The sequence below is a fragment of the Coturnix japonica genome, chromosome 4 (genome assembly GCF_054131305.1).
Source record: "Coturnix japonica strain WE chromosome 4, WE-NBRP24, whole genome shotgun sequence".
NCBI lineage: Eukaryota > Metazoa > Chordata > Aves > Galliformes > Phasianidae > Coturnix > Coturnix japonica.
The window spans coordinates 17490549-17618425 of record NC_140666.1 but is presented as its reverse complement, the minus strand read 5'-3'; the positions used below and the strand labels follow the sequence as shown (position 1 = coordinate 17618425).

At 43.3% G+C, this 127877-nt stretch overlaps 5 protein-coding genes and 2 long non-coding RNA genes across 19 annotated transcripts; 2 read left to right on the top strand and 5 right to left on the bottom strand.

Annotated features, from left to right (window-relative positions):
• Positions 1–2724: 2724 nt before the first annotated feature.
• On the bottom strand, positions 2725–17356 carry LOC107312797 (rho GTPase-activating protein 6-like). 3 transcript variants are annotated; one of them, XM_015860507.3, is made up of 12 exons: positions 16858–17178; positions 13704–13984; positions 12423–12579; positions 9265–9327; positions 8561–8820; positions 7332–7527; positions 7121–7176; positions 6619–6769; positions 5830–5978; positions 4837–5007; positions 4260–4357; positions 2725–3672 (listed from the first exon to the last, which is right to left on the bottom strand). In XM_015860507.3, the coding sequence occupies exons 3-12, from the start codon at positions 12535–12537 to the stop codon at positions 3543–3545; spliced, it is 1389 nt and encodes a 462-aa protein (XP_015715993.2). In that variant the 5' UTR covers positions 12538–12579; positions 13704–13984; positions 16858–17178; the 3' UTR covers positions 2725–3542. The 3 variants fall into 3 exon arrangements, with proteins under 3 accessions (XP_015715993.2, XP_015715991.2, XP_085400775.1); XM_015860505.3 differs by lacking the exon at positions 13704–13984 and having other exon boundaries at positions 16858–17176; XM_085544649.1 differs by lacking the exons at positions 4260–4357; positions 13704–13984 and having other exon boundaries at positions 16858–17356.
• Positions 17357–24034: 6678 nt separating this feature from the next.
• Positions 24035–40266, top strand: LOC107312798 (terminal nucleotidyltransferase 5C-like). Its single transcript, XM_015860508.3, has 3 exons — positions 24035–24191; positions 30501–30623; positions 34732–40266. The coding sequence occupies exon 3, from the start codon at positions 34751–34753 to the stop codon at positions 35924–35926; it is 1176 nt and encodes a 391-aa protein (XP_015715994.2). The 5' UTR covers positions 24035–24191; positions 30501–30623; positions 34732–34750; the 3' UTR covers positions 35927–40266.
• Positions 26248–29357, bottom strand: LOC146760961 (uncharacterized). Its single transcript, XR_014945181.1, has 2 exons — positions 28444–29357; positions 26248–27764 (listed from the first exon to the last, which is right to left on the bottom strand). It is a non-coding gene; the product is annotated as an uncharacterized LOC146760961 (long non-coding RNA).
• Positions 40267–50647: 10381 nt separating the features above from the next.
• On the bottom strand, positions 50648–101499 carry BRWD3 (bromodomain and WD repeat domain containing 3). Of its 9 annotated transcripts, XM_085544644.1 has the most exons (41): positions 101005–101277; positions 100854–100912; positions 100647–100676; positions 100413–100472; positions 92493–92643; positions 90151–90249; positions 84215–84375; positions 82386–82607; positions 81842–81942; positions 81107–81177; positions 79674–79774; positions 77777–77817; positions 75524–75628; positions 74183–74336; positions 73550–73684; positions 72655–72783; positions 72017–72242; positions 71226–71396; positions 69553–69736; positions 68978–69071; positions 68651–68800; positions 68043–68119; positions 67284–67461; positions 66847–66963; positions 66434–66541; positions 65179–65303; positions 64876–64958; positions 64253–64364; positions 63922–63983; positions 63676–63831; positions 63203–63323; positions 62698–62823; positions 62516–62597; positions 61991–62047; positions 61351–61494; positions 60919–61071; positions 59435–59598; positions 58739–58836; positions 58072–58230; positions 56945–57037; positions 54521–56867 (listed from the first exon to the last, which is right to left on the bottom strand). In XM_085544644.1, exons 1-41 carry the CDS (start codon positions 101039–101041, stop codon positions 56074–56076), a joined length of 5490 nt encoding a protein of 1829 aa, XP_085400770.1. In that variant the 5' UTR covers positions 101042–101277; the 3' UTR covers positions 54521–56073. The 9 variants fall into 9 exon arrangements, 8 of the variants coding, with proteins under 8 accessions (XP_015715989.2, XP_085400764.1, XP_085400770.1 ...); XM_015860503.3 differs by lacking the exon at positions 56945–57037 and having other exon boundaries at positions 50648–56867; positions 61351–61491; XM_085544642.1 differs by lacking the exon at positions 56945–57037.
• Positions 95338–105386, top strand: LOC107312796 (uncharacterized). 3 transcript variants are annotated; one of them, XM_085544645.1, is made up of 4 exons: positions 95338–100176; positions 100873–100901; positions 102501–102619; positions 103949–105386. In XM_085544645.1, the coding sequence occupies exons 1-3, from the start codon at positions 99673–99675 to the stop codon at positions 102511–102513; spliced, it is 546 nt and encodes a 181-aa protein (XP_085400771.1). In that variant the 5' UTR covers positions 95338–99672; the 3' UTR covers positions 102514–102619; positions 103949–105386. The 3 variants fall into 3 exon arrangements, 2 of the variants coding, with proteins under 2 accessions (XP_085400771.1, XP_085400772.1); XM_085544646.1 differs by having other exon boundaries at positions 103930–105386; XR_014945178.1 differs by lacking the exons at positions 95338–100176; positions 103949–105386 and adding an exon at positions 100554–100706 and having other exon boundaries at positions 102501–102808.
• LOC146760960 (uncharacterized) lies at positions 102452–106370 on the bottom strand. The gene is made up of 2 exons (XR_014945179.1): positions 106196–106370; positions 102452–102757 (listed from the first exon to the last, which is right to left on the bottom strand). It is a non-coding gene; the product is annotated as an uncharacterized LOC146760960 (long non-coding RNA).
• A 10141-nt stretch (positions 106371–116511) lies between these two features.
• LOC107312794 (non-histone chromosomal protein HMG-14A) lies at positions 116512–124106 on the bottom strand. Its single transcript, XM_085544648.1, has 6 exons — positions 123855–124106; positions 122786–122815; positions 122405–122434; positions 121841–121891; positions 118592–118735; positions 116512–117264 (listed from the first exon to the last, which is right to left on the bottom strand). The coding sequence occupies exons 1-6, from the start codon at positions 123867–123869 to the stop codon at positions 117217–117219; spliced, it is 318 nt and encodes a 105-aa protein (XP_085400774.1). The 5' UTR covers positions 123870–124106; the 3' UTR covers positions 116512–117216.
• Positions 124107–127877: the final 3771 nt, after the last annotated feature.

Genomic DNA, 127877 nt, shown 5'->3' with positions numbered 1-127877 from the left:
TACAGTGCTCTGGGGTTTTTACTGTAAATGACACAGTAGGGGGAAGGCTGGAAACCCCAGGCAATTCCCCTCCTATCAGGTCACAAGCACTGGCCCACAGCCAGCTTCAGGCCGGTTCTGCTACAGAACTCTTACTTTTCTAAGGCCATGCAATGTCCAGCCAGCTTGTGTCCCACACTGCCAGCACAAAGCTGCCCTTGATGCCCCTATGACATCTCTTTTCAGCAGGGGTGCAGCTCCACTCATTTTCTAGGTCAAACATAATCAGGTATTGACCCCTTGGCCCTCAGCCTGCCACAGGAGTGTGACCCCCCTCCTCTCTGGACATAAAGCCCCAGGCAGTTTCTCTGATCTCAGAAATACAGAGGAAGCAACGTTGATTTGCCAGGATCTGGCTTTACTTCTATCCATCAAACTTGTGTCCATGTCTCTTCTATGGAGCAGGTCTATTGGGTCAGCAGCTGAGCAAGGGTTGGGCAAAGTGCTTCAGAAACAACAGTGCTGTGCAAGTGATTTGTGAAGTCCTGTTTGTTTGAGGGAGCTGAAATAAAGCAAGTCATGTGCAAGCACACGTGCCAGGCAGTGCCTGCTACTGAGCTTCTCTTTAGCTGCTGAGAGGAAGCAGCGGCACTTACTGAGAGAAGTGGTGACAGCTGCCCTCATGTGGAGCTTTCAGCAACGTGCCGGTGTTCAGCCCTTGCCAGGGATGTCCGTTTAAAGACATAGAGATGGTCTGCTTTATCTTGAATTCAAAACGATGAATATTCATAACCACTCCTCCCCAACCGAGGATCTGTTTCCTTCCCAGTGCTCCCTCCCGAGGCTTTCACAGAAAAGGTGTCCAACTGATGTAAAACCCCTTCCCTGAGCTACTAAGGGCACCGGTTACTAGAAGACCTTATCCTCATTAGTGCTGCTAACGGACTCGAGCTGTTGTGGCTGACACGAGATAAGGTGTCACTCACACCCCATGGGGTAGTGAAACCAGTGCTGGCTGTTGGCTGAGGAGCAGAGTCTCACTGATGCGCCAGAGGATTTTAGAAAGAAACTGAAAGGTGCCCCAGAGGGTTTGCTTTTGCACCAGGTATAATCCTGCATCTGTCGGCACAGACCGGCTGCTCTGCTGCCTTCTTGGATATGATCCTGGTTGCACAGCTGGCCGTTGGCTGCCTGAGCGTGTTGATGGCCCCGGGAGCATTGAGCAGACTCACCATGTCCTGTGTTTATCTGTTCCTGCAGAGCCAACAGCACTGCTGATCACTGGGTTCGTGGGAGGCTTTCAGCAGCTATCTCTCAGCACACTCGTCCTTCTTTAGCCTGCTATTTTCCGGGTACTGCTTCACCATCCATCCCAAGCATATCCATCCACAGGAAAAGGACCTTTTCAAAGCAAGAGTTAAACACCAAGCAGTGCAGCTATTGGGCAGATGAGGCTATGGTGGAATATCTCCTCTCCCTGCCTGGTGCCAGAAAGATCATTCATTCATTAACCACATAGCTACAAAGGATGGCCAAGGCCACAGCACAGTAATGACAAGTGTGGGGCACGTGAGCTGAGCTGTGGGCTCCCTGCTCACAAAGAGGGAAATGCTGGATCACACAGGTCCACACTTGAATTGTGCCCACAAAACAAAACTTAATCCCTAATGAAAACCTACTTCTGTTGTTTGCAGGACCCCAAAGTGCTTTTCTGTGGTCACCAATTCCACTTGAGCATGCAGAGGACACACAAACTGTTAACAGCAGAAAAGGCCCAAATATTTAATCTACCTCAATCCTTGCAGTCACCCTAATCCCATTACTAAACCCTATCAGTCCTAACCTAAAATGAACCCTAGCTCTACTTCTACCACTAAACACACACTAAGCCTATACTTGCCATTTGTCCTAGGAAAAAAGATGTTATCACTGAAACTAATATGGTGTATTTATTCATCAAAATCAGAACAATCAAAACTTCCCAAAAGTAATTCAATTACCCTGAGAAAGCTCCAACCCACTCAAAAACTTGGAAGTGGGAGGACATGACCATAACCTTATGGTCAGAATTCAGCATTAACCCTGACCTTAACTGCAAACCTTATGCAGGGACCTGTGCAGAGCCAAACAGAGGATCTGGGCTGTGAGAACTCCAGATGACTGATGTTCTTGCTGCAGGAGCGCTCCCATTCTATGCTTGAGCCTCAGAGTCATCCTTTGGTGTAGCCTTAGGCCTGTCCACCATTTGTTTTCATAACCTATATCTCAAGCCAGACTCCTGATCCGTATCCCTCTGTGTTCCACTTTGCCATCCCCTGGACTGAGCTGGCTCCAGCCAGCACCTACCACAGCCACTCTTTACAAGTGTGTCCTTCTGCCCAAAGCTTCCCAATGACGCTGGCCCCATCTGTGATTCCCCGTTCCACCTCACATCCTAGGACTAACTCTAGGATTGACTCAATGTTCCTATAAGGAACACAGGAAAATATACATACACCATCTTTGTACCACATCAGGAAAACAGTCTTCAGAAGAGGTCAGGCCCTGCCAGGAGCACAAAGATTAATGTTTTCATCATGACACGGCATGACACAACTAAACCTTTGGAATACTTCTGATACCCAAAGATGTACCACATCTAGAGCATGCTGTTTCACCTAAGGACAGCCCAACCCAGGGGAACTACTGGGGAAGGGGCCACCAGGCCACATCTAGCAGAGCAAACGGAAAGAAAACTGCAGGAAATATTTGCTGGTAACTTTCATTCTGTCCCATCAGCTAAAAACATACATTTGCATGTAACTTGCAGTACCTTCCAATGCCTCAGCTGTAGGAAACAAACAAACCAGGCATTTATCAGCCAAAGATCACAAGAAGACATTCATCTCTGTAATACATCATATAATACATTAGATGATCTACTTACTGAATATTAGTCAAGGAATAAAGATGTTCACAATTCTCAGAGCATACATCTCCCTTGTACTACGCTACCTATGTATTTTGTGGCCAATATTGTGTTTTCTATCTAATTAGCAGTTGGAAAACTGAATTCAACATTTAAAAATATACATATATCCACAATTCCTTGTGAACATGGCAAGCCATGGATCTTCGCAATAATGGTGCTGTTGGGTTATGGTCATTTCTTCAGCTCCGAGATCTCTTTCTGCTCTAAGCAGTGATAGGACAACACATGGCAAGTGGGATATCAAAATACAGATTGCATGAACTTGAACTGCACTTTTCCACCCTTCCTGCCCTGCTAGCAGTCTCCACTCACTTGTGTTTCAGGCCAGTCGTGCCCAGTAGGTCTCAGCTCAAGCTGCTTCTCTCCCAGCCGCCTCCCTATGAGCTGACAGGCAGCAAAGCTGTAACTGAAAATCCATTCTGCTGCAGATCTCGCTACACCAGAACCATTTACATGCCTACAGTTAGCAAAGATACTTCCAAATACATTCGTGCACCCTTCCCTTCTCCACTCCTTCAAAGCAGGACAGAGAACATTTTTGTAGTGGAAATGTTGCCCAGTTTTGTCCATGGAAGGCAGTGCTGAGGGCTGGCTAGATGCCCATGTTCAAGTTCAGGAATGAGACGTTGCTGTACAACTCTGAGAGCGAGTTACTTTCCAGGGTCTGATCAGGCATCAGGATTGGAGTACATTCCTCTGCTGAATCCTCACTTTCCGTGCTCCTAAGAAAGGAAGAAAGAAAAAGATGCTGTTTGACCTCAAACGTTCATCATTTCTTTGACCAACACCAACAGGAACATGAATTAAGACAAGGAGCAGAGACTACTTGTAAGATCTATGCTCCAGGAAACCATTTCATACAGAACATAGTGTATACTGAAGGACTGCCTGGACCTATAAGGAGACTGAAGGCTGGTGAGCAAGCGCTTCCCTGTGATCTGAAGCAGGAAAGTACGTCCTGTGTTACGTCACGATAAAGGTCCAGCCCATGAGACATGGGGTCCTTTTATACCATCCTTCTTAATCACAGGGAAGTAAATGAGCTCAAGTTCTGGTCTTTTATAGGACTACTCTATCTTGCAGACAAGGAGCATATGTAGAAACATAGTTGGCAGTCACAAACAGATACAGGCACATGTCTATTTACATGCATGCAGGAGAGGCCAAAAATAAGCAAAAGTGCCAACAAGGATGAAGGAAATTTGGAGGTGGATAGTGACGCAGGTAATGAAAAAGCAGCACACATTGGTGCGTGACCCTGAGAGCATGGAGCATTGTGCCCTCCAGCTGTACCCTGAGTGAGACTTACAGAACAACATTGAATTTCCTGCGCAAGAGGTAGTCAATGACATCAGGGTCTGTCTGAAACAGTCTCCTGAGGATGTCATGCTGTGTTTCTGGAGAGACCTAGGAAAGAGACAGACACACTTGCTCATGGCACCCTACTGCTACTTCCTTCCCATCATCTGCCTGAGATTATAGTATCTGGACCTCCCAGCATCACCTTCTAGCTCCTTCCTTTTAGGAGCTTCTCTTTTTTCCTCATTCACTGGGACTTTTGGGAGAGAAACAATACTGAGGTACCACTCCAGCAGCTTTTGGTTAATTGTAACCTGTACCAAAGGAGTTCAGTCAGACATTGTGTGGGTAGAAAGCGAGAGAAAAGACGGGACCTGTTCATAGTATGCCCCTCAGCACAGTCTTTATGAGACCAGTAACAACCCATCCCAAATTAATATTTACATGTACCATGAGGAATTAATCACATTTCTGCAAGTCACCTTGAGTCACCTGCTGTTAAGTGGGGCTGTGAATATATCTTTGTTTCTACAACCATTAGGAAAGAGTTTAGAGAAGAAAAGATGCCCTGAGAAAGCTGCACCTACCATGAACAGGGTCTGATAGTGCTCAATCAGCCTTTGAACCACCAGTATGATAGCTGCGCTGTCTTCAAAGTTCATGGCTCCAGCATCTTTTTCTCCAGGCTTCTCTTTCTGAAGGATGTTGGGACCAAAGATCGTGGCCAAGTTTGAAACTGTCATTTTATTCCCAGGAATCTAGTAAGCAAGAACAAAGGGAAACTACAGATGCAGCAGCATGCAGTGCCCCAGGATAGCCTCACCCACCCCAGGACAGAAACACAAGCTATTGAGTGACAAATAGAAAGTTGATCTGGGTCCAGCTCAGTCATCTCTGAACAAGGAGCTAACTTCAAGGCTGTGTGGTGCTGAAGCATACACTTGCCCCTTGTTTGCATCAGGTTATCCATTCCCATCTAACTCACTTTGACAAACTGTGCAAGAAGACGACATTATGTTACAGTTTGGGACAAAAACCAGACTCTCTGCATCATGTGGAGACTTAGAGCTCAAACTGTCCAGAGAAACCATAATCAACCTCAATGAATCATGATAAGTTCCTCATGACAGTTGGGGTTGGAAAAACCTGGGGTTACTGCAAACCAGAAAAACAGAACTGAGAGCAAATTAGACTCACCACAGAGAAGGAAATTAATTGAAATTCTGTTCGTTTTTATCTTTTCCTGGTTTTTCTTCCTTTGCTTTAAAATGTTGCCTGCCCTAGTTTGTGTAAAAACAAAACCCACTCCAGAACCTTATCTGTACCACAGAGTAGCATCAGGTACACAGTATAGGACAGCCGGATTATCACCTTTAATTCATCTGATTGGAACAGTGGCTAAAAAAATGCACAAAACCTCCTAAGCCTTTGGCTGGCTCAAGAGTCTCCACAGGAGAGGGCCATTGCAAGCTCAGGGTGTCACAGGATTAAGCCAAGCTTGCAATTAACTTTGCTGGGTCTTCATCAACAGAGTTTAAACAATCCCTTGCTAAAGACCTACCCATGTGGACAAACCTTACCTCCTGGCCATCAGGGCCCCAGGAGTTCTCAGCATGCCGTGCCACCTTGCTAAGGAACTGCAGTAGACGGTGCAGCGTGTCACTATGGCAGGGGGGCAGCAGAAAGAGCAGCAGCTGCAGCACAGCCAGCTGTGGTGGGCCTTCCATGGCTGGACAGAGAGAAGATCATTGTTTAGTGCAGTTCCCAGTCTGCTTCACATGTATCTCCAGCTGGACAGCTCTATTTTAAATTTGCAGTAATGAGTTCTGGAGGGAGCCAGACAGGTGCTACCCTTTACAGTAAATCAGTAAAGACAGTATTTCATCCTGCCTACACAGGTATGAAACTCCAGTAGATCTCATTAAAGTCTGTGATGTAGTTGCATTTAATACCGTACACCCCATGGCCAAAGACTGTCCTAGGCCAGAGACACTATGATCTGGTTATTGATGTGGAAGCAGAGAATCCAGGATTTGAATTATCAGATATGACAAGAGAAGGATGGAAAGGAGGGGAAAGAGAGACAAAGAGATGGTGAACCAGACCAAGAAGGTATGAGGATATTAACAGTGGAGACAGTCTAAAAAACGCAGTCACCCTAACTGTGGGGGGTAGGTGGACCTAGACAGAACATTTGCTAAGTCACCTTTAAGAGTGGAAACCACTGGGCTGAGATACTGCATAGCATGCTGAACTGTGCTGGGGCCTAGTGACTACACAAGGACAAGAAAATTCCCCTTTTTCCTTACAAAACTAGAAGTAATGGGTGGACTGCAGAAAGAGAGCAATAATTCATGATGGGTGCTTACAGGCCGTGCTGAGGAAGGCTGTGTAGAGCTCCCTGGGAATCAGTGAATCTGGCATGTCACGAAGAAACTCCTTGAGCAGAGCAGCGACATCATGAACACTTTGATGCTCATCCAAGAAAACATCCAGTCCATGGTCAAACTCTTCTCTCAACTTGAAGATGGAAATGAGAAGAATAAAAGCAAGTCACACTGTTGAAAAACACTCATTTGTACAGAGCTGCTGGAAGGAGTCATGCCAGAACACAAGAGCAGCTTGTTACTGGCAAGAAGGAACTCTGAAGTTCCATCAAGTGAATGAGGCTCAGCTGCTAAAGGCAGCTTGCAAAGATGTTGCTTGTTCTCCAGAGCTGAGCAAAGGACTCAACAGGTTGCAAACTGTTTGCTCTCCAGTATATACCTGTGATATTTTAGACCTCAACATGCCAGTGTCTGCTTCATTCATTCACCTCCCATGCAAGCATTTATCCCGTGGATATGAGAATGCAGAAAGGATGCAGTTTACCTGCTGAACTCTTTTCTTGGAGCTCCCAACCCGAAAGATGCCCACCGTTTGGAGACCTGGGAAACAGACAAGTTAGTGCTCTGCATTCCCAAAGCAGAACATGTTAACATCATGGAAACAGTTATCTCGTCCCACTCGTGAGGCAGTGTGTTTTTCTCTGTTCTTGGCAGAGGGGATAAGAAAAAAGGTTTGGGAGGAAATCCTTATTTACCATATCTTTCAATGTGTTTGCAACATCTGTCCACAATTCGTGGGACCTGCCAGGCGATGGGGTTGAGACTTAACATCTTTTTCTTGCCCAGGTTCCTCCGTGGATCCAGCTCATGGGGATGTGACAACTGCAGTGCCTCCAGCAGCTTGGAGCTATTGCCACTCAATTCACTGATACAGTCCACAGACATGGCCCCCTGAGACGAAGCAGAGGTGATTCACAAGGTGGCAGGAACTGTCCCACAGGACCCCAGTACACTACCATAGTTGTTACCACAGAAGTTAGTGACAAAGAGAAGCACAGCCTCCAAATGAATGTAGAGGTCTACAAAAAGCCTGACTTGGGTTGTAATGGAATCATAGAGGCACTTTTCAACTGTTGTGACTTCATTTATGTTCACTGTTCCTAGTGTGAGGCGTTTCTAAAAAGAGCCTTTCTACTGGGACAGAGCCTATACTGCATGCAGACATGGGGAAAGAAGAAACACCCCCAAGCCTGCCATCCTCATGCAATGTACTGGATTTAGTTACCTATATTGGAGTCTCTCTACAGCAGAATTTACAGGGATACAACAGAGGTCAGGCATGGGTTTCTACTCCAAAGAAATGAAGCAAACCTAATCCAAGTTATACTTACTTCCTCTCACAGGAAACAGAACTATAGCCAAGAAGGTGGCCAAGGCTGACCAGTAGCACCATCTTCCTTGCCCCCTGGGGCAAAGACAGTCAACACTGCAAGCAGACCACCAGCATCATTGCTCCTCTAGTAGTGAGAAGGGTCTCTCCCTGCTTTGAGGCCAGGGAGCCAGCAGGACCCAAATCAACAATCAGTTTCTGATAGGAGTTCATAAAATGTGAGGTCCTGTCTCTAGCTGCTACACCGCCAAAAATCTGACATGACAGGTGTCATATCTATTGGTGGTACTGCTCAAGAAGACATGATGCAATGGAGGGTCTGAAAAGTCTATACTACTGATGATGAATCTACTCCTATCCCTATCTGCTCTAATAGAAATCTGACCATGTGCTTCTGGTGACCTTGGCTTTCCTGAGCTCTACGGCTCCATAACAGAGAGTGTACACTGACCCACCTGTCACAGTCCATCTCTTTTGTAGCATTAGTCCCCGAGTGCATGAACAGTAGCCATAACATTTGCCTGAGCCTCCCCCAGTCTGCAATACTATCACAACGAGCCTGCCACAGAGGTTAGTTCATTTCTGCAATCATACCCTTCTCTGACTCCAGGAAGAGTTATGGTCAGGGAAGTCTGGAGAAAGAGGCTCTTCAGAGAACATGTCATAAGGTACCAGCCAACAGCCCCTGCCCAGCGGGGATCTCTTCTGCATCTGAGCACGAAAGTTTGTCACTGTTTCTTCCACCTCCACGCACAGCCGGCGGCTGCTCTTCACTGTTTCTTGCAGTTGTCTGTTTGCACGGTCATTGGCAATGACTTGGCACAGTGGGATCCCAAAAGTCTGAGGAGAGCAGTCTAAGTGAAAAAAAAAAACATGGGAGACATTGAAAAGTATTGTTAGCAGTGAAAAACAACTAAAGCAGTACAGGCCAGCTGCCAAGGACACATATGCATGTCTAGGTAAAATAATTAACTCACAGAAGAATACCAGGATACTGTAAAGGTAACAACCAGCAAGAGTGTAAGCAGGACTGAGTGTAAGACTGATTCAATACATGAAAAGGAGACATGCAGCTTGAGTCCAGGATGGCAGACCTGAAAGTTATGCACACACACACACTCACCCTTCTACAGTCTCTCGTGGTTATGCATGCATTACTACACAATACTCTGGAGAAAACCAAAGCTACACTGGCAAATCACCTTGCTAACTTCAGATTTCTGGCTCAGTCCCATTAAAAATCACCCATTCTGTTTGAGAGTAGTGACCAAAACTCAAGTACGAAGGAGGCTGCTCACCTTTCTTCTCCTTTGAAAAGCTCTCCAGTTTCTGTCGGAAAGATTTACTGCCTTTAGGTCCAACTGTAGGAAAAAAGCAAAGGCCCAGGATCATTAGGCTGCTTTGGCACAGTTCCACCTTGAAGCTGTTGGCCTTTCTGCACCCCTGCATGTAGAGCATGGCCACTGGCACCTCCACTGTGGACTTGACACAGTGGTATTACAAGCCACACAGGACAGCACACTGGCATCAGCTGCCTGGGGGAACAGACCAAGAGAGGGACTCCTGTCATAGAATTATAGAATCATAGAAGCACCAAGGTTGGAAAAGACCCTACAAGATCATCCAGTCCGCCTGTCACCAATAGTTCTCCCTAAACCACGTCCCTCAACTGACATCTGTCCCCCTGAAGTGGAGGAAGGGGCACCTAAAAACTGGGAAAGCTACTTTAATTCAGCCTCAGAGGTCTGGTCTCCACACTGGAAAAAGAAATACAGCCCTAGAACTGTTTCTGATTTTTTTTTATATACAATATAAGCAAACAAACAAAAAATTAGACAAAACACATCACCAAGAAATCACATCTTGATTGTAGATAGCCAAGCCCTATGCTTAAGTAACCTCAGAGATGTACATCCAGGAACAGCAGTCACCATTTTTTGTTGCGTCAATTAACTGAAAACTCATCCATTAACCACTCTAAGTCTTCCCAGAACACATCATCCCACTCTGGCCTTCGCCATTTATTAGGAATTCTATTCTTAGATGCAGCTTGTATAAATGTTTGGGTTATTCTGTAAGACTGAGATGGAAGCTGTGTTGCTATGAACAGTATGCACATGAAAACACAGTGTACATTAATCATTATACAGCACCATATGTTTCGTTTCATTGAAATTAATAGCAAGAAGTTACAATCTTAGAGCAACAATCTGGAGCCAAAAAACACTACCCAGATATGGAAGAAAAAATGCCAGCAAAAAACTCCAGTGTTTAAATATACAGTCACAATAATTCTCTACTCCTGGAGCCATCCAAACATTCCTAACAGGAACAAACCAGGAGGCAGCAGATAGTAAAGAAACCACATGGATCCCTCCCTACAGAAGGCACGAGCTGCTATCTTTGTGGCAGGGTAATGCTTATGACCTACTTCAAGCCTGGGAGACAAGGACAACTTCTTTTCACTGGTAGCTGTACCTCCTTCAAAGATTTCATCTTGTTTTTGTCTTCTGCTTCTCCTGAACAACAAACTCGTTCTTGCAGAATCAACCAAAATGAGATTACAGTGTCCATCAAAAGTTTCTTCTGCATTTCAAAAGGGTCATCCTGAAGGCTGTTATTTACTCAAAGGTCTGCAGTGCTGCAGAAGTTTGTTGGGATTGAATGAGGCAAGGACTGAAGGAAGAGAGCAGCCCAGGGAGCATCAAAGCTGTCCCAAAGGGTGGCTCACATACCCTGTGCTCCCACACTGTATGCCTTCCCTGGAGAGGGTTAAAGAAGATGCTGAGCATGTTTTCATTGAGGGAGGTAATAACAATCATATGGTGGCTGTTTATTAAGGAGGGCAATTTATCGAAGAAATTTCATGTAGGCAAGTGAATGTACTCAAATGGAGACAATGAAGACCAAATTCAGGCATTTCCAAACGTTATGAGTCTCCCTTTAATGTATCAACACAGGAAAACAGTGATGCAGGTGCAAGGTTTGCATAGCTAATTCTCATCTAGCCTTTTACACCAACTCCTAGACAACCAACTGAAAAAGAAAAAAAAACCACAATAGCAGGTAGAAAGCCGAGAGATACAAAAACAGAGATAAGGAGAAAGGAGTCCACTGGAAAGCGCTTTCTTGAACGTAAGATATGAAATGCACACAAGGCTGAGATCAGGACTTCACAGTCCCTGTGCTCATCCTGCAGGAAGAGAGGAATCTGATTGACAAAATGCAGCCCACAGAAGGAATTTTCTGATTTGCTTTTCAACCTGCACTGTTCCATAGAGAAGCTACTTGCTGCTGCACGATATCACTGAGAATGGATCACAACAGCTCAAGACAAACAAACAAATTGGGGAGAGCAGAATGTTTATGAACAGAGGTCCCCAGGGACTGGAAGAAACAGCAGTGGCTGCTGCTGCAGCCCTGGGGTGATCAAACATCCTGGGAACAAGAAGGGAACTTTCCATTTTCACTATTCTTGAAAACATTTCACGCAATGAAATGTTCCAAAATATGCCAAGAAATAAAAAAATAAAGAAATAAACAAGAAATAAAACTTGAATGTGACCCAGAATAAATAGATCCAGTTACATTCTGGCACCTGCTTGCTATGCAGTAGGAGTCTGAGGATGAGTGATTAGAAACAACTCCTCCTCTGTAGCAACACTGCAGAGCTGAGGGGCTCCAGCAACAGACACACAGTGAGTGGGCAGTGGGTCTGGAGAACCCAAGCACTCTTTGCAACTGCTCTGCTGTACTGTGTGTTCAGCTGGTGATCAGTAAGCATCTTTTGCCTTACTGGGATGCCAAAACATGGCCCAGAGCATAGAGAAGGCATTTGTATCTGGTCTTCCACTGTTAAATTACAATCTGAGAAGCAGCCAACTGATTCTCAGCTCATTGTACTTACTTGGTTAGATAAGTTATTAAGGAACACTGGTGGTTATGGGAAACCAGATAATTCCCTTATTTCATTGTAGGCTGGGACAGAGGACCATAGTCCCTGTGGAATTTCTATATTTATCTGCCCATTAATTTCAGTAGCATATCCCCTAGCCTTGCATAAGCCCCATCTCAGCATCAGAGCTTTGTGCTGAACATTAATCCACAAAACAAAGCTTACCCCATCCCAGTGGAATCGCCCTGCTGGAAACCCTTGCTAAATCACATTGCATCTGTTTTGCATTAGGAGGACCAAAGGCAGGGTCATATTCTCACACTCCTATTGACAGAGAAACCCTCCCCAGAAGCTTGCTTCAGCCTCCGATGCTCAGACCAAAGCAGGAAACAAGCAAAACAAACAAAAAAATGGACCAAAACTCTTAAGTGAAAGTGTCACAAATACTGATCTATAAACATCATCCCACATTATGAAGTGCAGGAGTGTGGATAAGTAGAACTAATGGCTCAGACCTCAGCCCCCCACCCCCAGCACTTGCCACCCTCTCCCATCCCCTACCTTTAGCCAGGCTGAGATCTCCAACAAGCAGCTTTTCTTGCAGCTGGTAGAGGGCTAGCTCTCGCAGACTGGCTCTTTCCAGCTCCGAAAGGCTGTGCAGGGACACAGGTTGCATTTTGGAGCTTTATTCTGGCAGGAGAGTTGAGATAAAAGTCCTCTGAAAAACATACACATAAAAACAAGAGTCAGGAGCACTCTGCTGACACACCTGCTTAGAAAGAGAAGCAACTGAAAATGCCACACAGTGTCTTCTCAAGTGCAGAAGACATCCCACTTCATCATCCCCTGAGAGCATGCTGGTCTGTAGGTGACCTGGATGCACTGCCCCAGTCCACCCTTCCAAACAAAGGCCTTCAGAGACACTGGGGACCTCAGCCCTCACTCTTGGGGCCTCATGGGATCCCTGAGGCACCTCATTGCTTGGCAGTGACCTTCCTGGTTAATTTAGACTGCCCTCTGTTTTCACATGAAGCCCAGCACCATCAGGCTTACGTACACAAGACGGGGCACATCCTGGCTAGCAAAGGTAGGAACTGTAGTGCCAATGCTGGCAATCAGCAGTTCTTTACTATGGAAACAGTTTCTGTCTGGTACCATCTATAAGACCACATTCTGTGAGAGCAAAGTCAGGATGGAGGCATGCTTGACCATCTCCTTACCAAAGCCAGGTAACAGAGATAAAACCACTCCAAAGCTCAGCAAGAACTCATGAGAAGGAAACAAAGGTAAGCAGCACTTACTTAGTCTAGCACCTTATCTCACAAGGTTCTTTTTCCCTCCCTCCCACATAAGAGCTGCTCAGCAAACAAACACATGAAGCCAGGGGCTCCTCTTGCACCTCATCACATCCAGCTGTACCCACAGACCTTAACCCTCAGCTGCAAATACTTGCTACTACATTGGGATCAACTCTGGGTTTGCTCAGATTCAGACTTACTTCATCCTCCCTCCCTAATAAGTAACACCTGACAAAAACATCCAGGAAGCCTTAGCATTTGCCATCTCCTCCCACACACCTTCCTCTTGGGTCACCCCTACCCATTCACCCGGATTTGCATGCTGGATATATGGGATGAGTAACTGAGAACTAGTGATTCCCTGAGAATAGCCTTAAGTATCTCAGTATGGCTTATGGTGGTCATAGAGTGTGGGAACACTAGGGCTACAGGCAGACCGCTACTTCCTCTCTCTTCCTTTATGGCAAAGGAAGGTGATAACAGTGTCTTCCAGTAGGATACAAACCCTATGGAGCCATAGTGGGACAAAAGAACATTTGCTTACCCCTTCCAATCTTCCAGTGTCTGGTAGCAGTTCAAGAGGAGAGCAACTTCTGTCCAAAGAGATACTGATGCCTTGGCTGCTAACCCTTAAGTGAGAGGAGGGTGGAATCCAGGCTCCTCTTCATTACTCAGGTGCATTGCCTGCACCTGAGCTGTCTGGGTTAGCCACACCTTCTCACCTAGTGCTCAACTATTGGTGTGACCTGGTAATTCTACTGCACCTCCCACAGTGTGCTCCACCAGGACAATCCCTTCAAATCCTTTCTTCAAGGACTCTTCACCCTTGAGAGAGCCAACAGTTCCTCCCAATTTAGTATCATCTTCAAAATCCTGCAGTCTTAAAATCAGCACACACCCCACTAAATAAGACTTATAGCCCCACTGTATTCAAAATTGATCTTCTCTGCAGCAGCAACTGAAATGAACAGCATTAGCAGCACGTACACAGAAATGACATAGTCAAAGTACAGCTATGAAAGAGCTTTCCCAAGGAGGGCTTTAAAGCAATAACCAAAAATAAATGTCTGGATAACTCCCAGAGCAGAGATAAGGGTGAAAACACCCAGGAGTTTTAGCCCATGTGGTGTGAGCAGACAGACTGCACAGGCTCATGTGGTAGCCTTAGCATGTTACTGGCTGCACACCTCCATTGCCTGTGCCTGGGGAGGAATGTTGTCTGGGGCAGTGTTTGCTTTGGCCAGGTTTTCAGATCCTAAATGGATTTAGAAAGTTACATAAATAAATAAATAAATAACAAAAAAAAAAGAAAAAAAAAAAAGAAAAAAAGAAAAAGAAAAAAAGAAAGAAAAAAGGGTTGTTATGAGCTCCCCTGAAGGGCAAACCGTAAATGGAAATTTAGCTAAAGGCAAAGATATTCTTGCAAGGTTTGATGTCTTGTACAAACACTATGTGCCTTTGTAGGGGTGACAAAAATGAGATGCAACACAGCCAAATTGCCTGGTAGTGATCAGCATCTCTGTACAATTAAAAAGCTGCCACTGGGGTACCCAGGTGCCCATGGCTGTCCAGTATACTGAATCAGGCTAAAGCTTCCAGTAAGAACGTGCTGTTTACATTGCAGCTAACCCTGAAGAGAGCCAGACTTAGTACTGAGCCAGCTAACATTTGCAGCTCAGGGATGCATTAACAAGGAAGCCAGAGAGATACAATGCCTGATGGAGGTATACAAGTCTTACCTGAAAAAAAAAAAAAGATTTTGATTACTTCACTATTAAAAAGCATCAGGTTCTGCTGCTTTGTTTGACTTCCTCTTAGCCGATCTGATCTACCCCTCCATGCGAACCTTGTAAGCCAGGCTCAGGGGACACCCACCATTTATAACTCAGTACATTGCTTTTTATAACTTTCACACTGAAAAAGAAAAAAAAAATACGCAAAAAAAAAGTGGAAGGAAAATGTATTTTGTTCATGGTCTCAAAGGGATTGTATCTAAATAGTCACTTAAACTAAAGTAACTAACTGGTCACACCAAGTTTTACAAACAGAGCTCCCAGGACATGAGCTCCCGTACAAGAGTCTGGTTGGAGAGGGGTCACAGATAAAGGGACTTGGACAAGCTTAAGAAGTGGGCTCACATAAAGCTAATGAGGTTCAACAAGGCCAAGTGCAACACTTTGCACTTGGTTTCAGCAATCCCGGATCTCTGTGCTGACGGGAGATGAACTCCTTGAGAGCAGCTCCGAGGAGAAGGGCTGTTCTGATGAGTAAAGAGCTCAACACGAGCCAGCAGTGTGTGCTTGGAGCCCGAAACTGTATCCTGGGCTGCACCAAAAGAGAAGATTGTACCTCTGCTCTGCCCTTGTAAGGCCCCACCTGCAGTGCTGCATCCAGGCCTGGGGGGCCCAACATAGGAAGGATGAAGAGTTGTTGGAGCTGGTCCAGAGGGCCTTGAAGTTGATCTGAGGGCTGGAGCACCACTCCTATGAATACAGGTTGTGGGAGCTGGAGGTGTTTGGTCTGGAGAAGAGAAGGCTGTGGGGAAATCTCATTGCGGCCTTGGTACTGCTGCCCAGAGAGCTGTGGGTGCCCCATTCCTGGAGGTGCTCGGGGCCAGGTTGGATGGGACCCTGGGCAGCCTGAGCTGGTGGGGGGCAGCCAGCCAACAGCAGGGGTTGTGACTGAATGAGCTTTAAGGTCCCTTCCAACTCAAGCCATTCTACAACTCTATGATTCTACGAGATTAAAATGCTGACTTTGACAGGCAGGTACAGCTCCATTTGCCAGCAACAGCTTGTGTGTTTCTGCCATGCCGGGAGTCCAGGATGGGCAAAAGTGGTGCCTAGTAGGAGCTGCCTGGCAGCACATGCACAGCTCTGCTAGCAGCAAATGCTGCAGATGAAAAGATGAGTCTTGAGGGTCAAACTGAAGGAAATCACCTTTGTGTAGGTGAAGCTCACGGCTCCAGACAGAGACCACATTCACAGACCCTGCCTGAGCTGAAAAGATGGTCAGAGCATCACTGAGGATGCAGCTGCCTTGGGGAAAAGAGGAGGAAGCCTGATTAGGATAGAGAGAAGGAGAGAGAGTAAGCAGGAAAGAGAAGTCAGGGCTTATCTGGTCCTATTCCACAGTCTATAAGAAAAGCCTTATAAAATACCACCATCACTAGTTTTATAATAAACTTTTTGCTCAGTGGTTAACCCTCAAAATCCCGGCCTTCTTGCAATAACTGTACATTTATGCCCACGGATGCAAGCTAGATTGAGAACAACACCAGCAATTTCCAACTCTCCCTGATCACAGCACTCTAACTCATGGGTGTCCCAAGACATGTGAAGCCCTGCAGAGCCTTGTATGAGAGTAGAATAGCCTGAAAGGAGGAAGATGCTGATACAAAGTCAGGGGAAAAAACTGAATAAAGCAAAAAACCCTTCAACGGTGATTATCATAAAAACTGCTGTATTAACTCTAAAACAGAAAGTCTAAAACAGAAATATTTCATTGGCAATTTTAACATTGCACTTCCCCTTTCCAATGACTTTCTTTGCTTATTTTCAGGACTAGGCCCTATTTAAATAATTTCATGGGAAAACTCAGCACGTCTGCCCCTTCTAATTCCATAGGGCTGCATTTACTTCCCCTTTTTCAGCAGTAAAATCACCCTATTTCAGCTGGAATGAAGAACGTGCATTTACCTTCCTCCTTTTCTTCTCACAGCATCACCAGTGACAGCCTGAGTTCGCTTCTTTTCCTTCAAGATGATGAATTTTAAAGCAGTCTTTCCACCATGTCCATGTGCAGCCCATGCAGAAAGTGAGGGAGTCTCCTGCTTGCTGGGAGGATGTGGTGAGAGAAGTGGAGAAGTGATGGGGAGGAGAAGCCGCAGCTGAAAGTAGACTAGGGGAGGAGAGGGGTGATGAGGAAACGAATTTTCTGCCAAGAGAAATGAGAGCAAGAAACATCCTGTGGAGACAGAGGGCAGCACTTCCCACGCCTGACAGTGTTTATTCCTTGGCAGAAAGGCTTATTGCTCAATTCCTCGTCCCCATGCTTTCCCTGCCCTTATCTGTCAACAACTAGGACACTCATAAAAACAGTAGCTTTCCTGGCAGATGAAATCTGAAAGAGAAATTTGCTGCTTTGGTGCTGGTCAGCGAAGGCAAGTGGATCGTTTTCACCTTGGCTCTGCTCCATGAAGACCTCTAAACTGCTCCATCACACTGTATTAGAAATGAGCCTAGTGCAGCTTGGTGTGAGCAGGATGGGCCAGGCACACAGCTCTCCTCTGTACCCATCAGGTCCTATGCAAAGTGCTGGCATTAAACAGCTCACAGGCATGATGGGGTAGGTGTTCAGCTGGCATCTCATATGACATACTGTATGTGGTGGTTACAGATCCCAGAGAGCCTTACACATCAACCCACAAAACATGCCTGTTGAAACCTAAAATGAACAGCCTGCACATCAAGCACTTGGGGGACTGGTCTCACATGCCAAAGACCCTGATAACAGGGTCCTCTTTGCAAGGAGCTGCCCTGGCAGTTTGAGGACTTGGCTGTTTCTCAATGTCTGCAGCTTCTCTCTTGCTGCCAGGAATGCCAGAGAGCTGAATGTGATATATCGACACATTTGGTATCTGCTCACCGGTGGCCATCCTTTCCTCAGTGGGATTGCCAGTGCCAACCTCCATGCAGCGATCCAAGACAGCTAAGCTCACTGATGAGTGATTCCTAGCTCTTGCACTCCAAGACATTTTAGTCTTCACATTCCTCTGTTAGCACTCAAATGCCTGCATCATCACACATCCCAGCATAGACCAACTCTCATATTTCCAGAGCACCTTTCTCCAGGAAAGTCTAGGTTATTCTCAGGCTCCTTTTTTAACTGAATGCCTCCTGTTCATCTAGGATCTGGCGCTGCCACTACCTGCTGCCTGGGGGCTCAGCATCTCAGCGGGCAGCAGGCAGAGCACCAGTCACCACCAACTGAACTGATTCCTTCCCTACAGCAACAGCTCTTTGAGAGGTCACAGCTGGCTTGCTGCTTCCCCCAGAATGAGAAGTCACTTCCTGAGAACTCCCTCTGGATGATGATGAACTTTTGTGGAGGCCCATGTTTGTCAGCACTGGGGCTCTGCTGCACCAAACGTAGCACCACTGGGACACACACAGCACCCCATCAGCCCCAAAAACTTTTGGCTCAGATTATTCATATGGTATCAGAAAAAACTTCCACAGAACATAAACGTCCTCACATGCAGGATGTCAGCTTGCACAGCACAATGCACTGCAACGCAACAGCAGTCACATTATCTCTGTGGCATTTCCAGGCAGAGCAAGGACCTCCAGTCTATCTGGATCCCATTGTTGTGTGCTCCATCTGCTCTATAAAGTGTTAACACTGTCCCATGCAAGAAACTGTGTGATCCAGAAGGAAGAAACACAGCAAGGCAAAAGCAGCCTCCCTATCCTTGCTGCTCTCCACCAATTCTGCCTGCCCTGGAAGCACTCTGGGGACAGCCAGATGCCATTTCGGAGTTGTTTCTTACGTCCTTCTTGGATAAAAAAAACAACCACCATAAAGTTGTTCTTTGCGTGGCCTTGTGTGGAGCAAGGCATAGGACACCATGATCCCTGTGTGTCCCTTACAACTCAGGATATTCTATGAATCTATTCTGCGATTCTAAGAACCATCCTTAAAAAACGCAGACAAGGCCCATGAGTGTCCCTCTCTGTTTCCCCTAAACACACACTGTTTTTCTTACTGTCCTCCCCAAACACTGCCATAATTTGCAAACTCCAGCTGCTTTGAGGCTGTGCACTGAATTCAGTATCTGTTTAACAAAACATCACAAGAGCCCAGAGGGCAAGCAGGGACGACTTCATACCAGTCCGCTGTTACTTGCTTGCTGGCGCCTCTATATTTGAGTGCTCTTGAAATTTACTGCATGTTTTCTAGCATTGTCATGCATACTCTACATATGGCACCATCACCGAAGACAGCTCATGGGTCAGTGTCTGCTCTCATCTTTCTGCTTTCTCTTTGTCCATCTGGAGGTCATCATTTAGTCAAGATAGTCTTTGCACAGCTCCTTGTAGCAGGGAAAGGAGAAATCATAAGTTCCACTGCAGAATTCCACCACTTCAATACGCCTCAACTGCTACAAACAGCTCCAGACCTCACCCTAAAAGTCTGCCCTGAAACTGGGAGCTGTGAGAAGAGCAGAGTGGTGACTAAGTCTCAGGGACTGCCCCTGGCTGCATTTCCACCCGTGTGGTGGAAAAGGGAGATCTGGTTCAGGACTCAGGTTCCAAAATGTCCATCTGCCTCTTGGTAATAAGGTTGGTTTGTTGTTGGTTTTTTTTTCTAAGTCTCCTCCCCATGGAGGTATGCGGTACTACACAGATTGGATTTGCAATTAAACAAGCGAGATCAGGTTATATGTTTCTGTGCAGTTTTATTTCCTTCTCTGCCCACCACAGGAATACGATTAAAAGGGTATATGCGTAAAAAGGCCAGCATTTACCATGTGGGGAGATCTTGTTAAAATGGCTGCAAAGTTTTTGAGTGTAAATGTTTGTGTTTGGGTTCTGGCATCACAAAGGAGTCAGAGATGAAAGGCACACACAGCTCTTGTCTTTCCCTCTGCCAGGACAGTCAGGAAATAGCATTTTTCTGAGCTTCCCAGCTGTCCTTGGTGATGAATTACTCCTTGTTTCCACTTAGTCCAGCTTCAGCTGGTCTGAATATATTCTATTTACAAGGGCAGTGAGATCAGTTCAAGTTGCTCCAGACTTCAGTGTGCTGACGTTGAAGGAGATAAACAGAGTAATTTGCTGATTCACCATAACAATTTTAATAAAATATGAGTCAGGATTTTCTTCTTTCATGTAATCATGAAATTAGGTTAGCATGCTTTGCTGAGCACTTAGCTCTACTATGTGTGTTCCCAATAGCATCCAATGTTCCTGTGGTATATTTTTGGAAGCATAACTGGATTTACAAGGCCACATTTTCTCCTGTTTCCCCTGGCTTCCCAACAAACTAACATTTACCACTCTGTGTCTCGAATTAGAAGCTCCATCCTCACTCTATTATCAGTCATGATACCAAGTGGGTTTTCTGCAGCTTCTCACCTGCTGGTTTATCAAATCTCCATTTAGAATCATCACTTACGTGGGTTTCTCCAGAATCTAGCAGCTGGTGCAATGTGTGCTGAACATCACAGGAGCTACATTCAAATTGCAGGATACAGAGACCCTTCTTTTCTCAGATGGTTCATTCCTTTTGGAGCAGCCTTCTTCCTTCTAGACCTCACAGCTCACAATCTTTTTACATGGCACCTAGCACATGCATTGCCCCTTTCATTTGTCTCACACTGTGGCAACCTGCTTAGCATTGAGCCCTCATCTCTGTATGTTCTGGCTGTGCCTTTCTAGTTCCCCTCAGTTCAAGAAGCTATTTCATTTTGAAGTAGCTGCTGTAGAAAATGACATCAGTATTTAAACAGATTTCCTGAGGAAATCTTTAATGGCTATTTTTATAGCTTATTTTGAGCTTTTCAACTTTTTCCTCATTGGCCAAAGGTCAAAAAGTTATTTCATACAAGACCAGAGTTTGAGCATTAGAACAGGAAAGGAGCTAGTTCTGACTAATCCTATGATTCTGATTGTTTTGAGTTGCTTTCATTCTAAGCACCAGTGGCAGACGAAAAAGAGAATCACATTCTGTATAGAACTGTTTTGGATGAATGAAAACATTCTCCACTTCTGGGCTCCTGCAATAAATAAACTTAGCAAGACTCTTCACATTTGTGAGTAAAACTCCATAAAAGATAGCAGGAGCCATAAAAGCTCAGACCCCAGTGGACCTTTCCCTTTCCAGTTTCCTGAGCAGAAATCTGCACATCAAGTAGCTCTCAAGAACCCTCTTCCACTCTGTAAGGTCTGATTAGCACAATGTGGTGGCTACTGAATGGAAAAAGCAGACACGAGAGAATAAATTCCTTCCTGAAGTCTGGCCGAGCACTCCATGCAATGCACCCTGTGACAAGAGGGAGAGCTTGCTGTGCTATGACAGATGTGTACAAGCTGTTGGATTCTCTCTGGCAGTCTGGAAAGTAACATTTCTAACAGTAGTACTTCTCCTTTTTTTGTGCAAAAGCAAAGCGAGTGAAGCTGGAAAGTGCACCTTCTCCTCCCATTTTGTCTCAGAATCATAAGCTTAAAATCAAGGCCATGAGGACTTTTTTTTTCCTCCAATGATTCTCTTTGAGGCAGACTATGCATCATACATGACATGAAATTCTGCTGTTTGGGAGTGAAAATATAGCACCGTGATGGAATTTTCCAAAGGTAAAAACTATGTTCTTCCTCTCTACTGAACCGCAGAGCAGAGCTAAATGCACTGGGTATCTCAGATCTAAATACATGTGAGAATTGGGGGAAGCATAGATCAGGATCTGACCTTTACAATTCCAAGCTTGGTAATCTTCATTTTTAAACTGCCTTTATTACTACCACAGTTTGAACTTACTCTGCATATCAAAATCGCTATGGAATTTGATAAAACTTGCTGGTAGAGCTGGACCCTACGGCTGCAGTTTGGTGCTGTTATTCTAGCAAAACCTGACCTTGCATTAGGCTTTCCATGCTACGTACTTGGAGCAGTGCATAAAAACAGATAAAGGGCACAGTTCCAAGCCTCTGTGAAAAATTGGCTGTGCTTCTAAAATTTTATTCAGCAAGAAATCAGTGCTGTGCGTCACTGGTCAAAAGATGACTAAGCTCTTGTTATAAACGATATAAATGATAAGGATTTACAGCTAGATTACTCCACTCTTACTCCTATTGAGAAATATCTTACTTCTTAACCAATGGATTAGAGATAAGCAAATCCTCAAAGTAGGTATTTGCTCAAAAACTTTGAGAACGGTGTTTATGTATGTGTTAAGTGCTTTCTTGAATAAGGGCCAAAACAAGAGGAGGCAGCAAGAGTCCAGGCTTCAGAGAGCATTTTTCCACATGGCAGAGGAGACCTGCCCTCAGAAGTTACCTTTAAAATCCTCATTTCCAAAACAAACAAAATGTGCTGGGTGAAATCCCAGTTTCAATGAGCTTGGTAGAGAAAGTCCCATCAACCTCAGTGGACCCAGTGGAGTTCATCACACCGATGTCCTTCTCTTTCATTCAGCACCTTCTGCCACGTTTCCTCTTGCTCAAAATATAGTGCAGCAAACCCTGTGATCATTCCTTTGGCCTGACTGCATATGGCCATTCATACTAGCACGGTGACATCACGATGGCACAGATTTACACCCACCTCCTCGAAAATGCGCAAGAAGGTAAAGGCACAGTTCCAAGAAAATCCAGCTCTCCCTGCCTCGCATTAAATTAGGTTTATCAGCCATTGAACATAAGCTTTTCTCTGTACACTAAGAGCTATTCTCTTACCCAGCCATGGGGCTGGACATTACCTGGTTGCTGTTTTCATAATGCATTAACTAATTGGTTTACCCAATCGATCACCCAACACAGACATACAAGTGTTGGGCAGAGCTGCGGGCTTCATTCTGCACTGGTTGAGTGCAGGTGAGTAACTTCTGGGCTGTGAGTGAAGTTATGAGTGGAGCATTGGTTTGTATTGAGTTTATGAGGGCTTGCGAGTTATGAAAATCTCATCACCAATATGTGTCTACTTTGACAGCTAGGAATACAAACTAGTGCTGAGCATTTGACATTTAAGACATACAATGAAGTTGGTTCATGAGCAGGTTTTTTGATTACTCAGTGCTGTGTAGTTCCTGCAGTAGCGCTCTATTGATGCTTCCGTAAAGTGGTTCTCAAGAGGAAAGAGACACTGAAGATGCTTGTAAGGGCCCTAAAGGATAACAGCCAGTTTGGGGATTTTTGTGTTTAACAAGGGTCAGATTGCTCCAATTTTTACTTTATTTTTCTTGAGAGGACAGGTTAAGATCTTGATGTTGTGTAATACGCAAGAGCCAGCCTAGAAGTATCTGGGTGCCGTAAATTAAAGTACAGATGTAGCTCTTTAAGGTTATTATACAGATTTGCCTGTCGTAAACGTTAGCTTAAAATACTGACATCGCCAGTTCTTGTCAAGGTATGCTCAGCGTCATGAGTCATCATAGCATCGAATCTGCACTTTTTCAACAATAAATCACAACTTTACCCATTTGGCACCGTTTCTCAGAACACTGAAGTAAATTATCTTTCATTTTAGTTATGCGCAGTGGGCAGAGAAGACACTGTACGACGACTATCAAGTATTTAGTACTGCAACGAAGGAGATCACAAATGCCATAACCTAATTCCACGTAGGGATTTGTTCCATCCAGCAAGTTAAGAAATTGATCAAAGAGATTTAATTTTAGAACCCCGCAGCTCAAAAAACTGCTTTTCTAAGCTCATCACTTGAAACTAGAACTGAATTAGTGACACGCTGCATATTGAGGAGCATATGGAGCCTGTATGGAGGGGCTGCCTCCCAGCAGAGCTTCTGCAGAGCCAGCTGTGTGGAAAATGAGCGCGAGGGGAAGCGCTGTGTTGTGTCTAGGTCATAATGATGGATTTTAAGTGACTGAAGAGCAGGTCCTCGCACTTATGCCAGATGAAACACCGCGAGCCCTCTACTTTGCGGCCCTGAAGCTACAGATGTGTTGGCTGGAGTACTTCGGCGGCTGCATGCCCACATCGGACGACCACCAGGCGAGGGCTGAGCTGCGCCTTGAGGTACCCGGTGAAGCCGTTAAACGCCCGTATTCCCTCCCCGTGCTGCGGAGGGATGGAGCCCCGCCTCGGGATGCGTGACGCGGGTTGCCATGGCCACCCATTTACGCTACAAGGCCCGGCGGGGGCGGGCTGGAGGGAGGGGCCGCTTCAGCACCAGGGCGGCCGCGGACAGCAGCGGCCCCGGCTCGGCGGCGGCGGCTCTACGGTGCGCGCTGAGCGGTCGCCGCGGAACCAACGCCGGGCCCTGCGAGTCCCCCTGCGGAGGAGGAGGCAGCGAGGTAAGTTCCCCGTCGGCCGAAAGCTGCGGGACCTCCGGAGGGTGAGACGAGCCCCCGAGCGCCGCGTTTGGGCGGCCGGGAAGGGGAACGGGGCCGGGCGGGAGGAGCTGCGTGGTGGTGAAGGACGGTGGATGGGCTGCGGAGGGCAAACTTTGCGAGATATGGAGGGGTGGCCTCGGGTTTGGCCTCCGAATGGTGTGTTCCGTTGAACAACTTTATCAACTTATAAAAAGAGGGATCTGGTCAATTTGCTGTGGTTCTTTGGCTTCGGGGTTTGCTCCTCGCACACAAGCGCTGCTCTGATGTTGGCGTGCTTTGCGTGAATCCTGAAAACTTCTTGAATTTCGGCTGAGACCACCACATGAGCGGTAGAAGTTGCAGAGAAGCTCTGTGCCATTCACCACTCACTGTCGGGTTCGATGCTGGAAGCTCTGTCACCTCGGCTGGACAGCACGGAGCAGCCCGCCCTGCTGCAGCACACGTGCTGTGGGTTAGGCCTTCTCCTATCGCCTACATGTAGACCTTGGGGCAATCTGTTCTCCACACAGAGGTGACAGCCGGACCTATGGGGGTCTCTGAGCCAGAGTGCTTAGAAGTGCTGCTCCTGTAGGTATCACTGTCCGTGCAAAGCCAAGCTGGTTCTCAGCAGCTCTGGATCACGAGATCTGCATGCAGTCCCATCTCCTCAATGTGAAAATGCATCTTCAGCACTCACTGCCTTCTCCAATCTGCATGCACATCTCTCTGGTACATCTGTTAAGCTACTGCAAATCTTACAACGAATTTATTATTCCATCAGAAAGAGCATGGTTGACTGTACAGGCACTCGCATTGCCTTCCACATACTATGTTGATAGCAATTGTTTTCTCGTGCCTCCTATAAAAAGCACAGGGTAGGTATGAATAAGGATGGGGATCACTGTTAAAGGCCACAAAATGAATAATAACTGAAAGCGAACTGGGAGCAGGGTCTCTCTCCCACACTTTATGCTCATGCTTTCCTTAACCAATAGAGTGAGATGTGGCTTGTGTGTGTCCCACTCAGAAATGGGAACATCGTCCTTTGCCCAGCTGTTCCCCTGTGTGCAGCACCTGGGAGCAGGGAATGAGGGACCAATGTACAGAGGGGAGAACAGCAGGGCCGGGATTCTATTTTCTCTTTTATACCTCAGCATTCTTGCACTCCTACAGCTAAGTTTAAAGAGAATAGCAACAATCCTAATTTGTTGTTGCTTCAGACCTGTGACCTTGTCACAGTGTTGCTTGCACACTATCCCTGCTCAGCTTTGCATTAAAGGCATAACTTTACAGTCAATTCAGTTGTTTTGCCTCATTAGGCATCAGACATACAACACTGTAGGAAGGACTGGGTGACCTGTAATGATTCAGCTGCCAGAAAGAGAGATGTCTAATGCTGACCCCTGTGAGCAAAGCCCTGAACTTAACTTCCTGCCCTGCAGAGCATGCGAGCAGCTCCTGCCCAAGTTCAGAAGTAACTGCTGACACAGTAGGCTCCTGTAATTTATGAATCCACTCTAAGGCAGATAAGTGGGTGAAACTCCTTGAAAGATCACATTGAAATCACATTCAGTGGAGTTATTTTGTAGAGTAAATTACTCTGCATTTAGGCTGGCAGTGGAAATTAATTCATTAATTAGCACTGCTGGAAAGAATGAAATTCTACCTGATTTTGTAAGTATTCCTAATCCAGGTCAGTTTCTCAGCATGCCTGCCTCTCAGCTTCTGTGATCAGCTCCATGTGCCATGGCTGTGCATCTCCTGCATGGGAACTGGAATGGGCTTGGTTTGTGCCACCAGCACAGGGCACAGCAGCAGGTGGAAACGTCAACAGCTGATGTTCTGCTTTCCCTCCTTCATTCATGATCCATGGTGGGTCACACTGAGATTACCAACAGTGCTGAATTCCCAGAAGCTTGATTGGCATCTCCATACGGGGAGAGTATTTGTCTTATGGATGTAAGACATTTTGTATGTAAGATATATAAGCATACATCCTACATGTATGACTCCAATTAACTGTTTTCAGTGGTACAGGATAAAGCCCAGGAACAGTTTAAAGAGTTGTAGGCAAACTCCAAACCAAATTTGATCATCGGAGCATAGAGTAGGGATGGTTTGGTGGGACTGCATGAAGTAGAAGAGAGCTCAATTTCCTTCCTTCAGGTCATGTGCCCAACCAATGAGCCAGTTCTTTTACACCAGAGGAACCGAATTCATGCCAATTGAAATATTATTTATAAAGAGATATATAGATATGTAAGCCACAGTCTTCCTTTCTTCCTTTGTCACCATGATCTTTATGCAAAAATAATTATTCAGAGCATCAGTCCAGGACCTCAGATACCACAGGGAATAGCGATATACCTACTGTCCACCCCTATGCAGAATCAGAGTGCATTAACTAAAGAAAGAACATAGCTGTAAAATTTGAACATCATATTGAATGTAGGTTCTTTATGTTGTATGAGCGCTCACAAAGAATTAGCACATCCTTTTTTTTCCTAAATGATATATTTTTGTGGCTCCAAAAGCTGTTTATTTCAGTACATATTAACAACAAAGAAAAGTTTCCCTCCATAGAGCACCACAAACTGGTACAACAGATGTTGATTTATGTCAGCATCAGCTGATTTTCTTCTCCATTACCCTTTCTACTGGATCTTTGCTTATCTAGCAGGTCCTACCTTTCTGACATCCAATGTCAAGTTGAATGTTTTTTCACATTTAGTGATAGAAAGCTTGACTCAGCCTGTCTCAACAGTTGGTGTCGTCATCTACATGATGGTCATTATGCATTATTGATAGTGATGGAAAAGTCATGAATACACACATCTTTGCTGCAGGGCTCAAGCCTTTTTCTTTGGTTGATCATCGTTTTATTCTTTCTGCATTTTAGTAATAGTGTCAACAGAGACTTTTCATTCTACCTTCACCATGGAAGAGCAGCAGTTTCCTGGCGCTGCTGCTGCAGTCATAATCCTTTGCCTGATGTTGTATGTAGTTCCTACTTTATCACATAAATCTGGAAAACGTTTCAGTTATCAAAAAGTGATTTTCTAGGGGGATTCAAGCTCTTGCTGATGCAACATTAAGAATAATTTTTGTACAGCAAGTGCTTTAAGTTAATAAATAATTTATGTATTTCCCCCAGTGCTACGGTGTAACTCATAAAGTTGGGGAAAAGAACATTAAAAAGAAATCCCACTACTGCATTATGTAGTCAGAGAACAGGATTCTAATATAACTGTGGAAATTAATTCATAAAAATATGAATTATATTTATGCGTTGACATTGTAAGCACAAAGAGCAATAAAAACAAACAGTTGGAGATACAGTGATCCTTGACTAAAACCCATATCCTACCTTATGAGTTAGATGTTAGATTCATGTTCTTTAGAGGGTGCCAGCCAAACCAGGTTCAGGACACAGGAGTTTCTTCCAATTCAGTTTAAGCTCAGGATTTTACTGCAGCAGTCATCGATGGCCTGTATTCCAAGGGGCCCTGAGGTGCTCAGCAAATCAACAGGGAGACAGCACAGAGTTCATGTTTTCTGCCATAAAATGAAAATAGTTCTGGAGTGAAGCAGGCTGATTGCTTAATAGCAAATACTTTTATAAAATATGCAGAGTAGAGCAGAGGTGATGCTGACAGGTCCTTGTGGAACACAAGCACATTTGTCTTTGGCTTTCCGGCTCACCCCACAGAAACCTCTCCAAGTGCCTTGTGCTACAGTACACACTATCAAAAACCAGCCTTGATGCATCAATGGCTCAGTACTGATTCAGAAAACAAAAATGCATTTCATTGATTGAATCAACTAAGTACAGCTTCTAGCAAGGTACAGCATTTTCTGGTACATTCAATGAAAGAAAGAATTCAGTCCAATGTACTGCTCACATTATGTAGGAATCCCCTCAAAATAGACCTGACCTCAAAGCCTGGTGTCATTCTCCTATGCTCTCATAACCAGGGCCATCCACCAGACAGGCTCGTGGGACCACTCTATGACTTGCTTAGTCTCTCTTGATGTACAAGAGGGGAGGAAACCCCTTTGATATAGTTTCTGAGGAGAGCCTGGACTTTATGATGCCTTTAATCTTCAAAAAGCAGCCTAAATCTGCTGTGGGGACTGCAGTGGCTCTCTGCTTAGCTCATCCCTCCCTCTCTGGCATTTGAAGAGGAGAGACAATTACAAAGATGGTTAATAGATGGACTGCTTCACTCCTTACCTTGCCTGCTTTTGCTGCAGTTTAGTCATCACGATATAGTTTTTTTGGTAAGTGAGCTTCAGATTGAGTCACTGGTATCTAGAGCGAATAAATAGATTTTGGTATTAGTCTGAAGGGCTTTGCAGAGCAATCAGATGCTGCATGGGGAACTGGCAGGCAGGAAGGGCAGGCAAGCATCCCTTGGCCCCTGGCTCTCAGTCCTGCAGAACTGGGCACTGCTGAGTGCTGGGAGCCCATGACGCAGAGCCATACACTGTCATTATACACTTCAGCTCTTTATGCACAGAGACACTAGAGGAGGAAGAGACTTGGAAATGAATTTGTTAGTACATATCATCACCATTCACATTTGGAATTCAAGGACACAAAAATATGATATTTGAGATAAAATTGTTGATAAAAGTCTTTTTTTTTTCTTCAGTTAGAAAAAAAAAATGGAAACCTTGAGCAGGGAATAATGAAATTGTACACTTTTTCCTGTAATGACTGAGCCAGTAGAAGGCAGCCATTGAGAATAAGGTCCCAACAGCCAAAGCATTTCATCCATCTCAGCTGCTTTTTTTATGAATGCATTATATAAAAATGGGTCTTTCCTTCCCCTATATATCACCAGGGAAGCCATCAATTCTACTTCAGTGTTAATCTATCTATCACAATGGTATGTTCATTAATGGATATTATATATCCATTAAATCTTTCTCCCTCACTCAGAAAGAAATAACAATAGCTCCTTGTTAAAAAGACCAAAGTATGTATTTTTTGAAGTGAATGGCTATACATTTGTCTGACTTTCCCTCCAGAAGGCCAGACTCCACATGCTGAGACTCTTCTACCTCTTTTCCTTGCCAAGGAAAGATTGCCTTCTTTGCTCTCAGCCTAAACAGACATCAGCACTTGCTAGACAAGCCCTTGTACTCCCAGCTACAAACATTAGCTTACACTGCATGGATCTGGATAGCAACACAGGGAACGCACAATCATTCAGTCAGTAGCCCATCATGAGTTGGAAAGCATATGAGAGCTGCAGATAGGTCCTGGCACAGCAAGGACATGAGGAAAGAGTCCTAGGCTGTTGGCAGCCTATATAGCATGTTCAGTGATGAAGATACAATTGCTGTAGCATGGCAGAAAAGAACCACCATAATGTTCTTAATAAAGTGAATGCTACAGTCCACACCTTCCTGACTACAATTTCAGCTTTTCTTGCATATATTTACACTCAAATCATACTTTCTAAGTTTTATTTACTCAGAAGCATATATACTTCCAGCCTAAAAGAGGAGATTGTAAAGCATAACTCAGCAATAGGGAGTAAGTTCACACCCATATGAAGTCATATGCTGGACGGGGTGCTCCTTGGGATAAAGAACCTTTCCTAGTTGCTCTGAACTTTGTGGGATGGGACACTGAGATGAGGGTCTTTGAATGAAGGTTTCCAAAAGACTGCCTTGCTGTCAACATATCTTTGAAAGGAGAAACCAATACAAAGAAGTGCCTCTATGATCACATGCAATTATTAACAAAAATAGCTACAATTCCTACTTAGCCAGTCAAAGGCCATTCGGTGCATGGAAATTCCAGCAATAGGCTGAATACTGGGCTTACTGTAAATGAACCAACAGCCCAGTCTGCCGAGAAATAAGACCTTCCCATCATCTGTACACATTTTTAGGAAGCATTTGAAGCAATTTCACAATTTCTTATATTTAATTTTGCTGAGTTGTTATTAGCACTAATTTTTTTCTATGATTCCGCTGTCTCTTCTCATTTGCATGTCTGTCAATAACGTTAAGTACTTTTTCTTAATCCCTTAGGGAAAATAGCAGGTTGTTAACATCCTTGCAGAGGACTAAGTACGACCTGAAACCCAGAGACTTTTTGAGCACTTCTGTGCCTTGCCATTGCTTTTACCTTATTGTTTCTGACTTAAAATGCTATTGTTATGACTGAGGGACTGCCAAGTCATAATGCATGATTTATTATGTGAGGCAGGTGACTGATAGTTAACATTTATCTTAAAAAGGAAGTTATTGTTTGTTTGTTTTTTTCCCCTGTAGCTTTCCCTGGGAGGTGCATGTTTTTAGCAGTGACAAGATGACAATCCATATTTTTACCAAAGGATCCAGTGAGTCATCCTATTAACTCTGCTGAAATACATGCTTGCCAATCGTCCTGCTACGGTAAGCCTGAGATTCTCTGTGGAAACATTATTCAGAAATTAGCCCATAGGATGCATTCAGGAGTACAAATGATCTTTATGTAAAGTAGTAACTTCTCAATGATGACCACAACCCAAAATAGACCAAATATTGCATACCACCACTATTTTGAGTTACAGAAGTAGTTAAGAAGAAATGAGAAGACTCAATATACCTCATACCATGCTATTTACGAGGACACGCTTTGTTTGAACCTGGAGGCCATGTAAGGAGGAACCTCATGTGCTGTGGGAGCTGATAAAAACGCACAGTGAAAAGGCTACCCCATTATACCCACATGCAGCTGAGAGCAAACATACTGTGAGTCACGATGAAAAAATTCAGCCTCCAAAACACCCTAATCTGCAGGATGACATTGTATAGATTATGTATCAGTATCAGTTGCCCAAAGTAAACTCCCTATTTATTTGTCCCTTCTAAGAACACCCAAACCAGTGAGCCAATATCCTGCAACGTTTCAGCAGAGGGTATAGGTTGCTCAGTTCTTTTTCCCAGCTTTGTGCTGAGGAAGAGTTTGGCTGCCCTTGTGCCGTACTGTCTGCAAATCAGTTTAGTTTGTGAGAAGGGGTGATCCTGGCTGGTACGTGGCTGCGTTGGGTATCTTTATCAGGTTGAGTCAAAGAAAAGGTAGTCCACACTTTTGTTGATAATGCCTTTGCTTCCCTTTTCCTTGCTTGTTCTATCCTTAAAGGTGATATTTTGTGGCACAGTCAAAGCAAACTGCTTTCTACTTAAGCCTATTTTGCACACCACGCAGCTTTATCTCACCAGAGAAGAGCATATGGCCTTGAGTTATTATTTGTTATTTCAGGGTAACTTGATGGTAACTGTACTGAAAACTTATGGCAAATCATGCGTTATCTCACAATAACAGGAAAAATAAACAGTATCTTCACTGTACGCATTAACAGTAATGGAAGGAAAAACTCATGGAAAACATTGTCCATCTAGTTTAAATATGCTCACATTTAAGATGCCCCAGGTGCTTTATTGCTTCTGAATCACTCACGCACATTCAAATTACACTCAGGCCTCCTTCCACATTCAACATTCTTGCCTTCAGAGCTAAAGCCAGCTGCAGTCCTTAAGTCACTACATATGAAAAACACTTGAAAATGTCCAGCTTATTAGAGAACTGTGCCACTGAATTAAAATAAAGCCTTAGCAAGATATCATAGAAATCATTAATGATGCATGTAACGTGTACTGGAGCAAAAGCAAACCGAGCCATTAGGGGAGAATTGCAGCAGCCACTTTCAGTATCTCTGGGGTAAATCCCCAAATGGTAGAATGCAAAGCTACTACAGCAGCTGACAAGGCATCTTACTTGATTTCTAAAAGGTCCCTTAGCAACTGGCTTCAGGTGCAGACAAAGGTAAAGACAACTGGAGCATTTAAGTATTCCACATAATTGCTGTAAAACAGACTAATTGGGCAGTAGACAAAATCAAAGAGAAGAGACTAGAGCTAACACAGCTGCACAAAAACTATTTCAGATGTATTCTGCTTGACAATGCCAGCATATTGCAAACCCTTTGAAAATATACTGCAGCAGTGTTGTAGAGCACATAAAAAGAGATTCTTAAACAGTTTACTGGTAAAATATGAGCTAAATTTGATGAGACTGTCCTCTAGATTGCATCTGTTTCCATGAAAATTGTGTGCAGCATTAAAGTTATCATTACCCTGGCAGACTTTCCTGATTGAGCTGTAAAGCCAGATATAGTCCTATTTTTATTTTTATTTTCTTACGAAGCTGGTATATGGCAGAATGCTAAGAGTTGGTTAACTAAATCTTTTATTACTGTGAAACCAAACTGAGAGTTGTTTGGTCCAAAGATCTTAGACTGGTGAGAATTCAGGGTCCAATGCAGTATATAGTAAAAGTATAAACCCCAGAAACAAAACAAAACAAAGCAAAAACACCTAAAAAGTCCCTAGAAGAGAATTTCAGTAAGTTCCAAATGATCATGAGGTGAGGAAAAGTAACACTTTTCAATACACAATTGGAAGGCTATTTGTTCTTTTCACTGTCACAGTGATAGTGTTTATGCAGCTTTCCATTTGCCTATGGCTGGACTTCAAGATAGAACTCTGAATATAAAGCATACAAAATACTTCCAGCAGTTCCCATGGAAGGAGTCACAGGAAGGTTGTTCTTTGGCAGGGATCAACAGCCAGACCTGAGGAAGGCAGGTCCTGCAAGGTGACAGCTCTCTGTCACACATAGTCACCCAAATGGTGCAGCTGCTGGCAATGGGGCACAAGATACATCTTTCTTCCAAGATTACCCTCCCTTGCAGACATCACCAGTTCTCTGTTTCCATGCAATTACAGCTGAAAACAAAGCTAACACTCAGCCTCCATTCCCATGAACCCAGCGCTCCTTCTCACTCACCTCATTGCACAGGGGCACCCGCAGTGAGCTGCCTTCTCATTTCTCACCATCTCACTCACTTTACACAGCGCTTTGACTAATTATGGTCTTAAGATTTCTGCTGATTTATTGCCTCTGAGTTTTACCTGTATTAATAATAACTCCTGCCATTAGGTTGAACACCTCAGTAAATAAATTTGCCTCTACTTAAGAAATAAGGTTCCTAATGACTATAAAATTGCCTGGGAATTGTTCTTGTTCCCTAACAAGATTAAGGGAAAGAACGAGAGAAAATCCTTCTAAGGAGGTGCAGAGTTATGTACTGTTACATACTGTGCAAAAATTATACAATTAAAAGAAAACCCAAACCTGTCTACTCAGTGACATTACCTTTTACTGTCATTTTTAAATCTCAGTGTATAGCAATGAGATCTAAAATGGCTAATAAAATGTAAAAATAAAGGATGGATTTCCAATCTTAGGGCTTCCATTTTCCAGCTTTCCAAATGAGTTTCAAGTGGGTTCCTCTTCTCAATAAAGGGGTTCAAACATTCCCTTCTCAAAGCCCCTTGTTGTTTTTTAATCACAGCATTAACCTCAGAAAGCTCTTTCAAAGTTAAGTAATAACAGGTAAGTCACATAACATACAAGTTCTCCTTATGTAGCAGTTCTAAAACTAGCAGTGGTTAGTTTGGTCTACCCAAACCATAACCATAAGACAGATTTACAACAAAGTTTATGCAAAACCCTCTCCTTCCAACCTCGCTCACTCACAGTTGAACTACTTGTAGAATTCACAGCATCTTTCTGTTGTGGCTATTTTTGATAATAAAAACAGGATGTAAATAAATAACCCGTGCTAAGGTCTATCTGCTTACGTAATGTGTTGATATGAAGATAAGCAAAATATAAGCTGGGGAATTCTAGATCCAGAGCTTTATCCTTTGTCTTCTAGACTGACTTCTTTGCTGGCTGTCTTGAGAAGTTTTAGGGTATCAAGTGCAGACTGGAGGGGTTTTCTTTTCAGTTCTGCAGACCCCAACTTGCAGCACTGATTTCTGATTGCTGTTGGACAGTTACTGGAACAGAAGGAAAATATTTTGCGTCAGAAATATAATGAATACAACTGCACAGTTATTGGATATCCAGTTTTAAATTGTCAGAAGTGGTATTAAAGTGTGCATGCATATAGATAAAGCCATAGAGACCAAAGTACATTCAAGGCATTTGACTGAGTAAACAACGAGCATGTTGCATCATTTATTCATTGTGCAAGTGAATGAAGATATAAGGAACATTCTAGACAGGACAGAAATAACTCAATTTGCTCATTTTAGCTCAAGGAAATTTGGAGTTTCATTACAACCAGCAAGTATTACATGTTATTAACCTCCGAGTAGTTTTAAATGAAATCTGTATGGTTTATTGCATTGGCTTTGACTTATTATACAATAACACAACAGTTTCACAGCAGGATTAAAACCTGACCTGCATTAAAATTCAATTAAAAGCCTGTGAGAAGTGCAGTAGTTCACTCAGAAAGTTAATTCGGATTGTGTCTCTGTGTAAATGGAACTGCTTTGTCACTGAACAGAGGACACGAGATGTTTTTGCCATTGCAGAGTGAAATGCAGGCTCTCTTGTATTTGAGTAAATTCTAACATTTTTCTCTTTGTTTCTGTTTCTCCATAGTTAGCCAACCTACATCACAATGACTGAGGACTTAGACCACAGGTTCAGTAGTCTCACTTGGGATCAGATTAAAATCCTGGATCAAGTTTTAGCAGAGGTAATACCCATTCATGGAAGAGGGAATTTTCCTACACTGGAAGTAAAACCGAAGGATATAATTCGTGTTGTTAAGGAGCAGCTCATTGAAAAGAAGATCAACATCCGAGATATCCGCCTGAATGGTTCAACAGCTAGCCACATCCTAGTGAAGCAGAATGGAACAAGCTATAAGGACCTAGACATCATTTTTGGGGTGGAACTTCCAAGCGAGCTTGAATTTCAGGTTGTTAAGGAGGCAGTTCTTAATTGCCTATTGGACTTTTTGCCAAAATGTGTTAATAAGGAAAAAATCACTGCCCAGACTATGAAAGATGCCTACGTGCAGAAGATGGTCAAGGTCTCCAATGATCACGATCGCTGGAGCCTCATCTCGCTGTCAAACAACAGCGGCAAGAATGTGGAGCTAAAGTTTGTTAATTCGCTCAGGCGACAGTTTGAGTTCAGTGTGGACTCCTTCCAAATTGTGCTGGACTCCATCTTAAATGTTTACAGAGAAACAGACTGCAAACTGACAGAAGACTCTCACCCCACTATTATTGCAGAGAGTATGTATGGAGACTTCAATGAAGCAATGGACCATTTAAGATACAAACTGATTTCCACAAGGAACCCTGAGGAAATCAGAGGAGGTGGCCTTCTGAAGTACAGCAATCTCCTGGTTCGTGACTTTAAGCCAGCAGATGAGGCTGAAATTAAATCTCTGGAACGTTACATGTGCTCCAGATTCTTCATTGATTTTCCAGATGTTGCTGAACAGCAAAGGAAAATTGAGTCATATCTGCGCAACCACTTCATCGGGGAAGAAAAAAGCAAGTATGACTACTTGATGACTCTGCGTGGAGTTGTAAACGAGAGCACAGTCTGTCTCATGGGACATGAGCGAAGACAAACTCTGAATATGATTACAATTTTGGCTTTAAAAGTCCTCGGAGAACAAAATATTATCCCAAATGCAGCTAATGTAACATGTTATTATCAGCCTGCTCCGTATATCAGTGACAGAAACTTCAGCAATTATTACATTGCTCATGGACAGCCACCTATCATCTACCAGCCATACCCATTTCACATACCAATGCAAAGCGGCATGGTTTAGGAACACAGTAACCTTCTCAGCACTCGCACTCCTCTCTTTCCAGTTCTCTGCGTAATAAAGGCCTCATTCAACCAAGTTTTACTATCACTGTTGATTTAAGGACATATTTTTGTGCAAGTTGCCAAAGTTATTTGGTCAGTGTCTCAAACACCTTCAAGCAGATCATAAGATAAATGTCTGTCATTATTCATGATGATGTATTTATGTCCCCCACTTGTGTTTGGGCTATACGTTTGGATGAAAAGAGAAGGATATAAATTACTCTAATTTTATAAGATGAAATGCACTGAGTTCTGGGTTCTAATAAATTCTTAAACAAAATTTGGAAAGTGTAAAATTAAGCTAATCAAATCCCTCTAAGTATAATTCCAGAATTGCTGGGTACTTTACACTAGAGCATCCAACAGTTATACCCATGCAGGTTCCAACACCATTCATTTGCAGCATCTTTTGAAACTGCACAACAAAGGACTGTTTGTGGGTGCACTGAGTGCACTCTGTAAGCTCTGTCTGGTCATTCCCACCAGAGACACGAGGCCCCTTCCCCAGTGGAGTACTCCTCAGTAGGGCTTGAGATGAAGTATCCCTTACTACGAGCAGAATCAGACTATTTGGGTATCCAAAATTTCTGCCGATGTGAGTGAGAGATTTGGCTGCTTAAGTGCTGAATCCCAAGTTCTGACTCACAGGTAATAAAAGAGATACTACTATTCTGATTAGATTAGCCCTGAACAACAAGGTAATAGAATGAGAAAGAAAGTGAAAATTGAGCACCCAGGGCTTGCTTTCTATTGCTAATTTGTTATTGATCAGAGATGCTTCAATGCATAATAAACAAAGTCAAGGGAAAAGAAAGAACAGTCCCTGACTGTTTTAGGTGAATTAGAACAAACCATTGCCAGTAGCGCCCCCCAAATGATGTTTTATAATGGCAATGTTATATGTCAGCTTCTTTACCTGCACTCATACACCAGTAGCAAATGAAAATTTCTCTTATGTTCAGGAAGCGTTGCAAATTCCCATGTGTGTTTACCAAAGATAAGTTTTAAACATGTCACATAAGTGCCTCCCTGTGCCAGTTGCTCCTTGAGAGTTAGAATGCTGCCTGCAGTTGTGCCAGAGAGCTCCTGAGTGACAAGAAGGGAAAGAGAAGTATACACCCTTTGCACCACTGGCCTCAGTACAAGCAGGTTTGGAACAGAGGGTGCTGAGGTTGTTCTCTCCAAAACACCTCCAGCGTAGCTGCTGAATGGGGTACAGTGAGGAAAAGTGATGGAAAGGGGAATGAAGGGATGTGGTTCTAAAATCAAAACAGTCAACTGGAAATGCAAGCAACAGAGTTTTGTACATCTGATGCTTAACGTGTCACTGTGTCACATTGGTGTTCATTACTGGTTCATGTTGTGTCCTCCTCCTCATTTTTAAAAGCATCGAGTACATTTTATCTATTTACAAGAAGTGTCAGGTCTTAGAAATTTCTGCTACTTGGAAAAGAGCATCTGATCTATTTTGCACAGAAATATGCTACACACCAATATTTTAAAGCATTGACAAGCTATGTAAGGTCTATGATGTTCGACTTACCAGTGAAATGTAGCTTTCATTTCTTCCCCCATCATATGCCTGCACAGTAGAACAAGGAGCCGTTCAAAGACAACTTTGTTGACCATCATCACTAAAGTTCATCCTTTTCTGTAAAATACAGTGCAAAAAACATCGTGCAGAATAATGAATTAGAAGTACAACATGAAGAGAGTATATCGATCTACTTGAAAGTTGATTCAATTGGTGATGTTTTCCTTGAAGGATTTTACCACTGGTTTCTCTGATTACTCAAGTCCAATTCCACGTCTAAAGGCACAGTTTATTTCACTGCCACTAGTATCTCGTCCATTGGTTAAACTATATTTTATGGAATAGGCAGTTCTAATTGCTACATTATCAAATGCCGCAACGCTATGAAGAGATTCCCTGCCAGAAGCAAAATGGAGTCAAACACGGTGCTTTTTTATTTGTATTAATTGAGTTATGTATTTCATAGAGTGCACCTTTAGATTTAGTTTCGTGTTTTCCAGAATAAACAGCACTGTGAATTTTTGAAAGAGCCTTACTTTAGTTGCACCCCTGCTTGTGCTTGCTCAGCACATGCTCTCTGCAGGGCCATGAGCTGCAAGCAGTGCTGTGCACAGCTGGGATGCCCAGACAAACCTGCAGGAGTCAGGCAACTCAGTGCCTGCATTGGCTCTCGCACTCCTTGAGTCTGCTTGACTTAGCCCAGCTCCATTGACCTGTGATCATAACGTTACGTTGCTACAGCAACTTATTACTCCTCCACTCCTCGTTCTCTCACTTTGTGGGAGGAGAAATGGGTCGAATGCCTCAAGAAACAGAAAGCAGATCAACTAAGGAGGGGTGATCTCAATATATTGGGTATATCCCGTGACCCACTACCTTCAGAAGTGTTTTTTTGTTTTGTTTTAAACCAAGTAGAAATGTACCCATGTTCCCCCTGCAGAAAGGACCGCAATTCTGTTTTGAATCACTCATGCAAATAATGAACTCCGGATTTGTATGAACCAGCCTGTCCACTTGTACAGCAGCTACTCATTCAAATATATATATATTTCACTGTCCTACATCTTTGTTTATAGATCCAGGTTAGATAAGTTAGGACTCAGCCAAAGTCCACTGAGCTAGTGGGGAGGATCCACCCATCTCCAATGGACTTTGGGTGAGACCCCAAAAAGTGCAAAGGATTTCTGTGAGTACCTAAAGGTACAAAGACACCAATATGCAAAAATGACTCAGGTATAACTAAACCCTTTAACTTTATTGAAAAGGTCTTGTATTTCTTACCTACAGGTAGTTCCATTTTGAAGCTTCAGTAAGGTCTACACGTACACAGGTCATTAACAATATCTCACGTTGTCTTTTAAATACTTCCTTCCAAATGTTGAAGGAGATCTGGCAGCAGAGTTTGAACTGGGGATGGTTTTTAAGATAGTATTGATGCCGTAACATTATTTTAGAATGGAGATGATGTTATATAGACCACTGCTTGCAAAGCACTGATAACAATATGTAAAACGTAATACTTCAACCTCTACTTCAGCTGTTACCTATTTCACTACGTGCAAATCTACAAAGAATTGAGAGGATCCTCTCAGCACCAGTATCCTAAGCTTCACATTTACAGTATATCATGTTGTTATGATCTGTTCAATAATTACAATACCTGGAATTGTAAGGCTGATTTTATTTAATCACAAAACTTCACAAGGTTTACGGTAATGTAATGTCGTCAGGATGTATTTGTTAAAGTTTTAAGTGCTTTCCTAAGAAAAGTCTTTTGAATTTTGTGTTATGTTGTAAAAGGTCCATTTGAAGCATATACTTTCCAGTAGTTCCTTTAAAACGTAACTTGTGTGCTTTATACTCCACATATTACAGAGGTTTTTGTGATGGATAAAAAGAAATGTAAAACTGTCCTTGGTCAAGCTGTTATACTGTCTGTTGTGTCACACTGATCCTGTAAAATAACGGATCCGATTTACCACTGTGCCACTTTGATTTTTTAGCTATGTAATTTGACTTACGTTAGAGGATTTACATCAACACAAACTTGGATATGGAGTTACACAGGCAAATATCCAACATGATGTTTAGAAATACCTGGAGAAAGAACAGCACTGAGTTCAGACAAGTCAGAGTAACCAGGATTCTTACTGGTCAGTTTTAGTTCGATATATTTTCCGTTTATCTAAAGAAATGGGAAGGTATGCAGAAAGAAAGCTGTTACATTGGAGAGAAGAGGTATTTCATACAATGTGCCATCTGAAGCTGTTGAAAAAAAAAAAACAAAATACATTGTAATGCTAAAAATGTGTATTGATCACACAGATCTGTAGGTCATTAGTCCACAGTGTTGACTAGTGCCTTTGGGTATTTGGGAAGCAATCATTAAAATAACTTTCTTGTTAAATGAATGGTTTCCTTGTAATATACTCACTATTCTGTCTGGATGTCAGCCCAAATATGCTGACTTTTGCTGGGGATGTTGGGCAACCAGACTGGAGTGTCTTGACTGCAAGTGGGAAAGGTTTGGTTGTGGTTTGTTGGGTCAATAAGCCACAGACTCCGAGCTAGCACCAATCCCGCAGTCAGACAGTTAAGGCTAAAATCAGATGCTCATAAACATCTGTGATATGTTACAGTGCCTCCAAACTGGTTTGTCAAACAGGCTTGTGTCAAATGCTCACGTTTTAAGTGCCTAGTTATATATTTATGTAATGAAGACGACTGTCTGCTGGGTAAATAAAATGAATACTTAACTCGACAAATTATTTGGCTCTACACGTGCATAAGAATACATTTAACTTACTATGAATGCATATTCACATAAATCTGAAGACATTTATCCAGGCACTGCATAAATGAGCACTGACTTGCACCGGTGGTGTTGGGAAGTGGTCAAAGAAAGTCCTACAAATTCTGGGTTTTCAGAGGGCTGGCAGCTTGGGCTGGGTTCTGATCTATTGGTTATTGATTTCTAACAGTTTTGTTGAAAGGACCAAATCAATACTGTTTTTTTCTGCCTTGGGTTGGACCCTACAGGCTCTCCTGGTTCCTGAAGAGAACAAGTATGCCAGAGGTTTTGGCCTGGTGTTAGAGGTCAGAGATCCCAGATTTGAGTATTAATTGCATGCTGTCCCCTCACATTGCCAACCACGCAGTACCAAGAGATGCTGCTTGGGTTCACATACAGTAATGATGAGCCCATTTGGTGGAAGCAGGGAGCAGTGGCTTTTATTCCTTTCTCCCCAGGTTGTTGAAAACACACTGTCCCCTATCACAGGGGAACAGAGAAACTTTGTCAAAAGTCTCCACCTCCCCATTTTCCAACCAGAAATAGCCATTTAATCATAACTTCATTTCCTAACCGTTCCTTTTCTTTCACACAGCTGGCTTTTTAATGGTCTGTCTCTCTTAATAAAAAGGTAAGTGGGAAATGGGAAGGCAGCCCACACAGGGGATGTTCTTTTCCTCAGATATTCACCACACACTTTCCTAAGGAGTTCAAAATCTAAAGCAGAGCACAAAGGTAACGGAGGGCTGCTTTATCTACTGATCTCGGTCTCTCTGTTCTTCCTACTCTATCAGCCTCCATCATTAAATCCTATTTCATAAACAAGTGACTTTCTTACCAGCTGCTTCCATATTCAACTCCATTTCATCTTGTGCCATTGCAGAACCTGTGTTTCGGAAACCACAATTAGTTACCATGGAAAGCAATTCAATAGCATAATAAATATGCTCAGAGGCCGCTCACTCAGCTACGTATTACAAAATAAAAGTATATGTCCTCTGGAGAACTGGATTGAGATCATATGCATATCTGTTTCTGGGCAAGTATGCATTCATTGGTGTACATTTAAATGCAATTCTGTGCTGTTTTCTTTCTATGCTGGTTGCATGTGAATATGAACAGAAGAGGAAACCAAGAAGAGATGCAGCCATGGTTCCTTGCAAACCTTGCCTTCCACTGAGTCCTCTCCCCCTTCTTATGCCTCATTCCCCTGAAGATATTCTCACATTGAGCCTCCAGGCTCTGCTGGGAGCTGCCTCCGTGCCCATCAGTTTTTCCCAAGTGTTTTACCACTTCCTGATGTTTTCCAGGCAATAGGCTGCAGCTGCAGCTCACAGTGTAGCCTGAAGGATAAAAATTGGTGCAGGAGTATCTCTCTTCTCATTGTATCACCTGCTTATCCCTGGCAGTTCCCAGGTTAATGAGATTTTCCAATGAAGGGTCTGCATTCATTACCTTGCTCAAAAAGTTCACGTACTCCCCTCAGACTGGAACAAAGAGCATTGAACACCAACAACTCCTTCACTTCTTCAGAGTCAATTAAGCTGAAAGATACAGCCTAAACATTCAGATGTGTTTTCAACTAAAAGAGGCATATAAAGATACCAATAAGAAACTGTGTTGTTCAGGGATTCAATAATGTGCAACAAACAGAGCTGATCTGGTGCCAGCCTCTAAATTACCCATTGATTATCCCTTTCATTAAATAAAATATTCAGTCAATGAATTGCTCAACCCTTTTTGTAGGAAACAAGCTCACCAGGTGCATTTCCAGCCAGTACATGCCTGTAGGCAGAGACATCAGGGTACAGCAAATGTGACCTTCAGACCCCATGTGGGAACTGCTCCTCATCCTTCTCTAGTCCTCACAAGAAAAGGGATCTCAAAACAAAAGCCACAAGATTTGGGGGACAAGCAAGTTTTGCTGTCAAAAGTTTGGCTCCCCACGCAGTTAATATGGTATTAAGTCAGACTATCTTGAGTAAAGCCTGCTTTTACATCTTTAGATTGATAATTGTCTTCTCCTGTATTTCAGTTGCTAGCTCTGGAGACGAGAACTAAGATCTGGATTCTTAGCCATAGAGAAAAAAGGCTGCTGACCAAGCCCCTGACACGTTTACATCACATGTCTGTGGGAAGCAAAGGAGGAAGGACCCCAGCCTGGCCCCAAATTCACTTTTCTCCATAGCTAGATGGGCCTTGTCCAGACTTGTGCTCTGAGTGCCAACCTCACCCATCCAACCAGCACAAACAACTCTGAGCCCCACTCACACCATGTTCCGATCACATTTCCTTAAACACAGAGCTACTAACACATCCCGCTGATCAGGGTGAGATTCAGCAATCTCACTGTTGCCAGTGCAAGATGGAAACTTTTGACATTTACACCTTCTGCCCACTGACCATGAACGAACCCCTGTGCCCCATGCCTCCAGCTCTATGGCAACACTGCTGGACATCATTACTTATGGCTCTCGGTCATGCAGGAAACAAAGTAGATGCTACCAGACATGACTTTTAACACAGATAATTACACCATTAGTGCCAGTGCCACTTAACAACTGGCAAATATATGCCTTCCCGTGTCCAACACCGGCACCATTTCCATGGGGATGACCCATGAGTTCTCACAACTCAAAGTTTACTGACAAAAAAGTAGCGATTGAATGGTGAGGAAAGAAAATGAGAATGAAGTGGGGGCTATGGAGAGGCCTTGTCCTCCCAGCCAGTACCAACAAGGCATAGGAAGCCTCACAGGCACAAAGAAGTAGAGACAAAACATCTCCTGTGCACTCCATTCCACTCCATGCCCTTTGCTCACACGGGCAGGAATCAGGGCTCTGAAACCACAGCAACAGTTATATCTTTATTCTCCCAGGCTCATCACTCCTCTTATTTCTTCTCTGAGACCAAACAACTACTGGTGGGGTTTCAACAAGTTTTATGCATCATAGCCAAGAAAGATGGCTTTGGCTTCCTCAGTAAGATGGAATCAGCTCTGTATGGAGCCAGTAAGTGATCCTTGGAAGGAACAAAAGCTAAATCCCTCTCCAGAAGTTGAATGCATCATCTCTGCAGACACATCCACCACCACCACTAGCATCACAACCCCTGCAGTGCTTGGGGTTCCCTAGAAGCTCTGTGCAACAGCTGTTTCTTGGTCTAAAGAAAGGCAACACATACTCAAAACTAGTTGACTGTATACTTTTACTTGTAGGAAAAAAAAGTCAAAACTACTTGAACAACCCCACCCCAGGTGTCAATTAACTTGATACTGAATCCAGCTGAAAAGCACCTGCTCATAGATATGCACAAATCCACCCACATCCTGCTCGCATCATCACCCGTGTACTTTGGTGGGAAAGAACACAGATAAACAACTGACTCACAAGGTCTTATTTCTCAGATCTCATGCAGTTTGGGAGTTTTCCTTGTAATTTTACATTAAAGTGCTCATTCCTTTTATAACCTTCATTACACATTAGGAAGAATGCACGCGGACCCAAATAGCCCTTGAACTTATAAATATGTAGCAATTGATGTATTCTATTTTACAATTACTGCAGTAAACAAATGAGATATTTTAGTAATGCTCGAGTGTGCTCTGTAAGTAATGCCTCTCATTGTCCTTTAATTGCATGTATTTGCTAAATGAGCTTTAAAACAGAATTAGCATTCACTGGGCACAGACTACCACATATTTTATTAAGTCTACAGGAAGCACGACTGTTTGCTCATGACATAGAGGAGGGGCAGCCTTCTATTACAGGTATGAATTACTGTTTCTTTGCAGAGAAAGCCTGGTTGGGAAGGTTAACTAGTTATTTGTAGTTAATAGATTATAGACAACCTATAGGGCTATTACAGCAAAGTAGTGCACAGAACACACAGAATTTGGCTTCACACCCAAGAAGTACTCAGTGGAATTACAGCACATTAAGAGAGAGAGTTTATAACTGGGAGATTAGGAGTAGTGACAAGACAGCAGTTACTTTGTGCTTGTTAAAAGGCATGTAAAGTTACAGATAAATAATGTAAGCCGGTATATCCATACTCACCATGCAGCTTATTGGGACGAGGGGGAAGCAAAGTGAGCTCCACAGGAAGGAACAGGGCTGCTTGTGTCCTGCAGACAGTTGGCTTTTCTTCCAACTAACCTCACTTTTGTGTTTCTCAATAGGGAAGTAAGCACACAAACACTTGGTGCAATGCTTGTATAATCACTATACAGCCAGTTTATGTTCACACTGCTGTTGTTAGACACCAGACAAGAACATCCCACATTGTGTTCTGGGAGCAACATCCAGACCCGCTCCTATTTCTCAGAACCCCCATTTGTGCCATTCTCAGACCATTCAACCATCACTCTTCATTAAGGCATAAAAATTAAGAGAACACCTTCCTATGCATTAGTGAATCACTGCTCACGAGCTGGAACAGTTAGCCCCAGATTCCTTCCTTACTCTGTAGGCCAAGGCACTGCTCAGACTCTGCTTTTATTCAGCCCAGGACACCTGGCAGCAGTTTCTGGCAGAACACAATCAGCTTTTAACAAGCAGCCAGGTCATTTGCCACCTGTTTTCATTGAGAAACAGTGGTGCTTTGCATATCCCCCTGGCCTGGCCCTGTGTTTGCAGGCCCTTTGCTCTGTTTCTCTGCTGAACTGAGTGCACAGGTGTAAAGAGGGTTGGGGTAGGAAGGGAGGAAGGATGATATTTTAAATGAAGCCATTTGGTAATAGGGGCTGGAAAGTCACTGAGGAGAGGGGAGCTGTATGTGAGTGACAGTGTTTTCCAGGTGCTGCCTGGAAAATACACAGGTGTTATAACAGGGTGTGGAGAGAGCATGCAAAATGAGGAACAAGACACTGTGCTTAGAGGAATGACATGGAGAGCTTCCTTAGTGGATAGCTCTGGCCTACAAAACACATCCTGACAGGTATTGATTCAGCAGAAAGTCTATAATATATAATAACACCACTTTGTCATTTTATATTCAATTATTTCTGCTTGGCATCCTTGGGATTTCCCATCTGAGCATCATGACCTCTCCCTTCTCCTTGAGGAGAGAGAACCCAAGGCTTGACTTTTGGAAATCCCAATCTACTCTTGCTACCTCCCCCTATCCAGACTGCAAAAGCAATAGGGGGAAAATCAGAAAGCGTGACTCCATGGGATGCTTATCTTAAAGCGTCCAGAGAAACTAAATAGCTACCTCAATGTTTTTCTGCTACTAGACAGCAGATGCAGATCCTTAATGAATGGTGTTCACATGAATCCAATAGCACCATTTATACTGCCCAGCCTTGATGGAGTTGACTCATTAGCTGTTATAAATAACGACTCCTAATATGCAGTCAGTGTACAAGTGCCTTGTATAATGATTGAGGAACAATCACTAACTAACTTCCCACTGATAATTTGTAAGATATTTGAATAGAAATAAGGTGGCATTTGCATATCTCCCCGGAAGGAAGTAATCTCCCTGAAAAATATGTTGGTTTGCAAACTGCATTCATTAGTCAACAACTTCAGCACGGTCGCCTTCACAAGGTATTACGCCAATACATGTGGAAGATTTCCTTTTCTTTTAAAAGCAGAAGGAGTCTCAGTAAGACACAGAAGAGCACAAAGGACTGCAGCAAGATGCGCTGCCCTGAGTAATTGATGTCTGCATCCATTCCAATTAGTTGTGCTTTGTTATAGAGGAAAAAAATAGGCACGCTACAGCCTGATAGCTATCGCTTAATCTCCATAAACAAACACCATTCAGGAGTTAATTTGAACAAGGAATAAGAACACTATTGCACACAGCCTGGATTATAAATTCCACCTGTGTCCACCCCACATCACTCATTGTATTCATGTTCTCTTTCACAGAGCAGACACTTTCACGAGCTCTGTACAGCAGCCAAGCAGAATAGCCATGTTGCTGAAGAGTTGAATTCCCAAACATTGCTTACAGGTAACAGCTCTTCAACAGACATTTTCAGGTATTTATTTCAAAACCCCAATCTCCTGTCAGTGTTCACCACTTGCTGATTTCACAAGGTATTGCTATATACAAAATCCATGAGGGAGTGACAATGACTGGTTGTGGTGGATGGATTCCTGCCATCCTTCTCCTGGCAGAAGCCCCAGGGAAGGCCATGTCCAGTGTCTACTTCCAACAGCTGCACACCTGGCTCTTAAATACTCCTTTGCTCTCAGGATTTGGCCAGTCTTCCAGATCATGATGTGTTCAGCAATCCTTAAATAATCTGCTCTCATCAGCGGTTGGCTCTTCAATGCCTTTTATTCAAGTGTTTCAAAGACTTCTAATTAAACCTCAAGACCCTTTTAAGATGAAGGCAGCATCCCTATCTGATACAGCCTTAATTGAATCAAGAGAGGTTAAGAGGCCAAAATACAGAACTAATTGGAGTGCTCCTCTAGGGCTGCTTCTGACCATTGGTTCTCCAAGGGCTGGTAGTGCCAAATTCCGTCCCTCAAAACACCAAGACTAAGTCAGGCTTCTGACCGATCAGATCTGTTGCTATAAGCTTGTAAACACTGAAGTTGCTGGTTTTAACTATATCTAGCAGGAAGAACAAAATCTGATAGATGTCAGAGCCTCTGCCCCAGGATCTGCATTTTCTATGCCACTTAATATTTTTCAGTATAAGTTATTTCAATAGATGTGGCTTGTTGGCCAATTTAGCAATATAAGTGCTGCTGCTGAGCTCTCAGAGCAAGCGGGTTTCAGGAATATGACTCTTAATGCTTCATAGAAAGTATTAAAAAATCATAAGCGAGTTTTCCTTCCCACTAATTGCCAGTTTACAGCTGTGTTCTCATGGCCTTCTTAAAGGACGTTCATCATTCAGACCCTTAAAAAACATACAAGGAGCTTAAAGAAAACAGTTGTTATGATGGATTGGATGCGGACATCTACTAAAAGACAGAAAATGGGAAAACACGAGCAACACCTCTGAGTTTTATGGGCAGACTGAGCCACCACCACCACTGCAATTCACTGCCTGCAGGCAAGGACTTCCATGGGCAGATAATCACTCACACAGCAGAGAAAGAGATAAAGAACCGCTGCTTTGCTCAGCGTTCAGTAGAGATAATTAATTGGGGGTCAATCAAAAAGTAATCCAACTCCGTTTAAGTCTGCAGCGATAAAATCATGACAGATGGGATGAAGGAGGAGAAATCCCAGGCTGGCCAGGCACACAGCAGCTTGTCCAGGGCTTCCCCAGCTCTTCCCAAGCACAGGCAGTGCTTCTGTAATTGGGTGTTTCTGTGATTTGGTGACCCTGATTTCTTACTCAGCTGTGGGCACCACACCTCTCATACCTAGCCCTACCATGCACCCTGTCCTTCTGAGACACACCAGGCTATTTAAAGCAACTTTACAGTAATTATAAGCTGCAGTTTCATCCGATTTTCTGCCCCCGAGATCCTCCAACTGGGATTTCCCAGTGAACAGCCTCTTTGGTGCTTCTCTCAAGCCAAGTGTTCTCTAACGCTCTCTTTTGTACTTTCTTAACCTGGTCCTTACACTGAAAATCTCAATACACAGACAAGCACACAGTGCTTTGAAATCTGGGGACAGGAGCCGGATTAAAGCCCCAATCACAACCTGATATCCCCATTGCCCACTTTAGCACGTGATTATGGATTTCAGAAAAAGGGCGTTTGCCCCCATTCCCCCATTCTTGTTTTTCTACCTTCAATATGACATCAAGGAGCTCAACCACATCTTATCTCCAGCGCTGGCATAAAGGAAATGAAGGTGACCCCAGTGGTGCAAGGACCCCGTAGATATTCCCGTATCACTTTAAAATAAGGCTCTGAGGGAGAAAAAAAAAGCCGTGCTAAGCACAGAGTGTGGAATATCACAACTCTGAGTAGGTGTTTATGGCTGAGCTATAATGGAAGTGCTGACAAGCCCTTCCCGCAGTGGTCCCAGCTGGCCCCTCTGACAACAAGTGACACGGAGCGAGCGGCTCTGATTCACCCAGGCTGTGTGCAACACGGTGGGGAAACAAGTCGGGGGGCTGCTTTGCTCTGCTGTTTTCCTTGTTTCTATTTTGACCCAAAGGCCGGAACATTTCAAATCGGCATCGTGTGCGTTTTATACTGTGAATATTTCAACATACATGAATGTTTAATCCAGCGCTGCTCAGCTGAGCTCAGGAAATTCGAAAATTATCTTTGTAGTGACTATAGAGCTTTCATAAAAACAAAAAACATTGTTATGTGATGTACCAGCAAAATAACGAGCTCAAATGTGCTGCGGCACCGGCTGCGTGCTTGCAATCAATTCTGCTTTGTACAAATGCAAAAATGTTCCCTTTGGGAGCGTGCTGGATTTCTGCATTTTCCAGTGTCTATGGAGCGTTATAAAGGAATCAGAAGCGACCCCAAGCAGATGCATATGGATGTTCCACCGTGTTACAATGTTCTCCATTTCAATACTGCTGCCCATATAAGTGAAAATAGCCCCACGCCTCAGCACGAAGGTGGCCGGGTGCAGGGTGGGAGCAGTGGATCCGCGGGTGCTTAACATCCTCGCTGCACAGCCCAGGCTAATGAGCTTCATTATTTAATAATAATAATCAGCAGCGTTTAATTAACACAACCATCGCCATCCATAAAATACTTTAATTACACCAGAGGCTGTTGGTAAGACATCAGCTTGGGGTGACACTGAGCAGCAGGTTCAGCTCTGCTCTGTGCGCTGAGCTGTGGCCACCAGCAGATAGATTTGCAGATGGATGGATGGACAGACAGATGGTGCTACGCTTGGTGCCTTCACTCACTGATTAACTACAAGCTAAAACTGCTTTAGTTTGTGCCCTTTCATTGATGGAATGGGCCATTCCCAATTTCCCGTTGATCGCCTCCACCCATGCCTGTGGCTGCTGTTGGGCACAGAGGGTCCCTGTGGTATAATTCCATGCCGAAATGGCCTAGTCCCTGTATGAGAAGTAGTTATTTAGGGGGACACACGGGCAATGCCCTGGGCTCAGCACCTCGTTGGATTGCATTGGGATGCCTCCATGGGAGCCCACCCGCAGCCTCAGCTCCTTCCTCACCTCGTGCAGTACGGCTGCCCCCAGCACCATGACTGCATGGTCCACCTGCTCTATCCCCACTCCTCATCCTGTTTTCAGTTGCGACCCAGAGCTACAAGAACAAGAAAACAAACGACAAGCGTCTGGTTTTGAAGCGAGCTCCTGTTCTGCGAGTTTGAAAACTTCACTTTTCCACGTAGGCTGCATTTTCTCCCTGGCAATTTGTGCTTCATCAGAAACGATTTGATTGTCATTTAGCATTATTCTCCGTGTGCTTTGTGGCTGGTGGAAGCGCTGCTCCCTGCCCCGCTCGCAGCTGCTGTGCACACAAAGCAGGATGCCACGCACCTGCCCTGCCTGCCCGCAGCTGGAGGCGCCCAGCAAAGCACCAGCAGTGACTCAGTGTGGAAATCAGCCTCTGTTCTTCGTGACTGCATTACGTGGCAGCACGGGCACGGTGGTGGATAGACGGCCTGTTACAAAACCTTTCTCCAACGCTTTCACAGCAGCGCTGAGACAAAGGAAAAATACTGTTTTAGAGCCTTTCATCCGTTCCTCGGCTTAAACAAAGTCCATTTTGTTGCTGTGAATAAACCAAATGCATTCCCAACTGCAGTTAAAACAGCATTTTGGGGCTTTTTGACCGCATAATACAGCTATCAAAAAAGCGTTAATTGCTTCTTTTGGAGAAAAAAAAAACCCAAACAATCTCCAGAATGCTGCCACTTCAGCTGTGTGCTGGAATGGTTTGATGGAGGTGAAGGAGCTCCCAGTGCCAAAGTCAGTACCGCTGTGTATCAGCACAGGTAAAAGAGAAGTTAGTTCCTGTTAGTAGAGAGAGATTTCTACATTGTACTGCAGAGTGTAACTAAGTGACATAACAAATGGTGAGGCACCTGCATCTGCCTGAAATGAGCCCCACCAAAAGCAGAAACGCAATTTGCTTCATATTCCAGAAGCACTGGATTTTCCCTGGGGAGTGAAGGAATGAACACACTGCAGCTCCACCCATACAAGGAATGATTAAAGCAGGAATAAAGCACTGTGTGTGCCCCTGGCAGCCCAAGAACCACAGCACCCAACCTGCCCACAGCTGCTATACCATTAAGCCCCTCCTGCAGTCATCCATCCCTTCACTGGGTTAAAATCATCCACATCTATACCATTTATACAAGCATCCTTCTTCGTAAAGACAAAGTGATGCAGTTAAAGAAGGAAGAACTCAGGGTTGTGAGTGGCTTTTTGTCCTCTCAGCTCTGAGCTGCTCAGTAAGCAATGCCAAACCAAAGCATCAGTTTCTCTCTTCTTTTTTGTTTGTTTTTATTAAGACAATCCCACAGCTGGAAAATGAAACATCCTAAATTACATCAGTGACTTCAAAGAAAAAAAAAAAAAAACTCTAGAAAAAAAAATCTTTACAAATATTTACATTTGTACAATACAAAAAACTAACAGCTCATTGCATATAAATATTACATTTGGTCTGCCAACGAGTGGCATCAAAAATCCCTGAAGTATTCATTTAAAGGGACCTGAGATAGCGGATGTGAAGATATGGGCATAAATATCACCTGAAAAATAAAAACAAACCAACAAATCAACAGAGAAAGTATATAATCCTAATACCTTTGTGCATTCTTGGAGTATTTTAAGTCATCCAGAGCATGAACTGTGGAGCATAAATGTGGCGAACGTCGCTGCTCCAACACCAGCGGTAAGGAGCGGTATTTCTAAGCAAAGTCTGCTGTAACAACTCATGTAGGAATGAAAAGCCTCTATGGGTATTTCTATGGAATAACTAACCGTCAGGCTGAGATTTCTGAATACATCCGAGCAGCCGCTGCTCTCAGGAGGCGCTTTGAGGGGCACAACGGCAGCGCTGGGGTTTTCCAGAGCAGCAGCTCCTGTCCCATCTTGCCCAGGGCTGCCAATGCAAAAGGCAGCCCGAGAATGGAGCGGCCGCCCTTAATAGTCCACGAGGTTGCAGGTTACCTATTTTCCAGACAGCTCCACATCTGGAAGTTCACCAATGTGGCTGCAGTTATTTCCCAGGAGTAGCAACTCTCCAACGCAGCACTAAGGAGTTCTTCTATCAGGTACCCACATCCATGCACGTAAATGTATTTAAGCACCATTTGTATAACACTAGAGTTAAGGCTGTGACAGCAATTCCACCGGGAAGGTTCATGGATCCGTAGCACAGCTGTGTGCGTTTGCTGTGGGCTGAACTTCACATATTAAACATGTACAAGCTCCCAGCAGGTCTCTGTATTTCTAATACTAAAGAAGACAACTTTTAGATGAAGTTTGCAGGCTGTTACTGTACAGAAAGGAGTTCTTGCTGCTGTTTTTTTCCCCCCAAAGGTGCACACCTCCAATATACTAATATCTGAAAATTATCTATCGCACACGCGTAGTAATTTTCTATAATACATTTGTAAGAACACAATGATGGCTCCCCATGGTCCTAATGGAGATTTTTGCTTAGGTTGGTAACTGCTCCTTCGGTCTACGCTGTAATGAGCAATTCATAACACTTGCCATAATGATTAAAAGAAGTAAATCAAGATCTGCAGGTACACAAACACACCACTAAAACATGGAACTCGTGACACAGCACAGCAACGCCCCGCAGGGCTGCCAAGACATCCCTACACCGACAGCTATTTGGCTTTCCCCAACCTTCACCACCCAAAGTATTCCCAAACGCTTGCCAAGGTTATCTTGCTTTCTGAGGTCAGCAGAGCCTCCACCATTGTCAAAAGCAATGTGTTTTAGTCTGTCTTTCCATGTTTTATAAACTGAACACATCTTTTTTTTGCTAGCACGCAATGTCTGTTCTTCCCAGGGCTCATCTCGCTTTGTGCAGAAGTGGCAGCTGAGGCGCACATTTCAGAGAGCACTCAGGGAAAACTAAGATATGCAAAAAGTACAACATTTTCAGCAACTGGAAATCATCCACAAATTACTTCTCGGTGCTTCTGTTCACCCACAGGGTGGAGCCACCTGGGACAAGGCAGTGACTTCTGCTTACTGATCTGCAGCTAACTTCTATTACTGGAGAGCATAACCCAAGATCGCTCCAAGCCCAGAAGCAAGCACAGTGTGCTCTCTCTTTATTAATAAGAGAGGCAGTGAGAGGGATGAGAAAGAGGAGATACGATGGGTGTATCCCAGGCACCTCCAGCAGCTGGGGAATGGTGCTAACACAGAGAGAGGAAGGTATGAAAAACATGGGAAGTGGTGGGAAAGTTCATCTGCCAAACAGGAGGTAAAAGAGTGAAGCCTTTACAGCCCAGCTGAAATAAGATCCATTGAGATTGTGGAATTCCAAAAGTATAATAAATAACCTATGGGTCATTAACAGGAAGCTAAAGAAGAGGGGTGGAACACAACAAGCAGAAAAGCAAAAGATGACAGAAAATGAGAAGTGGGTAAAGTTCAGGCTAAAGAGACACAACAGCACATCAGAACTGCAAAGGGAGCTTGGTCATTCACACTCTGGTCCAGGAAAATGTGGGAGTGGTACAGAGAGCAGATCTGTAGCCAGAAGAAATCCAAGAACACAGACTTTCAGCCCCATCACCACAGAGCATAAAGCAGGGGGCAAGGATCTGCTGCAATGACCCCTGGGGCAGAAGCCCCTTTTCCAGAGTGCCCAGTGTCCCCAGTGCTCAGGAGAAGGGCCACACAGCTGGAAAACACCTGGCCTCTCTTATCTAGAGAAAACCTTGCTTGCATCTTGCAGCACAGAAGCTCAAGAATTAAGCAGCAGCAGAGCCCCAGGCCTACACACACACCTTGCTAGCCTTCAGGGATCTAATAACCAGGCTCACAAACCTATTTCTTAGGTCCAATTTTGGAGTAGACAGCACAAGGCTTAAACCAGCTCACTGCTGCTCTACCCGCAGGGCTACCTGCAGCACTAAGTGGCTCCTGGCAGAATCTGGGATTTGAGAGCAAGAATGCAAAATGCCATAACATTAAAATGATCCCACAGGACGAGGCGATGAGGAATCATGTGCCCAACTCAGAGAACGCATCCAGATACAAAACCGAGTAAAAATAACATCTCTAAAACCAAGTTATTCTTCATGCTTACAGAAAAGTTCTCATGCACAAAAAAAAAGCAGGATTTTGTTTTCATTTTAGATAAGCAATAGCTCTGTTGTTCCAGCACACCCTGCTGCCTAGCTCTTAACCATGTAACACGTATGATTAATACTTACGCCACAGCAAAGTGATGCTTCACTGTTATCTTCACAGTACTTCATTACATAGAAAAGATACATTTGAGAATATGTTTAATATTATCCTAACTGTCGCTAAAATACACAAATTATAAAATGATTTATCTGGAATCCATGTATTTATCTCCCGCACAACCCCTACACAAAATAAATATGTAATGGATCTTCGGCCAGTCAGAAATATATGGAAAGCATTTCTTCTGCATTTCAAGGTTTTCAGGCTTTAGAACAGAAACCATAGTGTTTACATTAGCTCAACAGGACTGATCTAAAAGAGGTACAGCTCTGACTATGAGCTGATGTATAACGTGCTATTCCTGGTTACCATATGTAGGAGGAGCCATCAGTCAAAGAAATAATACATTATTATTATTTTTTATATAAATATATAAGCATATATATATATATATATATATAAAATGAGAGAGAGATGATAGGACAGCTATTTATATTTTAAAGCCCAGTACAGAACTTGCAGTGCCTCTGCACTATATTTCCACCAAGACACAACTGAATTAAGTTCAGAAACGGATTATGGCTGATCCAAAACAGCTGATAAAGTGTGATTTTTCTAATGTACCATTAACTCATACTAATGCTCCGAGCAATTTAGGGTATACTTTCCTCCATCACAAAACTAAAACTTTGCCTTTTTTTCAAGTCATTTTGTTTCTAACGAGGTTCTGGAAAGTGAGATAAAATAGATAGTGCTTAATATAGAAAGGCAAAAACTAAATTCTTTCTGCATTTGAGGATATACATGGGTCACTCTTTGCTGCCTGAGGTTTTCCAGAATCATTGACCAAGCCATGCACAGAACTTACGGATACTGGATGAAAGCTTTTGTTTGTTTGTTTTGTTTTTAAAAAGAACATTGAAAAACTCCACCAAAGATTTATAATCTCTTTCTTTCCTTTTCTTCTCTCAGTGTAATCTAAGTCACTCAACCGAGCTGGAACTGTCAGATTCTTTTAGACAAAAGAAAACCAAAGTCCTACACACATTCCAAGCAGACCCTGCTGAGCAAAGAGGCTGCCACCACCAGCTCAGCCTACACAAAGCACCTGCTCATGGCCGCTGGGTTTGGCACCCACAGAAAAGCCTCTAGGTTTCCCTCGTATCATCACATACTACTACTACCACCACCAAAATGATTTCCGATTTCAAGTTAGCATTCTGCAGTATCACAGCAAGACAGTGCAATACGAATTCGCTTCTGGAAGCTTGAGACACCAGAGTCAGTGTGGAGGATGGAACAGCAACTTCCCAGCACTGCCAGCCACCAGAGTTCTATTCTGCTTCCCCAGCAGCTCCAAGGGGCAAACTAAAACAAACACAGATTTGCACTGAGTAAGTGGCAGCAGAAACATGTGGGAGACAGTTGGCCTATCTGCACTGACAAACTGCCATCTGCTGAAAACCTTACGCTTCTGAAAACTCTGATAATTACTTAGATTTGTTTTCATTGTGTCAAGATATCTTTACTACACAACTTGGTGAACAATTCAATCCTTCTACAGCTCCTTCTTGCCAGCACTCCTTCAACACGTACTGAATAATAGCATCTATTTTCTTTTAAATTTCCAGTAGTTGTAAATAGAGGTAGCCAAGCTACTATTAAAAATCACGTTATGCTTCAAAGAGGAGGAACCTTTCAAATGTTGAAGTTACCACTTAGCTGCACAATCTCTAATAATACTATAAAAATATGAGAGGACAAAAAGAAAATAGATGCAAGTAACTTTTGCATTTGGCACCTTTTGTCTAGATATTCATACTTCTCAAGTATTCTCTTTTAATAAAGTTAATGCACACATAGGACACACCACATCAAAGGTTTGCTACATATTTACAAGGCACCAACCCTTTGTCACTTTTTACACGAATAAAGAACTGATAGAAAGCACATCAGGACCCTCATAACTGTAGTATGGACATACTTCAGTTCAGCACAATTCACGACTGTTTGGCCTGGGAAGATTAAAATAATCCAGATCCTTCTTACAATATAGAAACTGTAAACATTTTATAGCTGCCTTTAGGATTGGTGTATTGTGCAAAAGTTATAATTATTACTGTGTATAAGGATTTATGGCAAAAAACCACATAAAAACTCTGTAAGAAGGTGCTATTTCTATAATACAAAAACAAAACAAGGGAGAGAAGTCATAACCATGATTCAAAATGTAACGTTCTTATTGAGAAGCTGGAAGCCTCTTTAATGCGATGAACTCGTAGTGTGTGGGGAAGAATTTCTGTAATTTAAGGCCTAATGAATAAGGCTTTGACCAACGAAGCGTGGAGATCTGAAGTTTTAAAACAAACGCAAACTGACATAATGGAAAAGCACCACTGTGAAACGTGAGTGGAGTCCCCGCACAACTTGCTTGGTAGATTTTCTGGTAAAATCCCTGCAGTAGAAGGCCATTGAAGTTCTATTTAAAATTGTTCCAAAGTTTCTCATCTGTCAATAATTCCATCCCATGAGATGGCTGACCCTGGCTTTTTCTGTCATTTTCCGCACCCTGCCTGACCTGGAAGTACCAAGGTTCAAAGGATCCTCGGTGTGCACAAAATTGTCATTATCAGAATCGTCGTTATACAGGACAGTTCTCCTGCCCTCATTCCTCGTCCTGATTCGAGGCGGTCTACTGAAGCGGCCTCCAAACACGTTTTCACCAAACTGTCCTCCAAACAGAGTTTCAAATTCGTCATCTGTAATTCGGGCACGTTTTGCTCTGGTGGCTCCTCGTGAGGCTCCTCTGCCTCCTCGGCCTCTTCTTCCACCCCTGCCACCACCTCTTCTTCCTCTGCCACAGCCTCTTCCACCTCTACCACCTCTTCCCCCTCTGCTCCATCTCCCCCATCTCCCCCATCTACCTCTCCTCCCTGTCCCTCTGCTCTGCCAGGTCCTTTTCCCACTGGTGAATTTTCTTTTGATTTTTCTTTTGGGCTTTTTGGATTGCACAACTTTGCTGTAGTCATGGTCTCCATCAATGTAATCCTGATCTGTTCTAGATGTTGTTTCAGAGTCTGAATCAGAGCCACTTCTGCTTTCAGAACTTGAACTAGATCCTGATTCCCCGCTTTCTGATGAAGACAAACCAGATTTCTCCTTTAATTCTCTTTTCTTCTTTTCTTCTTCCTCTGCGTCTCCCTCCTCTAGATGTTCATCTTCTGATGCACTTATCAGCTTCCTCTTCACTCCTGTCCGAGGTTCTCTGCCATCACCATTTGTAAGTGGTCCATCGGGAGAGTGATCTAAGCAAACACAAAATCATCCAGTTATCATCATAATAACGTTTGAGCTAAACTGGGCCACAGAAACTGGGATGCACCTCGTATGTTTTTGTGGCATGCTCTGCAGATGATCCAACTCTGAGCTAGCCACCAGAGATGACCTTTATGTTTTGTGTATGCAAACTGGTCTTCTAAGAGAAAAATGTATTGGACCAGAAGTAAATACAGTTCATCACGTACTGAAGCACAGACTATAGACTCCCTTGACTAAGAGTCCAATACAAACCCACTTAACAAAAGGAGAACAGAGTGACATGCTTGGACACAAATGTCTAACAACACTTCGACAAATCCAAAGAAAAAAAGCTCCAAAATCTATTCCAATCCCCTCAAAATATCCATTAAAGCAGCAGCCTGCAAGTAGTGCTTGTTTCCTATCAAACAGGTTCTCAAAAGGCTCAGAAAGCATTTGTGGCAAATACAATTTCAGAACAGCAAACAACCCAAAAATGCTCACTGGGATTTCTGAATGCCTTGAATTAAAAACTACAGTAAAGCGCTTTGCTGTCTTGGGACCAAAGTTGTTTTTAGGGTTACTCTTCACTGTCAGGTTTGTAAATACCTTTTTTCACACCGGATACAAAAAGCTCATCTGCCATACACAGTACTGCTATAGCACAGTAGCATGGACTTGAGAAAGACTACAGAAATCAACCAATGCTCACTCAATGCCTACCTCAGTGAAAGTTCTGATTGATGAACCCCAAAGACAAAACAGTGAAGGTTTCAGACTGTTTCCACTTTTAATTATCACTCCTCATTTCAAATATAATAAAAATATATATCTTTTAAATTGGAGTTATTTTATTTATCATCCATTTCAACTTGATTACTAAAAGGATAAGGTTTTGGGGTGGAGATTCTTTCAGCTTTTTTTTGCCTTTTTGTCACTCTTGATGAAACTGTACTTCTCAAGACATTTAGGAACAATCAAGCTTTTCCACCAGGAGAAATTTTAAAGGACTCCACTGAATTACATGTAGCATTATGTGCATGCCACCGTTCAGACAACAAGAACTGCAAGTAATAAGCTAAATTACTTAGAGTATCGGTTGGGGCTACAGAATATTAGACCCAGGCAAGAATACCAAAAGATCAACGAGAAGCACCAGCTTCCATTTCTAGTGAAATCAGTCATGGAAGGAATAAAAAAGTTATGTCCCACCTTGTTTCACTGGTGTCAGTTTACTTCTGACTGGTTTAATTTTCCCTGGATCAATGGTACCTCCACTTCGGTTCTGTGCATTAGAGCCTGAGGAAGATGGCTGGACTTCCACTTCTTCACCAGTGGCTGAACCCAGAGGTTCCTCTGTTGTATCTGAAACTTAAAATGGGACACCACTAGCTCAACAGAGTATCTTTCATTCTCTATTTATACATTTGAAATACATATATAATTTTGGGAAGTTCTGTAGTTAGTTAGTGGCCTAAAAGTCAGGAGGTTAGTCTTACCAAGCTGCCTCTCCAGTCATGAAGAGACATAGATTCTTCCACAGGGTAACCCAAAGTAACTTAATGTACTTGTAGTTGCCACATGAAGGAAGCCTATGTACAGGAAGTCCAAGCTCAATTAATTCTTAGCAAGGACAGGCCAAGTTACCTTATTCTCTGAACCTTATCAATAACTTACCAACAAACAGAGGGTCATGTTCTGCTAACATGATCTACAGACCACGTATTTACATGACTTTGCTGCTTGCTTGTTCAACAGGTAAGTTTTGCACGTGTCTCGTGAATACATTTAAACTGAATATTAAATATCCTAAAGCTTTTTCATCATTCTGCAGACAAGCTGCTAGGGGAGAAAGGATGCCTATTAGAAAACTTCTCACCATGAGATGAAACTGAAGAGCTGGTCCTAGTCAAAGGCAATGAGGTATTCTGGTTGGTTTTAGGTTGAATCTTCATTTGCTTCTGTTTCCCTTTTGGACTGAAGACACAAAACATCCCAAAGAGATAAAATTGTTAATACCAAAGGAATCAATAACAATAATTTTCCCTGCAAGATGTCGGTTTGTTGGGTTTTTTTGCATTGAAGTCATAACACAAATGATCTTTGTCCCCTCAGCGCTTGCGAAGATGTAGTAACACTAAACACAGTTACAACATCCTGTTTGATAAAAGCATTTCAGATTTAAGAGCAAGACATGCGAGGGTTTTTTTTGTTGTTGTTGGTTTTTTGTTTTTGTTTTTTTTACTCTTTCCTTTTGAAACTGGAACACTCAGTTTCTGTAGATAATGTATCATACAGGAAGTGTGAACACAGCACTTTTTCAACCTTTACTAAATTACAGCAAAAATAAATTTGCTTTTTCATTTTATCCATAGGGATTACTTATAATAACACAGACTTACAGTTAACAGAATTTGGCATGGAATTTGTGCTCATGACTTCACCATCCAAAAGAACAAATGTATCAAGAAACAAGCAATACCATCACTGGCTGCCTATTTACAAAAGTTTGTCTACTGCTGTTATCACGTATCTCAAATGATACCGACAGCACAGTTTACTAGTATTACGTTACCTAGAGGCTCTGCTAGTTGAGGGTGAACTGCTGCTGCTTCTTAGTCGTTTTCGGTACCGGGGCCTTTTCCTCTTCTGGCATTGCATTGCTGACTTGTACTCAGAGATGATATTCTTCATATGATTTTCAAATAAGGCAGATAGTCGAAGTGTCATGCTGTAAATCTGGGGTGAGAAAGCATGGCCATACTTAATAGAATTTCACTAAATGGAAGATCAGCAAAAAAGTATAAAAAACTGCCCATACATCAGCTTCTCAGTGCAAAGGAAAGGTTCATGGTTACTACAACTAGAAAGCTCTTTACAGACAATTTCCATTCATGATATATGTTTATTCTTATGACAGAAAGTGTTTATCCTCCTTTCTTAATCACCATAAAGCATGGAAGCAATCCATAAAATAACTTGAAGTACCAAGGGGGAAAAAAAACCCAGCAACTCTGTTGTCCCCTCATCTAAGCATCTGGTTATAATTCCCTAGTGAAGAGTCCTTTCACTCATCCCTTTAGAGCTGCAGAGTAAAGCTACCTGAAGTGTCTTCACTCCTAATTTTTATAAGTCAGGTATCAAAATCTTTAATCTACTTCTTTGTTTTCTTTCTAGGCCACACCTCTGACTACCCCCATTCCTAAATTCACTCGTGTCTCTCTGACTGTATTTCGGACTATTCTGTTCAAAATTTTACTTTGAATGGTTTTTTTATTTATAATTGTGTAAACTCACAGTTCAAACTGAGCACATACAGAAATGAAACTTATTTTCTTTCTCATGTCTACACTCTTCTGTTGCATACAGTCTTAAGGATGTCACATAAATACCATCAAGACAACAGTATCAATATCTTATACCTCTTCCCATTTCTTGCAGTCTTTCTGAATACCAAACTTCTTTGACAAGGAGTTTTCTTTCCATTCACACAACTTAATTCCTGTCCCCTGGCTCTTACATTGCAGCAATGTCTCCTTAGCTCTGGCATGTACTGTCCTGCCCTTCTTGCCTCCACTTGGGATGCTGTTGCCAAGACAGTAAAACAGACTACAAAACCTCAGGATGTTGACACACATTTGGCAGTAGATGAACCTACAGTGGCAGAAGGCCCAGCTGTGTGCCCCAGCCCTCCCACAGCGATCACCCCATTGAGGCACTTCACAGCATTTAAGCAAATGGATATTGATGGACCACTTTATTAAAGTAATTTGGGAGTTGACTCACAAGCTGTTCAGTTATAAATACACAGGGAAGTTTCCCAGGGGGTGCACAGCAGTAAATAATGCACCACCAAACTTAATCTGACATCAAGCACATATAAAACACCCTCAAATTATCGGTCTTATTGCAACTCTACTAATATTCTCTCTTCTCAAGCAAGCAAAAATTATTAGTCTTTATCTTCAGAGCTTTCCCCAACCCACCTTTCATCCTTCACATACTTTATTCATGCAAGGCCAAGGTATTTGTAAAGAACAACTTTAAATTTTTACTTACTCGAGACTTTTTATTAGGAGTGTAAGCTTTAGAGTTGCAGAATATTAAACGAATATCTTTGTAGAATTCCAAGGGACTAGTGTAATTCCCTGCTTCCAAGGTTTCTTTCACAGTGCTGAAGTCCATAGGAGTGTCAACAATATCTCGATAATCCTATAAGAACATTCAAGAATGAAGGCTGATAATAACAATGTCCATGGCAGACAACTGAAAACATCTAAATTATAGCTTACAACAACGGCTGTTAGGTAATTATTTCCACCTAGGACAGAGATTTGAGAATTACTGAAGCTAATTCTCTGAAAACATCAGTGCACTGAACACGATCATTCCAGTTCATAAAGGGGAAGACTGGAAACATGTTCAATGTGGAACTTTGCCAAAGGATGAACATTGGCTAATTAAAATTTTGAGTGTGGAAGTTGTACTTACAGGATAAGAGAAGAGGTCAACTGGCTGCCTGAAAGGTTCAGAGTCCTCTCTTTCATAAATCAGATTTAACAACTGCTTGCATTGCTCTTTCCAAGCGTCAGGACTTCCTTTCATGGGCTGCCTTCTTATTCGTCGTCTTACCTGCTGGGAAACAGATATATTCAATCATCTTTCAAAATACTCAGAATTTTCACTTTAAGTTCCTATTACTTTACTAGTGTTCTGATTTGAAGTACATTTCCATAATTAAAAACAGAACTGCAAGAAGTTAAAGCATAACTAATGGCACAGCAATAAGCAGTATAAAAAATACAGATAAATGCTTTTTCTGGCAATAGATAATTACTCAAATCCATACAAAGCACGCAGTATTTCCGATTCCAGCCTGCTACTGTTGTCACTTTTCCCTCAGTTCTGATTGCATTTGTTCTAGATATCTTTCAGATCAAACAAACAAACAAGATTCTTCAGCAACATCCTTAATCTGGCAGCACTGACATTTGTGTGAACTGAATTCACACAGTTTGAACTACCAACTATAGGCTGATGAAAGATATAAACTATTTCAGAACTAAGTGACTATTTCAGTACCTGTTCTACCTGTCTTTGTAAGCTAAACCAACCAGAAAGATTTACTCACTCGTCGTTTTCCAGAGGAAGTTCCTGGAGCATCTGAATCTACATCTACTTCTGCCACCTAAAGGAAAAGGTGATGATTACACACATGAAAGCTTCTGTGCACACAGAGCAATGGAAACAAGGAGGGTTAAAACAAAATAACAGCTAATACAATTACAAACTACTCAATGAAAAAACAGTTTAGAGCAAGAGAGAAGCCAGTTTCAAATCACAAGTTACATAACTTCAGAGTAGAAAGTAGAAAAAAGGCAGAAAAAACACTACATCTCTTTTCCAATCCAAATTTGCTTCCATAGAAATTACATCTAAACATCTGAGAAATATTAGTGGCTTGTCTTCAATTCTTGAGAATTCAGCTAAGTCTCAGTCTTGCTGAGTGACATACCTCTGCCTAAATGCTCATGCCAAGAGCAGCTGTACTGAGCGTATTCTGACTTCATGTAGTCTCTTACATTAAATCCTGTAACTTTTTCCAGATACTGAATTTAAAAATATAAGTTCTCACAATCATATTTAATGGTCTTACCTCTTCCTCCTCATCGGTACTGCTCAGGTCTTCTGCTTTCACCTTATTATATATATCTAATATATCCGTACAACTCTGATCCCTGTAGAGCAATAGGAAATGTCAAAATATATAATTCATTTTCTTAGAAACTCAGGACATCAGGTCTGTGAAGATGACAAAAAACAAAATAAAATGCCTACCCAATGAAGCGAAGTAACACATCTGTAACGATTTTGGCTGCTTTGACTATAGGACTGTCTGGCTCATTGAAAGTCCTGGCGTTGTGTTCAATGTATCGTACCTCCCACATCAGTGCAGAGATCCTCCTGAAACAAAACCAACAAAAATGAAAGGGAAGGAGAAGAAGGGGTACACCATTCACCTTCTGATATCAGTAGATATTCTGAGTTAAATAAATAAATAAAAAGAATTGAGTAATTCAAGTACACAGGAAACAGGTTGCCAGAACCAGAGGGGTAAGAAGTTTCTGTTCAGACACCGCTTACTGCCCCATTAAGTGTGCAGGTTTTGTGGCCAAAAGAAATGATCATCATGACGTACTTTCTACAAAGTCAAACAGAATCTCACTTCATGCTTTCAGTTTACCAAATATGTTGCCTAAGTGGCATTGCATGTTATTTAGCTAAAAATACTTTGCTCAAATAGTCTACAGAAGATTACAGACAAGAAAAGAAACAAACTGACCTATAAAACCTGTTTTCAAGTCTCCTCCTGATTGTGGTGAGGTCAGTTGGATAAGCAACTACAGTGCAATACATGGGATAGGCACTAAGGTCCACTGGAACAGCAAAGGGATTAGAAATATCTGAAAGACAAAAGATCGAAGTAATTCAGTAACATCTCATGATACCAGAAGGAAAGTTATAAAATAACTAATGGGGGTTGGAACTACATGATCCTTGAGGTCCCTTCCAACCCAGGCCATTCTGTGATTCTAAGTGTGAAATAACTAGATGCCTTATAATACCTTCTGAGTTTCCTTTCTAAGAATTCAGCAAAAATAATACATGGACACCACATACATTCAACAGAGTCTTATCAATTATTTAGCTAAGAACTTTTTGAATACTTCATAACAATTCCCAGCACGGCACCTTATCTACTATCCAGTCATGTGTAGCCACACTGACATCCTTAATACTTCTCACCAGACATACCAAGAGAAAGAAGTTGCTCAATTCCCCGAATTACTCGTTCACATTCTTCATCTCTGGAATGGGCCCCCCATTCTCCTTCCTGGGGTTTGTAGAGAAGAGCTGTCAGTTCATCTGGAGTCACAGGGACTCCAGCACCAACCTCCTCTGGATAAGCAGCTAAATATGAAGAATTCAATAACAGTGAGTACTGGCAGTGACACAAAACTGTTTTCTTTACATACGGATATGAATTCAAGACATACTTACTTCCTTCTGGAATTGGCTCCATGTCCCACGGACTCATTTTCTCTCTTTCATTATTGTCCCAGCTTTTAAAAATAAAGATAAAACACAGTCAAATACATAAATTATTTCATTTTTCATCTGACTTAATATAATAACAAGTATTTTTCCTCCCATGCATTCACGGTGATGGTATTTATGATAGAAGTGTTGCTTTAGGAATAAGATAATCATTAAATACATTTAAAAAAAAGCAGCTTATTATATATTTAAATGGAAAAAAGCATCCAAGTTCCTGAAGTATACACCGAGCACGTAAACATGTCTGATATATTACAACTATGTAATTACTTACTGAACAGAGTAGCACTGGAAGGAACTATCAGGGTATTCTGCCTGAAAAGGCTGCTGACTCTCCACAGTTCCAAACCACCAAGCATCATCTATTATACTGCGAAACCTATCCCCTATAAGGAAAAAGGACTTTTGCAGTATTTATCATTTCTCTTTTCTGTTACAGGAATTGTAGTAAACAGCAAATAAAGTTTCCAGTGATCACAACAGTATCAAGTGTGACACAGTCTTTTTGCATCATGTTATAAAGATGCTGCACATCATCTTACAAATCACAAGCCTGGCTCTAAAAAGCCAGGCTGTGGGAGTGCCATAGGAGTATCAGGGAGTTACAAAACACAAGATTTGTAAATTAATTACAAAATAAAACTTATAATCTTCTAGAATTTTCACCACAAAGTAAAACTATTAACGGAGTATTTAGTAAGATTATTTTACGTTAGGATAAACACTGTTTGAAAAAGAATTTGTATACCTAAACATTAGGATTTGTTGTGATGTAAGCACTTCTACCCTCATTTCAATGTCTGAGATATTCACAGTAATTCAGAAAAACACAACCACCAATTTTCAGCCTATTAAGCAAGCAAAGAAACTGCAAAACATGGAAGTAGAAGTCATTACCTATTTGCCAGTTCCTCTCTTTGGCTTCATTATAAAACTGATGCAGCACAAGGAAGTCAATAACATCCGGCATATCATGATACCTTTGTGAAATAGAAAAATATTACTTCTGTTACTCACAAGCATTGTGTCACATGTACAATACAGTCTCCAAACACAAACATTCATGCATTTTCTTTTCATGTTTGGTATAATAAAGAATTCATGCCATCATATCTTGAAAGAGAAGAAAGAAAAATGGGGGAAGCTTCCAAGCCTCAAGAAAATTTCTTAAAGAACACCATCAGAATTTCAGTTACTCACTTAATGGAAAATGATTCTCCTGTCATTTTGCCTGTGATTGGATCTAGGAATGCGAGCTTCAAGCAGCAAAGTGTAGGGGGCCCAACTTCATATTTAATTCCTACAGTCTTCACAAATTCTTGTTCCTGTCAATCAATGTGCACAGAACAACAGCATTTTAACACGCTTACAACAGAAACATCCACATTAAGGAACCAAACCTATAAACAACAAATAAATGTTTCCACTTTGCAGCCCAGATAAATTCACCCATAAAAGTTTACTTGACCAAAAACTAAAAATTAATCAGTCTCCTTAAAAAGAAAACTGAAAAGATGTTCACAAATACACCAAGGCTCTGAGCAAGACGCCCACAACTTACTTAACTTTTGTGAGAAGATTTTAAGGCAAGCTACTTTCTGTTTCAACTACACTGATGGCACCAGGGGTTATTCCTGACTAAAGCCAAGGCCTCTCACCCTTGTATAGCAACATACAGGGGATTGAAAAGGAAACTCTTACTTCTGAAGAGAAAATTCAGTATTAGCTTTGTACAATCACATCTTGTCAACCATAAGCAGGTGTTCAAATGGGTATCCTAAGTGAAAAAGCATTTCCTTATTCTTTGAAAGGCATCCTGGTGATGTCTTTGAAGATTACAGGTGGAATCACTTTGTACCTAGCACTAATGTCAGGATATTTTTCCAATAAAGCAATTCTTTTAATATGCATATGAATATTAACACTTATTTGTGCTCTTTACTAGATATGAAATCTAAACAAAGCAAAACATAATATGAAAACACTGAGCATTTGGTGTCACTGGACTCAGTAATTCAAAGTAAAAAGGTTAAGAAAACATAGAACTCTGTAAGCATAATATCTAGCTAAACAATCTACAATACTTTTATTCTGTTAAAACATGTTGTAGTATAATGTCTAACTCTTCCATGATTTAAGAACATACACAACTATATGTTTAACTACATCTTGTTCAAGGAAGCTTGTGCATGCATTAAGATCTTTACTTACTTGTTGCAATCACATTTAAAACAATGATACTATCTAAATGTTCAGATCATTGCAGAGCACTGATAGAACTATAAACATCTTTTTGTGGGGTGAATTCTGCTTGAATGAGAGTTAAGAGGGAAAAGAAATAGAAATGCAAAAGGGACCCCTGGCAGCCATCTAGTCCAACACTCTCATACTGGCTTATAATGCCAAGATAACACTACAGGGACACTGAGCACTTTGAAGTATCCATTTAACTTACCCTGAGTTCCATTTTGTTCCATGGTTGTTTTTGCATGTTAATACTGTAAATTTTTGCTTTTCTTACTGCCCGCACATAAGCTTCATGGCCTTGCCTGAAGTATATGATCTTAAATGAGAATTTAAAAAAAAAAAGTTAATTTTACTGATAGTTTTTTTCCTGTACAGACTTTCAAAACTGAGATCATTACAAAGCATACAGATTTGTTTGAAAATGCACAAACAATTCTTCTTTCTATTCAGAAACTGCATGTGCATATAAAGGGACATAAGACAGCTACCTGTAAACATCTGCTTCCCTAAGTCAGCTATCTTGACCACAAGTCATTGAAAGCTAAATTTCATAGAGCCAACCAAAAGAAAAAAGTTCATCAGCCTAGATGGGAATTTAAAGACTGCTACAGTCGGCATTACCTCATCTCCCATTTGTGGCACAAATGGTGAGCGGCGGGGTATGGTATCCAAAATCCACTGTGGGGCCAGCCACTCTTCACTGGGTTCCCCTTCCATTGAAAGCAGACCGCTTGGTTTCTTAAATATATTAAATTTAGAGCAAAAGCTGCAATTACTGTGGCATAGTATACAAGACCAGATTATAAAGCACAATCTAAAGATAACTACAGAGGGCAAAATCAAACGCTGGAACCCTCCAAAAATCCAACTCACAGATGGTAAGAAACATTCATTATCAATAAAACAGAAGATTAAGATGTTCATAAATAAAGAGGCTATGTTTCTTTTAAAATACACTGCCGGTCTTCTTTAACAATTATTAGGAAAAACATAAACAATTTAAAAAAAGAAATGCATATTTATGAAGTAAAAAAGGCTCTCAAATTAAGAATGCCAACCTTTTTTCTAGGTTGTTTTAGTTTCCTTCGTTTTTGCTCCACTCCTTTTGTTCCCTTCACATTTTCATCTTCAGAACTACTACAGATTTTCCGAGCTGCCTGCCTTGTTTGTCTCTTTGGAGGCTGGAGATTAATTCCAGCATCCGCTGTCCAGTCAGAATATTCACTTGATGAATCACTGTAGATAACATAAAATTGTAAGAAAGAAAATAGCATTTCAGTTTTCACACAATGGAATGAAACGTCCAAACCTTCAACCTGTTTTTCTGGTTATGTGAAACAGGAGTCAGGATTAAGGCACATTTCCACTCTCTTAAAGAACAGTTAAGGAATATCTTAGCAGATTATTTTAACAATTGAAAAATCCTGGTGAATCTAAGAATTCTGTTCGGTACTTATTCTAAATACCTCACTGATTCATAGACTGCCTTTATAAGAAGTGACTTAATTGTGTGGAAAATAATCAGAAAATCTCTTGAAAGTACGTTTCCAATTGTAATACCCGCATAAAACATAGTATCTGTATTAGCTCATGTCCTTTTCAGTCATGAAAGCACAGCATTAAGAAAGAGACTGTGGAATTTGTACATATTAACAAGGGAAAAGTTAACTACTGAAACATACAGTGTAACAAAACTGTATCTTTGCAAGGTTTACTCAGTAACATTTCTTCCTGAACTTGCAATCATTGCACAATATCAAAGCAAACGTCCTACTTATCTTACTCAAATTACTTAATAAAGAGGCTAACAAATCTACCTGGAGCTGCTGTCACTTTGCCACGTTGCCACAGGATCATCCACAGATGCATCACTTGTGCCAGCTGTCTCATCTTCCTGTATTAAAACAAAAAGGTTTCACTCTGGGACAAAGTTTTACATGTACCATTTTTATTTACAAGTTATACAGTCTGCTTTACTTGAGGAAAGCACTGTAGCTAAGGACTAATTTAAATAATTTCACAATTTCTTTCTTTATCTTATTATTATGCTAGATACTTATGTAATTACTGGTGAGAATTTTAACAGTACTTGCACCATAGAATGAATTCTTATTTAAGTGCTTGATTAATAAATTTTGGCATCACCTGTCCTTATAGCTATTCTGTATGTTCAGTGCATTTACAATACTCAGTCTCTCTTTACTTTGCATGTAACTCTACTGAGAAATAGTTAAACATAATCTGGTATATTTTAAGTTCTTCTATTGTCAGTATCAATGATTAATACCAACATCTCTTTCAACAACAGTCTGCAGACATAGATGAAATTTAAGTACTGAATCTGACCTAGAATATACACTACATGTATACATATATATATATAAATATATACTACATTTGGGAGGAATTGCATGACACATCAGACCTCTGAGGAGCTGTCTGACTCTTCCCTTGCACGTGAGTTTTGACTTGCTCCTTGCTGACTGTGCTCAATTGTAGAGCGGGTCTGGTATGCATGCTGGCGTTTGCGCTGGTTCCTTCTCAAAGATCTTCCACTTCCTGGCTGGTAATCATTCTTTAATCACATGAGAGGGGAGACAAAAAGAAAACGAGTACATATTCAGTAGTGAATTATGGAGTTAAAAGACGTCTTTTTAAAGTGACTATAAATTCTATCCCATCTACAAGTGCCAACCAGGAAACCTTGATTTAGAATTGACAAGACATCTTTTACAGACTCATGGTTGCTCACCCGTTGTAAGGTATGGGATGGCTTTCTCTTCTTTTCAACAGTGTATAAACCGATTTCAATTTCACCTTTGGCAGCTCGACATTCTTCCTGGACCCTAATTATACACAGGAAACATCCATTTTATTCACTAAATCGTTATATACTCAATAATCTCTCTATAAATTAAAATACTTCTGTGTCTCTTGCTACAAGAAATCTGGGCACAGCTCCTCCTAACAGCATTCATGTATATTTCACTCCAAGGAAACTGAAATGTATTACAATTAATGTGGGGTTTGCTTTTAAACAAAGCTTCAGAAAGACAGAAGAATCAGAAGATTGAAATTAAAATGGAAAAATGTATATTTTGAAACACTGAAAACAGATTTAATTGAAAGGAGAAAGAATTACTATTCTTAAACCTTAAGCAGAAGCTACCACTATTCCAATTCTACTATGTGAATTTTCAAACAAATCCCCAAAAAACTGAAATTATTTCTGAAAAATCATTTTTTAAAACCCACATGAGGTGTATGGAAGAACCACTAAACATCATACAATTTAATCTTCTTTTCCTGTCTCATTTGGCTTCTTACTTGCTGATGCCTGGAGGAAGCTCATTCACCACCACTCTTCTGCTCCATGCCATAAGATCTCTCTCTGTTGCCATCTGACTTCGGGGAGCGTTGTGATGCATTTGCCGGACCCCTTCAATCTGACCACTTCTCCGGAGACCAACATTTGGTGGAGATGCAATTTCCAAGGCTGGACTTCGAAGAGCTGAGGGGGTAAAAAGATTTTTCTTCACTTCTATGAGCAATCAATAAAACCCAGAATTTAAAGCTTAATGATTGTAAAACATCTTTTTGAAATGCTAATTAGATGTCAGGTTGCTTTGTCTTTTGATTCAGATGAAGGTTTTTACATATTGACTGCAGACTACTGCAGATGCATTTGGTTCTGTAGTATCACTGTGGCTTGCAACACCTTAGAGATCTCTGTGGCAAGCAGAAAACACAACTATGTCACTGCCTTAATTTATCTCATTACTTGGGAAAGCATCAACAATTCCTACATGCCTAAATATGGCTAACAGCATGAAAAAGAATTGAATTTACACAATTGAATCTCCACAAACTGAATCTCCACAGAGATATTCAGCTATTAAAATATAAATCACTTCATATACATTCTAACTGATTCACACAAATGGGTCAGTTCATGTGGGAAAAAACACTGACAGTGCCAGTACTGCAAAGTAACTAAACTCATTTCTACTCTCTCAGGCATGGAAATTCCCTCTCACACAAACACAGGGGTATCTGTACATATTTTGCCAATACAACTAAGGACTGGGATTACACATTAGCCTATCATAAGAAGCAGAAAGGACTTCCTGTGAATTGAAGCTGCCTGCTAAGCAACATTCATGGCAACACCAATTCAGATCAAAGTGAAAGTGTATTTAATGCAGTTTCCAGTAATATTTTTCTTGTTCCTTCTTGCATTTAAGCTCCATATCTATCAATTTAAGATGTGCCAGGAATTTCTAATACAAAAGTAAAATCATTTAACCTAAAATTAATCTATTAGTGATGTATATATTTTCAATGACTTGCAGCACAAGTCCATTGCATCTGCTCTGTTATGACAACTGCACTCAGTCAGCTGCTTCACAGTCAGCTGTTCATATCCGACTGAGTTTGCTTTAAATTTTTCATCACTTTGCATATTAAAAATACAGTCACAATAGCAGAACACTCACCAGGAGAACAACCTCAAGCTTCCTCGGGAAACACTAAGACAGAGCAGACATGTTTATTTTATAAACACTGATGCTCAGCTTTAGCATTTGTGCTGCACAAGGAAGCCATTAGCCTGTCACAACAATGTATTCCACTGGCATTCTCTAATTACATACTGTTAACTTGACATTATTCAGTTAGAAAGTATCATCTCCATAGTGATTAAGGGACATCGAGATAATATAGGGAACTTTATTTTTAGAAGTGGTTTATAATGGAATTAACACATTAACAGTTGTAATTAATCAGATAATGCCCAGTTAGTAAGGTGATTGGCTGCATCTTCCACATTTAACTCCTTTGACAGCATTAGCAAGTGCCCCAGATAGCTTAGTAATATGCGAAAGAACAAAAGAAAGTGTCCTCAAAGACAAAGTCCTAAAACACAAACTTGAACACATATCGATTAGTATCTCACTGCTCTTTACCTAAAGAAATGATAGAGGTAAAGAGGGGAAACTTACCTCCATTAACAGAGTGAGATCTATTCAGTGGAGGGTTTGGAAGAGTTTCTCCTTCATTAATTAGTCTCAGATCCTGTTCCCTCTGTAGCTCTCTGATCATCCCATCAAGGATACTCTCATCTTGGTCATTAGTTTGCTGCCCAATGACTTGTTCAACTACTTCACCATCACCTTAACAAGAACAGGGTCACAACTGCTTACAAAATGCTTAATTTCTGATTTACAAACACTATAGAAACAAACAAATTTTAAGTTGTGCTGTCTGCCCTGTGGATTTTTATCTGATTCCAACCCATCTTTCTGCTCTTAGAATGGAAGCAAAGCTTAGAAGATCATCTACAAGAAAAACCTACATCTACAGACTTGCACACAAAATAAAAATAAGCACTTGGAAATATCAGAAAGAAATTGTACTTCAGTAGGTAACAGTGGAATACCTCTATCAGAGATCAGTATTTTGCAGAGCCTGTCTTATTTTCCTGCTTCTTCCTTACTGACATACATAGTCACATCAAGACCAACCGGACAATAGATTAAACATGCTGCCATAAATGTACTTAGAGGTCCACAGATTTTGGAATACTGCAGTCTCCTTGTCTTATCTCCAATCTAGTTAATCCCATATGCTTCCTTTATGCCACGAAGGTACCCCATTTGTTCTTCTACCTCTAGACTGATTTTAAACCACTTGTTTCAGAAGAAACTAAATTAATCTTTACAGTACCATCCTGCTGAACCGGTGCTCAATACTGTGCAATATATGTATTATGCACAAGATTTAGACAGTGTACCATTAGCTACATAACCCAGCTGAGGAATAAGTTGTTCATCCTTGCAGTTTTCTCTCCCTGGTACCAGCCGCTGGAATCTTGTGGGATGAGGATTTCCATCAACATCCACCAGAAATGGAGGAGGCATAAGATGTGGAGCCTGTTGAGTCTGTTCATCCAAAACATAGTTATTTGCATCACGGATCAGTGGTCGGTAATCTGTATGGAAGAACATCTGATCTGGAATCTGCAAGAAAAGCAATTTAGTAAATAAATAAACAGCCATTTGCAGCTGTCGTGAAGCTTTGGAATGGCTCCCATACCTACATACCACAACTCCTACACTTAGAATCAGCAGATGAAATGTTATGACAGAGAACAGACGCCTACCACAACTGTGTTTTATTATCAAGACTTGATGCAAATATTCAATAGTAAATTATGCCAAGGTGAATTGAAAGAAAACTTCTTGTTCCCTTGTCTAGAGATTCTCATCTAAATCTTTTTTTTTTTTTTTTTTTTTAATTTAGATAAACAATAACTGCTCCCTTATTAAATAAGTATTTAGTCCAGGGCATGGGGGAGACAACAAACTAACACAACTACTCCTAAGACAAAATGAGGCCAAGAGAGATGAGCTTAAAATTCACTTAACTCACCTTTTCATAATATTTACTGCATCCAAAGCCAAATAGCAGCAGATGTCCATGAGAGTCTGTGCAGGCAAAATGCTGTCCATCTGGTGAGAACTTGCAATCAAAAACAGCTCCATGGCCTTGGCCCTCAATCTGTATAGAAACAGAGCATCCCTTTCAAAACCATGTATTCTCTATGGAAAGAATATTTCAGCTGTACTTCATCAAGTACTATATCCTAATTCTTTGAACACTCAACTCACTCAATACTTGCTTTTACTTTTCTACTCAACTATTTAGTCAAATTACTTCTTTGCCCTGAAGTTTCAATGCTACTTTTAATGTATGTTCTGAAACAAGAAATCTAGATTTATTTTAGTGGAAGATACAGAGCAAGCCAGTGGCAAAGAACTCATACATGTATTAGCTTCATACCAGCATGTTTCACAGCCTCAGGTGCCAGGAAGCTAGCTCAGGTACTGAAGCAGCGCAGCTACATTTGCTCAGCAGTGGAATCAGACCAACAGACCTGACACTGCATGGATTAAGATAGATGCCACACAAGACAACCATACTGTTTCCCAGACCACAGCACTGTATTACAACACAGAAACCTACAGGTTTTCATTGCTCTACCATGAGAATGATTACTATCTTTCGCACATACGTAACTATCTAAATGGATAATATTCTGATGTAGCATATCCCATGGAAGACTTGCTGCTACACTTAAAACACACAGTAAACATATTTGGGTGTTGTTTTCTGAAGAGGTGTTTTTCTGTTCAATATGCAGGAACTTTCCACCCATTTTGTTGTAACACTGCTCATAGAAAGTCCATGATGAAATGTACTCTTGCCTCAAGTCCAGTTTTAAGCATATGTAAAAAAACAAAACTCCTTCCCTGATTATTCTTACCATATTAAAGTAATTACGAATTTTTGTTCCTTTGTCTATATCCCAAATGAAAATATTTCCATCGTGACCCGCAGACAGTACAATCCTTTGGTCAAATGGATGGGCCTCCAGAACGAACACTTCATCATCATGACCCTACATTAAAAGCAGGGTAAAAAAAGAAAGTCATGTTTCTCCACATAATATCTCTGAATATGCCAATATTTAGTGTGAGGGTATATAAAACAGCTCATTTTATTAGATCTTAGACTAGAACTGCATCTGTACTTAGCTGACATTTTGTCAGAGGCTTGGTGTTATCACACTTGCTGCTTCAGACTGTAGCTCAGCACAGAAGGAGAGGGGAAAGTAAGCAAAAATCAGTATCAAGGACAGCTGCAGCCCTCTAGTCAGGGCAGAAGCTGTGGCCTCCAAATAGGCTCCCCTGTCAGCCAGCAATCAGCAGGATCTAGCAGCACTTTGGTCATCAGCTCCTTTCCACATGATACACATCCTCCCAAAAAGCACAAGACAGTCGGCATATTTCAGGATAAAACATTGCTTACCAGGAGGCATGAGGTTGCTGCTCAGCCTCAAATCACTTTTAGAGTTCATTTATAACAATTAGGGATTATTCACTTGAACTTTACTCACAGATAAGCTATGAAGAAGCTGCCCTGTGGATGAGTTCCACACTTTGAGAAGGAAATTGTTGACTGCAGTGATGACAGTGGCATCATATCTATCCCAAGCCACCATTGTAACCTTCAGTTTAGTCACCTTGTCCTCCCCAGATGCTACATTGTTTCTAAGAAAATTCATAATTTAAAGAAGAAATAAATCAGTAAGTGCATGCAGAAACATTTAACAGCACTAAATCAATGTGAAGTTAGGGAGAGCATGGCCACCACTGGCTAAGGAGAAGGAAGGGAAGCTTCTGCAGTAGCAAAAGCTAGATACAGAAAATACTCAGTACCATTAAGATTTATAGTTCACTCTCCTTAAAAAGAACAAGTTTCCCTCCTGTTCTTCAATAACCATCCTCACCTACCATAACTCCTTTCATTTCTATTAAGTCTTTTTCTACAAGACATTTTTTCTTATCGGTCATCAACACAAAGAACACAACTCATCTCTTACCTGAAAGCTTAGGGAAAAATGCAACGTTAATAACTGCTGTGGATATGCATTTATATATTACAAGAAATTCTGCAAAGCAACTCAGGTCTTGGATTAAAATAAGAAATCTAAAAGTGTGTTTAGACAGAAAAGAAGGTTGTTATGGAAAAGAACCAGCGTCAAACCTCTCATCAACCTTCTGCCTACTGCTATTTGTCCTCAAGTGAGTAAAATAAGCATTAGTGGCCTACATTTGTTTATCTGAATAGTAGCTGAAATCACAAAATAAACTGTCTGTTATTTGTAATGATGGCTGCGTAATACTATAAACTGCCAAATGTCCATATTTACATTCATATTACATATTGTGCTTTTTCTTAATGTTTTAAACTCAATTAACTCATTATAACTTTAACTCTATCTCATAGTACAAAAATAAAACAGTATACATGCCATAAAATGAATACTAATGACCGGAGGAAAATAAGACAATAACAACCAGAACTTTTCTGAGAGGTGAGAGAAAACAAGAGATGTTTTGAACACATCTATACATATGTTTATTTGAAAAACATACGGGTCTGCGCAGGATCAACAAGGCTTTACTACAACTCTCTTTCCATGAAATGAACTCTATCTGACATTCTTACCTCATCAATAAAACATTAAGTATTCCCCAACCACTAGAATCAGGAACATATCAATTAATATTTTCTTCAGGGGGCTTATTAACAGATAGGGCCATGGCATTTTCAATACAGCACAAACATGCATTTATAGTTAACTTAATTCTAAGTAAAGAGTTTTAAATTCCATGGAAAATTTTGTTTTTATATAAACAATGGTAAGCAGTGTGCTTTGCTTAGTTTTCTTTACCCCGTCATTTTAGTTGCCATATCCAGGACTACACTCTTCCATTCTTGCTGATGATAGTGCCATACTCTTGCTGTTCCATCTCTGCTTCCACTGACAAATCTTAAACTATGGGGTGGAGGTAAGAAACAAAAACAAAGAAATGAATCATGAAATTCTGAATAAGCATTAAGTCACTGCTGCTTCTGGTCTAATACCCAAATGCCCTTCTAACATTCTCACTGTCTGGTAGCTTCACTATGGAGCTTTCTATCCTCACCAGCAGCATTGCTCAGGGCATACTAAATCCTGTGTTAAGACTGTTAAGGAGTTTGGCAGAGGACTGTGATTCCCTCTGCAACAAATATACACACAGGTTCATGTATACAAGTAAAATACTTGGAGATGCATACTTGCATGCATACTCTTGCCTTACTCTTTAAATGCCCACAAACAGGCACGTTTAATCTGTCATAAAATCTCCATGAACTACTACCACAGAATAAAAAGCAGCTACAAAATTTGGCAAGCCAAGAGCCCACGTGTTCAAGTCAGTACAGAAGCTAGAATGTATTTAATACTTTTTCAACACTTATTCTTTATATTGTTTGCGCATCTCTGATCTAGAGAATATAATTAAAAGACAGTGAGGTTACAATTTTCATATCAGATTTTGTACAGCAGAAAACAGTTTATATCTCACAACACTAATTACATTTGTTTATAGCTAGCAGATGGCCTTGGAATGACTTCAATGTCGTAATTCATACAAGCTGCACATTCCCTTTTTCATGACATCAGCAAATCCCTTGAGCAGTTCATCATGGAAGCAAAGAAAAAGAAATGACATGCCAAGAGTCTAGCATAAATTATAATACATTAACTTAGGGAAAAGGTGAAGACAGAGAAGGGAAATACCCATGCTGAACAAAAGTAGTAGCCCTGCCTGTGAAGCTGAACACAAAACTATACCTTAAAGCTTTCACCATCAATATTACAGAAGTCATTTTTGTTGAGAATTTTTACAAAAGCTCCTTGAATAACATGTTTTCCCAGGAAAGCTGACTCCTTTAATAATGTATTACATTTACATACAGAAACAATGATTGTTTCACCTTTTCACATGCCTTGACCTGGAATTCTTCATCATCACGAAAAGAGTGTTTAAATACACCCATGACAAGTTTTCCTGCTTTATTTATTATTTTTTTAATATAAAGTAAAACCACGGTCATAACTTTTCCATTTAACACATAATATTCAGCAACTACATGACTTAATACCCTCAGTGGGACTTGTGCTCTCACATTCCTTGGAAGGAACTGTTCGTACAGTTATATCGGTACATTCCCATATAATTTTCCATGACAAAGGTTTCTGAGTACAGGTGCAGTTGCTCTGGCAAAGGCACTGCTTTGCTTGGATGGCTCCTGCATGCACAAATCCCTTAAACCTTCTGCCAAGCAAAATAAGGAAAATGAGCAAAAGCTGGCATAAAAACATTTACATTAGGATGTTGGTCACTAATCATAGCTTGTCACACTGCATTCCAATACAGCTGTGCTGCAGAAGCTTGACACACAGATATGCCTATAGGAACCTCTCATCGTGGGCATCCTGACTGCAGCTCCTACAGAAGCAACAGCATCCTGACTTAATGCGTGCTCAAAAACCAAAAGCTGTGAAGGTGGGAACAGTTTGTTTAATAAATATTAGGACTACAAGATTACAGTAGTCACATCTAAACTAATTAGCTGGAAATTCATGCATTTGCCTAAAGATTCACATTTTTGCAGACATGTTGTCAGACAGAAGCAAACTTCTATAAATAATAAAGCAGACCAATAAACTTGCCCACGAGACCCAAAGGCCTTTATATCCCATTGAAAAGCTGCTCTACATATAACACAGTTCTGAAGTTCATTTCTTAATTACGCACAATAGATACTCAGCTGCCCAGTACTTAACAAGCCTACCTGTGAGGTGAGACACAGGAAGGATACAAAATTTGGTTTCCTATTTACTTGGTTTAAGGAGAAAAAAAAAACAACAGCACCAAGAAAAGCCCAGTCACAGAACATTTTTCTTGCTACAGCAGAAGACAGCAAGACTAAGCTTGTGGATATGGTACACATCTTCCACTACACTTTACATAATTTGCCTAAGATTAATCAGAGCCCATGTGTAGTCTTCCTGTTGCACTGAGTTAACTTTGAAAGTTGCTTATAAAACTAAATACCATAATGTCAATGGAAAACTCCCAGGGAGGCCACTCACCTGTCTCCATTGTTACAGAACTGGACTGCGACAACTTTATCCTAAATGAGGGGAGAAAAAATAGTAGTAAGTGCTTAGTAAGATGAAACACTCATCCAAAAAGATCTTATTGTTGAACTGCTATTTGGCAAATTACACCTTCCTATGCATTTCCTGTAATACACTATCATACAATTTCAAGAAAAGTCACATCCCCTGTTAAAAATTCCCCAAGCAGGCATTTTGTGTCAGACACTGGATAAGAAAAATCTCAAAGAGGCAGTGAATCCACAGCCTTCCAGAAGGAGCTGAGAGATGCAAAGGATGTCTAGCTCAGCCTCCCCAATACCTGCATATTTAGGAGGAAGAAGCTGCAGCAGCTCTGCTCGTACCTGAACACAGTCTTCCTGCAATGTGTGACAAGGCAAACCTTGCCTGGGGACCCTGTACCTTTAACACTCCACTGTTAATCAGAGTAAGGTACTACTGGCATCCCCAAGGCCTGGTAGGTATTGCACTCCATACAGTGGTAAATGAAGGACTTACCAGCAAGCAGAAGAAGTCTGCAATTTTTTAGGTAGGACATTAAAACAGTTCAAAATATTTTGTCCCACAACAATGGGAAAGGCAAACAAACGTTGGTTTTATTTCCACTTCTTAATTGTTGAGAAACTAGCATTAAATTTTAGACATTTGCTTAAAGTCGTTATTTTATTTCCCTTAATACTTGTATTGGCTGTTTGTACTAGGTAGTCTTTGCTCCAACAAATGTCCCCAAGTCCAGACAACAAGTGTCCAGCTCAGGACTCTTTCAGGGATAGGCAAACAGCAGTCCGAGGTACTGAGCAGAACTCCAAAAAATCAAAGGAATTTCAGTTTATTCCAATGCTGATGTGCTGAATACAGAAGTCAAGTTCTTCCCGGACAGCAAAACATTTGCTAGATTTACTGACTTGAAGCTCTGAGGCATAAACACAGGATTCATGACTCCCACTGAAGTTCAGTTAATCAATTTAGTCCACAGCCCTAATGCACAGAATATTATTAAAGTGTGCAGCTGGGCTATTACAGTATAAAGATAAATGCTCCAAGCTCTTCATCATTGAGAAGCCTATCAGTGCTGTTATAAGTTGGTCTTTCTGATATATTGTTTACCACAAACACAACAAAAAACACTATCATCCTATGTTCTTAGTAACAATTAAGAAGTGAAGACAGATTTGACATTATTTTAGTAACTACTCTTTATCAGATTTCAGTAAAAACAAGACATTCAATAGTTTTAATAGAAACCATCAAGACTCAGAAACCTGGAAACTAGCACTGAAGGTTATTATACAGATATACAGAATATATTCAATTTTAATGAGAATCCTTCTGCATCACCTGAGAAAGGATACTGTTAAGTTTTCCTTGCATTCTAAACGATCCAGTCTGATGCCATACTCCAAAACCAGAATTACTCTGAAATCTTTTTTATTACATGGTTTTCAGCCACAAATCAAGTTACATATTCAAGAATAAATTTAATAGGAATAATAATGTCTTGCATGAAAACTGTTTTAATTCCCCACCCCATCACAGACTCTCTTTGGGATGAAATGAAATCACCCAGTCCCTCCATTTCCTGGAATAAAGGTTTTCTCGGGGGGGGGGGGGGGGGGGAGGGAGGGGGTATGAGGGTGGTGATGAAATAAAATACATGAAATATTTTGAACACGTCTCGGGCTTCAGGGGTATTTTAAAATAAGTATACTACAAATTTCAAGGCATTAAAATACCACAGTATTGAGAGCCAAACAAACTCTAAAGACAGAAACAAAGTATTACACTATTACAGTGTATACAAAGCCTAAGTTCTTGAAATAAGGCACAGAAGGGAGGAAAAGGAAGATTTCCTTTCTGATTTGTCTCTTACCGTGTGAGATTCCAACTCAGCCATTTTCTCTGGAGACTCTGAGCCCAAATAATATATTCTTATCACGTGGTCAGTACTACCTGTTGCAATGAACATGCCACCTAAGACAGACAGTGGTTTTGGTGAAAAGTAAAGTCACCCAAGGAACAACTAACTTCAATTACTACTTTATTGCCAAAGAAGCGGTTTTAAAGAAGTTTTAAACCAAAAATCTCAATGTGATACAAACACACGTCCTAAAAAAATGTCAACTCTGACAACTTTTGCTTTAACTTGTAATTTTTCAGACTATATCAACTTTAACATAGCAATGAGGTCTGCAACATTTTACAGCTGTGACCAAAGAAAGATAAAATTGCAAGTTACAGCACTCATCAACTAATTCTGCTGCTTTCCCCCATAACTTCTGGAATTACCACAGTGCTCTCAGTCAGCCTATGCAGAACAATAGAAAGGGAATATCCTCACTGGTCAAACCAAGTATGGATGCACATCTATTTGAAGTGCATTAGAGAAATTATTGCTGAACTGGGAGTGAGTGATTATTTTCTTGCAATGTTTGTTTGCACTGTTAATGTTATTGCAGAAAAAAAGTGGGTGCTTGTGTAGGTTACGGCACTGAAATGGTTTTAATGATTTCAGGACTCCAGATCTTAAAAAAGGATCATGTTAAGGGTTGCATGGTTCTAGAATAGTTCTCAACTTGAGGTAACAAAAATTAATAAGAAATTACACAATTCTGCTTGTAAGAATCACTAGAGCTGTAACAAAGGATGCCATTGAAGCAGATATTTTCATACACACACAAGAGAACATAAGGACTTACAAATCACTCAGTAGATTATTCTATATTTCACTGTTCAGTACTAAATAGATTACTGAATAGCTGCTCACTAATGAGACAGCTCTGCACCCTTCTGCACTCCCAGGCTGGTCTGGCCTCCACGGTTCTGTTAAGCAGCAGCATGTGCAGCCTGGGCAGCCAGGGGGAAAGAGGGAGGGCAGAAGTGCCCTGAAGAAAACACTGTGAATTACTGAAGCCCAAAGAAGTCTCTAAGTAAGGAGAACCGATTCTTCTAGAATACAGCCAGACCTGGAATTGGCAAAAGAGCCATCTCTAAACAGAAGCCACCTGTCTGGAAGATTTCAAGAACTTTCTATTGAAAATCTCTAGTGAAAGACTTCTTTCTGAGGTGGTAAAGACAATTAAGCCAAATTTAAAACAAAGAAACAAGCACACACACACACACAAGAAAAACAAAAAAGTAGCTTGAAACAGACAATCTGCATGAAGAGATTCGAACAATCACAGTTTGACAGTGCTGTGATTAACTGAAAAAGGCTTAGATATCATTTGAATTTATAAAAAAGTAATAGCCTTGTCACCCACCAAAGGAATTATACTTTCCAACTACCTGATATTGCATACGTACCAGAACTGAAAGATGAACAAGATATCTGAACACCAGGCCTGGACCTCTCCGCAAATTTCACAGGGCGATCCCTACATGTGACATAACAGCATTTTTACTCTTTATTACTTTATTCCGGCACTGCAACTCGGCTGGTAATGTCACCACGTTCATCCTGAAACTCTTTGTTTCATAATTCATACTTTATTTTGATAGAGCTTATTTTCATTTGTTTATTAATAAACCCACCATTTTCTAAATTGAAAACAGTTAATTATATTAACCAACTTAAATCTATTTAAAATAGAAGTTGGCAAGCCATTTGTACAACAGGATTTATTTTCTATTAGGTGTGGGTTTGATGACATTTATAGACCCGTGTTCTTCTGATCAAAAGCAACAAAATACCTGTGCTTGTACATTTCACACAAGGATGTGGTCCTAAACACAAAAGCATTAAGTTCTTCCACAGCACTGCCTAGCAAAGCACAAAGGAAAAAATATCTTCCACTCTGCACTGTAATGCCATGGACTCTGCAACGCGTGTAAGAAAGTGTTCTCTGCCTCACACGCTGGTGTTATGTATGGCAGTCACACCATAGTCATCCAGCAGCAAGTATATAGCAGAACACATCCCCAAGGAACTTGTTCATTGAGAAAGAACATGCCCATAATTATCCCAGCATTCCTCTCCACTTTAAAATTCCAAATAAATTTGTCCTTTTTTCAAAATAACAATAATCTGAACAGGCTTACTTAAACTTCATGGTGTTAGCATGCCACTGCCAGAAACAGATTGTTCCATCAGCACCAGTAGAAGTGAGGTATCGTGTTGTGCCTTTTCTTGCTGGAGAGAACTGAAAATAAAGTTTTGAATTCAATCAGCTAATTTCATTCTCCCCCTTACATGCTACAAGTTTGCAAATGAATATTGACAAGAATCTTTTTCATTTGCATGTTAACTTTCTCTTCAGGATTACGGAGAGCAGGAACAAGCACAAAAATAGAAAACGAACTTCCATAAAAATAAAGCCAAGAAAATAGAAACAAAAATAAATACATTTCGACTAGCAAGTCTATTTTTGCCATAGAAAATTTAACTCTGAAAGGAAACAAGCTTAGTTCCTCTGACAAGGGCAACAAGATGAAAGAATACCACTGTAATTCTCTATGTGCATGAGATTTTCCTGTTTTTTTTCAAACAGTCACAATGGAAAGAGAACTTTTATTCCCATTTGCTAATCTACATTTATCAGCACCATTTTATTTCAACAGCTTATGAAGAAGTGTTATTCCTTACCTGTATGGAAGTAATGGAAGCGGAATGGCCCTGCAGGACTGCAACCGGGGCACAGGTTCGAAGACACCACACTCTGACAATCTTATCACAACTGCCTGCTGCAAGCAGCGTGTTCTCATAGTTCACAGCCATGTCAGAGATCTCAGCTGAGTGTCCCCGCAGCGTTGAGAGCAGGCGCCCATCATCTGTGGCCCAGATTTTGACCAAGCAGTCATCTGACCCCTAATGCCAAAAAAAATTCCAAAGATTATATAAAATAATACACACATTATGTGTCCATGATTCACATGCGAGCTGTGGATGAACAAGTATCTGAAGCACCTCGTGATCATGAGCTGCCAGATGAACAACTTCAGGGAGATTCCATACAGACACATCTGAGTTTGGGAATCATTTTGTGATGGCAGGAATTGAGATGTTTGTAAAACAGAAGATGCTGTTTTGATAGGTACTAATATACACTGCGAAGATAACACCTCTGAATACCTTCAGTAGTAACCAAATTTCAGATGAGATGTTTAATTATGTATTTCTAACAGGCATGCTTATCTGCGTCAGCAGGATCAGTCCAATTCTAAACGTAAGGTGACTATAAGGCTGGAGGGAGCTCTGAGGAAAATGAGAACTTAAGCACATGAGGCATCTCAAAACCTCTAACAGGTCCTGAGAGCTGCCAGTCAGCTGCACCATGAGGTTTAATTTTTGTTAATGGAAGAAAGTTGGGCCGCTAAAAGAGAGCTCATGGATATCACACGCAACTGAGAGAATTGAGTTTGGGACAGGATACCAGTAACACTAAACATAATGCCAACACCATTTGACTTTCAATTACATTTTATTAGCTGCACATAAGTTCACAGACAAACCAGTTTCAGTACTTCATAAAACTGTAGACGAGAAAGATTTTTTTTTTTACGGTACAGATAAAAATGGAAAGGCCCTCACTGTGATTCGGAGTAATTACCATAACAATATCTCTGACCAATACATAATTAGTGAGAAAGCTAGCAAAAAAAAACAAAGATAACAATTAGCCTTGCAGGTAAACTGTGCTAGATAGTTATCAATAAGAGACAAGGGCAAAGAAAAGCCAAGACAGGGATTAGCATTCACTGTTTAAAAATGCATTATTAGTTATTAATGTTAAAAATCTGCTGTTTTTTAAATACATACAACAAAAACGAAGCACAGTGTCATAGAAATGTATGGTATATATAATGGAAAATTGAAAATTCATATATTCATATGAATATATACCGACATTCTATGAATTCTATAAAATACATTTAGCAGAGGTGTAAATTGCAGATGAAGTAATGAGGCTCGCTCTTTGTCACCAGGTTTTTACTGAAATGTAAGAGGACTGCCAGGATTTCCAAGGTTAACAAAGGTAAAATGTAGTTTAAAAAAAGATGTATTAAGATTGAACTCAGCAAGCAGCACACACAGTAATTACAAAGTCCAGAATAATTCAGGTGCCATTCAGCAAGTCGATTAACCAATAAAAATGAGCACTCATTGCAAGTGAGAGCTACAAGATCTGGACTGGAACGGCTCTTCTGGAAGGGTTGGCAAGTAGATAGCTGTAGATAGCTGTTTCATTCTACCAGAGCCAGAAGCAATTTTAAAACATCAAGTCAAGTAAAAAGTGAAAACTAACAATGAAAAAGATGGATTTTCATATCTATCAATTTTTTTTCTCCCCTTCTTTTTCTGGATGCTGTTTCTCCATCTCCATTAGCAACAGAGGCTTGTTAAGGGACTCAAAAAAGAAGAAAACCAAACAAAGCACAGTAATCTTCAAAGAAAAGTAGAATTATTAGGCTTACTGTAAAAATTCTTCTCCCACTGCGATCAAAGGCTATACAGTAAACAGAAGATAGATGCCCCAATATCCTCTTGTGCATCTTCATCTGTTGGTAGGTGGATGTTGGGAACAAGTGGCTGAAACGTCCACATCCAGTTAATTGCCGTGCAGAAAGGATGTTTACTGGAAGAAAAAAAAAGTAATAATAAAAATTAAGACCTGAATTTTGCATCTAGAACTCAGAGTAAACAAATACTGTGTCAGTATAAGGTTTGATAACAACTATTATCATCTATAAATCTGAACCTCTGCCATCTTATCAGAACATTCTGTACAGTTTTCCAAAAAATACACAATCGTGAAGGAAGAAGTTTTCAAAACCCATTGCAACACACGATACCCCTGGTTTCCTAATAAATATTCACAGAATCATAGAATCACTCAGGTAGGAAAAGACCTTAAAGATCATCAAGTCCAATCACAACCTAACCATGCTACCCTAACTTTAACAACCTTCCTCTAAATCATGTCCCTGAGCTCCACATCCAAATGCTTTTTAAACACATCCAGGGACAGTGACTCAATCACCTCCTTGGAGAGTCTATTCCAGTGTTTAACAACCCTTTCTGTAAAGAAGTTTGTCCTGATATTCAAACTAAACCTCCCCTGGTGCAACTTAGGGCCATTTCCCCTTGACTCCAGTCACTAGTGAGAAGAGACCAACCCTGCTCTCGCTGTAAGCACCTTTCAGATACTGGAAGAGAGCAATAATAATAATAATCCCCTCAGCCTCCTTTTCCCCAGACTAAACAGCCCCGGTTCCTTCAGTCTCTCCTCATAGGGCATATTCTCCAAGCCCTTCACAAGCCTTACTGCCCTTCTTTGGACCTGCTGCAGCACCTCCATGTCCTTTTGGTACTGAGGTGCCCAAAACTGAACACAGTACTCGAGGTGAGGCCTCACCAATGCCGAGTACAGAGGCAGGATGACTTCCCTAGTGCTGCTCACCACACCATTCCTGATACAAGCCAGGATGCCATCAGCCTTCTTGGCCACCTGGGCACACTGCTGGCTCATATTCAGCTGACTGTCCGTCAGTACACCAAGCTCCCTTTCCATCAGGCAGCTTTCCAGCCACACACCCCCAAACCTGTAGGGTTGCCTGGGTTGTTGTGACCAAAATGCAGGACCTAACACTTGGCCCTATTGAAACTCACACAGTTTGCCTTTGCCCATCCATCCAGTCTATCCAGGTCCCTCTGTAGTGCCCTTCTCCCCTCAGGCAGATCAACACTCCCTCCCAGTTTGGTGTTATCTGCAAATTTACTGAGGGTGCACTCAATCCTCTCACCAAGATCATTAATGAAGATGGCAAATAGAAATGCCACCCGTACCAAACCCTCAGGGGCAGCAAAACAGTTTTCATAATCACCACAAGTTAATCCAAGAGTTCAGATCACAAACAAGCAACAGATATAATCCGTGGACTTTGAAAATTTGGTATTAGTAATACATAATTCCCATATAACAATTATCACAAATTTATTTTTGGATGGCATCACTTTTGTTTGTTTGTGTTTTAATATGCAATAAAATAGATTCATTTACCAAGGACCCTACATCATATGTCAGGATCCAAAGTTTTCTATATGTTTTCCATAAAGTCTCATTATTGGCAGTAGCAGCAACTTCCTTTCATTTTTATCACAATATAAGAACAAGAAATATGCAGCACTGATGGAAAGAGCTTCAGTCAAGAGCATCAAGCACCAAAAAACTGCAACAACGAATAATATCAATATTATTACTCCTAGGGGTCCTGACCGAAAGAGGCTGAAACCCCAATGCACAAAAGCATGAGGTGGAAACAAACACTGCTGGCAGATTTGCTGGAGGTAACTATGAACCTTTCCACTAAGAAATGAGAAGAGAGACTAAGCATGAAATTGACTTCCAGGGAACTCCATTGCAGGAAGATCATCGTGGCTGCAGAATACAGAAAGACGTTAATTCTAATCTTTGATCCTATGTATAATTTGAGATAACTCCTGGTGTTTAATTTTACCTGTCCTAATTCATACCACTTGAAGTTTTGACTTCAGAGTTTTGACAGTTCTCTCTGAACGCCACTCGAGATATAGTGCTGCTGTATTGGTGGGTTTGCAGAGTGCTTGCAATAGGAGGCTCCCTGCAGATCCCCTTATCTTGTGTACTGCACATTGCAGTAGGCAGGACTTCCCAGGAGCCACGGGAAGCTCTGGAGTGCCTTAGTTTAACAGCATAATGAACAACTTGACCCATTTTCTTAATTGCATCATCATACTTTTTACCTGTCTTCGCAAACACCAGGGGAAAAAAAAATACCATAGAAGATGTTAGAAAATTACAAAGTCAAGAAGCATCCTTTCAAAGAGTTACAGACTGGTTACACACTGCCGTATGTTTATAAGATCGAGCCATTTAGACACAAGCAGAGAGATAAGCAGAGCAGAAAAATGAATTGATCCAGGTTTACAGAAGGTATTTTTGTTTCTCAGTTTTATGCCCTGAAATTTGGGCTATTTTTGATAATGCAACAAAACATATTAGGACAAAGGCACAGTAGCATGAAAGAAGCCTGTGCTTGAAAAAAATCATCAGGCTCCCACCATGACCTTATCTTCAGTCAATATTTGTTTTTCATGCAAAAACACATACCCAGCAGTACTAAAGAAGCAAAATGCACTAAGCCAAATTAATTTACTATCTTCCTACTGTTCAAGCAATACCTGATATTATATAGGAACTGTTCTATTATATAGAAACTGCCTCCCCTAGCAAAGCAAAAATGAAACTTCTAACCTCTTTCCCCACCTCTTACAGGATGGAACAGAGATCCCTTCGTGATAAATGCAGCACAATGGTACCTTCTGCTTTCAGACAAACCAGCTTAACGTCTGACTTCTTAAGAGCACTACAGTTCCCTTACCCCCCTGCTGGAGAGTTGGAAGGGAAAAGCAGAGATGTAGCAACTGAGCAACACAGTAACTCTCTGCCTTTCAAGGCATTCAAACACACAGTAACAGCCTACCTGCCTTGAAACAGTTTCAGATGGCTCTGAATACTTTCAACCATACACACACAGGAGTGTGAATCAAAAAAAGTCTAACTGTATTTCAATGTACTCCCAATAACCACAATACCTTCTGTGCACTGCAGTGTTCTCTATTGGAAATGTACCACTGCTCATTGTTGTAACTCACACCAAGGACACACCATGCACAAGGTGTAACAACAGCCAGGCACAAGTGCATCTTTGAACCAAAACAAGGAAGCATTCAACGCACCTGGTTCTTACTGTAAGAAAGCTAAATGAATGTTTACCTCACACACAAAACCATCACCAAGATCTCAATCTACCCACACTTCATAAACTCTCACTGCCTTCAAAAGAACTGCAGAATAGCGCTCATACATACATCAGAAAACAACAAGCCACACACAAATCTACTTCTCCTATCTTTCGGTAGAAGATTAAAGGGTGTAATACCTAAGTAGAAGATAAAGAGCCCTTTTTTTTTAGTTTTCTTTAGTACAATAAAGCTATTATACTATGACCATATCTAGTCTTCTTTTTAAGTAATGAAGCAACTTCTTTCTGCAAGCAGAACGACCTTCTCAGATGAAGTTCTGCTCTTCTAGCTGTTAACACGACTGCTACCCATGTGCAGAGATGCCATGAGCCTTGTTGCTGCTGATAGCCATTCACCAGCCAAAACATTCCTTATGCACAACCTTCACAATCTCCAAAACACTCCCAACTGCCACATAGAACTTGGTGCATGCTCCCTTCAGGAAGGAGAGACTGATGATAAATGAGCCCAGTTTATGTGATCCTTCTTGCAGCACACTGGTGGGAATGTGGACTCCTGATTTTTTTGAGCTGGGGAAAGCCCTGGCTTACAGAAGTACCAACCTGCAGCATTATCTTGGGGTACCATGCAGTAAGACACATGCATTTCTCTGTTTCTCTGAGCCCTTGGTCCTTAAACATATACACTTCCAAAAAAACCCAGCACTTCTAGCGCAAGTACAGGCATCACTGCAATGAGTTCAGAGGACTCTAACGCAAAGAAACAGTCTGAAAGGCCACACTCATCAGCTTCACCATGGTACCCTGATGGCAGCAAGCTTAAATCTTTATCAGTAGAATGAAAACGATATAAGAATACTTTTATACCCACTATTTCTACACATGACTTAACTGTCTGCACAGGCAATTACACAGTGGTTTCATTGCATGACTGCACGTGATGCTGGGCACCCATTCCCTCAGCACAACTTCTCCCAGCACTTCAGCAAGTACTTCCAGAGACCTCCAGGCTGTCCCTGTCTGACTGCCCCAGGCTGACTAAGTCAGCACAGCACAGGAATTCACAACCACGTTGAAATATTAAAGAGCCTGTGAGTACTTCTTTGTTTAGTGATCTAAAACAAGACACAGACACTGCAGCACCACTCACCAGAAAAATATATATATATATATTTCCCAATATATGGAAATAGTTCCTTCTTTTTTAAGTGACACAGCATAGCTCAAATTACCTGACAAAAGCAGGAAATCTACTAAGGAAATAGTTAATTATGAACAAGCTCTAGGCAAATATCCATTTCTTTTTCATACAGAAGATCAATATTAACTTCACTGTTCTGTCACTGTTGCTGGAACACCACAGACCTTATGCAAAGTGTGCCACTGGTTTCAACCACAAGCAGCTTCAACTTTGTCACTTTTATGTCAGACAAAGGTTAATTTTTAGTAAGGAGAGACAGTGAGAAAGTACAGAAACATAAACAGAGGAACAAGACATAGTAAAAGCAGAAGATTGTCACCATGATCCCTGCATCTCTAGAGGAGAAATGGCTGGGAAGGAGGATGGAATCTCCTTAAAAAAGATAAATTATTTCCTGAGATTAGACAAGGAAAAAGAAGGAAAAACACACAACAAAAAACAAACAAACCAGAAAGAAACACTATCCTAAGTACTCCCAGCATTCTGATTTTTATGTTACATTAATCATGCTAGTTGGATGGAGTTCAAGAAAGACTTCCCATTAGAGATTGCCACTCAACAGATAAGAGAAATGCACATGAATGAACCCCCTAAGAAATCTGGGGAAGTCCATACAGCTGCACAAAAACTCACATGGTTATCATATAATCAGATCAGATAAAAACATCCCAATATGAAAAGAAATCATGACAGACAGGACTTATATTTATGCCTGCAAGAATCAAACTTGTTTGCTGTAAAAATGGTTAATGAAAATTTGGACCGTACTAGCAAAAGATCTTTCAGTTTAAGTGCAAAACAGCTCTTTGATGGTAAACAAGCTGAATGCATATAAATATTAAAGTTCTATACAAGTTTTTTATCCAGCTGAAAGCAAATACAAGTGTCAGTTTGGTGATTATTTCCTTTTATAGAGAAGGACGTTGCAAGTTGTCTGCTTTCTGTCATAGCTGAACTAAAACGAATTCTTGAGACACAGAAGTTATATGAGAACCAGGTACTTTATTCCAGCTAAAGTTCTTGAATGAAAGCTTGTCTACATGCTCCTGTGACCATGCTTATTCAATCATATGGGCATGTGCAATTTTACTTGTCTGTATCGTAACAAATAGATTAAAGCCTATTTCTTTTTAAACAGGAAGGTGATGTGCAAAGCCATTTATCGTGAACACAATGATTTATCATGTGTGCATATATTATAGAAGGCTGCAAACAGAACAGTGCAAAAACAGTTATTCTACTGTCAGTGAGGATTGTTTTTTAGATTAATTAATGGTGACATCACAAAAAAAGCCACTAAGGAAAACCCAAATTAACATTTAAGCCAGAAAGAGTAACTTTAAGATGGAACATTAATAATAACACATAGAAGGAAAAACCACCTCATCTGTGTTTCAAAACTCACCCACGTTTGGTGGTTTCCCATAATTCACAGGTAGTTCGGGAGGTCGGCCTCTGTGAAGAGCTGCAAATGCTGACCCCTTCCATAGTGTATGTCTGAAATCTGTATGGGAAATATTAACAGAGGGTTAGAGAAACCATCAGCCAAGCCAGGCTGACTTATTCCTTGTGGAAGCAACAGCATCAAGGAGCACTCCCGGCATTCTTGTCAGTCATTTCTCAGTCTCTAGGCTCAACTGTTCTTGTGGAAAAATAAGATTCATCTTTTTAAGTAGTTTGTCATAAATTTAATTGGGAGAAGTTGTTAAGCTGATTTCTCTTTCCTAAGCAATACGACTGTAAATGTTTTTAGCTTGGTTTTGCTTCATTTTGGTGAATAGTGTCTAATCTGCTGGTAAGAAAGAGAGAACAAAAAAGTAGGTGCACATTGTACTGATACAACACCAAATTCTGATGTGATTTCAGGCTTTTTGGAATCCCAACTCATACAGGATCTCTCCTTACAAACTGTACACTTGAGAATACGCTCACATACATTTTCTCCCTGAAAAGAGAATTTTTTTTCAATAAATCTCTTTTCTTGCAATTGGTGGCAATGTGCCCTATCTTCAGACACTCCTCTGCACCCCTGTGCCCCTCCCCCCAAAACAGCTTTTAAAACTAAGACTGCTTTCTTTAAAAGCACTCCAGCTCTATGCTGCCAACTGGCCTCAGAGAGCCTTCTCTCCAGAACAATAGCAATTTTTCTAAGACTGTTCAGAGAGCCTCAGAAATTAGACCTGGACTTCTTCCATTTCTGGCCATCTGGAGGGGAGAAATGAGCTGCCACAGTGAATAAGAACTGAAACAGAAGGACAGTGCCACAGATTGGTAGATCCGCATATCAGCACCTAGATCTCTGACTATGGTGTGTGCAAGGTTACATGACTCAGAAAGACTCCTGAGAGCACACTCTGATTACAGTCCAAACTGTGCCACCGAGCATTACAATGTTGCACCTTCAAAACTTAAGCTTTCCAAAATTGATCAAAATAACTGCAAATGCTAATAGTGAGGTGCACTGTTTCACACTAGCGAGTGCACACCAATTTGCACAGTGTCACAGCATCTTTTCTTCCTGAAGGAAAAAATCCTGTCATAGGTCCAGCACTACATATGTCAGCAATTCATCTAACCTCTGTTCCCTAATTTACTCAGAATCCAGCTCTCAGCATAGATACATTCATTTCCATGTTTTCTTCTAAGATGCAAAGTGATGTGAAATGAAGAAATGTTTTGCTGCAAACCTGAGGTTCCCAATCCTAACAAAACATAGATTAATCCCCCAAGCTTTGGATGAGTGATTGCAGGCACCACATCCATCAGGTGACATCAAATGGATCAGCAAGAAGCCACCATCCTGGTTACACACCTGAGTCTGACTTCACATGCAGAAATTTTAGTGCTCATTTGCCACTGAAACAGGAAGGTCCAGCTCTCCATCCCTGCTCCTCTCTCAGGAGGATGCTCCTGTTGCCTTTGTCACCTCCAGCACTCTGATCCATCAGCTCATTTAATTCAGTACTGTAGCAATACCAAGTTTTGCAACAGTTGAGCTCTGAATCAGCACATCATACGATCAGACAAGTTCTGGCTCCTACAGGGGAGAAGTGGCAGGGAGGAGGGAAGGGAGGAACCAACCACTCTTTTCAATAGCAAATGGCTCTCAGATCCACTTAGTTGTAACACAGAAGCGTGCTTTCAGGAACATTATCTCAAGCAGAGCAGTTTTTCAGAAGGACTAGGCTGGTGTCCTATTCAAGAAGAGAACAGGGGATTTTGTTCAAATTAACTTCAAGCAAGGACAAGCAGGAAACTATCACCAAAGGATGTCTAACTCTCTCCAGCCCTCTAACTGATACCCCAAATGCCACCCTACCCTTCAACCTGTCTGCACAGACAGACAATCAAATAATGGAACACACCAGAAAGACAGCCCAGCAAAATATTAACTGTGGTAGGTTATTTCAGACACACACATTTATGTATTTGGAAAATATATGGCTGTTTTTCAGATGGATCAGATCTCCAATCCAGTTCATCACACCGTCGACACAAATACCAGTCCGACAAGCTGGAGAAGTAACAAAATCAGGCAATAGCAGACACAGAGATAGCATTCCCAACCAAAGACACAGTAACAGGGCCAGCAATAACATGGTCTTGCTAAAACACTGTTAGGTAAGCAGGAGCTGAAAAGATAAACCGGAGTTTACACAAACAAATACAGATAACACAATATGGATTGAAATAAAAGCTTTCACTCCTCAAAACAAAATGCAGACAGACACAAACTGAAAATCTTACCTTTTGCTGCCCTTAACAGAGATTGCCGCCCAACACCCAGCAAAGTCTGCACACCTAAGACACTCTGTGGGATCTCCTTGTCTAAAAGCGGTCCAAGTCTCTCACAGATCCTAAGAAGATAATCCGGAGGGATGTGTGCATTGACAGCCACCTAAACATACAGAAAACACAGGTGTCTGAAAATTGGTTTATTTTTGCTTCTGCAAGTATTGTTCTTTTCTTTTTTAAATTCCTATTCAAATATTAAAATTAGTTACTTTGATCATTTTTAAAATGAAAGCATCCTCAAAATTAATTATACCCGAGATATCTTCTAACACGTCACAGAATGTGGAATAAGTCAGACTAGAAAATCAAGGTAGTAACAGCCAGAGTAGTAATTTAGAACGCTCTTTAATAACAAAAGATCCCAGAAACACAGCATTCTCAGTGCATTGGTCTAATCAAATGAAGTATTGCCTGGGGGCTTCTCCAGCCTGTTTTACCCTTCAGTTCATTCTTCTCACACGCACTATGTTTTGCTTAGCTGAAAAACCCTTGCCTTGCATTACTGTAAGAAGCGCACGTACAAAGCCTGAAAACCCTAAATATTATGCTTAGAGCCATACCCAGTCCCTATTTTCTAATTGCTAGGAATAGTAACTTTAAGACCCACATTTGTCAGCTCCTAATTCGTTATTCTAAGAAAACATTCCTCCTTTTCTGCTTCAGAGGCTGTTTTCCATGGGGATACGATAGCTCCCCCAATAGTCTGTGCAAACAGCAAATAAGCTTTGCTGCCTTATCTGGAGTGCCCTGTACCTGCCTGACTCCAGCTACACCCACTAGCTGCCAACAAAAATATGCAACATCAGAGTCCACTTGGTTCCTTCAACCTTGGACATAGAGCTACAACCACCTCTTCTCTAAGATCAACAACAGCAGACCCTTCAGGTCCTCGGTACCTGTGACTGAAGACTGAGAAAACACTGAACCAGAACTAAATGCAATAAATGTTGCAACATAATGAAGAATAAGATGACACTAAAAGAGTTTTTTTTTGTTTTCCCAAGTCAGAAACTAACGCCAAGTTATATTAAAGCCAACTTGAAAAGGCCAGAACAGCATTCATGGTAAAGAAACAACAGCAGGCACATGCCTATGCACATACCCCCCTCCCACCCAAACACTGCAACTGTGTCCAGTTGCACCCAATGCTGGTGAGGAGCTCTAAGCACACACCAGCAATGCAGGCCCTTCCCCACAGTGCAGGACAAGTTGTTGCCCAGCCTGACTACTCAATCAAGTTTCCCTTGGCATCAGCCCTGGTGCTCATCTATCACACTGCAAGCTGTTTTGACTCCCCACATTCAGAGAACATTCAACCCACAGAAGGGAAAGGCATTCTGCAGAGCCGACTGTGATTCAGACAAGTGTCAGAGCTGGTGAAAAGGAGAAGACCGCTTCCTTTAACAGTAGAGTATCACCAGACAGGTCTGGCTACCCTGTTCACCTCCACCCCCAAGAAAATGCCCCAGAACAGCAGAGGGAGCGGCAGGCAGCAGGAAAGAGGAACAGACAACCACTTCATTGATGTGTGCTGCCAAAACACTACTGGTTGAGCTGTGTCATCACGGGTGTTATTACCACATGGCATTGGGAAATGGTTGGTTCCAATTGGGCAGCAGCAGTGGTGCTACGGGGCCCAGAGCAGTGAGTCATGCTGTACAATGTCATCACTGCAGCGCAAGCAGGATCAGCACCGTTCCACAAATCCACAAGCAAGATTTTAACCCAACGAATCACAGCCTTTTCTAATGATGCACACAAGGTATTATTTAATTGAAATCACTCCAACACTCCCCATCTGAATGGAAACTCTTACAGAAGAGTAAGGATTCACCATGCAGCCTCTCTCAGTCACTGCACGCCAAAGATCTGCAAGGCAATAGCAATCCATGTGAAAGGCAGGCTCCTCCAAAGCCCTGGGCTTTGTAATTCAGCAAGAAATATAAACTTGATCACCTCATTAAGGCAGGCCCACACCATGAATTTTCATACTACGAGCATTGAGGAATGAACGTCTCATATCACAAATGCCATCCTGCGATGAGCAGTTTCTGCAGCCATTCAAACTTTTTTTTCCAAAGCCACACAGTTCTAAAACAAGATCAGTAGCTGCCCAACTGCGCAGCCAGTGAAGTTCAGGATGTAACTACAAATCGCCATTAGTTGTAAACTACTCAATGTAACAGTAACCAAAATGAGATACAAGGATTATCAGAACTTTTCTATTTATCTTTCATTCCTAGCTGTTGCGGTAGCCTCCCTTCACTATGTAAGAGAAGGATCAGAAACAAAGGCAATTGAAAACATGCAATTTGTAAATTCAGAGTACGAAATGCTCTTTTACATCTCTGATAATGAGTAGCACGTTTCTCAGTCAGCAGCTATCAATTTTAGCAGTTATTCAAGCTCAAAAGATGAAAAGAAAGCCAGCAACCAATCCAGAATAGGAAAAAACTTCCATCTCAATTTTGGAGTAGAAATCCTCCTCTCTCTGGAAACCTCACAGAAAGGCCAAACCATTCTCTATACGTAACACAGCGAAACACGTCCCTTTTCACTCAGGAAGGTGTCGTTTGAAGCCTCGCTGCTATTCCACTTCTGGAGAGAGGTGTTGGATTAAGCCTGGCAGCAGATATCCTACTGTGGAGACAGAGCCTGGCTCTGCTTACACAAAGCACACATTATTCAATGAGAACTGACTGACTCAGTCCATCTATTCAGACACGGAATGCTACTCGGTTGCTTAAAGACCTTTAAGGCAGTTGGTTGGGTTTTTTTTCCTTTTCTTTTTACAGAACAGCAAAGGGATTGAGCACCAACACATCTGCAGACCTGCCAGCACTCAAAGATCAAAGATGGATGCGCCAGAGCCCCGAGCATGTGGCAGCTATCTGCAGATGCCTGGCAGTGATTTGTCTGGGTGGCTGAGACACTAAGCAGCTCAGGACACAGACATCTGGCTGCTCCCTGCCAGAGCAGGCAAGTTGGCAAACCCAGCATGGAGCCAGAGCTAAACCAGCACCAGAGAGCTGCTGAAGCAGATAGATCTCAGCGTTCAGTTTTATTAGACTGTAAACTTTCCTCAGTAATATTTAACGTGGAGCATATTGCACAGACCAGGCGCCTATCAAAGTGATCGTCCCCTTTATTAACACGCCCTGCCCATCAGCTCTGCCACCTGCAATCAGCACCATACCACACTAAAGAAGAAAGGCTGCGTGGCTCTCCTTCCCCTGTCATTTACACGTTTCTACAAACCACAGCAGCCTAAGTGGCCCCTAATCTGTATATTAATATTGTTATTACCATACAGCTACGCAGGCAGACGGCAATAGGAGTAAATTCTCCTAGAGATTTTTTTCCATAGTAACTTCCAACTAAAACGCTTAAACTGCAGCCTGGAGCAGAACAAGCTATTTTGTTTTCAGGTTCCCAAAAGAACTTGAAACAAAACTGCTGCCTCTCACCTCTGTGTGTGAGAGCTGTACGTGGATTTTAAAGACCATCCCAAAACATAAAGCTGTGAAGACATGGAAGAGAAAAATGAAGCCTCCCACATCAGATTTGCATTCGCAGAAGGATAGAAAAAGGCAAAGCTTAACATCAGCTACAGCCACGTTTGGCATTGCACCTTTTTGCCACTTGGCGAGATTAAACTAGCAGTAAGCACATTAGCACCTCCCCAGATCCATTAGAAAACAGCTTTAGAATATTAAAAGCTATTTTTGAAAAATATATAGAAAACAAGGGGGAAAAAAGCAAGAAACTAATAATACAGGCCAGAAACATGCTAAACAAGGAACTTTTAAAGGGCTGTTTTAAAATAGAAGAGCTGAAAGCATGCTAAGTGAGAGCCAGTTCTACAGCCATACTGGGATAGATTATGGAAATGGTTGTTGCCTTTAGATGCAACAATCCTATACAGGTTAAATAATCAGAGCATGAGATTGGCACAGCACCATGGAAATACTCTCTAATAAAGCAACTTTACTGGTCTTACAGATCTAAAAACTCGAATAAGTCAGTATGTCCTTCTAAAACCTCCATGTAAACAGCTGCAGGTGAACTTAACCACAACAGCTTGAACTAATATGCAAATATGCTGCTACAGAGATAAGCAGCTGCAAATAAGGAACTATTACCGAAGTCACGTAAGGGCTCGGAGAAAGTCATACCCCCTAAACCTGTTTATGCTTCTGATGTTGGAAGTATTACAACATAATCTCAGACTGCTAAGAAAAGAGTCCTTACTGGGCAGCTACGACACAGGCAAGGAGCTCGCTGATCCCTGAAACAAACAAACAAATCCCCTGGAATTAATGCTGACAGTTTTTCCTCCCCAGAACGGCTCAATAAACAGGAAACAAACAGAAAGACAACTCTTTGCGATTACTAATTATAACGAGACGTCTGTATTCCCAGGGTTTGGAACGGGATGGCTCTGAAACACCTCTTCAGGGAAGCCCAGGGAAACGTTGCTTCAAAGCACTAACTCTGTCTAATGCAAAAGCTGCACAGAGGTGGAGAACAATGTGGGCCTTGCAAGGCCCCTTCCCACCAGGTCCTGGGGTAGGCAGGCAGCTGTGCGGCAGCAGCAGATTTCTAACCTCCAGGCAGCCGCACCACGCTGCTCTCATTTGCCAAAGCAACAATCAATTAAGAATCAATTGACAACTCTATCAAAAAGCAGCAGAGGAGACCAGGAGCACCGAGGCAGCTGAGCAAGCAGGAAACTGCTCAAGACCTCAAATATGGAATCTCAGCAAAAGGAAGCTCAGATACTGGACTTCCACAAGATGCCAACAATGTGCATATACACAGAAATTCAAAAGCCATTATCCACTCAATTTCCCCAGGCAGGGTAGGTTGGAACTATCATATAGCAATGACATTTTCCTGAGGTGAGAAAACTGCACCATCTCTCTGCTGCTAATGCTGGGATTGGCAATACCTATAAATAACAGCACCTCAGATTCACAGCTAGTTTTAAATCAATGCAGATGGACAAGGCAGAAACCCAAAGCCAAATCCCATAAGCTGTTCCACGCTAGTGCAGCCATCCACAGATACAAATTCTCCACTCAGATACACCGTCCAACAGCTGACGTTCTGTCTTTCCCAAAATTAAGCTTCACTTCAGCACAAAGAACAAAACAGTCTTTGCCAGAATAGGCCGCCCCTCAGATAGCTCTTGAAAACCAGACCAGTCATTTTTATCAGGAATAAACAAAAATAATTTCCAAAAACTGCACACTGGAGACTGCTCTGATAATCTAAAGCAGCTCAGCTCGACTTGGCTGTTCAGCAGCTGGCTATACATTAAGCTGCTGTGGTTAATTTAAAGTAGAAGCACTGATAGCGTGCAAGTTCAACATACCTAAGACCCTCATAATGAAAGTAAGGACCCTCCCCCTTTACAAGCACGTTTCACATCCCAAGACCACCAGCAGCCAATAGCAAAGTAAAAAGCACTTGGAGCACGCAGACCTTTGGAGCACACCTGGGCAATTATCTGGACAGGCAGCCATATGTTGCACATAAAAAGTGCTCCAAAGTGGAAAGAAGCAGGAAACACAAAGGGAACACAAATGCACAACATGCTCATGTTCTCTGTGTGGCTTTGCTCACTAGATACAGCTCTTACTAGTGTATCTTCAAGTATTCTCCTGCCTGAGGGTGCCTGACATGTAAAGTGAAAGACTGAGTTCAAATAAGAAAGAAAAAGAAATCTCTTTAACAGAGAGATTTTGGATCTTGACTGAAAGCTTGAGGGGTTAAATGGAGTAAACTGGGAGTAAATGTTAACGATTGCCAAATGCGATTTGGTTGTTCCATCTTTATCATTTCCAAAAGCCCTCAGAGCAATAGCATACTCTACAATGAGAGCATCAGCATATTCTCGCAAAAATACCAGCTCTATAGACTAAACAGTCAGGCTGAGAATGGAAAACAAAGTTAAAACATCAGCAATCAGAACAATAAATTCTTTGTCAGGTTTGAAGGAGCAGAATATTGGGCAAACAAGCAAACAAACCAACCTAACTTCTCTGGGTTTGCAGATCTCTCATTTTGCTCAATTACCTCAGGCCTGTCTGCCCAGTGCAGTTGCAACACAAGGCAAAGATTGGCACCGATTGCTTTCCTGCTTCTCAGTGGTCAAACAAGAGAAATGGGCAGAAAACCCCCCATCCCTGACTGCCAGCGTCAGTAATTATTATTATTATTATTTTCCCATGAGGTGAGATAACTAAAATCAGAGTTTTTTCTTCTCCACAGCCCTAGCTTTGTTCTAAACATTACATCCAGACATCCAGCTAGCACAGAACTCAAGCAGTTCAGGTTAATATACAATCACGTGTATCCAAAGGTCCGAATTCCAGCTTCATCACACTCTAAGTGGAGAGGGAAAAAGGCTTTCCTGCTACATCCTTGACAGCAAAAGCTTCAGCCTGAGGATTAACTGAAGTTCAGCTCATCCCATACAGCATCAACCTGTCTTGCTATGATTAGCTCATTTTCCTGTTCCTTACTGGTTTACCACATTAACCTGCTAAACAAAACTAGAAAAGAGATTATTAAAAAAGGATAATTGTTGATTAGCTTAAAATAGAAGAAAAAGATCTTATACTTGGCTTTGATAATTCTATGCACCAAGAAGCATTAATTCCAAGCCTTGCTTTACTCCAATTTGCTTCCTGCTTCTGAAAATCTTAAAACTCTATGACTCCAGCAGCAGCACCTAACACAGAAGAAAAGGCTTTAACACTTTCCTAGCCACACCTCACTGAATGAAGTGGAAAAAGGTGCAACTCATGAAGCAAAACAGTCTGTAATCAGACTTTACATTGCTGCTAGCACCCCTCGCTGTGAGCAGGCACAAGCTGAACCTGAACTGGCCTGATGTTAAGATTTCAGATCCTCTAAGAAGATCGCACACAGTACTGAGGTTTATTGAATGCAGCACTTACTCCATTTCTGCTCACTCAATAAACAGCTCCAGAATTATCCACCAGAGGAATGACAAAGCACAATCACCTTAAAACCTCAGTATGTTTCAGATAGGAAAAGCCAGCAGGTACCTCAATGCCAGGAGCTCTCCCACCTGTACCTGAACATCTAAAGTAGCGCTACAATGGAAAAAAACCAACCGCAGAGCAAACTACAGGGCAACACTTGTGCTCAAAGCCCACATCGCCACGGTGCTCTGTGGGGTGGGACACAAAGCTCCTTGTGGTGCAGAGCAGGATGCTCACAGTGTGTCTGTGTTGCACCTGGAGTGCAACTACAGCTGCAATGTCAGTGCTGTCACCTGGAGCCGTGGGCAGTGACAAGGCCGCTTTTATCTCCGGCCCCCAGCGTAAGGCAGCGATGGGCACCCACTCTGAGCACCCCTTCCAGCCTCCCCACTGATACCTCATGGACTTTTTGTGCTTTCAAACCAAGCAGGCCGCTCCCTCAGCCCCAACCCCACGATGCGGCCCCGCAGCCCGGCCGAGACCCGCAGCTCCCGGCCCCGCACCCCCCGCCGCCCCACCAGTTCCTCTGCGGCTCCGGAACCAATCAGCCGCCTCCTTACACCGCCGTCCCCGTTGCTCCGGCTTGTAAGGCGCGGCGCCATTCGCCAGGCCGGGCCCCGGTACGTGCCCTCAGATAACCCGCCCCGGCCCCACAATAGCGCGTCTCGGCCGCCCCCACCAACCCCGTCCCGTTAAACCCCCCCTCACCCGGCCCGGCCCGGCCCCGCCGTGCCCCCATTGCCCCAGCCCAGGGGCGGCTTCGGGTCGGCGGGTTGAAGCCGTCGGGCTGGGCGGGGGGAGCGCGGAGCGTGGCGGTGCGGGGACGCGGGGAAGCCGGCGGCGCTTGGGGGCTCACCAGGTCCTCGAAGCTGCGGCGGTGCTCCTTGCCCTGCCAGTCCAGGCGCCGGGGTATCAGCTGCGGGAGGGAGACGGGGAGAGAGAGAGAGAGAGAGAGCGGGAGGAGGGACGGAGCCGCCGGTCAGACCCCTCCCCGGGCGGCCGAGGGCAGCCGGCCCCGCTCGGCGCCCCCAGCCCCGGCCGCAGCACGGCCCCGCAGTGCCGGGAGGGGCCGGGCAGCGCCGTCCCTTACCTGGTGCTCCTCCAGCTCCTCCACCAGCACCTGGGGACACACAGCACGCACACAAAGGACGTGAGTCCGAGCCCGCAGCGCCGTGCCCCCCCAACCCCCGCCCGCCCGCCCGCCGTCCTGCCCCGTTCCCTTCTGCTTCCCTTCCCGGCTCCTCTCCCCGTCCCATCCCCTCCCGCCCGGCCCGGCTCGGCCGGCAGCCCCGCTCACCTGGGCGGATTTCTTGCAGGGTCCGGACTGCAGGAACCTGGCGATCAGGTAATAGAGCTCTGCGTCGGGACAGGGAGGGGGAACGGGAGAAGGGGACACGGTTACAAAGCAGGCGGACGGCGACGGAGCCTCCGCGGCCAGCGCTACCCACCGGCTTCCAGCTGGGTCGGGGCGGCCGCTGTCGCCATCCTCCTCAGGAGGCCCGAGGGGGAGGGGAGGTGGCGGATCTCGCCCCGAGGACTCGGCGCTCCTACAGCGGCCGAGCTCCCATGGAGGAACCCCGCTGGCCGTGAGCGGCGTTCGCCCCGCTGCCGTTCTCCGCCGGCTTCATGGCATCGCCGTTCGCCCCATAGATAGCCCGGCCCGGAGAAGGCAACCGCCGAAGCTGGGTGCAGGAAGCGCCGCCGGCCGCGCGAGGGCGGTGCGGAGCGGCTGCGGGCAGCGGGGAAGCGGCGGGGCGGAAGGGCCGGGCGGTGACGCGAGGCGGAGGGACGGGGAGCGGGGAGGGCGCCATGAGGCCTGTGGGCCCCGGGAGGGAGAACACTGAGTGTGTGTGTGGAAACAGCGAGAAAACAGCGAGAAACCGAGCGGCGTTGTGCTGTGTGGGAAGGGGCAGGGCCGCGGGTGTGCGGGCTGCTCTGCTGGAGGGCATGGCTGGAAGAAAAAAAGGCCTTTTAGGCGATTTTATCAGCGTGTAACGTGGTGAAGGTGCGGGAAATAAACTTCAGTTGTGCTCGTGGAGTTGTTTCTTCCGAAGGATCTGTTTAATCCACGGAAAAGACAGGCAAAATGCCGGATTTGGGACAGCCAGAAGTGGCCTTGCTCACCTCACACTGACTGCCACAAACACAAAGGGGTTCTGCTGGGTTGGTACCCTTGTGATGGCATTAGTGAGAATTCAACCTTAAACATGAAGGTCCTTGAGACAACATTCAATTTCTGATGCCTAGGGAGAGCCCTCATACTCTGTTAACATAGATGGGAACTTACAGCCATCAATATGTGATACCTGTCATTTTGAGTGCCTCAGTATTTCAGAGGGGCTGTTGTCATGGTCCCCAGAATACCAGAGGCAAGGCAATGTGGTAGATAAGAAATTGGGCTGCAGTGGCTTTGCTAGATGAGGTGCTTCTTGTCATCATAGAAGAGCCTGAGTTGGAGGGGATCTGTGAGGATCACTGAGCCCAGCTCCTGAGCTCATCTTACAGTCAGTGCTTCAGGAGCTGAATCACAATCGTTTCCTCCCAGTGTCCAGGAAATAAAGACATGGATGATGCCACATCTGTTCTCTTCAAAGCAAACACTGTGCAATATCAATCTCTATAGACATTCTTGAGGGAAACAAGTGATTTTTCCAGGAGTATCCTGTCCAAGCTTCACAAATGTATTTCACTTCAGCAATAACTTGCTAAAATATTAGGTGAATTGACAGCATTCCTTAATATACAATTGTGTTTTACTGCCATAAATACCTGATGTTTGGTGTTAGAATTTCGTGAGCCTTGGCAAGGTAACAATCACTGTCATAACTGAAAAACAAAGGAATAAGACAACTCATCTTCATGCTTTGAATACCAAGAGCTGAATCATAGTAAATTGATGCAGTTGAAACATTAAGAATAAATTCATTTTCACATGTATTTATAGTGTATCTGCATGACTAGACGCTGTGGAGTGCTATTTCAGAGTTCTTCCTGCTGTTACCACAAGGATGCAGCCCGTCCTGCTGGCAACCTGCTCTCATGATGCTTCAGGATACCAGTCAGGTGTGTGACATCCAGCTGCTCCGCATGACTCGTCTACACCTTAATGCAGGTGTGGAAGTTGTTTGTGGCAGGCGCTTGGGTTACCTGGCTGACGCATAAACTCCATTTTCTTCTTCGTCCTCCAAAGCTCTCAAGCTGCTAATGAGAATTTAAATAGCCACAATAAATAAATGAAGCATCCCCGCTTAACCATCGTAGCTCTAGGATTTTTTTATAAGGCAGATTCTTGGTTATCACTTAAAGAGATGTGGGGAGCCACCTTCCTAAGCTGTTACCTCGGCTCTAGGGGCTTTCCATTAGTAATAACTCTTGCAGTGTGACACTGGAGCCTTTGAAGTTAGTCCTGTTAGTCCTATGGGAGTTTGGGTGTAAAACAGTTCTGGAAACAAATTACCTCCTAGGAAAAGAACCTTCTGATATTCTATATCTTTAGGAGTAATATTTCTCTTTCCTGTCTAAAGATCTGATAATTGCAAGCTCGTCTTATTTTGTATGCTAGGAATGCAAAGGAAGAACGTAGATAGTGTATCGTAATATGTTTTGAAAGTGCACATCAATCTTTCTGAGCTAAATTTAATTGTCAGGAGAAAACACAGCACCATAAACATTGTGTAGCACCAGGTCCTCCTGTCTTCTAGTAATACCTAATATATTCTTGATGGATATGGCGTGTCTCTTTGCCCCCCCTTGGCTGATGTCTTGCTGAACCTTTCTCCTCACAATTTGCTTTTATGTGAGCTCGGAGGCAGTAGCATATAAGCTGCACCACCACAAAGAGGCAGGATGATTCTTTTAGGGCCTGTATAGAGCCAGTGGGAATTCCTACAGGAACTGAAATGGGCTCTCAAATTGAAAGCCAAGTTAGAAAATGTTGCCAAATGAAGCTCATCTATCCCTTGTGTGTGTCCTCTCCGCACCATTAGCACTGGAAGCCTTGCTGCATGCCTAGGTGTTTATACATACAGGTTCTCCCAGCTCGAAACTCAGAGGTGCTCCTTAATGCAAAGGCTGTGCCCTTGTTGAAGCCTAGGCTGATTCATGCATCAACAAGAAAGGAGCACATTAGTAACTGTGCAGCTATTTGTTAGCTATGTGTTGCAGAGTATGGGTGTACAGACCACGGCCTGCATTCAGGCGAACACAAACAGCTCATTAGTCATGCCTGGAGCAGCCATTGGATGGCTTCCCTTGGCCAGGCTCCTTCAGAGCAATTAGGGCTGGGATTTCCATCTCCTCAGTGACCCCCCAGCCTTCTTCCTGTGTTGCTGTTCCTGTGGCTCCACAGCTTCATATCATTAACATTCTCCCAGTTGCTTTATGATCCCCTAGGGCTGCTGTGATCAATAGCTCTTCCTGCTTCTTCTGAGCTCTCCCCTTAAGGACTCGTCTTCCTGGTGAGTAATGCCCATCTTCAGGTGCACCTTTCATTCCGTGGGAGCCCCGTGGCACAGCGCACTGCAGCCGCACACAGATCTGCAGCTCCATGACTCATCTCTTTCTGGATCCTCTGCATCCAAGAAGCATCGTGCTGGACAGCAATAGTAAATCTCCTAGTGAAAGCCAGATTCAATGCTGGTGCTTATTTGTGTTTCTCCAAAGCAGAACGCTGTTATATAAATGCCAACTGCAGCAGTGGCACTTAGTGCTGGAGAGAAACATAGTGATGCAACAGTCTTTGCTGGTGAACAACAGATGTACTCAAAAGCAGAGATACTTTGAGGAAGAAGCTATACTGTGAGTTTCTTTCCATGCTTGCTCTTTTTAAATAATAGTAATAGTAGTAATAATAATAAAGGAATGCCTTTGAAGCCTTTTGAGTGGAAACCTTTATCTAAAACTTCAATCTAAAACTTCAATCTACACCCACAGAATAAAATCAATCTCATTCTGCTATGGCCAAACTTGTCAGATGTTGCAGGGTCGCCTCCCTCTCCCTTATGTGCCCTTCCCAGACAGAGTGCAGATATCACAAAGTGTTCAGAACGCCCATTGCTTCTGCCCATTTCATGTTGCAAAAACCTCTCAGAAAAGCCCTATTTTGCTTTTCTTGGAAGAAACCTCCAGAGGTCACACAGTCCCCATCCTGCACAGAGCAGGCCTGAAATATCACGTTTGACCAGGCAAGTCTGAACACTTCCAAGGAAGGAAGATTGCCCAACCTCTCCGGGCAACCCAACCCCTTCCAGTCTGACCATCCTTGTAGGCCAGAATCGTTTCCTTATCGGTGCTTCCCATGTTCCAGCTTGTGTCTGCCACCTCTCACTCTATTGCTGTTTTCTAGTGTCAGGACATGCCTGGTGAGTTTTTCCACAACCAGACAGAAATACAGCACAGCTGCAGATCAGAAGGTGGAGGTTAGAACCATGCAGGTGTGCTGGGTTGTACCTGGACTGTACCTTTCCAGTGAATGTATATGGGAATGTATATGGGAATGTATGTATCAGAATCCCTTTGGATTTAGACTTTATCATCCATTTTTTAATATGCATTCTGCTAACCTTGGGCCTTTCCTTATGCAACCAGGTGAGACACAAGGATACTCACTGTTCCTGTAATGAAATCCAAGTTTTTTCTGTAACTGCTACAAAAACAAGTGCTGTTTAGAAGCAGTTTCAGAACTGGTGCTTTGTGCTTTACAGCTGAAACCAAATACAGGCATTGAATAGTCAAGACTTACTTTAAAATGGTATCAAAATGCAGTAACCTCAAAATGTAATTCTGGCATTGTAGTTTGTTCAAGTGAATAAATAATAACGATTATAATTAACATTTGCTGGCGTGCTGAGGTCCTGTGTGCCCATAGACATCCACTCTTGACAAAGAAATCTTCTTTCTACGTTTCTTTTTCTCTTGACGACATGTGTTAAATAACAACCCGGTACCTGCCGGTGGTTATGTAACATCTGCTGGAGGATCTATGCTATTTTATTTGCTTCTGCATCCCTCCTCTCTGCCCTCTGGGTGGTGCTCCATAACCAAGAGTTCCGGGTAGCACTATCCCACAGGAAAGGCTGTTGGGAAACAGGGCAACGCTGTCCTTTGTTTCTAAATTCCGCCTTAAAATAGTTGGTCTAAGTTCAGAGATTTGTTCTGTGTGATGTAAATGTGGCGCCTCTTCCTCTGGTGAAGCTGCAGATCCATTTGCTGGCACACAAGATGCCACCTGCCTGGAGCAGGATCAGCTGTTATTCTGCCGGCCGATCCATATCTCATATTTCTTATGGCAGCCATTAACTGCAGTGAGCTGCTGCTCTGCTTGGAGGTACGTATATCACCCCTGCCACTGTCTAACTTTTACTTGCTTCGTTTTCAACACAAATTAATTCCCTCTGAACATTATGTAAACATTCGTGTCTCTGTTTTACACACAAATAAATGCAAAATTTCAAATATGGATGGCATGCATACAAAAACAGGCAACAGCAGCCTGCGTGCCGATGTGCCGATAGCTCTGTAAACAGAAGAACCGGGTGAATAATGCCAGCACGCTGCAAAGTCTGCCACAGCATCACCGAATCTCAGCACTACCCCTGAAGGTGCCTATAACTCATCAAGCTCTCTAAGCAGGGAAATTACCTATAGCTGCAAGTGTCGAGGCAGCTCTCCTCAGTGGTGGTGTTGCAGTGGCAGTGCCCATGTCTGTAGCTCCGGATCGGGTCCTGCCTCTGTGCCCGGCATCGTGCAGCTGCTGAGCTCAGTGCTCAAGCAAATGGCTCCTCTCTGCTCTCTCCGGGGACGATGTGCACAAAGGGCTCTCCTCAGAATTGCTACCTGACATTTCCCGGCTGAGCTAATCCAACAACTTCACATCTTGATGAATCCTTTTAGAGACTGTTGGGGGTTTTTTGTTGTTGTTTGTTTGTTAATTTGCAGGGCCTGATCCTGCATCTTCAGCTTTTCGTGCTGGGGTGCCCATAGCTTTGCAGTCAGTCAGCATGGCTCAGAATTCAGCATGTCTGTCCCCGCAGAGCTGGGAATGCAAATGCTGCTGTCACTCCATCCACCAAGCGTGTTGCTTAGACCCCTCTATCCTTTCTCTTCTACACTGTCAGAATTTTTTGCCTTTTAATTTGGTTTTACAAAAGTGATGGGTATTTTTGTGAAGGACCCCACCAAGTTACTAAGAGGCGCTGGTTTTATTTCATTAATAATGCACATTGATTTTCTAAATATATTCCTCAATATCCACAACATGTAAACACTGTTAGTAAGTTCATTAATACCCTTTTGGTACAGTCTTATAAAAATAGAAATTAAATATAAATTAGCACACAAGGTGATAAATTAGAAAACTGCCTTGAATAAGTTTGCCCACGGTAGAAAGAATTCCTGATAGGTCTGCAAAGCCACGTATGGCACTGCAGAACAGCCAGCGCAATGAAGCCAGCATCTCCTCATTAAATCGTCGTAGCTCAGAGCCCATTTCTACTTATCTGTAGCTTCCATTACCATTATTTTGCATTATCCTTGTTTAGTTTCATTTTTTGTTCCATTCCTTCAGTGTCAGGCCTGGCTCTGGCCGATGAGCTTCGAACTAGTCAGGTAATTCATGTCTGAGCCCTCATCTAGGACTTCTGGTCAATGCCATCCCATACTGGAGTTTGGCAGCCATTCATTTTATTTGTTCAGCTTAAAGCCTTCTGCTGATCTTCATTGTGAGAAAATTTCTCAATCTCATCCCTCTTAATGAAGGGTTTTGATTTGGAAACCTCCATCAGTTCCTCTGTAGGAAACAGTGACCCACATAGAACCATCGAATCATAGACCCACTAAGGTTGGAAAGGACTGCTAAGATCACCAAATCCAACCCCATCCCAGCCCCACCATGCCCATAACCACGTCCCTCAGTGCCACATCTCTGCAGTTCTACAACACCTCCGGGGATGCTGACAACACCACCTCCCCTGGCAGATGTTTCATTCAGCTCTTGAACTCGCAGCATGTAGTGGATGGATACATTCTTTTATAGCCTTCCAGCTTCTTATCTTTGGAAATACTCTTATTTTTATTTTTTAATATCGTCAGAAGTTCAATTTTCAGAATCTCCCATCATCAGCTTCTATTTTCTTTTTTGCCTCAACTGATCAGAGCTTTAGAAACATCTCGCCACTATGTGTGTTTTCTTTCTTATCTCCATTTAAACATGGCTCACATTTTTGGGATGTTCCTTAAAGCTTTTCTTGATAGAATAAGTAATATAATGTCTGGTGAAGTGCTTTTCAACACCTCCAAATACTTATCCCTGTGTCTTTTATGCCAATAAGGAAAGCTTTTCTGTAGAGTTATGAGGTCCATGAGCTCTGTGTGGCTGAGTGCTGTCCTGGTGTTGGATGAGAAGTAGCATGGAAGGCCGGAGGATGTGGGGTGAGGCTGTGAAAGGCAAATGGGAGCTTTACAGACAGAATTCCAGTCATCCATATTTATTGTCATGAGGCACTACATCCTTACTGCTGGGCTGTAAGAAGTGAGGAAGGCAATTGTGCAGGTTATGGGTGAAAAAAATAAAAGCATCTCTTTATCCTGCACATTCTTGGGCAGTTTGCTAAACTACAGGCGCCCTGCCATGTTCCTGCTGAGGTCTCCTCTCTCTGAGATATCTGTGGACACCCTTCTGTCTTCCCTGTGGTAGATCTCAACCCCTTAATATTTTTACTTCCTTTGTTTTTTTCTCCTCTTTGGATGACCTGGTTCCCTACCGATGCCATCGTTCTGATCCTCAACTTTTCCAAAGCTCTTCTTCTCATCTTAGCTTTGTTGCTGCTGTGTGCCAGCTGCCCCAGACACTCCAACCCTTACACTGGCATTTTCTGTCTCTGCTGTAACCTTCTGAGATGCTCCCAGGATGGCTCAGCACCACCTCATCTCTCAACAGCTTCACCCAGTTCCTGCTAGGAACAAATTCCTGCCACATCCATGAAGTTCTGGCAGCCCAAAGACTTGTCTCACTTGTTACCCTTCAGAAGGAGCCATGGGCTGTCCCTGCAGCCCAAATCCAGCTCAGAATTTTGGCAGGGGGAGGAAGTCTTCTGCTCATGGTTAGGTATTCATTTGTGCAATTAACAGGCAGTCTCTGAACTCCCTTCCCCACATCCCTGCTGCAGCCACGGGATCCGACCACATCTGGGCTGAGGGTTTGTTGGGTTGGACAATGTGAGCACAGTGAATAGGCTGCTCAGCACTGCCAGCCATTTCCCTCCAATGGCTGCAAAATAAATGGTGGGACGTGTTCCAGTGCAGTGCTGCAACCACCCAAAATACCACTATAAAATTCACAGGCACAAAATAGAGTGAGTGCATTAAGCAAGGCTTAGGGGGATTATCGAATTAAATCGGTGCCCTCTCCACCCTTCCCCCAGTCAAAGATATTAGGAATCGAAATACAAAAAAGGGTGTTAAAACGGCACAATGGGCTCCACTAAAACCTATAAAAGCAGAGAAACTCATTGTGGAGGCCGTTGCTTTCTTCCAGGCTCCTATTGTGTTTGGGCACAGCGATTCTGCCGGGGATGGGAAGGCTGTGCCTGGGTAATCCTGGGAGCCACCACAGCCATAACGCTGCCGGAATGGCTGCGCCGGTGGCATTCCCTTACAGAAAGGGAACGTCACAGGGCTGCGTGCCCCCAGCACTGCTGCCTGCTGCTCTGACTGTGGTGTCCCTGCAGCCGCACAGCCCTGCAGCTGTCATCTGCTGCCTGCATCACAGCAAGGCTTGCAGCACCCATGGGTCTGCTGCGTGCACGCAGCCTCTGGTTGTTAATCCGAACGGGGCTTATTGGGAATTAAAAAACGAAAGCAAACAAACAAACAAAGCGAGCAAAAAACAGCCTTTAAACGTGATCTACGTGAACAGCTTATGGTGGTGCAGCAGAACAGTGCCCAGCACGCAGCCACAGCTGATGCTGTGGCATCATGGAGTGGGTTTTAGGTTAATGTGCAACCCTCTGTGCCTGCTTTAATTAAAAGGAGTTCAGAAAAAAATAATGAATTTAACATTAAATATTTTAATAACTTCATGGTATGAATCATAGAATCACCAAGGCTGGAAAAGAACTTCAGGAGGAAATAGTCCAACTGTCCACCTACCACTGGTATTTCCCCACTGAACCATGTCCCTCAGTACAACATCTGAGTGGTTCTTGAGCACCTCCAGGGCTGCTGAGTCCATCCCACCCTTGGGCAGCCCTTCCCAGTGCCTCACCACTCCTATGGTGAATGGGACTCGGCCCTTGGGCGTGTTGAAGCTCACCATGTTGCCCAGTGGTCCCACCTATCCAGATCAAATGATTAGGTATGACTAGATTAGATATTTAATATATAAATACTTACAATCAAAGCTTAATTCCTACTACATGTACAGAATACTTATTACCCAAATGAGCACAAAACCATTCCCTTACCAGGGAACCCCTTTTCCTCCTGCCTTTCTTATTGCTATTACAGACCCCTGCACTGCATGTCCCACAGTATTTAAAGCCTTTACTTTAGCAGAGTAATAAAATAAACTCGTTGTGCCTGGGATCTGCAGAGCAAGGAAATGAGACACCTGTGTGGCAGCAAATGGGATTTACAGGATTCTGAGCTCTCTGGGGCGCACACGGGTTTTGTTGCTGCACGTGCACCAGTGCCTGGAGGGAGAGCTGCGGGCACAGCCAGGGAAGCATCGTTAATAAGTGCTAATTAGTAAAGCCACCGGGTTTCCTTTGACCTCACAGCGCTCTGAGGTGTCGATGGAAGAACGAGATGAGAGAAGCATCTTTGGGTGGGAACCCTGTGCTCCCCCACGTCCCTCCCCTCTGCCTCAGTGCCGCTCAGTGCTGTGCTCGGGGTGCTGCCTGCGTGTGACAGCATGGCCTGGGAGAAAACCAAAGCTGCGGCTTTCCAAACACGACTAATATTGCTATGGCAACAAAGGAACTCACCTGAAAATGAAATGTGTGCTGGAAAGCAGCCCTATGTATTCAGAGAGCAGAGAAAGACAGATCCTGGTTTATTTATTTATTTTTTTAAGCTTTCCTGAACTCTTGACCTATTAAATTCCATTTCTACCCGAGATAAAACGTAAACTGAACGTGACCCAACCTCTGCTGCTAAAAGAAACTCCCGCCTGGATCACCCCACATCCCCCACACCTTCTCCCCATTGCTGAGTCCTCCACTGAGCCCATCCATGCTGCTCACCTGATAGGGAAACACTCATCTATAATAATGGATTTTTATCTGTAGTTATGGGTTTTTCTCACTCTTAATTGCAGTGAGTGAAGGACTGAGATATTTTCCATTGTGTTTGCGTGTTACCCAATGAATTATACATCTTTCTTTCCAACCTAGCAGCTGTTCCAACAGACAACCCAAGCTGCAACTTCAGCCTCTTCTCTTGAGCGCTGTTGGGATTCCTCTGCTCGCACCGGTGCTGAGTCAGGATGAGTTCCCAGCAGCAATGGGGCAGGATGGGGCACCCCGCTGCCCCACATCCCAACCCCAAACAGGGCCCTGAGTGGGGGCTGCCTCCCCCTCGGGCTTTTTGGAAGGAGAATGAAAAACAAGGAAAAAAAGCATGGTTGAAGCTGCTGCGCGCCGCCCTTTTCCTTTCCACTTTGGAAGCCCTTTTGAACATGCAGTTTTCCAGCAATTTGAAGGAAAATTGCCCTGAAAGAATGAAACGACAACAACAAAAAAATCTGTCTTATTTTTTTCCAGCAAACCCCCCTGTGCCACACAAGCAGCTGCAGAGAAATTCTCTTCCAAACAGATGATGTAATGGGCTTTGTCAGCCAATGCTGTAATGAATAAAAACCTAGACCCTAAAATCATCCGAGCTTTTGATGAAGCCCATAAGGTTTGTGGTGCGGGCAATCCCCAAAAGGCCAGAGCAGTGGGTTTTGTCATGCAGATGGCAGCGGGAGGGCGGTGGGCACCGGGCAGCATGGGGGGAAATGGGCAGAAAGCTTTTGTGTTCCCTTAACATAAATGGGCTGAAGGAAGATGCTGACGGGAGATGTTGGGGTGGGGGTGACATGGCTCTGCAGGGCAGGAGTGCAGCTTGTGCCCCGACTGCTGCCCGCTGCTGCCAAAGTCCAAGGAATTCATTTTTCTTAAAAATAACCAGCCCTCGAGTTATGAGAAGTGAGCCATGTAAAAGGTGTTAGATTTCAATCAGGAAAGGCAGCTGAGTCGTGCTGGCACGCTCGAAGTAGAAATAGATGGGGATGGAGCCCTCCCCATGTTCAGCCTGCAGAGAGAACACCACTGACTGCCATGAGCCTCACCTTCCATATTTGCTTGGATTTCTGCTGTTTCTTTCCCTTTGGGCTCAAAGCATTTCAGCAAGAACAACAACAAGCAGGGCACCTACTTGCTCCCTCACTGCAGGATTGGCACTGCCACAGTCCCTGTCCCTTGGGCAGAGGGAACCTGCATGTGGGTTCTGCTCCATCCCGCTTGGCACCTGTGCTGCCCAAAATGCAGCCCGGAGTCACTGATGGTGAGAAGAGGAGAGCCCTAAGGCTCCGTTCTGGAGGCTGGAGCCAGGCTGAGCAGTGCTGGAACATGGCTGGGACGAGTCCCCTAACTCTGCAGGGCAGCCACCGCCGTGTCATGGAACCGAATGCACGGCAGGACCAGGCAACAGGGATGTGGGAACAACTCAGGGTCCCCAGCACTCTGTGCCCCCTGGATTTGGGGATCCATTTGGGCAATGAGCTCCTCAGCTTAATTACACGCTGCGGGAAACATGGCCGATCTGCATCTGCCACTGGGTAATTCCATGGGGCACCGCTTTGTCTGCTTTGTCTTCCAACACAAGAGCCACCGACCCCTATTCACTTCCCCGTGCCACCGCATCAGTCTCTCCACCTCCCTCCTCCTTGTTCCCCTCTCTGTCAATTCTTTGCAAGACAAAAAGGGCAATTTATTTAATTGTTGCTGATATAATGTGCTAGAACTCTCAACAGTTAATTACACTTGTTAATTATTTTAATTAGTCCCAGGGTAATGGTCCAGGTATAGTAGAGCACCCCACTGGGCTGCATGAGCACAGAGCAGAGTGGTCTGGGTTTATCCCGAGGTGCTGTGTCTCTATAGCGCAGCACAACCGCCCTCCGACAACATGGGTGGTGAAATGGGAGCAGGGAATGCTTGGCCTAGATTTGCAAATTCCTGTTTGCAGCGTGGAAAGATTTATAGGAGGAGGCCTGAGGGGAAGGCAGCTCTCACAGGGCTTCCCTCAGACTGTGAGCCCAGCCCTCCTCGGTGCTCCTGGTGCAAAACAGAGCAGGGTTCTGACCTGCAAAGGACAAGCAGACCAGCTCCAGCACACAGCAACCCCGGGTGGAAGCTGTGGCTGCGTCCCAGCTGGAGCGCGCCCACCTCCACCGCGGCAGCACGCGGATCCAAGCAGCTCCCTCATGGTTGCGGAGAAGCATCCAGCGGGATCCCCGCAGCGAGGGTGAAGGCAGAGAGCTGCTGCCATCAGAGCCTTCCCTCCCTGCTGCTGCTTTCATCTTCCCAAGGGAAAAGCAAACAGAGGGGAACCAGAAAGCTTTGTGGCGACGAAGTCTCACATCTGGTTTTAGCTCCAAGAAACGCACTCCCACCCCCTCCTTGAATTGTTAATGTTAAACAAACAAAACCCCGGTGATTTTTCTGGATTTCAGATCTTGGACAGCTTACAAGCAGCTTTCGCTGCGAATTCCAGGATCGCTCTCACCTCCATCCCTAAGGAAAGCAATGCATCCCTCTTGGCAGGGAGGGAGACATGCCAAATGGCAGAGCTCCATGGCTCCAGCACCACAGGACGAGCAGCAACCCAGGGCTGCGGGGTGGGCAGTGCCTGGCGGCGTGCAGGGCACAACGCTGCTCCCCACAGCTCTGAGTCCTCAGCCAGCAGCCATCTCTGGAGCAGCACAGTCCTTCAGTCCAGCAAGATGAACCTGGTTTAAATCTGGCCCTGCCATTGTATTTTTAGGTTTCAATGCCGCATTTTTGTCTGCATTGGTTCCCCCCCCCTCCCCATACCCCCCCTTTTTTTTGTTGCTTTTTTTTAAAGGAACGTCTGGAAATGTTTAAGATGTGTCCAACTGTATTAAAATGCCTTTGAGAGCTTTACGGTGTCAATCTGATTTCCGCTCTTTTGGAGACATCGCTTTCCGATTTGCCTTTTTGTTCATTTCATATCACATAAGCACCTACTTCATTTCACTTCTTCCAGGTGTCACCTCTTGCTGACAATCCTGGGCTCACTCCAACATGTGAGTGTTCCCTTGCAGCACGTTGCGAGCAGCTCCCTCCCAAGCCAGGCAGCATTTTGCTTCCCCAGGACCCTCTGCCATTTCCATGGGCAGCAGTGATTTCTGTCCCCCACCTCCACGCTCTCTGCTGACCTCCTCCCCCCTCTGGGCTCTGTGATGCTCTCTGGCCAGCGGCCACGCTGACATTGTTCTCTCAGAAGGAGAGAGGCTCCTCGAAAGCCGCGGACGCAGCCCGAGGGGTGTTCTTGGCTGGCTGGAACCCATCCATCAGGATCAGGTTTCAGAGCGGGGCTCCTGCGCCAGCTGCATGGAGGAGGAACATCACCATTGGGACAATTGGAAAGAAGAGCCATCCGTTTCTATTCAGGGGATCCAATTTTCTTTCTGCTTCATCAGATTAACACCAGTGTAACTCCATTAACTACCAGGGAGTTGCTCTTGATCTGAAAATCAGACACATCGGATTTTCTGGCTTTTGCATGCAGTTACTTCACTGAAAGGTGCGAAGATGGACATAGGATGTATCTACAAAAGTTGTTATTCCCCCACACCCTCATTTCAAACACAAGCTTTTACTCCCACCTCCTGTGTTGTTGTTCTTTTTTTCCAAGCACGAGCACCTCCCTGATTTCCACCTTGTTTGTTTGTGCCTCTTCCCTCCTGTTCCTCCCTCCATGCTTACATCATGGGCTGTTTGTGCACCGAGCCTGCTAAGAGCGGCGCAGTGAAGAGCCTTGCTTTGTCCAATGATTGCTACTAAATGAAATCATTATGGAGAACTTCCCCAACAATACGATGGGTCCAGAGCGTGCACACGATCCCTCCAGTTGGCCTACAATGGGTTCGTTGTTCCCTGCTGTCCCGCTGGGTGGAAGCACACTGTGTTTCTACACTGACGGCACAATGTGACCCAGCACTGGTTCCCACCCACAGCACCTCACAGTGTTCCAGCAGCACTGGCCAGTCAAACATCCAACTCTGCAGTACCTTGTAGGGCTCCTGCATACCAGGTAACAATGATGGCAGTGCCCGCAGTCTGCTCATTAAGCTGGATGTAACATTCATCAAACTACCTCCACGTACAGAGTCTGTAGCTCATGATGAGCAGCAGCATTGCCACCTTCCACCAGGTCTCAGTGAAGAACACAAGCTGACGGCTCTGTGTGTGCCTTGCTCAATAACTGCACCTTACCTCGCATGAAATCTTCTCCCTTTGCTGAGAACACCACTGTGCCACTGCAGAACCATCGCAGTCTTAAGACTCACGAAGCTGTTTGTCACATCACATCTTGTCGAGTCTGGAACTGTTATCATCAGTAATGATAATCAAATGCCCACAGTCAATTCTGCCTGCTTAGCCATTCTAAGAACCTTTCCTAGTCAGAACCAGAATAAGAAACAGCAATTCTTATGCCCCAGAGCTTTGCTGGTGGAGAGCCAAGGAGCTCGGTGAAGGGTTTCTCCATGCATCCCAACTGAGCCTGGAACCAGGGACACCCGAACTGCCTGCTCATCAAACATTCCTCCCACTGAAACCTCCGCTTTTTGGTCAGCCATAAACCGGAGCTACCTTTGATGCAGTGTAAAGACGTCAGGAGTCCCAGATGAGGAGGGCTTGGCAGAAGGCAGCAATCTATTTAATTGTGCAACTCGCTCAAACATCCCATTGCTCTGTGAAGTTGTGAACTTGAGCAAGGAGGATGGTCTGAAAAGTTCTTAAGCAATTTTCTGAGTTTATTTGAAACAGGAATCTGGTTGTAACAATAGTTATAGAATTAAGAAAACTCTCTCCCTGGCACTGAAAGAGGAACTAAACAAAACCAAAAACTCAATTCTATGTCTCTGTCTAACAACCTCTGTGTTAGAATGGAGAAATGTGACCTAACATACAGAACGAGCCCAATTAGCGGGTGATGGGCTGATTATAGTTTGGCACATGGATGAGCGCTTTGCTAGGAAGAAAATATCAACCATACTTACACTGCCAGCTACTATTTAAATAACCACGCCCGAAACACTAAGGGAGAATGAAACTGGGAGGAAAGGGGTAATTGACACTGAGATTTGGACAAAGACCTCACCTTTCTGCTTACAGCACATGTTTACAGAACATTTTAGAAGGAGCTATAAATAAAGGCAAGTGAGTATGCACTTCTACTGGTACTATGAGCATTCCAGCATTGCAACAGAAAACTATTTCACACTACTAGAAGTCAGCACTGTTATCTCCAAGCTCACCTGCTATTTCGAAGAGGGAAGACCCCTCTTCTAAACTCAACATAAACAAGACTACACCCACCAAAGCTCACAACACCAACAGCTCTTAAGGCACGTTGGGCAACACCAAGTATCTCAGCTTAACTCAAGGCAGCAGAGAACGTAAGCTTCCATGTGGAAGTGCTGGGGTAGCGCCCTGTCGGCGCAAAGCAGCGCGTTTCCTCTGGAACCATCTGTTCCCATTTTGACTGCATGGAGTCAGTTTTGTTGATACAACTGCAGTAGCCAGGGGCCCAAGCACCAGCCGTGCTCTGGAAGCCAGGTTCCAGCCTCACGGGTCCCATCATCTGCACTGGTCCCTTCAGCACAGAGCCCATCCGTCAGCGCTCCAGCAGCGCGTTTGCATCACAAGCAACGAAGCACAGTCAGCTTTTGAGGAGTCTTTTTTATTAAGATAAATCCAGCAAAATTCCTAACAGTGGGTACATAACAACCGACCTGCCCTTTGAAAAGAAACGTTCATCTTTCATTTAAAAACATGATTCCGCTTTTTTTTTTTTTTTTTTTTTTGACATTATTTATTTATTTCTCAAAACCGACAAAATAAAATTACATTTGGGAAAACAACAGATTTTCCAGCTCTTAGGTATTTTTTTTTTATTTTTTTTTTCATGAAAATAGCTCACCTTCTTTATAAAAGCAACCCACAGAACCACTGGAATGTTTAACACAGTTATCTGTTTTGAGACCTCCCCACTTTAAGAAACCATACAACACATACAAGGGTAAAATTAAAAGTCTGAAGTCTGTAAAGCATGACTTACACAAGAAGGGACACACTGACAGAAGTCAAAAGCTACCACCACTTATTCTTTCCATGTACCATACAAACTATTACAATCACAAAATTTAAAAACAATGATTTTCTGCTTTTGTTTTGTTGGTTTTTTTTTTTTTGTTTTTTTGTTTGTTAGGGATTTTATTCCCAAGTAACCGAGATGAAGATGTTCCATAATTAAATTCATGCTAAAAAAACCTGCATTTATAAAATAGTTGATAAAAATATTCCTCTCTGTTAACAATACAGCATGGAGGTACGGATACCAAATGATGGAGATATAGGGCAGGGTTAACATTACTCGGACTTGGCTTCCTTATCATCAGATGCTTCAGCAGCTGGTGCCTATAAAAGTGTTTGGGAAGAATAGAAATATTATTTGTAATGCTAATCGGATTCCATTCTAACAAGCATCAAAGAGACTACTTTGTTAGCACGCACACGGACAACATTCTGTGTAGATAAACAGGAAAGCACAGCTACTACCAATAATATCAACACAACAACACGTTGGCTGATACATCTACAAATCAAACCGCGAAGGAGTGTTATCTGATGATCGGGTTAATATCAGCACGTTAAGAGAATCCAAAGAGACAGAAACGTGACAAGCGCTTTAGATAAGGATCAATCATGAGCTAGGGGAAGTTCACGCCCTCATCTCCTTCCAGTTACAAGGAATTGTAAGAACTAAACACAAGGCCGCCATACTTGTGTACTGTCCGAACTTCGGGGAAGCTGATCTCACCTGTTCTCTACAGAAACGTCTGCTATTACTTTTTAAGTCAAAATCGCCAAGCTCCTATCAATGATCCTTTGAAGTACAATGGTGCCATATTAATTTTTAGCAGAGAAGCTTGAGAACTGCTTTTTTAGAATGAACTCATTTACTGTGTGACGATACCGAGCACACGAAGAGAGCGCTGTAAATCAAAAGCACTGCAGTACACAACAGGCTAGTCTACGGCTACAGGGATAAAAGGAGCCTGTAGCAAATGCTGCACTTCTATCAGCAACAGGAGTGCTAGGAAAAGCCCATGAGGAGCGGACTGAAGCTTGTAGCTAGTCCTAGCAAATGGCAGCTCGTACTTAAGTAGCTGATATGGCAAGAACCTGTAAGGAAGAGGCTTGCAGATCAAGGGACAAGACCAAGAACCTATAAGAAAGAGGCTTGCAGATCAAGAGACAAGACCAAGTTTGTTTTGAAGAACTCTTGTTGAACTGTTCTGATGCGAAGAATTGTTTTAAAGAATTGTGTAAAACTTAAAACCAGATTTCTGGCACAGTACCAACCCGTGCTGAGCAGAATAGGCAATCCAGCAGTCCAGAGAGGATATGCAAAGTCAGCTCAGGGTTGGACAGCAATCTTTCTGAGCTCTATTGTTCCCCAGATATTCTGCATTGCTCTTGTGCCAACACAGAGAGGGACACTACAATAGCACGGACCACCTGTGGAAGGGCTCTACCACATAGCAGGAAAGAGTTTGAAGGAGAATGCTATTCTTTCAGGCTCTCCCTGGGAGTCGCCCTGCGCAGACACTGCAGCTGGTGTGCCTTAACAGGACAGCAGTGAGCACACCACCTTCCGACAAGGAGGCCCCAATCATTAGTTCCAGCAGATGCATTACCAATACATCTGTGTTTATTCCCGTGTTTACTGTAGCTAAGGTACCTCATTAGTTTTGGTATCTCCGTTTTCAGAGTGGTTTTCTTCTTTTGCATCCTCTTGTTTAGTTTCATCTTTGCCTTTGGCTCCTTTCTTCCCTTTTGTTGCTGCCTTTTTGTCTTCCTTTTTATCGTTTGCTGCCTTTTCTTTCTGTTAAGAAAAGAAACTGTGATTTGGTAAATGCTGACTTCCAACTCGTTCGCCTTCATCCTCATGTTCCCAGCTCTGAAACTGTCCACACAACCTGCTTCTACACACAGAACTTCCTAGTAACAAAGATGAGATGAAGTTTTCTATGGAGAAGCGTTTTCCTTCTATTCTGCCCCAAACGTGTTACTGGGAAGCGCATAATATAAAAGCGGTCACAGCTGGGGTTACAAGAATTCCTATTTTAAATAGGCATTCAATTAAATTAGCTAAAAAATGCTGGAGTTGAACTGGCCTGTATTTCTGCCGTGATGCTGAAAAGCATACCAAAGAACAAAAAGAACACGTGCAACTGGTGGAAATACCAGAATACTTCACATGTGCTATTGAGGCCTATTTAGAAAACTGTAACAAAACTGCAGTTAAAGGACTTTCCCCCCTTAACTGCCCAAAATATTCCTTACTATAATAAACCGTTTGTGTGATACACAAGCTGGGGGCCCAAGAGCATCACTTCAATAACAACGCAAACTTTGCAGTTATTATTTAACCACGGTTTCTCGTGTGGCTGATCGGACTAAATCAAAACAAAGTTTGATGCCACAACTTCTGTAGTAACAGTTTTCTATATAGCAAGGTCAGGCCCCGACCCCAACCCAGAAACAAGAATGGTTTCTTATCAGTTTCCCTTGCAAGGATCCGCCTCTTGCTGCCAATAAAGAACCAGCAAACCAGAAACCATCAAAGAATCCAAGCAAATCATGCTTGATAGACATGATTCCAACAAGAGAACGATAAATACCTGCAAACTATTACCAAAAAGTGAAGCTAGGCAGATCAACCACAAATAGATACATTTATCTACTCAGAAGATGGAGTTTTCTCGGTGTCTAGTAGTTCCAAAAGTCTATGTGCTTATTTCAACTCCCAGCTTATCAGTCCACAAAATTAATTCACATTAAAAATGAGTTGCTTGCTAATGTCAAACGCAAACACAAAATGCTAAGACCAAAGCCAGTAATGCTGATGATAAAAAAAAACTCACCCAAATTAAAACCAAGTCCTGTAATGATGCAGAAAGCTCAGACAGGAGGTTGGAGGCACCAACCAGGTGTGTGGCTTTTTCCTCTCTAACCTCCCACTCCCCAGCCTGACCTTCCTGAGGGATTTCAGCCCACCTGGAAAACTCCATCACAGTGGCATTACAAGTCTCTTTCCCCTGGGCTATTCCCACTCTCCAGAACCTTCTGGGGACTGACTTATGAAGGATACACAATGGCTGTTCCCCAGAGTGAAGGAAGAGAGTCATCAAATAGAGAAGGAAGGAGAGCCATCTGCCTCCACTCATCCTCTTCCCTCAGTTGGAAGAGCACCACTTACACTTCCAAGAGGAGAGTGGAAGAAGGAAAAGGTAACACCAACACATAACTATTCTGGAAGCATTTGGGAGTGTTAATGTTTGGAACTGCAATGCTGCTGTGACACTGGTTTGCTCTCTGTCACCTGAACAAACTTCTGGAGACTTCTGAAGCACACAGAAGCTTCAGAAGCTGTGAGGAGCTCCTCTAGCAGCACACGTGTGTTCATCACTTGCACTGCAGGCTGCTCTCTGTTGGCAAAGCCTCTCAGAATAAGAGTTGAGAAGAATCCAGAGAAACTACTTTCCATGATTGGACTCTGAATGGAGAGAAAGTGTCTTGCAGCATACAGCTGTGACTGGGGAACCCGGGATCCTGTAAAACTCTTTCTCCTACAACTCCTTCTGCATTAGGTATTGGTCCTATATTAGATAGCTTCAGATAGCCAAAATGCAGCTCAAGTATTCTAGAATGAGTCAAAGCAGCACCTTAATTGCAAGAACAATGCCACTATGCTGAAAAAAACCACACCCACCACGCATCATATGCAATTGCACTGACCTCTGCACGTGTAATCAGCAGAAGCTGACCCCAGCACTTGCAGACCCCAGCTCTCGTTCTACTGGGGCTACAGGAGCAACGTGGGCTAAAGGGGAGCAGCCACTAGAGGGAGGTGCAGCGCAGAACGCTGGCAGCTGGCTCCTGGGTTCCCCCGCAGCTCTGGAATGGGATCTAGAAGTCCAGGCTGCACAGCCAAGATGGGGTTCTCTTTCTTGTCCTCTAGTCATGACATCTTTGCTGCTCCACACAGCAGAACTTGAGGCAGAGCACTTTTTGTATCATCTGGGAACTCATGATGCTATATGTGATTGCGAAGGGCTTTCGAGTGTATAGGTAAGGGTCCTGGTTCTCAGCCCATCATATCCTTCTGTAACTAAAACTCTCACACCTGTGCTTTGCTCTAAACAACCAAGGAAAATGTATGATGGAAACAGACTAAAAAGAGAACATTTTGTTTTATTTCCCAATTAGCAAATGCCTAATAATACAACCTGAGTATTTACAGATAGCTCTAAAAGAAAAGGGCTGCGAACCGTGACCACTGGGAAAGCATGACAGAAAGGAAAGATAAATACCTCGTGGATCACAGAAGGAGCCCCCTTTTATGTTTCAAGTTGTTGCTCCAAAGCACAAAGAAAATGTAAAAGTTGCTTGTGTAACTGTATTGTCAGATATGCTGATATTTTTGACATTTCAGAGAATATCCAGCTTAAGGAAATGAGTATGTAGATCTTTATCTCCAGTGATTACAATCTGATAAGCTGATAAACGAAAGGAGTGCCTCTGAATGAAAACTCAGTGAGAAACCTCAATTAAAAGCACGATTTTCAATGCCTTCCCTAATTGAATCTCTGATCTCTATTGAAATCAGTACCATTTCCTAACAATACATGGTAAGAAACTACAGAATGGCCTGGCAAGGCAGCAGTAAAGCCTCACCACAACTGACTTAAAATCTGATCAGTTTATCACTTTCCTTCAGGAGAATTTGGATTGAATTCATTTTATGTCTTTCACGTTGTTTTAACTGGTAAGATTCAACCTTAAATCTTTAAAAGAAAACCGTGAAAAAATATATATATAAAAATCAGTTGTGGATGTTGTGGGTTTCGGTGTTTTTTTCCTCTTCTTGTGGGTACCTTAAAAAACAGAAGCGTTAACTCCAGTTCAGGATCCCTTCAGCACTTACCTTAGGTGCTGCCTTTTTGGGCTTTGGCTCCGGTTTAGGCGGAGCAGGTTTCTGTACAAAACACATAGAAGAAACAAGTCAGATGAACCCTATATGAGTTTTAGACTCTAGAAGCCAACACACATCTTAGCTTTCAATGGAATTAAGAACTTTCTCTTTTAAACAGCAACTTGGCATTTCCAAGACTGCTTAAAAAAGGGCTGGGCACACTAAGTGTGTAGGGAAGGATACCAAGAGCCTGTATGAGACTAAGACTGATTTTGGGTTGAACAGAGGTTTACACCCTCTAGAACTCAGCTTACCCAACACTTGGGCACTGGAAATCAATATAGATGAACAAAACGACTTGCACAACTCATGTGAGATGTCTGGAAGTGAGTCCTGTAATGTGCTGCTGCTCAAAACTTGGACATATGAAGTATGAATTTCACTCTTTAATGCTTTTATACCCTTAACTTGGCCTCTAACAGCAGCAGTGGAAAAAAAATAATCTCTTTATAACTGCCCCCCAGAAGTTAACATCCCACCAGATGCAATATGAAGAGATTAAAGCGGGATACTCACAGCAGATAGTCTGGCCGACCTTCTCTTTGGCTGCATAAAGAAAGAGGTGTCAGTAGAGCTCAGTGAGGACAGCACAGCACACACTGCTACACAGCCCGGGGTGTAGGGCCCTCTGCACACAGGGGTGCAGGGCCCTCAGCACACAGGGGTGTAGGGCCCTATGCACACAGGGTTCAGTGCTACCCCTGCATTGTGCCTTATTGAGGTGCCAGGTGGTCACACCCCTTTGCTGCCCTATAGGCCATAAGGGCCTGTAGGCCTGAGGCTCTACAACAACATACAGAGCGGCTTCCACAGGGCTCAGAGGGGGTCCTGCAGCCATAAGGGGCAGCTCATGTTTAACCCACACCGCCATATTAATGCTGCACAGAGAAGTCCTACCTCCTCCTTCGCCTCGCCTTCAGCTGGAGCCTGTAAGAGAAGCGAGAGGAGCTTTGAGCGCCGTGCCCTCACCCCATCAGCTCACAGCCCTGTGTGATCCCCGGGCCCGCCCCGCTGCCTACATCTCCCAGCGCGCCCCGCGCCCGCCCGCCCGTTACGTCAGCACGTCGCTGCGTGACCGCGTTTAAAAAGTTCCCGCCAAATCCTCGGCCACCACAAGGTCGCGGCCCGGCCCCGCGCAAGGACAAAGCTCCGCGCTGCCCCGCGCCATAGAGCTGTGTGCTGCCGTGTGGGGAACATCCACAGCACATAACGACATGGGGAGACACAAATAGAGCCGGGAGGAGGGGGACAACGTAGGGCTGGGAAGGGGGATGGGGAATGAGAGGGTATTGAGGGGGTGGGGGAGGGTTGGAATCCCGGCGTCGTCGTGGGCCGAGGGAAAGTTGTTAATGATGGTGGCGGCTCGTTCCCCGCTTCCCTTCAAGGACGGGTTTCAAACTGTGCGCCGCCTAATGGCTCCGAGTTACCATTGCACAACCATCTGGTATGACAAGAAGTGGGAGAGGAGGAAAAAAAAAAAAAAAAAAAAAAAAAAAGGAGAACAAAGGCAAACGGCGGAAAAAACGGCACCGAGCAACGCTACGGTACTACGGGACATAGAGCGAACACAGCCGCGATAACAACGGCGCCGCCCTGGGCTGAACGCGGGGCGGCGGGAGCACGGAGGAGCAGAGACCAGCGGCCCAGGCGAGGCGGCACCATGGAGGCGGCGGGAGCAGCATGGAGCACAGAGCATGGAGCTTAAAGCATAGAGCATGAGCATAGAGCATATGGAGTATGGAGCAAGGAGCATAGAGCATGGAGACGATGCAAACGGCGGCGGCCCCAAGTGAACTCGCAGCTTCGCGCCGCGCGGCCGCGGCCATCCAACATCCAGAGCAGCTGGAACGGCACCAAAACGGGCAGCAACCAAACTCTGCCTGCACGCTATCCACATATACACACACAGATACACACACACAGCGAATCGGTGCCGCTCCCCCCGCCCCCGTGCAGCCCCGCTTACCTTTCTTTTGGGCATAGTTGCGCCTTAATAGTTGATCGCGAAGCAGAGAGATGGGCACGGAGGTGGACGAGATAGAAAAGGAACCGCCGGGAAACTGTGTTGGGGCGTCCTGCGGGATCGCCGAGAAAATAAACCAAAGGAGAAGAAGAAGAGAGAAGAAAAAAAAGAGCAGGCGGCGGGAGCAGGAGTTAATTGCGGCACAAACTGAAGCAAAAAAAAATCCCCCCCTCTTTATTGCAAACAGTAAAATACACCAACACGCAACCAAACTGCATGAATGGGGAGCGCGAGATGGGCCCAGCCGACGATTGACGGCCGGCTCGGCCAATGGCAGAGCGGGAAGCGGCGCGGGGGGCGGGGCGGAGGGAGGGGGCGGGGTGAGGCCGTAGCGCGATAGACGCTGGCACACCGAGGGTTGGCGGCCTGACGCCGGCTGCGCGCCGGAGCGGCCTAACGCCGCGCTCAGTACGGCCCCGTGCAGGGCGGCAGGGCGGCCCCGCATCACCGCCGCTCTTAGAATGGTTCTACTTGTCGCGGTGCTGCCCCGGCGGCCGCCGAGTGTTTCCCCCTCCCCCCGCCTCCTCCTTCCTCGCGTCCCCCCAGAGGCTGGGAAAGAAACTTCCCCAAAGTTAGCGCAGGCCGCAGGACGACAACATGGCGGCCGCTCCGTCCCTCGCGGGGCCGCCATGGCGCGGGGCGCTCCCGCCTGGGGCCCGGGGAGGGGGGAGGCGGGGAGGGGCCGAGGGAGCGGTACCTGAGAGCGGGCTGCGGGCCGGCACCGCCAGCCACTGCCTTTGTCCGCAGGGAGACACGGAGCCGAGGTCGGGGCGCTGAGCTCCGTGCGGCGTCGGCGCGGGCAGGGGCAGGAGGAGGCGGCACGGAGCTGTGCGGCCCCAGCGCCTCCGGGACGGGCAGCGGTGGGCGGGGGGGTCGGCCCCGGCTAAAGCTGTAGGAGCCGATCGCAAGGCTGCGTCTCACCCCAGTGTGTTGAGCGGGGCCAAGGGGCGAGGTGGACACTATCCGGGCAAAACCGATGCTTGGTTTTGTCCTACAGCACGCGTTCCAGCGGGGATAGTGGCACCTGTTATGTCAGTCTCTGTGGAAAGCGCAGGGCATACGCACACTGGAGCCACTGCTCAAAGCATGGCCTTACTACTGGTGAAAGGCAGCCGGACCTTTCTGGAAACACACAGTAAGGCACATTGTTTGGGCACTTAGCTCTGTCCATGTGACTGCACAGGTTGCCCCAGCATCTGAACTGGTTGTGAGTTAACTAAAGCCCCTCTGCCCAACACCTGGCTTATATAAGAGCGATCTGCAGCTTAGAGCAGTGTTAGATCACGGTTTCATGTAATATCATCACATCCTCAGTTTTCCATTCCCAAGTTCACCTTTCTTCTCCTTCCTCCAGTCAATCAATGGAGAGCAGCCCATAAATTCCACGCTATTTTATGTAGATACACAGCAATTATTTCAGAGGTTCCCTGGCTGCCCTCCTAAACAATTCAGTGTTTTCCAGGCATTGCCAACCTGCATAACCACGTAACCAATTCAATGCAGTGTGTTCTTTCCTGCTGCTACTTGTTGCTGTCGCCTCCCCAAAGCGCTGGGTTCAGTAACGGGTTACAAGGCAGTTCTGAAGGCTGAAGAAACCAACGTGCTTTGTGGGCTTTTTGTGCGTGTGCCTTTCTTTTCTGTCAGCAACGATCAGGCCACCTTTATATTTTCAGCCATCCTCGTTTATTAATCAAGATTTTAAGCAGTGTTTCCACATGTTTCTTCCAACTTCTAAATGAAAAAATGGCCTAAAACACATTTCAAGAGCTGGTTGACTTTTCTTCTAAGCCACACGAGCAGCTGTATGAGCAGCTGTGATCGTAACCAAGCAGCAGGTAAGGGAAGCACTCACGTGCATGGTCACAGTGAAGACCTTTACTCTTTGCTGCTCACCTTAAAGCAGGCCGTGCTGCCATGGGCGTTAATGCAGTAGTACAAATCTAATCTAGATTCACAGATGTTAATCCCAGCATACAGTATGAGGCTTTACGACTGTACAGTCGCCTTATGTGCGTTGTGGGAAGACAAAAAGTGCTTGATATGACATGTTAGAATATCACGGGGTAAGACTACAGAGAAATTATTATTGATGTTGTGCTCCTGCTTCTGCTAAGTTTTGTATTCAGCGTAGGCAAACTAAGCAGGTTATAGACTCACAGAGGCAAAACCTCCCCATCTGCAAACAGAAACACACCACGACTATCTCATAACCAAAACAACACAGCCAGCGCTCTGAACGTGCCATTAAACTGCCCACACTGAACTTATAGAGCAATACTCACACACTGACTAATTGATAGAAGGCTGGGAAATTACAAACAAGCGATGTGCACGAAAGTGCTTTCAGGCTGAATCTATCACAACTATGCCCACTTTTTGCCTCCAGTCTTTGCAATATCAAGCAAGACTGGATTGAATCCTGGTTATTCTGTTCGTAACCAGTCATCTCAGGGATCCATATCCCTCCAAAGTGCTGTTAACCTGTCTTGAAGGTTTGCTGGTTCATAACATTTGGTGAATGTTTCTTGCCCAAGGCAGGAGTTTCCTGCAGAGGAGAGCTGAACCCCTTCCTGATGGCAGAGGACACCCCTGGCATTTGATGAATATCTTCCTTTTGCGCCTGAGCAACTCAAGACATTTCTGAACGAAGGCAAAATCGCTGCTGAGTGTTTGATTCCCGTCCTTCTTGAGACGTGTAGCTCTGACACACACCCTGCAGAAGGACTGGAAAAGCTTTTCAGTCTCATCAGGAGCAGAAAGTCTGAGAGACATTTTCTAAAGCCACTCTGCTATTAAAGGTCTACAAAGGAATACATAGAATAGACATAATTGGAGCAGGAGCCCCAATTGAGCTTTCTGCACGTGTTTATTGCGAAGGAGGCTGGGGTAGTTCCCAGCCAGGAACTCACAAGCTTGTCTGAGGATCTGTCTCGCGCTGAAGCATCACTGAGGGTTAGAATCAATCAACAAAGTGAATAATAACAAACTAACCATTGCCAGATGGTCCTCACCACCCGTGCAGAAGTGTGCAAGTCTGCCTTTCAAACTGCTTCCACACGAAGCCTCAGGAGATGGCTAATAGATGGCTAATGCAGCACCAGGTTTTATAAACCACTCAGCACATGGGAGAGATGCCACCAGGAGAGCAGAGTGAAGATGTTCAAAGCCACGCCACCTTTACACTTCTTTTTTACAGGCCTTTCCAGCAGCCATTTTGAGATGCCCAAAGCACAGCAGGGCTGGGCATGGCATGGCTCGAGGCCAGTGGGATGGATCGCCAGCGCTGGGGACAAGGACAGAGAGAGCCAAAACCACACTAAGGGGTTGCAGCTGACCAGCCTTTATGTGGATGGAGGTCAGCAGGGGGATGAAAAGCTTCAGGGGCAGGGAGCAGTGGGAATCCCCACGAGGCCATTGCTGCTGAGCCCTGGGCCTGCTGCTGCATGTAGTCATGTCTCAGCTTGTGCCCACAGCAGTGCAGGGTGCTTGTTTTTTTCTAACACACAAGATACAGGCTGCAAAAAAATGTTTGCCAGCGCTGCCCTGTGTTTGTCTTGGCACACCTGCTCACAGCAGTTGTGGTTGTGCTTACCTCTGCAGGTAACGTGGTGCGATGGGAACACATCTGAACAGTGACAGAACTGGTACAGAGGGCTCCGTGTCCACACAACTGCCGGAGGGTACTGTGTGCATACCTGGAGCCTTCCTCCAGCCTGGTGTCACCTGAACGACATGCAATGTGTGGCTGTGAGGCTGATCCATAGCACATCTGAGCACAGTGTGGGAGATGTGCTCCAAAAACACACTACTGATCCACACAGCAGCACTGATGCGAGTGCTCCAAGGTGCTCAAAATGGACGTCCAAAATGGAGGTCCAGGAGAGGCGCTCTGTAAGCACTGAACTATCAGAACAATGGAATATTAAAAAGAAAAAGTAGCATTCACCCCCCCCAATCAATCTTTAT

What these genes read in the sequence shown, in the direction of transcription:
- LOC107312796 (XM_085544645.1), top strand. Translation starts at nt 99,673, where the DNA reads ATGGAAAAAAACCAACCGCAGAGCAAACTACAGGGCAACACTTGTGCT. An exon ending in ATTCGCCAGGCCGGGCCCCG is followed by an intron (nt 100,177 to 100,872) that starts GTACGTGCCCTC and finishes GATTTCTTGCAG; the next exon opens with GGTCCGGACTGCAGGAACCT.
- BRWD3 (XM_085544641.1), bottom strand. Translation starts at nt 101,041, where the DNA reads ATGGCGACAGCGGCCGCCCCGACCCAGCTGGAAGCCG. An exon ending in GCTAACACCATGAAGTTTAA is followed by an intron (nt 81,178 to 81,841) that starts GTAAGCCTGTTC and finishes TGTCACATGTAG; the next exon opens with GGATCGCCCTGTGAAATTTG. An exon ending in TTCTGTAACAATGGAGACAG is followed by an intron (nt 75,629 to 77,776) that starts GTGAGTGGCCTC and finishes TCCACCCCATAG; the next exon opens with TTTAAGATTTGTCAGTGGAA.
- LOC107312798 (XM_015860508.3), top strand. Translation starts at nt 34,751, where the DNA reads ATGACTGAGGACTTAGACCACAGGTTCAGTAGTCTCACTTGGGATCAG.
- LOC107312794 (XM_085544648.1), bottom strand. An exon ending in CCAAAAAGGCAGCACCTAAG is followed by an intron (nt 118,736 to 121,840) that starts GTAAGTGCTGAA and finishes TTTTCTTAACAG; the next exon opens with AAAGAAAAGGCAGCAAACGA. An exon ending in GAGATACCAAAACTAATGAG is followed by an intron (nt 117,265 to 118,591) that starts GTACCTTAGCTA and finishes ACACTTTTATAG; the next exon opens with GCACCAGCTGCTGAAGCATC.
- LOC107312797 (XM_015860507.3), bottom strand. Translation starts at nt 12,537, where the DNA reads ATGCAACCTGTGTCCCTGCACAGCCTTTCGGAGCTGGAAAGAGCCAGT. An exon ending in CCAAGAAAAGAGTTCAGCAG is followed by an intron (nt 6,770 to 7,120) that starts GTAAACTGCATC and finishes TCCATCTTCAAG; the next exon opens with TTGAGAGAAGAGTTTGACCA. An exon ending in AGCCTTCCTCAGCACGGCCT is followed by an intron (nt 5,979 to 6,618) that starts GTAAGCACCCAT and finishes CTCTCTGTCCAG; the next exon opens with CCATGGAAGGCCCACCACAG.